The sequence below is a fragment of the Lepidochelys olivacea genome (genome assembly GCF_965140295.1).
Source record: "Lepidochelys olivacea isolate rLepOli2 genome assembly, chromosome: 9".
Lineage (NCBI taxonomy): Eukaryota > Metazoa > Chordata > Testudines > Cheloniidae > Lepidochelys > Lepidochelys olivacea.
In genome coordinates, this window is record NC_140419.1 from 89,708,235 (window position 1) to 89,830,130 (window position 121,896).

Here is a 121,896-nt window from a genome sequence, read left to right on the forward strand (position 1 = left end):
TACACTTAAAACATCGTCCAGCTGACGGGTCACTGGGGCGAGGAGGGTTGCTGGAGAACGGGGTGGTGGGACGATAAGGGGTCTGGAGGGTTCTTTGGGAGGTAGGTGGGGCTTTGGGCGGCCCCCGGTAATAGGGTGTGGTCTGGGGTGGTCCCTTCTGGTCTCCGCTCCAACTGCGACCAGTTTTCTTCTTCTCTGCCACCTCCACCCATCTGGCTCCAATCTCTCCTGCCTCAATTACAGTTTTGGGTTTCCCATCTAGGATGTATCTTTCTATTTCCTCAGGAACACCCTCTAAGAATTGTTCCATTTGCATTAGGAAGGGCAAATTTACTGGAGATTCAACACTTGCTCCTGATATCCAGGCATCCCAATGTTTTACAATGTGGTAGGCATGTCGGGTAAATGACATGTCTGGTTTCCACCTTAGGGCTCTGAACCTCCGACGAGACTGCTCGGGTGTTATCCCCATTCTGACTCTCGCCTTGGATTTAAACAGTTCATACTTGTTCATGTGTTCTTTAGGCATTTCAGCTGCCACCTCAGCTAAGGGTCCACTGAGCTGCGGCCTCAGCTCTACCATGTATTGGTCAGTAGAGATGTTGTACCCAAGGCAGGCCCTTTCGAAGTTTTCTAAGAAGGCCTCAGTATCATCACCTGCCTTGTAGGTGGGGAACCTTCTGGGATGGGAAGTGGTACCTGGAGAAGGATTGCTAGGGTTTGTTGGTATATTCTGCTGGGCCTTTATCCTCTCCATCTCCTCCACATGCTTCCTCTCTTTTTCCTTCTCCTCCTCCTTCAGCCGCATGAGTTCTATCTGTCTTTCATGTTCCCTTTGTTTTTCCTCAGCCTGAAATTTGGCTAATTCCAGCTGTAGTCGAGCTGAGGATTTGGCCATTCTAACCTCTCTGTTTTTAACTAACTTTACACCCGAGGTTTAGAAATAAACAAACAAAACTTGGCTGTAAAATTTTGCTGTGCTGGAATAGAATACCTATTCTCTGATAGTGATTGTCAGCCTACAGAAAAAGACAATTCCCTTGTCTCTGCTCTGGGCCCAAATTAAAGCAAAAAACCTCCAACTACTTGGAAACCTGCTTACCCAGCCCAAAGAAGAAAAAAAATTTCTTTTCAAACCTGTGCTCCTTGTAAAACAAAAAAAAAAAAACAAAATCCTAAAAAAAAAACCCTGCCACTTTTGTCTCCAGGCAAATGGGTAGAGCACACACCCCCTATTTACTTTTAGGAAGAAAAGAAAAAAAAAAAAAAACCTCTGGGTTGGAAGACTGTGAATTTCCCTGCAGGAGTTAAGTACCCTGCCTCCAGGCAAAGAAAATCTGCAATTCACAAGATAATCCCCTTTTGTCTCTGCTTGGCCACAAAGCAGAGAGAAACCAAGCTGCTTTCAGTTTCAAAGCTGCCTTCTGGACTTCCTAAAAATTCCTTTTTAAAATCTGTATTTCTAGTTCAAAAAATCTCAACTGGGTCTCAAAATGATTTCAGGTTAATCCCACCGCTGTGCCACCATGTCAAGGTTCCTCCCCCACTCTGAACTCTAGGGTACAGATGTGGGGACCTGCATGAAAAACCTCCTAAGCTTATCTTTACCAGCTTAGGTCAAAACTTCCCCAAGGTACAAAATATTACCCCTTGGACAGGCCGCTACCACCACCAAACTAATACTGGTTACTGGGGAAGAGCTGTTTGGACGCGTCCTTCCCCCCAAAATACTTCCCAAAACCTTGCACCCCACTTCCTGGACAAGGTTTGGTAAAAAGCCTCACCAATTTGCCTAGGTGACTACAGACCCAGACCCTTGGATCTTAAGAACAATGAACAATCCTCCCAACACTTGCACCCCCCCTTTCCTGGGAAATGTTGGATAAAAAGCCTCACCAATTTGCATAGGTGACCACAAACCCAAACCCTTGGATCTGAGAACAATGAAAAAAGCATTCAGTGTTTTACAAGAAGACTTTTAATAAAAAACAGAAGTAAATAGAAATAAAGAAATCCCCCCTGTAAAATCAGGATGGTATATATCTTACAGGGTAATTAGATTCAAAAACATAGAGAACCCCTCTAGGCAAAACCTTAAGCTACAAAAAAGATACACAGACAGAAATAGTTATTCTATTCAGCACAATTCTTTTCTCAGCCATTTAAAGAAATCATAATCTAACACATACCTAGCTAGATTACTTACTAAAAGTTCTAAGACTCCATTCCTGTTCTGTCCCCGGCCAAGACGACTACAGACAGACACAGACCCTTTGTTTCTCTCCCTCCTCCCAGCTTTTGAAAGTATCTTGTCTCCTCATTGGTCATTTTGGTCAGGTGCCAGCGAGGTTACCTTTAGCTTCTTAACCCTTTACAGGTGAGAGGAGCTTTCCCCTGGCCAGGAGGGATTTCAAAGGGGTTTACCCTTCCCTTTATATTTATGACAGCCTCTGATTGATACATGGCTAGATTAACCTCGCTGCGCCTTCTCTGTGACTGACTGCAGTGTGATCTAGACAGGGGAGGAGGAAAATGAGTACAAAACAAATCTGGTCTATTTCTTGTTCTGACCCACTCCATCTATCCTTTACATCTTTGGCTGGCAGCAGACAAAAAAGGCGCGAAATGATTGTCTGCCCTTGCTTTCACGGGGGGAGGGAGGGTGGGAACGGGGTCCTGACGATATGTACCCAGAACCACCCGCGACAATGTTTTAGCCCCATCAGGCATTGGGATATCAATCCAGAATTCCAATGGGCAGCGGAGACTGCAGGAACTGTGGGATAGCTACCCACAGTGCAACGCTCCGGAAGTCGACGCTTGCCTCGGTACTGTGGAAGCGCTCCGCCGAGTTAATGCACTTAATGCACTTAGAGCATTTTCTGTGGGGACACACACACTCGAATATATAAAACCGATTTCAAAAAAACCGACTTCTATAAATTCGACCTAATTTCGTAGTGTAGACATACCCTAAGGGAGGGACCCAGATGACATCACCACCTCCACTGGCTCTGGCTTAATCCTAAACACTATCTGGGATGTAAGACTTTCTTTCCCCTCATTGTGTCCTTTTCCTTCCTCACCTTAGTTCTTCTGTTTCCTAGCTCTCTCTTTTTTTCCTTCTGTTTAATAAAGAGCCTGGCTTAGTCAGCCAAGACTGTATATTTTGCAACACTGCTGTGAGCCTGTGACCAGAAAAGCACCTAAAAGCAATGCCCTAAACAGCCCAACGCTGATACAAGTTTGCCAGGTCTCAGAGTGGCTGATCAGAGCGTATGCTGGGCCTGTGTTTCTCCAGCAGGGAGGTTGCAAGTGAGAGTCAACACCAGAGACAGAAGCTGCATTTTCTATCTTTGGGGTTCTGTTCTTTCACCTCTTGTGTTTGTCCTGTTTTGTCTTTTAGGAACTGGGATCAGACTTTAAACAAACAACAGCTCCAGCCCATCTTACCTAGTTTCACCTCTTTTTCCCCAAAGAGGGCAGTTATTACCAGTAGCACAAGTAGAAATAATTTCTTGCCAGTACTGCAGTCATGGGAGGGACACAAGGGGGGGCACATTACCTCCACACATGACCCTCCATGTGACTCCTCCCTGCCCTGTCCCCAGCCCGGGGCCCCCATGCTCACTCCATCCCCTCTGACATCCCCTTTTGGATATACAAACATCAAAATGCTTAACTACTCACTTTTCCCCCAAATATGTAGTATTCAGTCTGCTTATATGGAATATAGGAGTTGGATGAGGAGCCATTTCAGCATATGTATGATTTATGAGAAGACAAATTTTAAGTAGAACTGTATCCTAAACTGCTTTATGGTATTGTACCCAAACATTGCATTTCAATGGGGGATTCAACTTCCTTTATAGGAACAGACTCCTGAAACTCTTACCAGCCCACAAAAGTGGTCTACAGTCATGCAAATAGTCCCATTGTCTTCAGTGGGATTGATCAAATTATTAAGGGTTTACAGGATTAGGTTCCAAGTTTGTAAATTGTTCTGGATGAAACTGACAATGCCTGAACTGTCAAATCAGAAGGAGCTTCATTCTAATAAAGGTGTGAAAATGTGTGATAAGTCTTAGCTCCGTTGCTAAGATGAGGAACATATTTTCAGCAAAGTTCTTGGCAGATTCCTGAGGCATCTGGCTGGTTTAAGGCTCTCACTGTCCGGCATTATAATCTTCACGTACAGTTCTCTCACCCACAAAGCTGTAAAATGAGGTACTTGTTTTCTTTGTTTTGCTGCTCCAGTTCCAGTTAACAAAATGCATGTTAGACTAGTTTGGCTGCAAAGAAGAATTCTAGGTACACTGGGGACAACACCTAATTCCCATCAAGCTGCAGAACTGGGCTGACATCAGGATCCAAACATCCTCTGGTCAGTGCAAGCGGGGCATTCCTCTAATGAGTTGGACTTGAACTGATGTAGTATGGATGTCATGAATAATTCAGACCAATGGGGAGAAACAGAATCAAAAACACTGTTTAAACACCTTCTGCCCCTGCATCCCTCCCCTCTGCAGGACTCCTGACCAATGTAACAGCACACACATATGCCAACAAACGTTTGTTAGCATACGTATTGTGCTGTTAAAGCCATATAAAGAATGAATGTCCTCCCTACCGCGTTCTGCTCCTTAAAGGAGCAGAGTTCAGTGCCCCTCCCCCCACCCACCCTAAAGTCTTTCCGGTACCCCGTACCCACTAAAAATCTCTTGCCGGTACTGCATCCTGGAGGGTACCGCCCTACTGACACCCCTGGTTATTACTAAGAAACTGTCAAATAAGGGGTCTTCTCTTCTTCTGAAAACTCCCTCCAGCTAAAGGAAAAGGGAATGTGGAACATGGCTAAAATAGAAGCCTTAATACTTCACATTTCAAATACTTTAACTGTTTTCTTCTTTTTCTGTATTTTAATAAAAGATTAAAAAGATGTTTAACAGTGTATTTGCCATGGTACTAAAGTAGGCTGATCTCTGTATTCCAAACCCCAAACCTTGTTTAAGACTGTTTAATGTTGGACAGTGACAGGGTAGTGTTCACACCTTTGACTGTTTGGGCCCATTTATTCCACCTAAATTAATACAAAAACTACTCTAACCCTGCAAAGTTACCATCAGCAGCTCCAGAAATTTTCTGCCACATGGAAAGGGGTCCATTCCCCCCGCTCACAAACTAGAAATTCATATGGGTAATCCTGTTATCATTAACACATACAGCAGACCAGCTCATGAACTGATGGGGGAATAGCCTGCTGGTAAGTCTTTTAACTAAAAAACCATGGTAACCTAAGAAACACTGAGCACCCACAACTCCCACTGAAGTTTATGGGAGTTGTGAGTGCACAGGGCTTCTCGTGATTGAGCTTTTTCTTCCTTTTGTTTGAGCCTAATCTGGCATGATGCTGCACACTTCCTATAAGTCACTAAGCATGCTCAATCCTCAAGGAGTTCATTTGACGCTGATGGTCTCATTCACTTTCCAGGAGGGGTTAAGCGTGTTGCAGGATGGAGTCCTTTTTCAGCATGAGCTGTAGAATTACTGATGTCAATCTCTTCACTGGTCCTGTTTTGTTAAATCAAAAAAGGTTCCCCTTTACAACACTACCTGTTACAGTGAGTCAGAAGATTTCTCTATTAAGGCTACTGTGATATATATGCCAGCTTCATAATATGAATTCAAAGTAATTCTAGGTCAAACCTTCAATCAAAGACACCCCTTTAAGCTTCTTTTCACCCTCATTAAAGAGATATATAAAACTGTGCAGGGAGTTGGGGAGTTAACAACATACCATTTAAAAGAGCTCTATTAAGTTTTGGGTATTTTTATCTTTTAAAAAATACATTTGCAGATTATAAATCTAAAGAGACAATTACAAAAGCATTCTGAGAGACTTTTCACTTCATCTATAAGGGGGGAAATGGTACAGGTGGCTTAGAGGAAAGAAAATACACTGCCTAAGCCTTTTTCTTGAATAGGATCCTAACTAGCCGTGTTGCAGCTGCAGTGAAGTGTCTTACATTCCTGTGATTTATTACAGTAAGGACCACGTCATCTGCCAAAGCGTGCTTGTAAGTTACAAAATGGTTTCCTAACGAAACATTAGAAAAGGCAGATTTCAGAGGCTGTTTGCATTTTTACCCTGATTAGTGTCTGTGAAGATCTTTTGAAAACTTTTGTATCAAGCACAAATACAAAATCATTGCCAAAGAGTTTTCATCAGGAAGGAAGTTCAGTTGACTCAGAGAATAGGGATGAGTCCTGAAAGAGAACACTTACAGAAGTGAGAATGCAGAATGGTATTGAAAGAAACAGAAACTCAAGCAATTCTTGGCAATCTTCAAGCACCCTGGAGACCTGACCAAATTGTTTTGTGTTTAACATGAAGAGCTGTTCACAGACGGATGGGTTATTTTAATAGCTTTTTAACTCAACCTTGGACACCAAGGTTCAAGTCAAATTTAAGTAACAAATTAAGGGCTTGTTATGGTGGACACTCACCGCTGGAGCTCCTCCTGGCAGTCCAGTGCAGAACCACAGTTGCATCCCTCCCTCAGTTTCCCCAATAGACATTCAGTGAGTTCAAATGAGGCTCTGATGTAGTGAACAGTGCCCCTTCAGGAGTCTATTTATTTAACCAAAGACCCAAAATGTGGTACACCCTTCAGCTGTGCATCCTAGCTGGGGGCCCAAGTTCATCTTAGTCTGTCTGCCCACCCACTGCCCCCTCCCGCTCCCCCACCCATCTGTGTCCTCCATCCAGGCTCTTTACTAGTAAGGCTCTTGACCTGGGGCCCCCTCTGTAGTCAGGCCTCCTGCCATCACCTAGGAAGTGCTCCCTCTGTGGATTTAGGGTCCCCGAAGAGGTCAAACCATTGCAGCTCTTCTCCTATGTGACATGTATTCCTCTGCAATCTGGACTTGCCTGACAAGGTCCTTTCACTGGGACCAGGTCTCCCTAAGGGCTTGACACTCAGATTTCTCCTGTTGGAATCTCTTCCCTCCAGGAGCACCTTCCCTGGAGATCTCCCTAATCAGGTTCCCCCAAGGAGTCCTCCTCTATGTTCTGGGGCCTCCTGCCTGAGCCTTCAGAACACCTATATTAGGCCCAGGTGTTCCTTAGCAAATTAACAGCTCCCCTGCCACCTAAAAAATTAACTACTCACAAGCAGATCTGAGTTGGCTCATTCTCCTTGAAGAGACTGTCACAAGTAGGCTGGGTGTCTGACCTCCTCAGGAGTCAGCTACCCTGTGATGGGGCTTGATCCTGCTCCCCTTAAATTCTGTTTGCAAAATTGACTTTAATGGGCACAGGGCTGGGATCAAAATTTGTCTGGTGATCACAATGGAGTTTGTGGTGAACTTTAGATCAGAAAAGCCTCTGGACAATAAAGCACAAGCAGTTCTGCATAATTCGACTGACAGGCAGTCTTGGATCAGGAGAGACTCTACACCAGAGTCATGAATATGCATGGAAGGTGAAATCCTGGCTCTACCAAAATCAATGGCAAAATTCCCATTTACTTCAACAGGGCCAGAAAGCTGCAGGTGCGATTGTCTACACTATGAGCAGCTCTGTCAACAGTTATTAGTTCCTCACTGCTGAAAGGACAAAAACCTCAATCCCACACCATGTTTTTAAATTATAAGATATTGCCTGAATCAGTGTAAGTCATTCTGCTTCCCAAGACACTCAAGCACCATTTTAAAAAGTTCCATTGCTACAAATAGACCTAAAGGACCCAGCATGGACAAGAGACCAGGTCAAAACCAACATGCAAATACCAAAGAAGGGTAAAACACATGAAGTATCTAGACTTAACTAGACAGAACTAGTTTTGAAGGTGGGTGTTCTGAAGTGGGTGTTCTGTTGGGGACACCAGGCCACCAGGAAATAGACTGAGACCACCAATTTGTTTCCCATTGGCTACCAAATAGCCAGCCAACCCTTTTAGTCAAAACCAACTTGAAGTTATGTCTCAGGAAGCAAGGACTATACCATTAGCAAAATTAGGACTGAAATCTTCTAGTGTAAATAGGTGGCCTGATTTTCAGAGGTGCTGAGAACTCACATTGCCCATTGGAATGGATTTGCCAACAGCACATTACCACTGCTCCAAGTAACTAGCCATCAGTTTTCTGTAATCGTTTTCTTTAATTTTCCAGGGTAGCACACAGTGTTTTGTCCTTGCCCTTGCTCCTCCCACATTTTTCTATATTCTTTTCTGAGCTATTTTGAGGAGCTACTGTGGGGGACTATTTTTGTGTTCTAAGTTGCAATGGCAGCATCACCAACTAACAGACTTTAGCTTGGGTGTAGAGGTTGGAGGCAGCTTTTGTAATAAGTTGCCATACCTTTCAGCACACAAGCCTCAAAAGCAAGTGGCCCTTGATATCTTGGCCCTTTTATTTCAATATCAGCCTACAAAATGATGGATCACCAATTGTTCAGTTCCCCAGCTGTTTTCTTCCTGCTGTTTCATTATCACAGCTGAACGTCTCATCTAAATCACTGGACAACTCTTTGGCGGAGATCCCACTGGGTGATGAGGTCCACTGGACTTGTTTCACTGTTTCAATTAACTGAACAATGACCATCAGAATGCTTCTGAGTATTGTAGTGCACTGTCCTCCCTCCATGTATTTCTACACTCACATTCCAGTCACCATTTTCCAAAGTCGTTAGCCCAGAAAGAGAAGCCAGACAATGAACAAGAAGCCGATTAAAATACTTCTGGCAATTCATTTGATAAAAGCTCTTTACGCAAACTGGTGTATTATTCATATTTATTTTAAAACTACTTAGAGGTGCAAACTAAAGTCAATTCCAAACTAAGCATCTTCTGACTTTGTTCGCATTGGGAGTCACTATGTCTAACCACAAGATGACAGGAGCTCTACTTCTGAGAACCACTGTTAAATGCTAATTTTGCTCTAAAACTGGAGAAGAGGGGATTAATTATTGAGTCCAAAGACTGTCGTGTATTTTGTTGGGTTTGGATTTGTTGCCTAGCAGAAAGTATGTCTTGAACAGAAACTCATTTACCTTTTTGGTACTCCCAGGATACTCTGATTCTTAGCTTTTTCATTAAGTAGCACATGCATAATGGCATTATACCTCTTGAGCAGCAAAAACAGCACATAATTTTATCACTTAAAATTCAGTCTTTTAGGCTGTGACTAGATACTGTACATCACTGACAATTCACATTGCAAAACAGATTTATCTAGCCAGCATGTACTACTGTGCTCTCCTTTTATATTAGCCTCACAAGAACTTTCACTTAAAACTGCTCACCTACTTTTCTGAAATAACTGATTGTAACATGCCTAATTTGAATATGTCCCATTAAGATTTCCTCCGGCTAATCAAATAATAAAACTGACACCAAAGCTAAAAGTGAGCTTGGACAACCAGCTATTACATTTAAATTCAGATAAGAGAAATGCACAGGTCTGACTTGGAAATAGGACACATCGTCCGTCTGAAATGGTAGAGAGCCATGTGCTCCTCTCCAATGCACATCATGCAGAGGATCAACCCATGGAAGTTCTACAGAAAATAGAGCTAGGAGGGGAAGTGACTACACAATACATACCTTCCCACCAGCATTCCTCCTGCATCCACTTCATGGAACCTGCTTCCCATGTAAATGGGGCAGCATGACTTGGCTGGAGGGAGGAGTCAGGAAACAGCCCTGGTCCCTGGCATGTTGACATCATAAAACAACATAACTGATGGTAAAAACAGAAAACAAAACCCACAGCACATCTGTGCTGCTGCCCTGAGTTGCAGTAACCATCACGTTGTACTCTCCAGCACAGGATGCTCCTGGAGGGGAAAGAACTAATGACATCTTGACAACTCTGCCAGCCATTCTGGGGGGTGACCTGGAGCAGTATAGAACAAAGGGGAGAACTCTGTAGGGTCCAAGATCCATGGGGACCTTTTTCATGGATCTCTAGCCTGTGCATAAAATTTGGTCATGCCTCTGTGGCCTGACCAGCTTGCCCAGCAGTTCCAAGGGGTTTCAAGGGATAGCAGAATGGCATCTCCTGAAATGCCACACAGCTTTTCAGGTAAGCATTCCACTTCCATATGTTTTTACATAGGAAAGGGGTCCATAAGGTCCAGTGGAAGAGAGGACTCAGGAGCATTTTGGTTCCGTAGTTCACAAAAATGGTCTTGTCAGAGCAAAGACTGCAGCACTAGATGAGTGGCTTAAATGACAGGGGTCTGTGCAAGCCAAGAGCATCCAGTACAGCCCATTATGTTCGTTAAATGAGCTAACAGAAATAGAGCAGTACAAAGAGACTGGCTAAATTCTGCTCTCAGTTGCCCCTATAGAGCTAGATTAGCCAGCATCTGTTTAGAAGAGACAGGGTTCTAAAATTTGAAACATAGCCCTGATCTCCACAAGAAGTGACAGTGAACCCCATGGATCTCAGGCCTTGCACACTTTCCTTCTTTGCCCACATGTTGCTTCTAGCATTGGCAGCATTATTCCATCCACTATCAGCATTGCTCAGGTGCCTGTTCCAATGAGGATCAGAGAGTGCAAAGCCGCTACTGTTCATTCTCTTCCTGATCACAGTCACACGGTCAGCACTTCCCTTCCCAGGGACAGACAGGACAATCCACCTGGTCCATGAGCCCTTGGCTAGTAGGGGATGCTGAAAAGCGATGCTGTTCTCTTCCTTCCTGCCCATACAGTAAGCATGTCATGTTCACAATGCATATGGTCTCTGCTAGCTCAAAGAGTAGGAGTATCAAGGTAGGTCCCGCATTTGGGCTGCCTGTGTAACGCCCACAGACCCCGGTCGTCGGCGGGTGGGATCAAACCTGGGACCTCTGGAGCTTAATGCATGAGCCTCTACCACATGAGCTAAAAGCCAACGGGGTGTTAGCTAAGGCAGTAGAGCAAACTCATTAAAATCTCTCTCTAAGTGGTCTCGCTGCCACTAGATGGGACAGAACACCACACCCAGGAGGTGGGTGTGTTACACCAGCACAGCAATGCATTTGCTGCTGATACTGTACACTAAACATTCTTAACAATCCAGTTTTGCACCAAAAACACAGCTAACAGACATTTTTGTTTTGTCTCGGTGCGAACAGCATGGGATGTCTCTGTGCTGACACTCCTATTCCAGCCTCAGTCTAGAAAAATGAACATCATCTTTGAGAATCTGACATTTACAAACCTTAGCCTTCTTCTAAGAAAACAGATATGGTCAGTATGGGGACTGTCAGGGTTCCCTCCCCACTCTCAACTCTGGGGTACAGATGTGGGGACCCGCATGAAAGACCCCCTAAGCTTATTTCTACCAGCTTAGGTTAAAAACTTCCCCAAGGCACAAATCCTTCCCTGTTCTTGGATGAGTACTGCTGCCACCACCAAGTGAGTTAGACAAAGATTCAGGAAAAGGACCACTTGGAGTTCCTGTTTCCCCAAAATATTCCCCCAAACCCCTTCACCCCTGTCACGGAGTCCTTGGGCGATGCTCTGGAACTGCTCCCCATGAAGCCAGTCAGGACTCTGGGGAAGTCTGCTTTCTGTGAGCAGACTGTCTTCAGGACACACAGCTCACCCGGCTTCCACCTTCCTGGGTCTGACCTCGGAGCGTTCAGCATCCTCTGCCCCTCCGTGCGCTTCCCACAGCACGTCCACTCAGGTGGGGCTCCTGGGGAAGCCAGAGGGTCCTGCACCCCAACTTCGCAGTCAGATGTGACTCTCAGCCAGCCAGTAAAACAGAGATTTATTAGACGACAGGAACATGGACTAAAACAGAGCTTGTAGGTGCAGAGAACCGGACCCCTCAGCTGGGTCCATTTTCGGGGGCAGTGAGCCAGACAACCACGTCTGCCCTTCACTCCATGTCTCCAGCCAGCCCCAAACTGAAACTCACTGCAGTTGCTGGTAGGGTGTGGAGTCACATGATGATGGCTCCTCCTCTGTGTTTCCAGCTAAAAAAAACTGAACAGGTGGGAGGAGGTAGTGAAACCAAGAGCAAAGGCAGAGAGTGTAACTAGCTTTCTTCAGGAGAGACAAAACACTTATCACACTATTGACAGCTAATATCTCACACACACACGCACACACACATACACGGTATCGGAACAAAAATTGTGGAACTAAACACAACTACTGAACTTCACTGCTCAGACCTGGTATTTTTCATTACATTCCATCCCTTACCTTTCAGTTGTGCTTTGTGGGCCAGATCCTGATCTTACGTTGGTGTAAAATCCAGAATAACTACACTGACTCAAACAGTTAAGGCTTATCTAGATAAGCAGTTAGTGACCAGCAAGCTGGGGTGTAAATCTACAACACAGTAGTGTGTCACACTAAAGGTCCTTGTGGACACCACTACCACACACAGTGCAATTTTAGTGCATGGTAGCAGAGGCTACGCAGACAGTCAGTATGCGACAGGCTAATGAGCGCTACATTTACATCCCAGCTTGCTGCACACTAGTTGTTCGTCTAGATAAACCTTCAAGTGTTCTTTATTTGGTTTCCTATTGCTCTTTCGCTTCTTTGCACTGTCCCCATGGACTCCTTTTCCAGCTTCCTTTTTGGACGAGACATGTGGGTGTTTTGAACAAGATCAATTGATGCAGATGTAGGTTTAGTCATTTAGGTCATTCATCTTGATCAAGTGAATTAACCCCCACTCACAGCAGAGCAAGAAGTGTCTCTGAAGTGGACTCAAACCCCATAAAGCACACACCAAGCAATAGTCGAACGGGCACAAAGAAATCTGTTTTATTAGCAATAAAATAGCTATTTAAATTCTGGCAGGTTAGAGGAGACCTTATAAACTAAACTATAGAAGAACGGAGACGTTATCTAAAGCCTTCAATTTACAAATGTTTTGCTTATTCCACACTTATCTCCTGCTTTTCTTCCCTTGATTTTAAAAGAAATTCTAGGGGGTATCTACATTATCATAGGAATTATGCGAGTAATAACTATATTTAAATACAGTTGTCAGTAGGAGAGTTCTAACACAATCTTCCTGTCCAGGGTGAATAGGGATTTTTTTCCCAAAGGACTTTGCTTTCCAAACTATGAGTTAGGCCATAGCTAGACTGGCCATTTTTTGTATAGCGTTCCAATTATTATAGCACAGTTTGTGCAAGGCCACAAGAAAAATGGGAGTGAATCAGTCCTGCATACTGATGCACATTCAACTCAAACCAAGGCCAATTTAGAATACTTAGGAGGCCTGTGTGAAGTGGCTCTGGAAAATCTATTTATTATCCATTTACCAATCTGCTAAGGATTCTTCTTTCATAGCACAAGAAAGAATAATAAGTATCACTAAAGGAAAAAGAAAAGGAGTACTTGTGGCACCTTAGAGACTAACAAATTGGTTAGTCTCTAAGGTGCCACAAGTACTTTTCTTTTTGCGAATACAGACTAACACGGCTGTTACTCTGAAACCTGTCATTACTAAAGGAAAGTTCCTCTGTATGCAAAGTATTTTCATTAATAATGAGGTTTTATTTGCTGTTTAAAGATTGACTTGCTTTTTTTCCTGTTGTGTCACATTGCGATGCAGAAAGCCAGCCGATGAATTATACTACGGGAGATCAAATCTCCTCTTAACACAGTACATGGTACTGATTCCTGCCCCTCTGCCATGTATATTGGCCAAATCTGACAGTCTCTATGCAAAAGAATAAATGGACACAAATCTGACATCAGGAATCATAATATTCTAAAACCGGTAGGAGAACACTTCAACCTCTGTGGTCACTCAGTAAAAGATTTAAGGGTGGCAATTTTGCAACAGAAAAGCTTCAAAAATAGACTCCAGTGAGAAACTGCTGAACTTCAATTAATATGCAAACTAGATACCATTAACTTGGGTTTGAATAGAGATTAGGAGTGGCTGGGTCACACATATTGAATCTATTTCCTTAAGTTAAGTATCCTCACACCTTCCTGTCAACTGTTTAAATGGGCCATCTTGATTATCACTACAAAAGTTTTTTTCTCCTGCTGAGAATAGCTCATCTTAACTAATTAGCCTCTCACAGTTTATATGAAGAAAAGGAGTACTTGTGGCACCTTAGAGACTAACAAATTTATTTGAGCATAAGCTTTCGTGAGCTACAGCTCACTTCATCAGATGCATTCGGTGGAAAATACAGTGGGGAGATTTATATACATAGAGAACATGAAACAATGGGTGTTACCATACACACTGTAACGAGAGTGATCACTTAAGGTTCCTTCTCCACTCTGAACTCTAGGGTACAGATGTGGGGACCTGCATGTCTTTAAGGTGCCACAAGTACTCCTTTTCTTTTTGAAACCTGATAGTTTGTATGGTAACTTCCAACTTATCTGTATGTGTATATATATCTATATCTTACTATATGTTCCATTCTATGCATCTGATGAAGTGAGCTGTGGCTCACGAAAGCTTATGCTCTAATAAATTTGTTACTCTAAGTTCCCACAAGCACTCTTGTTCTTTTTGCAGATACAGACTAACACGGCTGCTATTCTGAAATTAAATGATATGATATTACTCAGGCTTGATAGTGTTTATTCATATAGGACTTTATCCTGGACATGGTCTAAAACTGGTTCTGTCTTCTTTACCTTTCGTTTGCTGTCCTGTATTCCTTTCATTAACTAGCTTGTTTTAAAACAAGGGAGCAATGCTGGGAAATTAAACTAGTCACATAAATACACTCAAAAAGAAAGATGAAGAAGGGCAATAACTAACAAAATGGACAGTAAGCATCCTGTACTACATAGTACAATTCTTTCACAGCAGTTGCATAGCCATTCCTACCACCACAGACCCTGACTCCTCTCTCATAAAATATAACACCTGGACCAATCTACATTTACTTCACCACTGATCTGTAAATTCAGCAGAGAAAAAAATAAGAGACACTATACCACAAGATGGCAGACTTTCTCTTCTTATTTTCCTCTACATTTCCCCACCATTTATCATAACTCCCTCAGGACCAAGTAAGTTCCTTTGTGGCTACAAACTTCAGAGAAAAGAAGAGGTAATTTTTGCTACAAGTGAATAAGCAATGTTTGGCCACATTTTACGAACAAGGTGTACGTTTTCCCTTTGCAAATATACAAAGACACGGAGGCAATCTAATCCTTTCTATAATTATATTTACTTGCCCCAAGTCTGGAAAACTTACTTCTATGAATCTTATGTGGCAGTACACTTGCCTACTCCTAGGAACAGTTGTGGTGAGGTTGAGTCTAGCCATATTACCTCATTATGTTCCTATTCCTAAAATAAATGTAAGAATGACTTTGTTCTCTTATCTGTCCATTATCAGTTAACTATTGAACAGACAGATTTTTTTCCTTTATAAATTATCATCATTGCTATCATCATTGTAGGCACAGGTCCCACATCTCATTTCTATTACTGGGGGGGGGGCGGGGGGGGTGAGATGCCCAAACCACTGACCTCTGTCACTGATACTATACAATAACCAAGGAGAGACAAATTCTAATATTTATATGTCCAAAAACAGGGGGAGGGGCGGAACAGAAAAATGTAAATCATTTTCTTATCATTCAGTCCCTTCTCTATTTTACATTCTCCTGCATGTTACATGGAGCTACAGAAAGACCCCCTACTCTAATGACCTCATTTTACCAAAAGGTCATTGACTTTGCCCAAACTCTGCCTTCTGGAACAGAAAAACTTAATAGCACCTCTTCAAGCTAACCTAGTGGTGGCATGTTTTGTCTTGTGTGTATGTTTATAGCTGCTCAACAGTGGACAGCACCAGAATTACTCAAATGGGGTATAATTTGCCCTATTGTGTTACCAGCAGGATGAGATTCTCTCTTACCTTATGCTTGTGCTCTGAGGCCCCCACTTCAGCAAGGCACTTAAGCACATACTTAACTTTAACCTGAGGCATCTTTGTGTGTGTATGTGATATGTGTGGTGGTTTTGTGTGTTATGGAGGAGCAGTTCTCATATATGTGAGGCAAACGATATATGTGGGTGGTATATAATTGATGTTGCATTGCGGCAGGGTGGGGGGATGGGAAGAAGGGCTGTGGGGAATGGGAGGATAGGGGGGAACGGCTGTCCGGGGGTGGGGGGAAGGACTATGCGGGGGGGAGGGACGGTCGGTGGGCAGGAGGGGCCGTGTTGCTGGGGGGGAAGGGCTGTGCGAGGGGGAAGGATGGGGGGAAAGGCTGGGTGGGGGATGGGGAGAAGGGCTGTGGGTGGGAGAAGGATCGAGGAGATGGGAGGATGGGGGGAAGGGCTGTGTAGGGGAGTGACGGTCGGTGAGCAGGAGGGGCCGTGTTGCTGGGGGGAAGGGCTGTGCGAGGGGGAAGGATGGAGGAAAGGCTGGGTGGGGGGCATGGGGAGAAGGGCTGTGCGAGGGGGAAGGGTGGGGGAAAGGCTGGGTGGGGGGATGGGGAGAAGGGGTGTGGGTGGGGGAAGGATAGGGGAGAAGGGCTGTGGGTGGGGGAAGGGTGGGGGAAAGGCTGGGGGGGAAGGGCTGTGCGGGGGGGAAGCGTGGGGGGATGGGGAGAAGGGCTGTAGGTGGGGGAAGGATGGGAAGAAAGGCTGGATGGGGGGATGGGGAGAAGGGCTATGGTCGGGGGAAGGATAGGGGGAAAGGCTGGGTGGGGGGACGGGGAGAAGGGTTGTGGGTGCGGGAAGGGCTGTGGGGAGGGAAGAATGGGGGGTGGGGAGAAGGGCTGTGGGTGGGGGGAAAGGCGGGGGGAAGGGTGGGAGGGATGGGGAGAAGGGCTGTGGGTGGGGGAAGGATGGGAAGAAAGGCTGGGTGGGGGGATGGGGAGAAGGGCTGTGGGCCGGGGAAGGATAGGGGGAAAGGCTGGGTGGGGGGACGGGGAGAAGGGTTGTGGGTGCGGGAAGGGCTGTGGGGAGGGAAGAATGGGGGGGTGGGGAGAAAGGCTGGGGGGGGAGGGATGGGAAGAAAGGCTGGGGGGGGGGAAGGATAGGGGGAAAGGCTGGGTGGGGGGACAGGGAGAAGGGTTGTGGGTGCGGGAAGGGCTGTGGGGGGAAAGGGTGGGAGGGATGGGGAGAAGGGCTGTGGGCGGGGGAAGGATAGGGGGAAAGGCTGGGTGGGGGGACAGGGAGAAGGGTTGTGGGTGCGGGAAGGGCTGTGGGGGGAAAGGGTGGGAGGGATGGGGAGAAGGGCTGTGGGCGGGGGAAGGATAGGGGGAAAGGCTGGGTGGGGGGACGGGGAGAAGGGTTGTGGGTGCGGGAAGGGCTGTGGGGGGAAAGGGTGGGAGGGATGGGGAGAAGGGCTGTGGGCGGGGGAAGGATAGGGGGAAAGGCTGGGTGGGGGGACGGGGAGAAGGGTTGTGGGTGCGGGAAGGGCTGTGGGGGGAAAGGGTGGGAGGGATGGGGAGAAGGGCTGTGGGCGGGGGAAGGATAGGGGGAAAGGCTGGGTGGGGGGACAGGGAGAAGGGTTGTGGGTGCGGGAAGGGCTGTGGGGGGAAAGGGTGGGAGGGATGGGGAGAAGGGCTGTGGGCGGGGGAAGGATAGGGGGAAAGGCTGGGTGGGGGGACGGGGAGAAGGGTTGTGGGTGCGGGAAGGGCTGTGGGGGGAAAGGGTGGGAGGGATGGGGAGAAGGGCTGTGGGCGGGGGAAGGATAGGGGGAAAGGCTGGGTGGGGGGACGGGGAGAAGGGTTGTGGGTGCGGGAAGGGCTGTGGGGGGAAAGGGTGGGAGGGATGGGGAGAAGGGCTGTGGGCGGGGGAAGGATAGGGGGAAAGGCTGGGTGGGGGGACGGGGAGAAGGGTTGTGGGTGCGGGAAGGGCTGTGGGGAGGGAAGAATGGGGGGGTGGGGAGAAGGGTTGTGGGGGGGGGGAAGGGCGGTCGGTGGGCGGGAAGAGAGGGATATGTGTCCCCGCCCCCTCGCCTAGCCGCTCTGGCTCCAACGTCAGCTCCGGCCTCTCCACCCGAGAACGCCCGGGGCCCTGCGAACCAGTGAGGGGCCGCGGCCGGAAGGGCTGCGTGCGGCTCTCGCGCCCTGCCTGCCGGAAGAGGAAGTAGCAATTCCGCCTTCGTCTCCGGGTGGGGGTGGAGCTCGAGCTCGTCCTCGCTGGGCCAGTGGTCCCGTCCGCTCGGCGGCACCGGTGAGTGCGGGGCGGGAATTTCCCAGCACGGGCACAGGGGAGACTCCCGCCAGGCGCCAAGAAAGTACCCCCCGTTCCGACGGGCTCCTCTGGCGCCCCCCCCCGGGAGAGGGGCATAACCTCCCACACCCCCCCCGTTCCGACGGGCTCCTCTGGCGCCCCCCCCCCGGGAGAGGGGCATAACCGCCCATCCCCGTTCCGACGGGCTCCTCTGGCGCCCCCCCCCGGGAGAGGGGCATAACCTCCCACACCCCCCCCCCGTTCCGACGGGCTCCTCTGGCGCCCCCCCCCGGGAGAGGGGCATAACCTCCCACACACCCCCCGTTCCGACGGGCTCCTCTGGCGCCCCCCCCCCGGGAGAGGGGCATAACCTCCCACACCCCCCCCCGTTCCGACGGGCTCCTCTGGCGCCCCCCCCCGGGAGAGGGGCATAACCTCCCACACACCCCCGTTCCGACGGGCTCCTCTGGCGCCCCCCACCTTGGGAGAGGGGCACAACCGCCCATCCCCGTTCCGACGGGCTCCTCTGGCGCCCCCCCCCGGGAGAGGGGCATAACCTCCCACACCCCCCCCGTTCCGACGGGCTCCTCTGGCGCCCCCCCCCCCGGGAGAGGGGCATAACCTCCCACACACCCCCGTTCCGACGGGCTCCTTTGGCGCCCCCCACCTTGGGAGAGGGGCATAATCGCCCACCCCTCCCCCATTTCGACGGTCTCCTCTGGCGCCCCCCCTCTCCCGAGAGAGGGGCATAACCGCCCCGCTCCCCCTGTTCCGACGGGTGGTCCTCACCGCCCACCCTAGGGTGAGGGGAATAACCTCCCCTTCCAGTTGGCTGCTTTGGTGGGCCTCACCCTCCTTTTTCAGAACATAGATGATTCTCCTTTCCTTTCCCATTACCCCTGCCTCAGGAGAACAGATTAGGGTAACCAGATGTCCAGATTTTATAGGGACAGTCCCGATATTCTGGGCTTTGTCTTATATACCTGTTCTTCCCCTACGTCCCCACCCCGATTTTTCTTACTAGCTGTCTGGTCATCCTATATCAGGTGCTAACAAGAGTAAACATCCCTTATGCTCCTAGGGACCTGCCCCTAAACCACTTGCCTTCTGCTTAAGTCTCTCTTCCTTCCACATACCATGTTTGTGCAGCAGTCACACCTGTCTCAGCAGTTACTGTCATTAGAAGAGAGTGTCATGCTCCAGCTCAGACAGGCCAAGTAAAGCCCAAGAGATCCGCTTTGTTCCTGTGCCCTTTCGTAGGACAAGGTTGTTAATAAATTGAAGACTCAAAATAGTGCACAACACTAAATAATAGTGACTGTTCCTGCCACCCACACCTTGGAAGGGGAATGATTTGTGCTTCTATGCTAGGTAGCACTTTCCTGCCTACTATGGGGAGACCCACACTAGCACTCCCCTGACTTTGCTGCCGTTACCTAAAAGGAAGGAAACCTTATACAGTACTTACCTTTCTGTAGGTTATATACTTTCTCCTACTCTTAACACCTCCACCTGTAACTCCCAGTTTTAAAGGCCCAAACTCTGTAACAGATTAATTGAAATGTATCTGTGCACCCACTGCCCTGTTACAAGGACCGCTATGCTGGTCTTCTGTATAAAGGCACTAAACTCTCAAACCCTTTCCCACAGCTCAATTAATAAATCTGATTAGGAAATAATCCAGATTATTGTTTCCCAGGACGGACAGCTGAGACCATTCTGCAGTTTAGTTGTTAAGGAGAGAGCCCACAGAAAGAGCATGCACCTTACTATACATGTGGCAAGACTCAAGTTTAGCCTGATCTCCAGTGATAAATTCCCCAGCCAAGGAAACGCAGTCAGTCTGTGTGGAATGAGAGGAGAAGCAGGATTGTGAATCATACTTGGTTATGGCAAGGCTTTGTCCTTCAAAATAGCTTTACTTGATTAAAGTTTTGGATTGAATTACAGTGAAAACCAGGTTTCAGAGAGGTAGCCGTGTTAGTCTGTATCAGCAAAAAGAACGAGGTGTACTTGTGGCACCTTAGAGACTAACAAATTTATTTGGGCATAAGCTTTTGTGGGCTAAAACCCACTTCATCAGATGCATGCAGTGGAAAATACAGTGGGAAGATGTATACAGAGAACATGAAAAAATGGGTGGTGGTATACCAACTGTAACTAGACTAATCAATTAAAGTGCGCTATTATCAGCAGGAGGAAAAAAAACTTTTGTAGTGATAATCAGGATGGCCCATTTCAAAGAGTTGACAAGAAGTTCTTTTGCTGATGTTTCGGCTGACAGCTGCCTGTCGCAGCAATGATTACTTACCTGCAACTCTGCTTCTCTGAAGATACCTGGATTTCTATGCTAGGGTTCTCAGCTCCCTGGCATGAGACAGGCTGGAGCTTCCTTAGGTCTCCAAAATTTTGAGCCCATGGGGCATAGGCAGCTAGTACTCATTCTGATAACAACTGCCAGTTTCCACTTCCTTTGTTAAAGGTAAGCTGTTCCATCCAGTGCACAGACAAGAAATTGAACACAGATTTCTGAGGATAAAGACCTTGTGGGAATACTTTTACAGAATTAATATGGAAACATCTTTATCCTGTAACTTTACCATAATAATTAGGATTGGTAAAAGCATTATAATTCTTGCTGCTCCTCTCATGACAATGTACAGTGGCTTAACAATTTAAACTACAGAAGAAAGTTAAAGGAACTATAATTGCAATTTAAAATTTAGGAACTTCTTTTAAACTATGAACAGAAAAAAATTATGTTGAGATAAAATTGAATCTTTACAAATAATTATTTCCATAACCTCTCAAAAGGTGTTTTTTCTTTCTAGGAAAAAATGGTTTCTGAAAGCAGTTCTTTTGTGAAAGGTATGATGTTAGGAGGACTCTTCTGTGTGTTTGTTACACTCGTAGGACATATTAAAATGGGCCATGGGACTAAAACACATCACCATGAGCATCATCATATTCAAGCACCTAACAAGGAAGATGTCTCAAATTTGTCAGAAGGTGAGCGCATGGAGCTCAGCCATAGTATCCGTGTTTATTGTATCATCCTTGTAAAACCTAAAGATCTTGGAAATTGGGCTGCTGTGAAAGAAACATGGAGCAAACACTGTGACAAGGCAGAATTCTACAGTTCTGAAAGCGTTAAGGTGTTTGATTCTATTGTTCTCAACACAAATGACATGTGGGTGATGATGAGAAAAGCTTATAAATTAGCATATGAACGCTATAAAGATGAGTACAACTGGTTCTTTCTAGCACATCCAACTACATTTGCTGTTATAGAAAATCTCAAATATTTCTTGCTTAAAAAAGACGCATCGCAGCCTTTTTATATAGGTCATACTGTAAAATCAGGAGAGCTTGAGTATGTGGATGGTGATGGAGGAATTGTCTTAAGTATAGAGTCCCTAAAAAGACTCTGTCAAGTTTTTGAAGACTCTGATAAGTGTCCAGAACAGGGAGGCTTGATCTGGAAACTCTCTGAGGATAAACAACTAGCAGTCTGCCTGAAATATACTGGAGTATTAGCTGAAAATGCAGAAGATTCTGAAGGAAAAGATGTCTTTAACACCAAATCAGTTGGTTCTCTTATTAAAGAAGCAATGGCTAATCACCCTCAAAAAGTAGTAGAGGGATGCTGTTCTGACATGGCCATCACTTTCAGTGGACTGGCTTCTAACCACATGCATGTAATGATGTATGGTGTTTATAGGCTCAGAGCATATGGGCACAATTTCCAAGATGCTCTGGTTTTCTTACCTCCCGCAGGTTCAGAGAATGACTGATTTCTGTTCAAAGAAGGCATATGTATTGTGTAGAACATGCAGTCAGCTGTTAATGCATAATGTGACTTGCATGTATACAAGCTGGTGCAATTTTTGTATTTGATGGTTTCTGTGTATTTTTTGCACATCAGGGTTTGGTCATTTTAGTTTTAAAAGGGGGAATCTTTTTTTCTAAAACTTTTATACAAAAACGTTTCTGGCGCTTGACTGTGTTGGAATGAAAAATGTTAACGGTAATGCTAAAATCTGTGATAAAGGAAATGAATTTATAGGGATGTTTGTATGGCTAAATATTTATAAGTGAAAACAAATGAATCTTAATCTATTGTAATTTAAATATATTTTTGCAAGATTTTTTGATTTTGAACTCTTCCATGCACTTCTTGAAAATCTTTATCTTTCTAAGATGTACAAATAAAAGTGAAAATACAGATTTAGTATTAAAGTACAACTTTAAGCAGTTTTCTTTACCCTAGTGCATAGAGCAATTTTTTTCAGTTTGTTGTAATCTAGAATAGAAATGTCAGTGGCCTGAATTTTCACACTTTCAGGAAAAGGTAGCAGCATTAATATGAAGAAACCTAATCAACTTCATAACCTGCTGAAGGCTGCTGTACCTACTGATTGACTAAGCAGCACTAACGTCTATGAGAAAAACATGCATTTCCTCTGTTTTACTTTGTACACTTGCTAGCACTCTGCACAGTTCAGGGACAAAAGCATATCCACTGTCTTCACTACCTTCTGCAAAAACACCCGTGAAGCTGAAAGTAAGAGGCAGCATACAGATGGGTGCAGGAGACAGGCATCGAGACAGAGGATATGATGAAGCATGTTTGATATTGCTGTTGGGGCCCATCTAAAAGGTCCTTCTAACCATCAGTGGGGGCTGGGAATCTTCATGTAAAACAAGTTTGTATGGTAACTCAGGACATAGTCTATTAAACAGAATTTTCTAGCAGTTAGCAATTTCAAAAAATCAAGATGGCAGTGTACCTTTAATGGATTCTGGCTCAAACCACTGAAGGTGACAATATTGAAATGCTGCATCTAAAACAAATATTGTTTGCTCTAAATCCTAGTCACAAACTTTTCCTGCTTTCCATGCCATAGTAGACATTACATACACTACTACATAGACATTATGTACACTGGTTTTATATATTTACATCCCATCCTCAAGATGACTAGTTAACGGTCTACATATATCACTACTTGCATGGAAATAGCACAAGGGTGGGTGTTTGTTTGTTTTTAGAGAAAATACCAACCCTATGATTGTGGAAGCTGCTGTACTAAAATTTCACCTTTACAACTGAAACTAGTATTAGTTAGCCAATTGCAAGTGTCACAGAAAGGTAGATACTGACCCTCAGCTTCACTAAATGTGTAGTACAGACAAATAGGGAGCAGCTTTGTAATTGGGAATGACCAGTTAAAAATTAAGATGAAAGGGTTTTTTCATTCTTTACTATTTCTATAGTTAGAGTATCCCTTTAACTCATTCATTTTTTCAAAAGTTGTTACTGTGACATTAAAATCTGTTAAGCTGTGGCAAAGTACAGGAAACTTCAACCAAAGGTAGTTTTATCAAATGTGGATTTATGTTATCAGACGTCTTATAGAAGAACCAACCAAAACTTGTAGAAGTTAAACATTTGAAATACATATATTTAAAACAAACTGATGCAGCTGTTGGCAGATTTCATTCACTTCATCTAGTGAGCTGTCCTTTTTTTTAAAATACCTGGCTTGCTCTTATACTGTACTTTGCACCCAGAGATCTGCTTTGTACGTTAAGGATTGGCTGGTTCATGTAATTGTATGCACAACAGAGATTCTCAAAATAGTTGGATGTGTTAATATGCTTAAGTACAAATAGTTAAAAATAAATTTTAATAATCCATTCAATTAAGTCAAAGAAAGTGCTTATATATTTTCTAAATTCCATATTCATAAAATAATCTTCAAGATGCTTTTGAACTGCACTTATGGTCAGCAAAGAGACTAAAAATAGGCATCTCCTGACTCAATCTCCTGCTGTGTAATTCCCAGTTCACATGGTGACAAGTTTTCACTCCTGTTAGGAATCTAGTGTCATGTGTTAGGGGAAAGGGAGCTAAAACGTATTTAAATCCATACACAAAATTAACTAAATTCTAATTAGAGAAGTTATGGCTGATGTGAGAACCAGGGAGAGCACAGCTTGAATTTACAATCCTGGATATTAGAAAATGCTAGTTTAGAAATGGAGCAGGGCTGAGCTGGAAGTCAGTGAAGCAATAAATGTGGAATACTACACTCTCTTTAGAGAATAACTACATTTTAAATCATTACAGTCTCTATAAGTCACCAGCCTCAGTCCCCCAAAATCACAGTATCCCAGTAACAGCAGTATGAATGCTTCAGCCCCACCCTTGAGTTTCAAGAGACATGGAAGGAGGAGCTATAGTTGTCATGTAATGTTGGTACTAGACTGTTTTCAGTTATAGATCCTCTTGTCTACCTCCACATTTCCAACATTTTCTTTGTGGAAAGGGCTATGATTTTTACTGCACTCTTTCCCCAGCAGAAGGGAATGGGCAATTTTAGCAGGTTACTGAGTTTCCAACAGTCTTTTTGGCAGGGGGAGGGTCAATAGGCATTTTCTTCACACTTTCTTTGTTGATGCAGATAGGCTAAAACTGCAGCCTTGGCTGAGGCCTGGCCTACACTCAAAGCTGCAGCAGTTCAACTAAAAAATGTAATTTTCATTAACTTGCTCTGCGACTGGACATTCTTAAATCAATGTAAACTTACCCATCTATAGTTACAGCAGGTTAAAATGATAAGTGTGTCCATATCAGGATCTGCCCTGATGTTACTATTCCTTTCCAAGAAATGACAAGGTAGACAGTGTTAGAGCTATTTTTTTATATGAAAGCAACTTTAAAACTATGCAGATCTTAGCTAGAAGTTGTTAGAGATAAGTTACTCCCTTCCCCTATTCTGTGAACTGGAACCCGTTCACTTCCATTTCTTGTTATCAGCTTTCCTTGTTACCCAAGGGAAGTTTAGTTGACAGTATTTCATCATTTAACATCAACAAGAAAGTTAAAGGGAAAGTAGAATCAATTTCCTGTGCAACCCCTCCCAGGACAGGCCTAGCTTACTGTATTGTGTCAGATGCTTCGTAAAATAAAGGAAAAAATTCTGAATTTACTTGAGTAGTACAAATAAAAGCATGTAATGTAATCCCACATCTGGTTAACGGTGAGTTCAGAGAAGTTTTATTACCAGGTTTAAAAACTGACATGTAACTTTTTTAGAATAAAGTGTGAGCACTGTATAGCTTTCTTTGTTCAACAATGATAGCGTAGTAGCTACCAAACTGGTTAAGTTAGTTTTCATTCCTTGGTTACTAGAATAAGTAGGTGGAGCATTAGAATTCTGTCACTTTCAAAACTGACACCTTTTAACTTAGTGTTAGGTGAAGAGGAGAAATCTTCAAGCTAGCACTACCTATTGTTAGATAAAATACATTTCATATCCCATAGTTGTAATAAAACTTTAGGATAAGGGAAGAGTATTTCTCTGAGTCAATGGTTCTTGAATTAGAGTATCCAAAAATGTTGAAACAAAACACACAGAATGAGACAGAAGCCATTTGATACAAAATTAAAAACTGCAAATACAAATAAAAAGATTTACAATATTAATAAATCTTTCCAACAATGAGTCAGGTAGAGTTATTACTCTGGTCATTCCAGATCTTTCCGCACGACAACATTCTTTCTGCAGGCACAATCACTTTAATGCTGAGGAGTCTATGCATGCAGTCCCCATTTATAAGTAGTAACAGCACATGTGCAGGTGATAGGGTGCACAAATGGAGGCCTAGTTGATATTTCTTTTAAAATGTGGCCCAGAAATACTAACTTCTGGTTACAGAACCTGTTAGCAATTACCACGGTGGCCATTTAAAGTTTCCCCACTGTTACTATAGATTTTCAATGCAGGGAAAAACTGATCTCAAATATGGTGTGGTAACTGATCATTTGAATAGCGTATCCTGGTCATGTCATCTGTCTCACAATCCAATGTTTATATTATAGTCCATAAAACTAATTGCATCTTAAAAAGTGGCCACTCAGCTGAGTAAAACATTCAGACCACTACTGTTGGACAATAAGTTAAATTAGAATTTGACACAAAGCATATGGAACATAGAAACATCCAGTTTGTGTGTTGAAAAGTCAGAAACTAACATCCTTCTTGACTTCCTGTTATCAAAAGCAAATGCATTAACACATTTTAGGAATTTTATATACAACAGCATTAAATATATCCTAAATCCAATTTAAATTACTGTGCTAGGAGAGAGCACAACATTTTAAACTGTTAGCTTTCTCTCTTCTTCGCAGGAAGTGTTCTACTCACTGTTCACATATGACCTTTTCATCAGATATATCTTCAAGCATTCTGACAACATGGATTTAGGATAAAAGCCTAAGAACTGTAATAGAGTCTAGAAAACTATTGCCGCTAACAGGACTTTAGCATTCACTTGATTTATTTAGCGTAGCCACTGAACAAAATAAATTTGTACATTCAGTCACATTAAAAACAAAAGGAATTACAAAGCAGTCCATTTACTCTAAGTGCATTCCTTTGGGGGGTCACACCATTTCTTTTGCTTCACTTATATGTCTTCATATGCCAGAGGCCATCATTTAAATAATGGATATTTTCAATGCCAATCCCTTTGTTGACTTTCTCACTGTGAAAGGAAAAATTAAATGTAAAAAGGTATAATGGTTCATTACCATATATTTCCAATTCAACCCAACTAACGTTTTGGGCTCATCTACATTAACGTAAGTTAACTAACATGACTACAAACTAAAATACATGGAAAGCTGTAGAAAAGCCTCTTTATGTAAGTTGACTGTGACTTTATACCTTAGTTTTTAATTTGAACTTTGTTATTTTGTAAAGATGCTGTTTAAAGTACATAATAAAAAAATAATCCCTGAAGTAGGAATCAAACTTTACTGCTCAGCTGCACCTCACATCACAACCAGAAATATCTGACAAAGCAGTATGAAACTAGAAAACAAACACCATCTACCAGAAAAAGACTGTCCAGTGCTAAGAAACACCAATAAAAACAGTCACACTGAAATGAAATTATAACATTTGTCATCGGGTGGACTTCCACTCACTCAACCAAATACATCATCTATCTGCCTGCTGATTCTCCTTTCTCACGCATGGAGCCCTGCAAATCCACAGGTATCCACTTTATATCTGAGGATAGCACTGTGGCTGCGGATACAAATTTTGTATCCAAGCAGGGCTCTGACGGTAAGAGCCAGGCAGGCAGCTGTGAGGAACCATGGCATGGATCCTTCACCTGCCCTGGGTGGAAGGTTGCTTGGGTCCCATGCACAGGGCAGGTGGAGGGTCTGCCACAGCTGGCCACCTGGCTCTTACCATGGCCAGGCTGCAGCTCCGAGCAGCCCCCTTCCGCCCCCCCCACCCACCCCCTCAGCCAAAGCTGGGAGAGCCGCACTGGCAGCTGTGAGGAGCCTGGGTCTCTACATCTGCCCTGGGTGGGGGGGCTGGGAGGCAGGGATACTGGGTAGGGGTGCAGGGCTCAGGTCCCCTGCCCAGGGCAGGTGGAGGGTCTGCCGCAGCTCCACACAGCTGCCCATCCAGCTCTTATTGTGGCCAAGCTGCGGTGCTAAGCCGACCCCCCAGCTGGAGCTGGGTCCAAGAGAGCTTTGCTGGCAGCTGTAGGGAGCTTGGGTCCCTCCACCTGCCCTGCGCTGAGGGGCAGGGACACTGAGCTGGGGGACTGCTCTGGTCCCCTGCCCAGTGCAGGTTGAGGGTTCGTCACGGCTCCCCCCGACCCAACTCCGGCCGGGGAAGGGAGCACTTGGATCCACAGCACAGCCACTGTAAAAGCCAGATGGGCAGCTGTGGGGAGCCGCGGTGGACCCTCCACCTGCCCGTAGTGCGGGGGGGAGGAGGAGAGCAGCCCCTGGCTGTGTCCCCGACCCCAGGCTCCACACCCAGATGAGGGTAGGTGGAGGGTCCGGGACTCCACCCGGGCTCCCCACGGCTCTCCCTGACCAGGCTCCCACAGGGAGGATGCCTCAGAGCCTCAGCCTGGCCCTCAGTGTAGAGCCCTGCAAACCTGCCGATATCCACAGATAATTTTTGCGGATAGTAGATTGGATGCGGATACACATTTGTGTATCCGCGCAGGGCTGTACTCATGCAAACTTCAATGGCATCATAATTTTTTCTCCTGCTGGTAGGCTGTGCAGTCTCCTCCAAAGCTAATGTTCTTATAGTCTCATCAATGAAGCAGCAAGAGGTACTAATGACCTATGATCAGCCCTCTCCCTCTGGATAGTAGTTCTCTACCGATGTAACACTCCATTTTTAATGGCCGATATTTACTTATTTATTTCTTAATTTAGGGCCCCTGCTCAACATGATCATGTACTGATCCAGGCCCTTTCATCTCAGAGTGCTAGGGACATCACACAGAACTGAACCTCAGCCATCTTCATGACAGTGCAATGTACTACCACCACCAGGCCACTGCTAGATGTGTTTTAGGCATATTTTAACTCCAAGCCACATTTGTGCTTCCCTTCCACTCATTTATGGTAATTAACAACACAGGCTGTTTCTATACATTGGAATCCTTCAATTCAAATCATTTCCTAATGCCTGCTAAGATGACAAAAGTCATTCAAGCAGCAGGAATCTCCCAGTTGTCATCCTACCAATTTGTAATTGCACCCTTTTGACAGAACCCTCAGTTATTCAACCAACCCTTCTATTACTCGAGAAAACTTCACTGTCTTCAAAGTTCCATTACAAAAATCATCACCAATCCCCTGGCATACATCCTGGTAAGGTGTCAGAGACTGAACACATTGCTGGAATCCAGAATTTGAGAGTTCTAATTCCAACTCTGCCACCAGCTCCGGTTGCAGGCAAGTCACTTAGTGGCTCAGTTTCCCCATCTATAAAATGAGAATACCTACTTCCTTCAGGAGAGTTGAGAATTGCAAAAAGTAACTGAAGTGCTCTGAAAACTGCAAAGTGCTTTAGAAGTGATATTCTTCTCATAGCCTTTTGTTTCTAAATTATGCTTTTTGTGTGTATCCCCTTAATACAAACACCATGTGGAATTTAATTGCAGGAAAAGAACTGCAATCATTCTAGGTTTAAGAACTGGAATAAATGTTATATACGTCTGGATATATTTATTTATTTAAAAACAACAACTGCCCCATTAATCTAATGACTAGCCCAATTGTAAGCAGCAATTTGACTTGTTACTTTATCAACCTTCTGTCATTATTTTCTGCAGCTTCAATCAAAGTGTTAGGTGAGCTCACGAAGTACATTAAAAAGCAGAAGATTATGAAACTATATATTGTAGTAACCTAGGCACTATATGGGTTCTCTCTATTCTCATTTTCCTTTGTCATTTGTTTTCTCCTCTCTATTCCCTTTTCTTTCTCCCCTTCTGTTTGCCTCTCTTTCAGAGTCAAGATATTCAGTGGTTAGACGGCAAGACTGGACATTTGGATACCTATGTTCTAGCCCACATCTACAATGACCTTGGGCAAGTTATTGCAGACCTGAGACAAGAGTACATGTATCCACACTTCCCTCTATGTCCTCATCTGTAAAATGTGGAGAGTGCTACAATAATAATATTTATCTACTTCTCAGGGAGAGTTTCTGCTTATTTGATGTTTCACATGTTTACACTGCCATATAAAGAGCCTCAAAGTGCAGAAATTTCAAAAGCCTCTCACTGATTTTAGGAACCTACATAACATTTTCAGAAGTCACTTAGGCATGGTCTACACCTCAAACTTAGGTTGACCTAGCTACGTCTCTCAGGGGTGTGAAAAATTTCAAACCCTGAGAGACACAGTTAAGCCCACTTAATGCACAGTATAGATATCACTACATCGATGGAAGAATTCTTAGCTGCAGCGCTACAACTGTGCCACTGTAGCACTTAAGTGTGGACAGTGCCTTAGATACTTAGACCAACCCTCAGGCTTCTACACTGAAAAAAACTTACGTCATCATAGCTACATCTCTATGGAGTGTGAAAAATCCACACCCCAAAAGACATAGCTATGCCAACCTAACCCTCCAGTGTAGCCAGCACTTGGTCAACTAAAGAGTTCTTCCATTGACCTAGCTACCGCCTCTGACTGAGTTGGATTACCTACAGCAATGGGAGAACCCCTCCATGCTGTAGTGAGAGTGTCTACACTGAAGTGCTACAGCAGTGCAGCTGTAGCATTTTAAGTGTAGACACTGCCTAAGCCAGTTAGGTGCTTTTGGGGGAAAAAAAACAAAACAAAAACTTACATTAATAATAGTTAGGAGATAAGGGTTTCCACCTCCTTCCTTTTGCAGCTAAAGAAACATCCCTTTCTGTTAATAGAATATCAGGGCTGGAAAGGACCTCAGGAGGTCATCTAGTCCAACCCCCTGCTCAAAGCAGGGCCAATCCCCATTTTTTGCCCAAGATCCCTAAATGGCCCCCTCAAGGATTGAACTCACAACCCTGGGTTTAGCAAGCCAAAGCTCAAACCACTGAGCTATCCCTCCCCCAAAACCATTCTCTTCTCTACTGCCTCCTCTAGTAGTTTTTCATTTCGCTTCTCTCCCATGAATGGGCCTCTAAGTTCCAGAAGAAACTTAGCCAAGCTATCTAACCTCAGCAAGCACGAATTCTATGCATGGGAGATGGACTAGGGTTAGGACAAGAGAACAACATGAAGAAAAAGGGCAAGTGGCAGAAATAAAGACTGCCAGTAAGACTTCTAATCTCTACTGTCCTGGCAAACATGAAAAGTTCACTGCATCACTGTGATGGACTCAAGCCTCCTAAACCTCAAACTACAACTCTCTCCGGACACTGAGTCCCATCAGTTAGCAAGTATTTTATATAGAGATAATTTTTGTTTGCTGTTTTATGTTCATAAAGGCCTCAAACAAAAGTAACAAGCTGACACTGTCCATATTTCAGAACATGATCCCTCTTCCCTTTCTCTCATGCAAAAAAATAAAATAATGGTTTGTAGTTCTGCAGGGGGGAAAGGAGAAAAGACCTAAATAGATTTTTCTGTGCTTCTTAGAATGATTCAGCAGGAAACACGCCTGAATGAGTTCTGCACTTGGAAGGAACAGCAGTACAGCCACTCTGAGAAACTCTGACTTAGGTCACTGTCTTCTAAATGTAATTAAGAATTATCACAAGGGGTAGGTTATACTGTATAATCAGTTTTAAAAATGAGACTCACATGTCCTCAGCTGACATCTTCATGACTCCGACACACAGTGCATGTTGTTTTCCTTCTGCCATTATTGCCTACAACGTAGAGCTAAGGAATACGAGTTTGTTTGTTTTTTAAAAAAGCATATTGCAGAAAAAAATAAAAGCAGCAGAACATTAGGAAACACCTTTTCAGAAGTATCATAGTCACTAGGATAAGTGTTACCCTTTTACTACTCTCAAGAGCTTAGTTTTTAGAGATAATTGTAAGCACTAAAGCACTGTATTCTTGTACAATGGCTCACTGAACAAACACTGTGCAGAATATTAACAAACTAGTGCTCTAGATTTGTTAAGCAGAAAAAATATAGTGCGTTAAACTGCTGAGTCAATGTGGGAAGAAACACAGCCACAGTTTGTATGGCCTTTAAACAGCTGTGAAATAGAAAAAGCCATGCAAAGTCAGTACTGTATTGCTGTTAGTTTAACTGCTTCCTTTGTGCCTAATAGGGAAAGGTGATGGCCCTGCTCTACTTAAAAGAATGATACACTGATTAAAGTTGTACATCTGGGATGCTGTTTTCAACTACTCGGAAGCCAAAATCCTGAGGAACGTAACCAATGACACAACTGAAACAATAAAGTTGTGACACAAACTCTGAGCCAAAGCGTATTCTGAACTTCACAAATAAGTTCCCACCTCAGACCTGACAAACTCATTACACTGAACACATTTTGCAGGGTATTATCCATAAATAGTAACATGTAAGGTATCTACAGAAAGCTCGTAACTTGTGAATATTAATAATCATTGTGAGATGTACGTACAGGTAATATTTAAGGCATAATGTATCTATATTGAAAGTATGCTTTATGGACTTGAAGTAAAAAAGGTCTTGAAGTCACTAGGATGTCTTGGTAATGTCCCACTTGGGCAACGGTGGGGTTGTCATCCTGCCCTGTTTGGCCAGTGATGCAATTTTCAAGGCTCAATTGTTTAGCCTTGCGCATTACTGAGACTTTGAATAGGAAACCATCAGAGATAAAGAGACACAGTCAAAACCACTTAAAGGTGAAAAAAGAACATTACAACAGAAAGAGCTTCACCCTGGCTGTGACTAGAAACCAAAACCTGTTTTCAGTATAACTGTGTTGAGAAGGACACACTGCTTCCAATCCATTCACTGACTGGGGTGCTTTCACAAAAAATTTGGATTCTGATTATTGAGGAGCCATCACCCTGCTCTGCAACAGACTGAACTCGGAGGTGCGGGAATCTATTTTATTGAATAGGAAAGGTAACTATTGTAAGTATAAATAGAGATTTTCAATTTATATCGTAAGCACTTGTTTCCACACACTCTTTCTAGTTAAATCATTATTCTTTCTTAGGAAAATAAACCTACTTTTGTTTCTAAGCGCTCACAGGTGCTGTGTACTTTACAGAGTAAAACTAGTAAACTAGGGAATGCTGCACAGGATCTGAAAATTCTGTGAATAGCCAGTGTCAGGGGCTGGGTATCACAAGGGGATGTTTCAAAGGGATTCATGAGCTGGGGTGCACCTATTGTTAGCCTGCAGGCAAAGGAAGGGCTGACATAAGCCCAGAGAGGGCATGAGCAGGTGAAGGGCTCACAGTGTCAGGGAGTTGCCACCCAGCTACCAGACTCCCCCCTCGCTGGAGGCAGGGGGTAACAAAGTGACTCACAGTCCTGGGTACATCAAAAACCACCAGAGAAGTCAGATGTATGCTCTTTCATTACTAAGGGCACGTCTTCACTAGCAACGTTAAAGCACTGCCGCAGCAGCATTTTAACGTGACTTGTGTAGTCGCAGCATAGCACTGGGAGAAAAAAACCCACCTCCACGAGGGGAACGGCTCCCAGCACTGACTACACGGACACTTTATAGGCCTGAAACTTGCAGCGTTCAGGAGTGTGTTTTTTCGCACCCGAGTGAGAAAGTTGCAGCGCTGTAAAGTGCCAGTGTAGACAAGCCCTAAGGCTAACAATGACACATGCTAACTAACAGTAGCAGCACAGTAGAAGCATTTTAGATCACCCAGCTTGGATCTGCCGATTGTTCCAGTCTCAGTCAGTGGAGAGGCGAGACCAGAGATTGGAATGCTTGCCCCCTTCACACTCAATGGAGTCCATCACAGGCATAGAGTAAAATCTTGCCTCAGATCAATTGCAAGGGTCCCTTTGACATCAGTAGGACCAATATTTCATCAATATACAGTTGAGCAAAGCTCTCAACAGATTTATTTTTATTTACTTTTGTGTGGTGAATTACATCTCTCCTCTCCAGTCTCCTTTTATACTAGTTTGAATGATTTAATGATAGTTATGCAATAAAATAATTATGTTTAGATTAACGAAACACCATCCTGACCCTCAATGAGCCCTTAAATAAGAACTACAGACAAAACTGTAATCATTAGTGACTATGCACCAATACCAACATAAGTAAGAACTATGGAACAATCTTCACTCTGCAGAAGGATCTGAATGCCTCTGTCCCTTATCAGGCTATTAGAGTTAGGGCCCTGGAAAAGCTAGGATAATTCAGGACAGACTATGACTAACTTGTAAAATACAGTGATAGACAATTCACTCATCTTGTGGCACACATGAATATAACTGACCAAGAAGGATACAACAACTGTATCAACAGCAGCAGGGTAAAGTTTTGCTCCAGGAGAGGTCAGGCCAGGACACATTATATTCGCTCCACTGAGTACAAATTTAATGGCTCCTTTATCAACCTGCTGATGTGGTAAAATAAATGGATCTGGGGTGGCGGGGGGGGGGAGAAATGAAGAATTATGATTTACCCCACTGTAGGAGGGATGACGACAGACATCAGTAATCCATGCCATTGGGTGGACTCAGTAATACACCCGCATGTTCTAAATCAGGTTAAAAAGGACAAAACAAGTTACAGGTATCACAAATTTAGTTTATTATGGTAGTAGATTTTTTGGGAGATTTATCATCACTCTGTCAGTTATCTGGAGGTCATGCTGTTTGGCAACACCCTCTCCAAAGGATATGAGCACTGTCTCCACAGTGTTCATCCACTACTGATCCAAAGAAGACGACTAAGATAGTTGAACCTAAAGCTCCCACGCATCTAGTAACAATTTCAGTAAGCGTTCTCACAATGACAATGTTATTGTTTTAAAGTATCCAAATCTCCAAATCTGTATGCCCCAAAACAAGTAAAGATGCAGCCCTTCGCCAGAAAGCTTTCAGTCTAGATGTGATGGGGCAGAAGTAGTGAGGATTACAGACACACAGAAAAGAGAAAGGGATCAGAACATACAAGTGTCAGGGAGAGAGAGAGAGAGAGAGAGAGAGAGAGAGAGAGAAGCTCTGCAAAACTACATTTACAATACTGATATTAGTTCTGGACGTCAGGTAATATTTTCAAAAACACCTATGGCACTCAGAAGCCCAAGTCCCATTAATTTTCAGTGGGATTTAGGAGCTTTTACAAACGTTATCCTTTGGTACCAGAATAATGTAAACAAACAGGAAGAATTCAGAGAAGAGAAACAAAACAAAATCCAGAGGGATAGATTTTATCAAATATATGTTTTAGAGCAGGAGGGGGTGGGGTTGAGGAGCAAAATACATATTACAAGGACATTTACATGATAACCACATACAATTATTTTAAAAAAAAATAGAACCAAAAGAAATATTGGGTGGAACTGGGGGATATAACATGAGGAAATAGGATAAAACAACAATTTAGACTGAATGTCAGGGAAAAGTCTCCCAGAGGAACTGGGGGAAGCTTCGCACATTTAAGAACAAGATTTCACAAAGTATCACAAAAAATGCTGTAGGGCACAATCCCACATTGGCAGCAAAAAGAACTAAGTGACTTAGCTTTCTTCCACCTGCAGCTTACTGATTGGATCTATTTTGTTTTATCTATGACAGAGATATGCAAGTGGTAAGTTTTGTTTGATACAGTAATTACAGAAACCTATTTGAATTCCACTCATCCCTTATTATGCCCAGCTCCCAAGAGACTTACATTTGTGAAGTAACCTTAGCGTTGGGTAAAATGTCCCTTCTCTTTGCCTGAAGAACAGTAACTCTCCATTTACTGTGAGGATTTCTATATGTTCATGACTGCAAGATAAGAGAGTTATTCTAAGAGCCAATTATTTTTTTGGGTTACTGCATCATACTACTCAGTTTCTCCTGCATCTCACCATTTGTTTGATGCAGAAACGGGGCATTCAAGCAGTAACATTTTAGTCACAAGTTTCCTTACTAAGCTCATATACCTAGTTCCTCAACATTTCCCCCTTAGCAGCAATACAAAAAAGAGGCACAGCCCTTCAGTCACTATGGGTCTGCTTTTTTTTTTTTAATTTAACATTTGACAGTGAAGTTCAGTACAAGTGCACTGTCTATAAAAAAAACTGAATTAGTCAAGTCAGACTTGGAAGGCCAGATATGGTGAAAAAATGCTCTTCAGGTTTCCACCTCCTCATAATACACTCTTCTCAACCCCACTTACTTAACCATAAGCAAATAAGATTTGAAGAAGATTTATATTTTATTTATTTTATTTTATTTTCTCTGTGTGTGTTGAAAAAGATATATTCTGAGGGATAAAAATTCCCAGTAACACCAGCCATGCACCAGGTGATGGTTCAGTTATTCGAATGAGTTCTTACATAGCTTTCCAAAAGCATAGTGAACATGGATTCTTTTGAACTAGTCATAATTTATAAGCTCCTACATGCACTCTCATCTATGATACCCAAGAGAAAAAATATTTCTCAAAAAAGACTTAATTTTGCTCAGACACAGAAAAGTATGTAATAAGTAAACATCAAGGCAATTTGGGAGCAGAGGTTACAAGAAGAGAAACTTACCATCTTACTATTTTGACAGGATCTTTCTTTGGCATAATTTGGTTTAGCCATGGTTCAATACCAGGAAACTGATCTATCAGTTGGTTCTTAATGCCTTTAATAACCGATGTCTTCAGCTGGATGCAGTTGGATACGTTCTCCTTTTCATCAAACCTGCCAAGTCACAAAACAGACTTCACTGTCTGCAATATGCCAGTATGATCACTATTTTAAGTTTTAAAAAGTACATGTAATTTAGCTATCAAATGTCTGGCAGTACTGAAGTTGTACATCTTTCACAAAAGGTTACAATTTAATGCCCACATGTACTGCTCACAAAAACATTTTGTAACTTTAATCTAGGCAATATGCAACTCATTTGTTAAAGGAAATACATAATCAGATAATTGTAATACTGAAAAGTTGTAAATTGTGTTGTGACAATTAAATGGCATTTAGATGCCGAATACTTGCTTTCACAGCAAGTAAAGCTCAATATTCTCCCAGTTTGGGTCAGTCCCACTGAAGTCAACAATACTCTCCCCAGACAGAGGGGTCTTCCCTAAAGGCTGGATCCCGCTCCATCAAAATTAATGGGAGTGTTTTCATTAACTTCTAGTTTTAGGGCTTGATTCTGCTTCCACTGAACAACTTGCATAATCGGAGCCTAAATTTGTCCCATTTGGTTCCATTAATACAAGTTGTTATGTGTTTCTGGGTTTATCTTAGCTTTGAGCGTGTACACGACAAAAGCATGTTCTCTCATTCCTTTGGTAGATGTATGTTACCAAGCTGATTGTTATTTCAGTACATAAAAAAATAAATTTTAATAATTCTAAAACCTATTTATACAGCCTATTTAATATATTTATTTAGAACCAGGATACATGTGAAGGGAACAATTAAAAAAATGAATTATGTAGGTTATCCCAGATATTACATGCTTTAACAATGCCACAGATCTACTTTATCACCAAACTATTTAGATATGAAGTTACAAACTGAATCTACCACTTGAATGTATTCTCTGAAATCCACTAGATAGCAGTACAAAAACCTAGGAAAGAGCACTTACACTTAGGGACAGGCCTAACATCCGAAAGAAAGGTTAAGGGAGAAGAGTGTTAAGAACTGCATTATATCAGTGTTTGAGACACCTCTTATTTGTATCAGTTATTGAACATTTATTTACACTTTCAGAGACCTCAAGAGGCATCTAGTGAAGTCCAGTCCCCTGCATTAATGACTGGCTTAAGGATTACCTCGACTTAAGTATTATCTTTAGGTATAATGTGAACCTATTAAAAATCTTGACAGGCTAATTGTTTAATAACATTCACTTTGTGATTAGAGACCACTAGAGAAGATCAGAAAGACAGCATTATAAAGAGAGCATCAAGCCTACAGCATTGAATGAAATGGTGAAATATCAGTGGGCATTTTTCCCCTGCGTTACTTAAAACGCACCCAACGAATAAAGACCAGCCAGGCCCAGGAGCTGAGCGATGGTAACACCGAGGTACCCACCCGGCATGCCTATATACGGCTCCACCTCACAGCACGGGATCTCTACGACTGATGCCCTTCGTGTCACCGTTGGCTACCCCCAGGCTCTCTCAGCCCCACCGGGGCGCGCGGTGGCTGCGAGGGCGATGGGGCGGCCCTGGGGCGGGTGGGGGGAGAGGAAAGTGCCCACCCCGCCCCCAGGGGGGTGAACCCAAGCCTGGCCGCAGGGAACGTTCACGTTCAGAGCCCCCGCCCCTCTGTGCTGCCGGGAGACGGTGCCAACGACCAGCAGCAGGGGGCGCCGCTACGCCCACGGAGGGGATCAGCGGGGCCCCGCCCGCCAGCACGGGACCCCAGCTCCGCCGAGGAGGGCGGGACCCGGCTCCACGAGGGGCGCCCATTACATCCCGCTGCGGCGGCAGCGGGCCCCCCACTTACTTTTTGAACATCTTGGGGACGCTGGGTGCCGGCCAGATGAGGCGGGCGGGTCCCTGGGGGGCCGGGCGGACGGAGGAGCTGGCGGTGGAACTGGCATCCACAGGCTCCGAGTCCTAGATGCTTCACACGAGGCCCCGGCTCTCCCGTCAGCCCCAGCCGGAAGCGGGCCCGCTTTACGGCATGTCGCACCTCACCATAACAACGGAAGCTCGACTGCCAGCCGCGGGCACTACAACTCCCGGCGGCCAACGCGCGGCACCGCCTCCTTGCGCATGCGTGCAAGGACTGGCGGCGGACGGTTTGCGCGGCTCTGCCCGCCCATTCCACCTTGCGGCTTTGACGGGGTGAAGTGTCCCGCCCCTCCCCCCCACAAGCCCTCCTTGCCTTCGCTCAAGCACAGAGCCCAGCTAGGGGGCCCAGACAGCAAATCTGAGAAACCAGAACAAGGGGTGGGTGGTAACATGAGCTTATATAAGAAAAAGACCTAAAAATTGGGACTGTCCCTATAAAATCAGGACATCTCATCACCCTAAGCCCGACCCACCCTACCCGAGCCACAGTGTCTGAACACAGCACCCTGCCCTCAGTTACACATGCCTCCCCCACATCCCCATCCTGGTCTTGTTTCTTGACCCTCCTCGTTAACCCATACGCAGGCCTGCAGCCCCATGCACTGCTGAACCCTTGCACGCCTGCTGCCCCCCCATGCAGCCTTTGTGAAATCATAGCCTATGGTTCTGCTCACCTTCACCCTGCCTGGCTGTGCAACATCCTTAAAAGTCTTGCTAAGGATTTACTAACTGAACTGCTTGAACTAAGGTTGAGGTGGTTAGGTCAGCAGTGCAGACCGATTGTGAGAGATGGAAGAGTGCCAAGAAAGCCCACAACCTATGGAGGTTGAAAAGTGTGTGGTTAATAACTCAAAGGCCCCAGTGCTGTCCTCTAGCAAGCTCACCTCGCAGAAGAAAGGATAGGTTGTGGGGGTAGCTGAAGAGGAAAGGAGGCTATGACACCTCTCTGTGCTCCACACTGTTGTGCAGGGGATATGCAGGGGCCAGGGCCACTAGTGAGCATTATTCCATGCCCCACTCAAAACTTTGAGAATACAGTAAATCATACTAATATGGAGAGGAAATTGGTAGTATCACTATACCATAACACAAAGAGCCCTAGCCCTCCATGCTTGTACTGAGATCCACAGTAGATTCAAAGACACCTGTGGCTTTGGAATGTCCCTGTGAAAGCTAATCACACCTCCCCATTCCCATGGGTTGATGCAGATGAAGCTGAATGAATTGTAACTCAGGCCTTGTCTACACTACAAAGTTTTGTCAGCAAAAGCGATGCCGCTTTAATTAAAAGCGCTGTTGTATGTCCACACTAGCTCCTTGTGTTGGCAGAGTGCATCCACAACTAGCAGCTCTTGCATCAAGGCTGAGAGTAGCTACCCTACCATGCAACTGGATGCAAAGGGTGCTTTGGGAAGGGTTTGAAATACCTTATGGGGCAGGTACAGCATCACATGATGCAGGTTTCTCAATCCCATTGTTCCAGAGATATCCTAGTAGATTGTCAGCTGCTTTTTCAACTTGGGGGGGGGGGGGAGAGAAAGGAGACAGAGAAATGACCGACCTATCCTGAGGAATGGGGACACCCCCACACATCAGCCTCGCCCTCCCCAGTTCTGCTTAGCACAGCAGTCTCTCCCAAAGCAGCCCACTCTGCCTATGGTTCTGTGATTCCCTCGAGTTCTCCCAGCCTAAGCAGCATCCCAAGCAGCTCTGTGAGCTCTCTGTGCTGAGGAATGTCAAAGCAGCACAGCTGTTGTCCCCCTCCCAGCCCTGCACTCCCCACAGCAAGCAGCTATGTTCCTCGGGGATGGCAGAACAGGAGCATTCCAGATTAATACTTTACTCTTTGTTCCAGAAGCAGAGCAGCACACTAATCTGTCATACTTCCCAGTTCCCAGAGCTTTGAAACGGGAGGGGCGCATGCTTGCAGGGCAACAGAGACCAAAACAGTGAGCAGAGCAGTTACAGCAGGCATCATGGGATAGTGGTAGATGCCAGTTACGTCAACAAAACAAACAGCAATGTCTACACTGATGCTTTGTCGCTTTAAGTTTGCCGCAAAAAGCTTTAAAATTATGCCTCTCATTGAGGTGGTGTTGTTTTGCCACCAAAAGTAGCTTTGTAGTGTGTACACTTCCTGTTTTGTCAGCAAAAGGCAGCTTTTGCAGACAAAACTTTGCAGTATAGACAAGGTCTCAGTTTTCTGACTCCACTGCCTGGGAACACCCTTCAAAATTAACTCAATAGGAACTAGTTTTCACTGAAAACAGATGAAATGACCTAACAGTTTCTCAGATAAACTGTTCTTGAGCAATGACATTCCCAAATACAATAACAAGTTTGAATTATTTTCAAAAAGTGAAAAACCTCTTCTCACTTCCATTCCTCTAAAACAGTCCGATTCACTTCAAATTGGGAAAATTTAAAACACAAATACTAATAAGACCACAGGTGAGAAATGTCATGCAGATTGGTTTTGAGAAAAATTTTATTGGAGAAGACCAACTCTGGTCTTATAAAAAGTAAATTACAACCATTAAGTTGGAGCTGCAACAAGGGCTGCAACATAATCACAGCTATAAGAGGAGACTTGGGAGGGTGGACTTGTAGTTGGTACCACCCAGGCATGAAGGAAATCTCAGTTCATTTCCTGGCTCTCCTGATTTAATAGGTGATCATAGCCAAATCACTTAGTCCCAGATCCTCAAAAGTTATTTAGGTTCTTAACTTCCATTAATCTGGGCCTTAATCTCTTTGGATGAAATCCTGGCTCCATTGGAGTCAATGTGAGTTTTGTCACCAACTTCAGGTCCACTGAGGATTTCTCAATTCATCCCTTCAAGCAGGGATAATACTTCCATACCTCATGGCTGCTGCAAAGGTAAATTCATTATTTTTTGTGAGGTGCTCAGATAGTATAGTGATGGGGGACATAGAAGTATTGTGTTGTCATCACAGAAAAAAAACAAAAAAGAGAATGAGATTCCAGAAAAGTGTCAGCAATTGTAAGATACGGATTGTTAAATAGAGCCGGCATGGAGTTACGCTGTTTTAAATTACCAGGGTAGAAGATGGAATCCTATGGAAATACAGTACACTCCCTGCATACTGCTGTAAAGGAAACACATATGTCATCTATTCTGGTGGGAAATATCTGAACAGGCTTCGCACAAACAATTAAAAGCTGGAAGTGGATATGAAGGGCAGAAGAATGAATACCACATGGGGAAAAGAGCTATGGGAGGGGTGAATTCATTAACACCAGCATAAATAAGAAAACTTGCAGCAATAATGGACATATGGTAACTAAGTGACTAAGTCCACATATGGACATATGTGGACTTAAGTAACTAAGTAATTAAGTAATGGACATATGGTAACTTAAGTAACTAAGTCCACAAGATTTTGAGAACTTTTGTACATATAATGGAACCAAACAAGACACCAAGAGATGAGTTATAATTACCATAGCCACTTGCATGAAATATGGGAATAGGAAACATCCTATTTAAAATTTGGATATTCCATGAGAAAATGAAAAAAAGACAGAACTAGTTTAAAATGTTTCATTAACCAAATCTGCAAATGAAGAGATTGTGTTTGCATGTGTGTAATGGGAATTCATTCAAGATTTGACAAAGGAGTGATCAGGAAGTGAAAATGTGCAAACAAAAATCAACAGCAATAGCAAGATTGAGAGAGAATGTTAAGAAAGTGACTCATTTTGATTCTGTAGGTTTATATACTTTAAATGCATTATGACAACAGATGTGGGACCAGTTATAACTGAAGGTTACTACTACAAGTCTCACCATGTAAACCAAAGGCCATATCCTTATGTCAAATACCAAACTACACTATTCTCCTTCTACAAACACTTATCAATGTGTATTTTGACAATGAATGCTATTTTGTGTGTGAATCTAGAGCATGTGTACCAGTGAGGTTTCCCTTTCTGTAAATTTACCACAATGGGTTAATTCATCTCCCAAACTGTAAAATCCTTCCTTATATTGTGAATCACTGATCCGGTTTATAAAAACAACAAAATACATACAGAATTTTAGCAGAGCAAATTCAAGGTCATGAAAGCCATAGCTGACAAAGTATTAGACCAGGGTGAGAAAAATTTTATTAAAGCTAATGTTACATTTATACAGATTGAGAAAAGTGTGTCTGTACATCCGGTTATAGTGCTTAGATTATCCACAAATACAAAGTTTGTTTAAAAACCTCATAAGAAACATATAATACATAATCTGCAATAACCCAAATTTAGATTAAATTTAATGACAGTTTAAATCAGGGATCGGCAACCTTTGGCATATGGCCCATCAGGGAAATCCGCTGACGGGCCAGGACAGTTTGTTTACCTGCAGCGTCCGCAGGTTTAGCCGTTTGCAGCTCCCACTGGCCATGGTTCGCCATTCCAGGCCAATGGGGGCTGCGGGAAGCGGCACAGGCCGAGGGACATGCTGGCTACCGCTTCCCGCAGCCCCCATTGGCCTGGAGCGGTGAACCGCAGTCAGTGGGAGCTGCAAACGGCCGAACCTGTGGACGCTGCAGGTAAACAAATCGTCCCAGCCCGTCAGCGGATTTCCCTGACGGGCCGTGTGCCAAAGATTGCCGATCCTTGGTTTAGATATTAGAATCCAAATACTCGGGTACATCACTCATGAAAAGTTATAGAGAGTTGGTTGTAGAAAGCAAATATAGGAATGAGTGTAGATTGTCTCTCAGTATTTGAGCATTTAGGATGGGTTTGTCCCTTTTGTAGATATAATCCATCAGAGAAGTACCTCTGTTACTAAAGCAAGATAGTATGGAGCCTCCTGGTGCAAACAATCTGCATTTATCCATCACATCTCCTTACCCGAAAAGCCTGTCAGTACGGTTTTTATTTGCATGACAAAGCCAAGAGAGGCCAAAGTGAAAAGTTTTGTTGTACTTTCTACTTGCCAATAAGTGCAATAATTAAAGGATTTAAATTTGCCACTAAACTGCATAGTCCATGCAATCACATTAAAATGGGAAAGACCTATTTGATCTAGTCCTTGTCCCTGCCAATATGGGATTATTCCCAAGGTACATTTATATTGTTTTCTTCAGTTTAAATAACTTAAGTGCTAGGGTTTCCACTTCTTCCATTAACAGTCTGTTCTGAAGCCTCTTATCACCTGGACATTTTTCCTAATATTCAGCCTAAATTTTCCCTTTCTTAATTTCATCCCAATCACTCCTAGTTGTCAGAGGACATCACCCTCAGTAATTCCTCTCCCTCCTTAGTGTTCATAATCTTCAAATATTGTAGAAAATGAATGGTTACATCCCACCTTCTCAGTTGTCACTTACCCTCCTTAGGCCATGTCTACACTACCACTTATAACGCTCAGGGGTGTGAAAACAGAGACATAGAGACATAATTTGACCAGCATAAGCGGTAGTGCACACAACGCAATGTCAGCGGGAGAAGCTCTAAGGTCTCTAGTGTAGACATAGCCTAAGTTGTATTTCACGGTGTTAGGGCCTGATTCTGGGAGGCTTAAACCTTTAATTTTCCCTCATAAATCAGTCCTTCTAGCTCCTGGTTACTTTTATTGATTCCCCTCTGAACTCCTTCCATTTTGTCTATATTTTTGAAGTGCTAAAGTATTGTTCTCAATGTGGCTGCACAAGTCTAACTGATTGGAATTTAGTAAACGATTATATAGATGATGCACAAGAAGGAATAGAATCCAACCCATTCCCTACAAGCTGTATGGCTAACAGGAATAAAAGCAACAATGTTATTTTTGTCCCTGAAGTCAACAGGATATAACCTGCAACTCACACAGTGAGCATCTGACTCAATAGAGGTTCTATTTTTACCTAGTCATTTTTCAGAGTAATACTGTGCCTTAAAATAGCATATAGTGATTATTTTTCAAATAAGACGCTCTCTGCAGCTCCAGTATTTGTTATACAACCCCCCCCCACACACACACACACACACACCACTTGAAAAGATTAAGGCTGTTTACTTTAGAGAGGAGACAAATTAGAGGGGACGGGCAAAGGCATACTAAATAATAATCTAGAGATGATAGGGTGAATCAAAGAGCTTAATTTTTCTCATAATAAAAGAACAGAGACATTCCGTGAACTCCAGAGTCAGCACTTAACACTGATAAAAAAAATTAGACATACAATTATCCTGTGCAACTCATTGCCACAATATATCATTGAAGCCAAAAGGATAGATATTTATATAGATATAATGAGAACACCCAGAGGTAAAATAGTACAGATTCTAAAAAACCCTAAAGTTTGGAAAAGATATAAATCATCATGCTTCAGGGCATAAGCCAACCGCTACATGAGAGGTATTAGGAAGAAACTTTCTCTGTGAGAAGGTTATTCCATAATTCTTCTAAAATATTTCATACACCTTCCTCTGAAGCATTTGGTAATAGCCACTATCAAAAACTGGATACTGGATTAAAAGGACCATGGGTCTGATCAAGTATAGCAATTCTTATGTTCCTCTGATGCTAGGGGTGAGATTTTGCTGTAAACTACACTAGACAAACTGAGACCTGAAGCTCTCATACAGGAAGTCTTCTATTTTACATTTTTAAATAATTTCTTAAAATTAGCAGGTAGTTTAAATATATTTTAAATTGATCACAAACCTATTGCACTGTAATAGGTCCACATTGATTATTTTTCCTTGTAACCTTTTAACATCTGACTACAGATTAATCACTTTGATACATGGATTGAAATGTTTTCTTTAGTACCACTATCAAAATGTTATTAACTATTGCTAGGGCCCTACCAAATTCCCAGCCATGAAAAATGCGTCACAGACCTTGAAATCTGGTCTCCTCCTGTCAAATCTGGTTTGTTTGTTTTTTTTGGTGGGCTTTTATGCTATACTATGCAGATTTCACAGGGGAGACCAGTGTTTCTCAAATTGGGGGTCCTGACCCAAAAGGGATTTATTGGAGAGGTCACAAGGTTATTTTAGGGGGGGTCATGGTATTACCACTCTTACTTCTGCACTGCCTTCAGATCTGGATGGCCAGAGAGCAGCGGCTGTGGTCCAGGTGCCCTGCTCTGAAGCCGGCGCCCCACCAGCAGCAGCAGAGAAGTGAGGGTGGCAATACCATACCATGACATCCTTACTTCTGCATTGCTGCTGGGGGTGGTGGCTCTGCCTTCAGAGCTGGGCTCCCAGCCAGCAGCCGCCGCTCTCCAGCTCTGAAGGCAGCTGCCACCAGCAGCAGAACAGAAGTAAGGATAGCAGTACACAACCCCCCCCCCCCCAAATTCCTTTTTGGGTCAGGGCCCCTACAATTACAACACTGTGAAATTTCAGATTTAAATAGCCCAAATCATTAAATTTACAGTTTTAAAAATCCTATGACCACAAAATTGACCAAAATGAACCATGAATTTGGTAGGGCCCTAGCTATTGCACAACAGAGCTTTTATTATGCTTTCAGAAGCATTGCTTGTTTGTTACTTGTAGCCTTAACACTGCTTTCCTGGGTGTTATTCCACTCTTTCAAAAAAATAGTCCTTCAAAAAGAAACCGGAAGTAATTATTAACATTATTCAACACAGAATATTTTTAAACAAACAAAATCTTAAAATTAACCGGAACAAAATCTATCCTTCCCCACCCTCTAAATCCCAAACAAGGCCCCATCTTTTGCAGGGTGGAAAAAGGTCCGACTCTTGAAGACTGAACCTTGGTGCTGGTCAGGGAGACTGTCACCGGAGGAGATCCTGGTGCCACAGGTGAGGACAGGGAAAGAGACATCCCCGAAGATGGAGGGGGAACGGAACAACAGTGGCTTCGCATGAAGATCCCAGCTGCCGGAAAGGGGAATGGGTTCTGGTGAAGACAGTTATGTTTTATATCGCTGATTAGGACCAAATTATATTTTGTCTGCTGATGGTTGTGATAATGGATGTACAATCACCACCATGGTGATTAGCACAGTAAAAGCCATAGATTAGATAGTTAAAATAGATTAGAGAAAGTATCCATCAATCTTTTTCTAGTCTGACTAGACATAAGTGCTTTGGTTCTTTATATAGCTAACAGAAAAGGAAAAAGGACATACAGGCTCCAATCCTGCTCTTGTTGAAGCCAATGGCAGTTTTGCCATATACTTCAGTGAGAACAGGATTGAACCCAGAGTGTATGGAAACCGTGAGGTTCTTTTCCCAGGCAAAGTGAACTGGCCAACCTTGATACTGTACATTTAACTAGGGCCTAATGCTTAATGAAATTATAGCTGTGGTACACAGGGTAAAATGGTACCTGCATAAATAGCAACATTTATTCAAGCAGTAAAATAAATATACACAAGGAAAATGATTAATATACAAAATACAAAGAGATGAAAGAACTCCAACATTATATAAATACTCAAGTGTATAAGTAATTTTAAAAGCAATTATCTTTCATTTCATTTAAAAAAATAATCAGGTGCCTCATTTTATCTTTAGCACAAATAGTCTTGTTATTCCTTCACTGGACTATGAACAAGAGGGAAAATTTGTCACAATGACAAACTATTCCAAGAGGATTTTCTTGAGCTCTTTGGAAGACATATTAATTTTCTGTAATACAGCTACACCTTAGTAATCATAGGCTGGCTAGACACGGTAACCCTTTTTAGAGGACTACAGTTAAGAAACTACTATATTCACACAATATACAGATAGTATTAAGAATATAAGGCCAAACGCTGCCTTCAGTAACACTGGAGTAAACCTGGAGTAATTTCAACGTAGCCAAATAAGTCAGTGGTTTTACACCAGTATAACTGAGGGCATAATTTGGCCCCAGGGTTCATATAGAGGTTTTTTTCAATGGGAAGCTAGCATCTCCCTTCTTGAACTCTTTCGGTCTCACTGGGTCCCATGGCAGGACATCACTATCTATTTTCCAATTCCCCCAGGTTCTCTTCCACACACAACTGTCTTTGGAGGCATATCTGCAAACAAAGACTTCAAGGCTACTTGAATTTTTGCATGATCTGATTTTGTTTGCATAGAGCCTCTTTGAATAAACCTCAAAGCATTTAAACCGAAGTTTTGTAATACAACTGTCCATCATTCTTAATCTCACCAAGACTTACACAGAAGCCTGTTTCTTAGGTTGCATAATACCTTTATTAGTAGCAACATTTCTATGCAGAGGATCTCATGCAAGCTGCTTTGCATGCTCAATTTCCAGTGAAATCACCTTTCAGCATCAGGTTCTAAATATACAGCATTTAAAATCCTTGAATAATTTAAGGAGAAGTGAGCAAGTGGACAGTGAAAAACAAACTGATAAAGACTAGCTAAACTAACTAGGCTAAAAAATTAAGTGATAATAAAAGCAACACTGTTATATTTTATCTTTCTTATTACACTACAGACGCTCCTCAACCTAAGCAATCATTCCGTTTCGGAAAGCCTTGCATAACCCCAATTTTACATAAGACGGAAACATATATTGTGCCAGCATAAAAAAACCAAACAATTACAACAAAAAATATTGCATGTACCTTAATCCTATTGTTATCCTGGCACACTGAAGGCTGCATTTTGGTGGTGGATGACAATGGGCTTAATTTGTAAATGAGGAAAAAGGCATTATATCATCAGAGTCGTCAGAGGGGGTTTTGGAGGTGGAAGGCTGTGGAGATGTGGACGTTGCAGATCTCTCAACCTTCCTTACAAATTTATAGAGAGATGACTGGATAGTGGCCTTTTTCTTCTCTTCATACATCTGTCTATAACAGGCCAGCGTTTCATCAATGCCTCTGTTAACTTTCAAGAATCGTGAGGAATTGGGGTCCATCTTCTCAAATCTTGCCATTGCAGAGTCAATCTCACGAAATGCAAGTGCCATCTCCTTGGTATTGAAGTGTCGTGGTTCTTCTACTTCTTCAACTTCATCCTCAGCTTCAGTCTGCTCTTTTACTTTTGCTGCTTCTAATTCCATGAGATCCTCATTTGATAATTCAGCTCCATGGGATTCGATAAGCTCATCCACATCACCAACATCAACCTCCAGCTCAAGCTGCTCGGCAAGCTTCACAATTTCATCTGCCACCTCCTCATATGTTTCGTCTTTTTCAAAACCTTTAAAGCTGCGTACGAACTGTGGGCACGCTTTCTTCCATACGGCATTCAAACAAACTTGGGTAACCTCTGCCCAGGCCTTAGCAATGTTTATGATGGCTTGGTAAATGTTATACGATTTCCAAAAATCGCGTAAAGTCTTGCCAGTCTCTCTGCCAGTTGCTTCTACTGCCTGTGCAAATGTTCTTCGTAGATAATAGGCTTTAAAATTAGCAATGACCCCCTTATCCATGGGCTGTAGGAGTGACGTCGTGTTAGGAGGCAGAAACACGACTTTTACATTAGGGTGAAAGTCGTCTAAATTTGCGGGATGTCCAGGAGCATTATCAACGATAAGCATAATCTTGAATGGGATGTTGTTTTCTCTGCAGAATTTTTGCACTTCAGGGATAAACAAATTTATAAACCAATCTTTGAAAAGTGCCATTGTGATCCAAGCCTTTTGATTTGAACGGAAATGAACTGGAAGGGTAGCCTTGCTAATGCCTTTAAATGCACAGGGATTTTCTGAATGATAAACAAGCAACGGTTTCAATTTGCAATCTCCAGCTGCATTACCCCCAAGCAAAAGTGTTAGCCTATCCTTCGAAGCCTTAAACCCTGGCATCATCTTTTCCTCTTTTGAAATGTTTGCTCTGTCTGGCATTTTTTTCCAAAACAATCCAGTTTCGTCGACGTTAAAGATTTGCTGGGCTGTATAACCATATTCTTCTATAAGTTTTCGTAACACTTCGGGATACTTTTCAGCTGCTTTTGTATCCGCACTAGCAATCTCACTACTCACTTTTACATTGTGAAAATTTGCACGTTGTTTAAATCTATTAAACCACCCATGACTAGCCACAAACTTTGCGTTAGGATCACTGTATTTTCCCTTTACGTCTTCAAAAATACTTTTAGCCTTTGCTTGAATAATCATTAGACTAAGCGGCACACGTTTTTGAATCTGATCTTCCATCCACATTGTTAATAACTTTTCCATTTCATAGATAGCACCAGAACGTTGCTTCGTTATGACTGTTGATTTTAAAAGAGCAGACCCTTTCATATGCTCTTTTATGCGTGCACTATCATTCAAAATACTTTTCACTGTTGAGGTAGCCAAATCGAGTTCACGAGCAATTGATGACAGGCTTTGTCCGCCTTCATACTTTTTCACTATTTTCATTTTCTGCTCTAAATCAATCTTCTTTCGCTTACGAACTGGTCTTGCACTCTTGCTATCACTTGGTTGCTTTCCAGGCATGATTTGAATGAAATAATAGGGTGAATCAACAGAAATACAGTATCACTGAAATAACACAAGACTGAGAGGCTGTGAGAGCACAAAGCCTTCCCTTGTGGGAGATGCTACTGCTGTATTCCTCTGCACACCGCACTACAGACGCTCCCCAACTTACACAATTGTTCCGTTCTGGAACGCCTTGCGTAACTTGAATTTTGCATGAGTCAGAAACGTATACCCATTACGCAAAAAAAAAAAAAAAAAAAAAAACACCTATTTCTAGCTTAAGGAACTTTTTCCATAAGTGCAGATTTGCGTAAATTGGGTCTTGCGTAACCCAGGGAGCGTCTGTACAGTACTTTGCATTTCCATACACTATGCAATATTTTCGCAACTCAAAAATTTTATTTATGCCTTATGGAACTTTTTGCATAAGGTCGAATTTGCGCAAGTCGGGTCTTGCATAACCCGGGGAGCATCTGTATTAGTAACCATGAAATTACACACTTATTCTATTATGCATCCACTCAAAAGCAAGTTCAAAACATCTTGAATCTAGAGAAAACACTCCTGAGTTATTTTTCCATCCATCATTGCAATTAGGTTTTAGGACTCAGGAGTTCTTTTTCTACTATTCAGACCAAACAAAGTTTTTCCAGCAAAACTCAGTAAAATTACTTCTGTCTCTGTGAACCATACTTTCTGTCAAGACAAGTTAGCATAAACTTTTTCTATCATAACATAGCTGCCAACAGTCTCTCTTTGAGGACCTCTTCTGCCCAAAAAAAGCAGGCGTGAGCTCCTGTGAGTTGTCTTTTGACACTGTCTGCAGCAACAGGGTCTGACAGCTTGTTTTGTTACTTTCACAAATATACCTCAGTCCTCAGTGACTCACAACAGTACACTCGGTGGATTATTTTTTCTTCTGATGAAAACACACCAGTACCACAAAAGGCTGTTAAGAAAGCGATCTAATTATCTCCATCCTGATGCCAATGGTTCTGACTCTTAAACTATAAAAAAGCCAAAAACTTATTTTGATTAAAGTTTGCTAAATTTTGATCTAATGCAAATTTTCACAAGAGTTATAATTTTCTCAAAAATAACCCACCTGATGTTTGCAGAATTAGCTGTGGGGGGAAAATCCTCCTTTTCCACTCTAAGCCAACCATTGACTAAAGTCTGAAATTGGAGAACAAGATCAAAGATACCATCATTTAAATAAGTCTAGCCCAACTTTCTAATTCAGTTCTTGTTTGCATATTACTCTTTGCCATTGTGTGAGTGAGTGGTACTTAGTGGTTAAAGAACCAGGATTTCTGAAATCTGGAATCTTTCTAGCACTACCACAGCTTTGGGCAAGTCGCTGCACTTCAGCTGTTTCAGTCCCCCCGTTTGTCAAACACGTACCTGCTTCTCCAAGGGCTGGTGACGCCTAGTTAATATTGGGAGAGCATCCTCACATGGAAGGCACTAGAAAAGTGCAAGAGTTCCAGAATACTTCCCTAGCTGTAAAGTAGGGAGCTTACAGTATGCCGGCATAGGCATAAGGCCAGGGTGACAATGCAGCTACGTTATCCTGACTGTGAGTTTTTGCAGTACACGCACTGCATGGGGGAGCAGCCAAGCATACCTGGGTGTCTGCCCCACAACCGTTCAGGGCCCGGGCCAGTCATTTCTGCGAAACCACAAGAGGGGCAGGCAGGAAGACAACACAATCTGCAGCCCGAGGGACACAAAGCAGCTGAAGGTGTGTGCAGGGGCCAGGTTCTGGGCCTGCACTGGGCAGGACAGAGGCCAGACTAGATGGTCCCTTCTAGCCTTAACGTCGGCGGTCTCAGCGCGCAGGAGGACACGCCCTACGCAGCCAGACACGTCCGCTGGAACGGCCTAGAGCCAGGGCACAGACGTCCGGCGGCCGAGAGGGGATTCCACCCAGCTGCCCCCGGATCACCGAGGGAGGCAGGGCCGTGAGACTACAGGCACCCCCCCCCGCGCGCACACAGCCCAGAGGAGGCAGGCCCGGCCGCAGGGCGGGGAGCGGCCCCCTCCCCCCAGGCCGGCTCTGTCCGCGCCCGCAGGGCGGGCAGCGGCTAAGGGGGAGGGAGCAGTCCCAGGGAGCAGCACCAGGGGGCCTGAGCGAGCGAGGGAGGGAGGAAGGGAGAAGCCGGGCCCCAGCCGCGAGCTGGACAAGCGGGAGTGGCCCAGGCACCACGCGGGCCTGTACGTACTTCTCTCGACAGGGCAGAGGTACGGGAGCCGACAAGGATCAAACCCACCCTATCCCAGGGCTGAGGTGGGCGGGCGTTACCCAGGCACGGGACCCTACAGGGAACCAGCCCAACCCCTCCCCCTGCTCCCGCCACGCGGAGTCGTGCTGTAGCCACGCCTCCTGGCGTTACGACGTATCCCACGCTCCGGAGCGCGAGGGGATAACGAACCGTCCCGTCACCCGGCGCGAGCAGCCGGCACCATGATCACTTCCGGTAGGTCAGAGGGTAGCGGAAGGGGTAGTAGAAGGTGGCAGGTTAAGACAGACGGCGAGTGGGGAGAAGTCCCTGCAGGGAGGCTGTTCCCCCGCCCCATACTTCGGTCTGGCGGTGGCGAGAGACCCTCTCCTCCGACCTCCACCGCTCTGGGGCCTTCGGCAGAGTTTCCGGGCGGGTGCCTCCCAGAATGCCTGGCGGCCGGATGTGCCGCCATCTTTAGGCTCCCTCTCTCCCTTGTATTGACAATAACAAGCCCCGATCCGTCCCGTCCCCCCCTCCCGGGAGAGAGAGAAGGAGGCAGAGAGGGGGGAGGAGGGAGAGCGGGGGGAGCTAAAGCGAGAGGAGAGGAAAAGGAGAGGGGGCTGAGGAGAAGAAGAGGAAGGAAGGAAACGGGAAAGGGAGGAGGTGGAGAAAGGAGTCTATAGACAAGAGGGAGCGAGAGAGACTCACCCATCCACCCTTTTATTTCCTCTTGAAGGAAGCGGGTAGGAGCAAAACAAGGAGAGAGACCCCAGTGGGAGCAGAAAAGGTAGAATACAGGTGTAGCGAGGAGGACTGGGAGAGGCCAGTGGGTGGAGAGAAGAAGGAAGAGAGACGCTGCTGAGAGGCGTAGAAGCAAGAGAGGCATGAGAAACCACTGAGAAGAAACAAAGGAGCAGTGAAAAGACGAAATAAGTGATTCTACCGAGAGAAGAAAGTGAAGGGGGGGGGACTGAAGGACTCTGCTAGCAAAAAGGAGGAGTTGAGAGACTCCTCTGAGAGAAGACAAACCAGAGACTGACTCTAACTCTCTCTTTGTCTGTCACACCAAAAGAATTTGATGCCCCTCAGTCTGTTCACCTCTGTGTGTTCATGTTTCCCACAGGTTTCTCTTCCCCCAACCCCCCAGCAGCAGCTCAGGAGGTCAGACCTGCCACTGATGGTAATAGCAGCAGCAGCTCCTCCTCCTGCAAGAAGAGAAAGTTAAACAACAGCAGCAACAACTCTGAAAGAGAAGAGTTTGATTCCATTTCCTCCTGCTCCTCTTCTCCTTCCAAAAACAACTCATCATCATCTTCCTCCATCATCACCACCTCCTCAGGGGGCCCCTCATCCAACCATCATCTGCAGAAGAAGCTGCGCTTTGAGGACTCCTTGGATTTTATTGGACTCGATGTGAAGATGGCTGAAGAGTCTTCCTCATCCTCTTCTCCTGCTCCCTCTTTTCAGCAGCAGCACCAGCAACAGCTCAAAAATAAAAGCCTTTTAATTTCATCAGTGGCTGTGGGGCACCATGCAAATGGCTTGACCAAAGCTGCCTCCTCCACGGTCTCCAGTTTCGCCAACAGTAAACCTGGCTCTGCCAAGAAGTTAGTGATCAAGAACTTTAAAGGTAATAACAAGCCATAATTTGTCCTCACCTTTGATGAGTTGACACTCAACTCATGTGCTATTTCAACATGACAAGCTATCCAGTTAGCTTGTAAATAGGTTTTATTGGAAATACTCTTCTGTGATGAACGCCTGAATCTGTATGTAAAAGGGAAACATAATATGGTGTAGACTTGCCAAATCTAATACGCACTTGGAGGCAAACTCCATCATTTGGGATTACTTTTAAGGTACTTTTCATTGCCTCTTTTGAGAGGAAGGATTTGAGACCTCATACTCCTGATTTTTGCTTTTAAATCACCCTTATTCAGAATGATACCATTTGATATCCCTAATGTAGTAATTCCAACTCCAGAAACAACAAATAGTTTAGTCCAGTGTGTTTGACAGGTCTCTGCAGAAAATATCTTATTAAAAATAGCTAATTGTCCATCTCATTTTGTCCATCACAGTATGGTCTCTGCCTATTTTATTTCATTTTTAAATAACTTACATTTTTAGGTGATTACTAAGCTTTTATGATTTGAGATGCTCTTCCCTTCCCCAGGTCTCTTAATGCATTGGCATACTTTTTTTTTTTTTTTTTTTGGCCTTTTCCTCTCCTTGTTGCCCCACTTCTCTATCCACCCTCTCACCAGAAGGATGTGTGCTGCTCTTGTTGCTTGAGTTTTGGAGTGCCACGTGAGGCCAGGCAGCGTTGTGGCAGAGCTGAGTGCTGCAGAAGCAAAGAAGCAAAGCTTGGGCTGATGTGATGCTGCCTGAGAGCTATTTCAGCTGTATTATGGGCCACTATAGGAGCAGGCAGGGAATGTGCATAGCTTTCAAGGAGCTGCTTGTTGCTTTACCTGAAAACCATGGGCAAAATCCAAGCTTCATACAGCTTTCCTTGTTTCTTTCCTCTACACCACCTCATGTTAGTCTGACAACTTATTTCGCTACTCCTGTTCTCCTCCATCACATTGAACAAACGGTGGTTTATACAACATTTGCATCCCAAAAGATACTAAGGTGCTTCATATGCTTTAAAGATATACAAGAGGAGAGGGGCTTTTTATCTTATTCAGGACAGTAAGTTTTTAGTGAATCTATATCTAGTGTTAATTTATGGTGCTCAAATTAGATTATAACTTTGCTCTGTGGTATTCATGATAGCATTTATGAAAAGTTCTTCCATCCTACTGCGGAATGCACTAACCTCATTTAGTTTGACTCAGTTCTGGAATTTTAGGATGGTGATGCATGATAGCGAGAACTGAAGTCTAGTCTTCGTTTATGGCTTCTCTTACAGGTTATAGGTGAACAGAATATGGGCAGTAGCGTTTCACAACTTTTTTATTGTTTGTTTAATGTTGTAGCTTACACATTCTTGTGAGACTTGTTGCATATTATAAACTGTTGTTTTGTCTGACACTTCAAAAATGTACCAGCTCTGTGACTGCTATTTATTGAGTCAGTATTAAATGACAGATTGAAAATATTTTTTAATTCTGCCCTTATCTGTGTTATTAAGAACACCTTATTAAAATTAGAATACGTTTTTAAAACAGGAATTTTTCACTGTTTTATTTATGTATAAATTCACTCAGCTTTGACAGTGAAAGTGGGCTAATCGCATTTCTACTTAGTGCATAAGAACCTGAATGGGAAACTAACATAATGCTGGAATATTGCCGACACTGTGTGGAAATAGGTATTTTGTTTTAAATATACGTCTCTATTATGACTTCCTTTCCCCCCCCCCCCCAAAAAAAATCACAAATTTCTGTTGTCTTAATTTTGTTTAAAAACTGGGTTTGCAAAACCTAAACTGTGGGCCAAACATGACCTGAAAGCATACATGTCTTTCTCCTTAAACTCCCTACCCTCCCTTCGCCATATCCCAATATTCCTCCTGGAACAATGATCACTTGACTTAAGTATTTTGTTTTTAGAATTCTAAGTTTGCTCTGTCCTGAAACCCCTTATACTTTCTGATGCCTTGAGATGTGGCTATGATCCTGGCTAAAAGAGAGTGAGAACCAATCATTTAGGCATCTCATCCATTTTTGTTAATTGTTCAGAAGGGTTCCTGTTGAACACTGTAAGAGACTCCATCTCGTAGGTGTTAAGGTCTCTACTTCTGCACTTCCAGCCCTTGCCAGAAGCTAGTGTTACTCACAGGATCCTGTTACTGAGCTAATTAATATTAAAAAAAAAAGTCATTAAAAAATCCCCAAATATTTCCATAAACTTGCTTTAGGCAATCATTTTGTGATTAGATTTATGATTTAAAAATTAAACTTACCACAGCACTGAGGATTTGACTTAGGAAATTTTTGTTAACCTCTTTTACATACTTTTTTATTGAAGGTAATGTACAGTGGGGAGGAGCTATGGAAAGAAGGCTGTACTAAATGATAGTGGAGTTGAATCTTTCCAAGTCTGACATACTTGAACATAAAGAACAGGGCTTGAAAAACATAACAAACACCTACTGCCCAGAACCTGCAGACCTAAGAAAACACGACTGCATTGGTTCAGATTGGAAGATTTTCTTTGCAAACAAAGGTCTATAATCTATAATGTTTATAATGTTTCCTGTGTAAATATAGCTTAAAACCTGCATAAATTGATGGGATGGGTCTCCTTCACCAGTTTTCCACTTGGTACAGTTATCTGTCTTGGAACATCTGTCACACATCTCTAAAAAGGGCTGGCTTCATTTTACCAACACATGATGATCAATCTGTATGTCACTTTCTAATTATTTTGTCCTGTGCTGCCAGCTTAATAAAAAATCAGTATTAATGAAAGTATAGACTGACGATATTTTTTTCACTTGAACTGTTAAGACATTAGGTATTGCAGAGTTTATAGACCGGTGTATCGTATCTGCTACAAGTGCTGTGATGTGCAGGCACAACAGGGTGACTTGAACACTGTGAGTCAAGTTGAAACTTAGAATTTCATTGCTATCTAACAGTGAAAGCAGAATCTGATGTATGCCTAAATAGACTTTCTTTATGTTTTAGTGGAAGCTAGAGTGTTTTTTCAAATTTGTCATCTTCACATTTATAAAACAACTAGAATTTTCTGCTCTCCTTAAACAGGATCTCAACCTTTGTTTATATCCTAGATAAACCTAAATTGCCTGAAAACTACACAGATGAAACCTGGCAAAAATTGAAAGAAGCTGTGGAAGCTATCCAAAACAGTACTTCAATTAAGTACAATTTAGAAGAGCTCTATCAGGTAAGTGGTCCCAATCTATATTTAAAGCCATTCAGTCTAAATAAAATCTGGATATGCTCTGTTCATTTTTCATTTCTCAAAATTATTTTTGTGATTTTAAAAAGAAAGGAAATATGACACTTTGTAGCTACTTTCCTACTGAACAAACTATTTACTTAGAACAGTTTCTCAAAGTGACTTTAAAAATCCAGAATAAAGGATTTGCAAGAGCTAAAGTTGAACTGAGAACCTTTTTACCTGCCAAGAGCATAATCTAAGGTGTGGTTTCCCTTGCAACAGTTGACACGAATTAAATAAGGCAAGGAGCTGTATTCCCTTTACTACTGCTTTTGAGTTTGTGCTGTGTAGCTGCTCAAGGAGAAACATGAAATCCTAAAACGTTTGGTGTTTAGGTAAGAAAAGGACAACTTGGATTAAAATGTAATCTATTTGTGTCTGTCTAAACACAATCTCTGTTCATAATTTGGGATCATAAACAACCATTTTTTAAAAAAAATCATTTAACTTCTAAAGTAGGTGTAAAATGTGTCACCATATTTCCTCATGAAAATCATATTCGTTTAGTTGTCATTGCTTGCCATTAGAAATTATGTATATTTGACAGTGAAAACATTTAAACACCCCCCCCATCATTAGTAATGATTATTTTGCCCTGATTATTATTATTTTTAAAGAATGCTGTCAGGTCTAAATTGAGTATTAGACCTTTTTTATAAGCTCTTCAGTCTTTATATAATTACATTTCTGTTTCTGCATTCTTTATGTACAGTTACTTAACTAAATTTGTTTAGTCAAAATAACTGGGACTTCCTAAACTTGGGGGGGGGGGTTGTACCACCTAGTGCAGCACGCAGTTATAAAGAAGTACTTCTATTTTGTTCTATTTTTAAGCTTTTATCGTTTGATAGGTTTTCATGGTTTTTTTTCTCGAAAAGGTGAATTTTGAATGTGGTTTTGGCTCCAGCAAATATACGATGGCATTCTGTTTTTAAGTCTTATTGAAGTTTGGGATGGGTTGAATTGCCTGAATATGGGCTGAATATTTTTTTTCTTTTTTGCCGTCCTCGTGTCCCCCCCACTCAGCGCATGTTACATGCGCTTTAGATTCTTGTTTTGAACTTTTAAATCAAAACCAGCAAGGTTGAGAAACTTCATGTTTGGCGTGTGCATGGTTCCACAATAAAGAGCGCCTTCTTTGCAGCATTTGGAGGAATTAATGGCAAATTAGATACCCTGAAATCAACAACTGCATGTGTATTTAAGCTCCAGACAAATAGGCTTATACTGTATTGAATAATGCAGAACTGCAAATAAATGTGTTTTTAAAAAATACAGTGAATCATGGGCTTATCTACCACTCAAAGGACAAACAAATCAATTAACTAGTAGAGATGGCCTTTATCTACAAAGTCATACTGAAAACCTTGCCACTACTTCAAAGTAGTAGTTTAAAATGAATTTGCCCTCTTAGAGGTTGATATCAAACCAGGTTTCACTGTGCTACTTATGCTCAAGGAGAGTGAGTTACAACTACTTTGAGAATCATGACTTTGAATATCCTGACATATGTGTTGAAAATTTCAGCCACAACGTTACAATTATTTAAATATATTTAAGTGAATAGGAACATTTCATACTTGACTGCCCTCTAAGTTGAATCTAAAAATAAATGTCTTAATTTAAAAATAGTAATAGCAATTGCTAGTATTTTAAATGCTAAATAAACTAGTGCTGCTTGTGAACAGCTGCTTGGTAAATGGATCTGATTCCAAATATGCTTTGGCAGACATCATTATCTAAGCAGAGAGAGGAATGGCCCAAAAAAAGCCTGTTGAAGTTCCTTCCCACACTCTTCAAAAGGATTTATTCATATTTTGTGTTTGAACAGAGTTAAGCTTCTTGGTTTTAGTTTGACACATCTGTGTGCCAGTAAAATCCCACTGAGTGAACATTTTTTTTTGAGCCTTTAATTTTTTAGACCACGAACCATTAGCGCTGTGTTACTACTTCTACTTCTTAGGTTGAGGTTGGGGAAGAGCGCACATAGATAAGCAGCTAAATAATCATGGAGAACTGAAAGCTTTATACAAATGGTTTATTTGCCAGAATAATTTTCTTCAGTACATCAACACTAAAAAGTAGAGGCCTAGACTTCCGTGTTTAAATGGATGATTATAAAAAAGAAAGGTCAGCTTTTTAAACATTTCTCAAAGTACCCATTACTATGGCCTCAGAAAATCTTCCAATCTGAACCAATGCAGTGGTGTTTTCATGTGTGATTCCACCCCAACCCCTGCCTTCTCCTCTTCCTTATCCTCCCCCAAAACAAATGTAAATTTCACAATACCCAGATGTGTCTGGGGAGCCTTGGTCCCATGTCCTGAGTATGGCTAATACATCTGAGAGTGCAGAATCCCAAGGCAGGGCATCTTATTCTGAACAGCCCACTTCTGTGAACCGCAAGTAGGTAGTGTGATTATTTGCAGTGTTAGCAACAGCAAAACATCTTGTACGGTATCATTTTAAATATTGATCTAGTACAACAATGTTGCAGTAGCAATTGTACAGTATCAGTGGAGATACTTCCATTTAAAAGGACAGTGTTTTCAGCAGAAATTCCCAGTATCTGCCTGTTTTTTTAAAAAAAAACAAAGAAAAACAACTTGTCTGTTTTTTTCTGAAATTTCATAGTTGGTGTGGAATTTTTTCTCCATTAAAGTGCATGTATTTTGTATTTGATTTCTTGTGTCAACAAAAGGTTTGAAAATCCTATTTGACACAAGCGTGTTGTGAATTTTCCACTACTTATTACTGTGTAGAACTCCAGATATCATGTGCTCATGCATGTATATGTGTGAAGTTTCATACATTAAAATAAATTAATCTGAGTTTTATTTAACTTATTACACATTGAAATAAATGCACATGGATGAAATCCATCCATTCATAATGGGCCTATAGAAGGTCCTCCAAAGTGCATAAGTCCTTGCAGCCATGCAAAGAGTTGGAAATGGAGTGGGTACTTATGCAACCCCTGTTTTCTAAGGTGGGGGGGGGACTCTGTAACACCTCAAAATAGACTGGCAAAGAGGGGTGCAGATCAGGAGCAGATGATTGGCCAGAAATGATTGCCTAGGGAGTATGGAGAGCCAGCCATTGTTAACCCTGCTTATTAACTAGAAGAACGGCCGCAGAGGGGTTGGGCATCTGGCTCAAAGGTTACATTCCATCTTTTCAGCCCCCAGTAGTCATCTTCCCCCCACCCCAAAGCCCATTTGGGTGGAAGAGGGGTTACATTTTGTGTCCTATGTTTACTTGAAAGTTTGATATGACTTCTCACATTTTAATGGTATGTAAGTTAGAAGCTGACCACATAGGCTATAGAGCAGGAGAGAAAGGGAGAAAACTCCAACCCATGTGCCATCAAACTGAACAAAGAAGTGTACTGTAGTTAATAACGCAGAACTGCAAATAAATGTGTTTTTAAAAAATATAGTGAATCATGGGCTTATCTACCACTCAAAGGACAAACAAATCAGTTAACTAGTAGAGATGGCCTTTATCTACAAAGTCATACTGAAAACCTTGCCACTACTTCAAAGTAGTAGTTTTTCTGTTAGATCAGTGGTTTTCGACTTGTGGTCCATGGAACCCTGGGGGTCCACAGTCTATGCCTAAGATTTCCAAAGGGGTCTGCACCTCTATTCAAAAATTTTTAGGGTCAGCAAATAAAAAATGGTTGAAAACCATTGTGTTAGATTAATACCATTTTTTTAAAAAACCAAACTCAAGACTGAGAATTTAAACTCTCAAATATCAGGAAATTCAGTTCTGGCTTTCCCGGCAGCCGGAACTCAACCATCTTGTGCTTATGTAGCATTTTGTGTTATATGTGGTGTTTATACATCTTGCTTTCATGACTAAAACTACCTTGAAAAAATGATGAATTCTAACTCGGTGAATTTGCGTCCCATATATATTCAAAGTTAACTGCTTGTTTTTGACAAAAGAAGTTTGTACTAATTTTTACTCCCTGTTCATCCTTTGGAGCTAATATAATTATGGGTGAGTGAGCAGCATTTATTTCACGGAATTGCTATCTTCGGACTGTAGAGTCTTTACTGCTGGTGTTTGTTGCAGAAGCTAGAAAGAACCCAACTTAACTGTCAGATCCCATGCTGAGTTAGCTGTTGGAATGCATTTTTACTTGTGAACTGAGCAAATACAGTCTGAAAATCATGGAGACATTACATGTGGAACTAAAGACTGGTTCTTCTACAGATACCCACATATTCTTACACAAACACCTTAGTTAACCTAACCTTTAAAGCTGTTCATGTGCATTCCATGTAAACACAATCAATACAAATTAGGAAAACACCAGGTAAGGGTCCATCCACATAAAAAGCAGTGTGACTTCACATTGCCATTATGCCTACAGACTTTATCTTCACAGCCTTTTACTCCCCCCCTCCCCACCCCTCGCCCCAAACATCCATCATGCATGCATCCTTTTTTTCTAAACCACAACCAAATGCTCTTAGTTAACTATGCCCTCGGGTAGTTTAAGATATTTTATTGAGAAAGTATGGAATACAGAGCACTACCAAAAAAATCTGAGGTTATAATTAGGCTTGTGTGACCTGGAGAGATGTTGCAGGATTTAGAGGGAACTTGAGGTGGGGAGTGTGAAAGGGCGACACTGGAAATCATGCTCTCTTGCAATAAGGCTTCCCTGTCTCTTCCAGTGGAACTGCAAATGGCTTGGTAAGTTTAGTAGCTCATAAAATAAAACCTTAAGTGTCTGTGTTTCAGAGTAATAAAACCCATAAATTGCTGGAAAATTGAACTACCTCTGTTTCTGCATTTCTCACTTGGGCACTTAATGTATGTCTACACAGCAAGTAAGCACCTGCAGCCGGTGTTGGTCAGCTGACTTGCAGGCTCCGGCTGCAGGGCTGTAAAATTGCTGTGCAGACATTCAGGCTGAAACCCAAACCACAGGGCCTCTCAAGTGGGGAGGTTCCCAGGCTCTAGCATGAGCCTGAACATCTACACAGCCGTTTTTAGCCCGGCAGCCCAAGCCTGGTGAGCCTGAGTCAGCTGACTCAGACCAGCTGTAGCTGTGCTACTACAGGTCTCTTATGCCAGTGTAGACATATGCTAAGACTCCCACTGAAGTCTGTAAACCTGTGGGTTGTGAACTGTTTAAGGGCGGGCCCTCGTAGTGTCATTTTACTGCTGTAAAGTGCTTCGTACATCTACTGTGCTGTGAAAGCAGCAGTATGTAATGTAAAGTTCCAGAGAGGGTAGATCTGCTCAAGGATCAAAACCAAACATGTCATTTTTTTTGTTTTGTTATTTTTCTTTAAATGGAAGCCACATGGAGAAATTCATTTTTATCTTGCTATATCTGTGTCATTATTTACTTTAGGCTGTCGAAAATCTCTGCTCCTACAAGATTTCTGCAAACTTGTATAAACAATTGAGACAGATTTGTGAAGACCACATCAAAGCACAAATTCACCAATTCAGAGAATATCCTTTAACTGAAAGTCTTTTCACCTGCCAATCTCAGGAGTCATGTTTCTTGTGCGTCAGTTGATGGCTTTGGGGAGGTACCATTATCTTATAGTTTGGCATTGTGGCTGGCAGAAGTAGAAAGAACAAAGTATAAGATAAATGTAAAGCTATTTAAGATCTTCACAGAACAAAATGAATGAACTGTTTTAGTTGTAACACCTTGTAAGTATTAGCAATGGCATCAACTGTTGTAAAGCACAGGAAGATACCTGAAACTGCTTTATGTGCAGGTAAAGAGAATTAATTTCAACAACTTTAGTTTTGAATTGTATTAAGAGTCTAGAAATATCAAGTACTCATTTACTGGTTTGGAATCTTTAAAGCTTTCTTGCTGAAATGGAAAATGGATTATTGCTAGTACTTTACTAAGAGGCAGACATTCAATAATCCAATGATTTTACACCTACATATTTTGTGCCCACAGTAAAATGTGGATGCAAATATTACGTTTAGACTTATCTATAAGATTTGGGGTCACATGTCTGGTATTAGACACCTTAATTCTGGCATTTGTGCTTGGAAATGATCTCCTGTGCAAACTTTTGTAAGTTTGAGTCCCTCTGAAAACGTGGCCTGAAACATTCTGTATGTTTACACTTCAGTCAATCATTGTGTCTGAGTAAAACAACATATAATTGTAGTTTTTCCATATGCTAGCAAAGTATTATTGTTAACGTAGATTAGTCTTCAGAGTCCAAACGTGTTTTTGTTTTTGATAATGGGACTTAGGCTCCTGAGTGATTTTTAGGTGCTTTTGATAATTTTACCCTGGTCTTGAACTACTGTTAATAACCATGACACTAATATAAACTAAAAATAGCATCTGAAAAAAAATTCTGATCCTTTCCAAAAGGTAGCTAGTGAATTTATGATGCACTCTGAAAGTATTGTGGAAAAGCAAACAAGTACTGTTGAGCTTTTTAGGTGGCTAATGTAAACTATGGGATTTTTGTCATAATTTTCTTAACTGCCTTTTCATGGATTCGCTGGACAGTGTTCTTTTTCTAAAGAAAATAGACAAATGTTGGCAAGATCATTGCAGACAAATGGTAAGGTTTTTTTTTTTCCTTTTAAAAACAAACCTGTCTATTCCTGACTGTTTACTTATCTCTCTCTCATTTTTTTACAAATGTTATCTGATTTCTAAAGTAAAGGCTTCCGTTATAGGAGGAAATGACATCTAACTTGTTAGAAATGAAGCTTTGAAAGCACTTCCCTGAGATGTACTTCTGAACATATGGCTTTGGTCCTGAATAAACATTTGAAATGCACGTTGCGTGTGTATATGCTAGCCCTTCCCCTCGTGTTTGTAACTCAGAGACTAATTCTGATTTTACCCTTTGTTCATGTCTAAATGCTATTTTGCATTCTTTCCCACCCTAAATCAAATGCTAAATGTCATGTTGATCATACTTAAAACATCCCACTGCATGCTAGTAAATGCAGAATACTCCAGAAATTGTTGGTAATTTTGGCACATACACATATACAGGTATATGACATTTCAATTTCAACTGATATAAAAATGCTGGTGACTTTTTTCCCCTCCTCCCCAACAGATCATGATTAGGAGTATCTTTTTGTTCCTGGATCGAACTTACGTTCTTCAAAATTCAATGCTGCCATCTATTTGGTAAGGATGCAAAGAATAAAACTGATTTTGTTTTAAAAAAAATTTCTTACTATTTGAAATATAGGGATTGCAGCTAGCTACAATTTTTTTTGCTGTTCTAGAAGAGAGAAATGTTTTGAATTTAATTTCCATGAAATGTGAGCATTTTGCAGTGACTAATACCAAATTTTAACTGAACTGATACCATCTAACTCCAGTTTGCATAATACAAGAAAGCCTTTTCAGTAATTGAAAAGCCAGGATTTAGGGTCAAAGGGTCATTGGCCACACATCTGGTTATCAAAGGTAGTGAGGATATTTAGTACATGTGTAACATTCTAAAGATACAATGCTTTAAATATATTGGATAACGAATATGTACAACTCCTAATTTTATAAAGGGGTAAACTAAGGTTATGTCTACAGTACCAGCTTGGGCTGTGATTCCCAGGTCATCTACACGTACTCCCATTAGTTTGGTGAGAACTAGTGCAAGTATAAACATGCACTGCAATAGTGTGGCTTACCCATGCCGAGTCCATACCTACAGGGAGGTTGTATTCAATCATGCCACTGCCTTTGCTACCATGGCCACACTGCTATTTATAGTCTCAATAGCTGTCATCGAGCTAGCACAAGTAATTGTATGTGAGCTGGGAAATCACACCCCTTGCTCATAGGGAAGACATGATCAATGAGAGGTTACGGTCAGTTTTGGGGTGTCCAACTTGATACACCCCTTAAAGGTCTAACTTTTTCGGAAAGTACTGAGCATCCACTCTCAAATCAGACCCACTTAACGCATCAGGTTGGACACCCAAACCTGAGATCCCGCCTCCAAATCACCTTTCATCATTTAAAATCTTTGCCTAAGGACACCAGTGATAGAGCTGAGATTAGAACCCTGGCTTCCATTCCATGCTTAATTCTTTTGAGAAAACTGCTTTATCTTTGAAGATATGCTAGTCTTCCTATTAAATTGAGGAAACGCTTTTAAGCCTCATCAATTTTTAATCTTTCTAAATCCAGCTAATCCAAGCTAAGAATGGTTAATGTCCTAAAACAAAGTAATGATCAAAAATAAATCTCATTTGTATCTGCAGATGTGAGAATGTGTACAAGAGTATTACTTTAGATAGTTGCCTATTGTTGTATATGTGTGCGTTTACACACCTCTGAAATGGCTTAGGAAACTCTGAGAGAGTAAGTGTTTGAGCATCAGAATCAAGAACGTGTGCTGCTGTTTTTATTGTGATGGTTAAAAATAAAAAATTCAGAGATGGTTCTGCTTCAAATTATTTAAGAGGCTTTTTTATCTTTTTAGGGATATGGGTTTAGAGTTGTTTAGGACTCATATAATTAGCGATCAGAAAGTTCAGAACAAGACCATTGACGGCATTCTTCTCCTGATTGAGAGGGAAAGAAATGGTGAGGCTATTGATAGGAGTTTGCTCCGAAGCCTTCTAAGTATGCTTTCTGATTTGCAGGTGAGTACATTTTCTTCAGTTAGCAGAAAACTGAAAAAAGTACCACACTTGTATTCCAGGACACACTATATGCTTTACACTGAATTATTCTTCTTTATTCCTAGATTTATCAAGATTCTTTTGAACATAGATTCTTGGAAGAGACTAATCGTCTGTATGCAGCAGAGGGACAGAGACTTATGCAAGAACGAGAGGTATTTTATGTTTTAATCTTTTTCCTCTTGTTTGCAGCCACTGATGAAACATCTTAGCTAAGAGAGAGCAGAATAATGTGTTCCTGTAGTGCATTCTCCTCATGCATAGGGTAGCAGGAAATATTCCCAGCAATAGTGTGACTTGCTCGTTTACCTTTTTAAAAACTGTACTCGTGGCAAATGTACTCAAGCACCATCACTCTAGGGCCTGGTGTTCTTGGTCCCAAAATTAGTCTGTAGCTGTTGCTGTCAGACTTTGGTCCCAGCATCTCTTCAACATTTCTTCATTATGTAAACAGTAAAATAACTTTCTTTAATCTTTTCAGGTTCCAGAGTATCTTCATCATGTCAACAAGCGATTAGAAGAAGAAGCAGACAGAATTATCACATACTTGGATCAGAGTACACAGTAAGTGTGTGATCTGCCTTGCCTTGGTATCTTTAGCCATTCAGTTCTAATCCTGTTGAAGGCTTTTGCCACACAAAATAACTACAGTTATTGACTAATGTATTATTTGTATTCAGATGTAATGTAAGTTGCCAAATGCTTCTCCTCTTCCCCAAAACTGCTTCAAGCCAATCAGTCATTGTCTTATTTTGCACAGCTAACTGGAGTGGTTCAGATTAGAGGCTGATTTGACTTTTGGGCAATTAATTTGATTTGTAGGCCATTTTAGGGGGAGAGCCTGTGTTCCTACTAGCTGTGGCAACTACCTGTATGAGCAAATACTCTGTTACCTTCTTAACGAAAGTAGAGAGAGGCCAGCAATAGTTACGGGGTATTCTCAGTGGGAAAACTCTAAACTAGTTAAGGCTATAAATACCATTCAAGGAAGAAAACTTCTTGAATGTCAGTTTCTTAGATAACGCAGTCATCACCCTGGAAACTTAAAATGAAGATGACCTTTCGGGGTGGACTCAGATGCAGAAGGTGGCTGGTGGGGATGCTGGAATTCCCCTAGAGAGAGATACTCTGAGGCCACTGCTGTGGTTACTGGGAGGAAGAGGAGACCTGCAACAGGATGCTCTTTGAGGACATGGGCAGCAGGTCTTACCTTGGAGTTGGGAGGGAGCAGGCCACTGAATGATAGAGGCCTCTTACTATAGTGCAGGGGTTCTCCCAACAAATATTTTGGTGGCCTCAGTGTGTGGCCACCAGCTCTTGCTGCTGGCCACTCTGACAAACCAGTCTCTCTGTCCCTGCCCACCATAGTCCTTCAGCAAGGGCCCACCCCTGGGAAGGTGTGTCAGGAACTCACTGGCCACCTGTGGAGTCCCGGACACCCCATGCCCCAGCCTGGCGGGAGTGGAGGAGTTTCCCAGTGACTGAACACAATAGTCGCCTCCAGCGCTGTGCACACCAGCCCCACGTGTCTCCAGAAGTGCTGCTTGGAGCCCCTGAGGAGGCCGCGTGGTACAGGATGCTGATCCCTGCTGGCGGTGCCAAAACAAACACCAAGGCAGCGCCTCTCGCTGCCCTTGGTAACAGTGATTCAGCAACAACAGCTGGGTGCTGCAGGGAGAGGCTGCTGCTCCCCCCTCCTCCTTCCCCCCGAATCTCCACCCATGCTTTGGAGGCTGTCGTGGCTGCAAAAAAATCTGCTGGTGGCTGCATTTGAGAAACGCTGCTCTAGTGGATGAGGAGGCAGCACCAGAGATGAACTCTGAGGGAGGGGATTTGGGACTGCTGTTATGCTGTTTCTCCAGTCCTGCTGTCCCCACTCTCCACCCCCTCAGCCATTAAAGTAAGAGTCTCCTAGGTCCTTCAGTGGATCCCTTCTTCCTTAGTCCATTATTAGCAAAGTCCCCATTCTAATTTAGGAGCTATTGGTTCAAATACCTGTTGTCTTTGCACCTTCCTGGTCACTGTCTCCTTGCTTTATGGTCTCTTGCAAGGCCTGAATGCCCTCTTGCATGAGGTTGAAGGAAGCATATTCCCTGAATTGCTGCTTCCCTAACTTTCTGCCCTGATGAGATCCACCTTGTGCATCACCTTGAGGCACTCAGTTATCATAGTGATGAGTTTACTATAAATCCCTCCTCAGCAAGTAGTTACCTACTGGGGGAAACAGGTTAAATATATTTATATAGTGTTTTGTTAAACACACAGCCCCAAGTTACTGGGCAGGATCCTGCCAAGTGTAGATTTAAGTCAGGTTAGTCTGTTCTTCAAATGGGATTTAAAACTGTTAGTGATAGAAAAAGGAAAAGTAATTCTAAACATTTCTTCTATAGGAAGCCACTAATTGCTACTGTAGAAAAGCAACTGCTAGGTGAACATTTAACAGCCATTCTTCAGAAAGGTAATCTTTCTTCTTTATAGAAATGTTTCTAGTTACTGCTTCGGGGCTTTCATTCCTGTGCTGAAAAGAAAGTGACACATTCAGGTGCTGGGGGAGGACACAAGCCACATCATTCTTTAACACTCCTTGCTATTCAGTTCATGAAATAGCACTGAACATTTTGCAGGAGGGCAAGTCCCATTCTCCTTTTCAGAGGTAAGGAGCCACAATGGTGTCTTCAAATACATTGCAGAGCAGAAGGAAAACTAGAATTAAAATACAGATGTTGGGTTGGGGATTCAAGTAACATTTTTAAGATCACGAGTGGGGGGGTAGCCTTTGCGTTAGAGCCAGATGTAGCAAGGGGGACCATTCAGGATTAGCAAGCAAACATGCTACTCTACTCTAAAGAAGGCAAAAACAGTTAAGATACACTGCTTTAGCCATGTAATAATCTCTCCTCATGGTCATGAGACCATGTGTGCTCCAAGGGAGGTGAATAATGAATACATGAGTGCAACCTGCACAAATTGTTCATCTAATATGCTTTAGTAATTTTCAAGTCAAAAGAAAAATATTAGACACCTGATAGCTGAATGGTGTGTGGGTATTGGTGAGGGAGGGTGTTCTGGTAAGAAGCCCTTCACCCACCTATTCCCTCTTCCCAGCTACTAGAAGTGAGGGTATTCTTACTTATGTGATGTCCCTGGACTCTGCTGTGGTTTTTCAGACATCTGCTATCAAGAGGTTAATATGAAAAATGAAGATGCTACTTGGCTGCATGTAGAGACTTGCATTTTTTATAGTGTTATAAAACTTAATTTTCTGCAAAAATTGAGATTTAGGACTTCTGAGCTTCCAAGCAAAGCTTCCCCAGGGGCTAATGGAACGTAAACTTTTTTATTACTGAATTTAAAGAAGCAATGAAGTATGAGTGAGCAAAGCTTATGGATGAGACAATTATGTATAGTACAATAGTCCAAGATACAAGGACTTTCAGATACAGGGTTAATTCAGTTTGGCTAGACAACAAAAAACAGAATGGCAGTTGACAGCAAAAAGAAAAAAAAAAGAAAATTGACAAGCAAAACCATTGGAGAAGAAACTGATATATTGAACAATAATATGGCTGGGTTAACATGAGATTTGAAGTTCTTTACATTCAAGTAGCATGCATGGATCGCTTTCAGTGATTATACCTTTTTTAGATGTTTAAACTTTCAAATCCACAGGTTTAAACCACCTTCTTGATGAAAACAGAATTCAAGACTTGTCTCTTCTATATCAGTTGTTCAGTCGGGTCAGAGGTGGAGTGCAAGTTCTCTTACAGCATTGGATTGAATACATAAAGGTACTGATATATATCAAGGATCTTGTACTGACCTTTTATAATCACTGAGGATTGTCCACAAAATATTTCTTTCATAAACAAGTATTACATCTTAGAAAGATGCAACATAGTTTTAACAGATGACTCGGAATCTTTTAAACAGCATGCTTATATTTAACCAAATGACCTGTGAAATTGCACTGGGAATGCAATTGTTTTAGAATAATTGAATATTGTCTTGAAGTATCTATCATTCCAAAATCTGGATTTTTGTTTTTGGTTTATACAGAAAAGCATGTGTTGGTTGAGGAAAGACCCATTCCTGGTATCTTCCTGTCACTTTAGGATAACGTTGGCTGTAATTTATACCCTTATTTCCAGGTCAAGTTTACCTTGTCTACACTTGCAGTGCTGTAGCGCTTAGTGATGACTCTACCTATGCCAACGGAAGACCTCCCGTCGGCATAGGTAGTCCACCTCCAAGAAGTGATAACTATGTCAATGGGAGAAGCCCTTCCACCGACATGGTGCTGTCTGCATCAGGGGGGTAGGCTGTTAGAACTCTGTCACTCAGGTGTGGATTTTCCACACCCCGAACAACATAGTTATATTGGCATAGGCTTGGTCTACGCCACCACCTTAAGTGATACTGCTAATTATCTCTTTTCTAGTTAACCCTTTGGGTTTACACTCATTTGTTCAGAAAAGTCCACGTAGAAATTTGGAATTTAAAATGTTAATTCATACGGATTATGTGTACCAAAGGAAAAACACTTCTCTGTTTCTAACAATGAACCCTACATGATTGTGTTTTGATTACTTTTGTCTGCACCAGCGTCATGGATATTGCCAGGCTAGGATCTTGTCTGAAAGAGCAGTTTGCTACCAACAGCACATGTGGGGTTTTGTTAGTTTGCTGTTGCCTTGTGTTGCAAATTGAAAAAAATCCAAAAGCACTAACTTTTAGCTACAAATGTAAAGTTTTTGCTTATTAAATGGAATACACTTTCATACATGTAGTATTTGTATTCCTGAGTGTGTGAGTGGAATATCGCCACAGTCTGTATTGCTCCATCCTACATTTAAATTCTCTGCTTTCATTGAGTGGCGGATTAGGCGGGGGGAAAGCTACTTAAAAAGCAAAGGACATACATACTAGATTACAACACTAAAGACCTTTATTATCCTTCATGTATTCATAGGAAAACTCCCATTGACTTCACTGTTCAGTGGGCAGATGATTCTGTAACTTTAATAATATTGTCACACAGGCATCCTAATTTTGGTAGGAGAGTGCTTTGTATTACTGTTGTGGTGAAATTGACTTCACTGGGAGTCTTGCCCATGTAAGTCTCTGCAGGAATGAGTCCTTACAGCATGTAATATTTTGGTTGTATATAGTTTTGACTATCATCTTTAAGTGTTTGTACCATAAAGTTGGCTTACCATTGTGTTTGCATCTCTTCTGAAATGCAAGTTCTGCTATATACTGACTTCAGCAATTTGATTTTTTTTTTTTTTAATTGTTGTCTATCTTGGTATAGTGATTCAAAATATAGAATGCTATCTGTGTGTAGCAAGTACATTCTACCTTTTAATTATTGTTGTGTTAGCGAAGCAAACATTTTTCATTGTAAAATCTGAACTTTTACATCATCCAACTTTTGGTTTGAAGATTTCATTCAGATTTGGTATATAGAATTTTGATTGAAGGGTGAATTTTTGTTTTTCAGGCATTTGGTAGCACTATAGTAATTAACCCGGAAAAAGACAAAACTATGGTCCAAGAGCTGCTAGATTTTAAGGATAAAGTTGACCATATTATTGATGTCTGCTTTCTGAAGAATGAGAAATTTGTCAATGCTATGAAAGAAGCATTTGAAACCTTCATTAACAAGAGACCAAATAAACCAGCTGAACTGATAGGTATCATTTTCAGTCTCTCTTTCTACATATGTTTATGTTTTGTTTTTTGTTTTGGGTTTTTTGATTATGCAATTTGAACAGATGATTAGGAGAATGATGGGCTTTTATTTATGAAAGGAGGCTTAACAGAAAGCATAACTAAACTAAATAGTGTATATTTCTGCAAATAGCTTAATAGGAGTCCAGAAGCATTAGATATTGTTATGATGAATGACCACCATTTCACTGGCTAGTTGTTTCGTGAGCTGTAGCTCACGAAAGCTCATGCTCAAATAAATTGGTTAGTCTCTAAGGTGCCACAAGTCCTCCTTTTCTTTTTGCGAATACAGACTAGCACGGCTGTTACTCTGAAACCTGTTGGGCTGTATACATTCTTGGGCTGGTGGGACTACCCTTTTAGTGGAAATTTGCTTCAGAGTGCCCTATTTTTCAGTGATCTCTGTTTCCATAATTTTAGCAGATATTATCGCACCATTTGAAACTGGCTATTGAAATCAGCTAGCATGCACAATTTTTCTTCCCCAAGTTAAATTTCTAGAACGATTTTAACAATATATTTTACTCTGGAACCTAATGCCTTCTATTGCTGCTACTTTAGCTACATCAAGCTTGGTTCTTCAGTCAGGGACCTTTATGTGGATTATGGTTTATTATGTTTAAAAACCTTGCTTTTAAAGTAACAGATACAGGCCTGTGGAGCAGTCACGAGTGTGTGATTTTTCGTCATCTTCTATTTAAGCTGGTACTCTCACTCATATGAGAAGAGGTCCTTGAACTATTGCAATGTAATGATGTTCTAAAGGCATAAATGAAAATGCAGTATCAAAATGGTAGTGCTAAATTTGTTCATGGTAATGTCTAATTGTTTTGGCTTTCCAAAAGGACCATTGTTTTTGGTTTATTTTTTTAAACGTCTCTAGAATGAGCTAAATGTCAAAATTTAAATGTAGGTTCATTCTGATGCTCGGCAGAGTCAGGTTTTCAATTCCTTTTACTTGTTTTGCTTTTTAGCTAAGTATGTGGATTCAAAGCTTCGTGCAGGCAACAAAGAAGCTACTGATGAAGAACTTGAAAAAATGCTGGATAAAATTATGATTATATTTAGGTTCATTTATGGTAAGGGTTACAATTTTGTTTGTGTACAGTTGTTTTATCTGTAACGTAATGTTTCCTTGCAAGTTGATTCTAATCTATCTTCCCTCCTTACCCCCCCCCCCAAAAAAAAAAAGTGTACAGTATCTCTGTGGATTTAGTTTGTCTTCCAATCATTTAACTGGAGAGACTGCCCTAAATGCTCACGTGGTGCCTGATTCAGAGCTAACTGAAGTTAACTGAAAAGCTCCCGTGGACTTTATATGGGGCCTATTGAGTAACCTTTCATTAAAATGTTGCAGTTTGCACAAACAAGTTTTATCTGATCACCAACAAATCATGTCCTTTACATGACAGGAAAAGATGTCTTTGAGGCCTTCTATAAGAAAGATCTAGCAAAGCGGCTATTAGTTGGGAAAAGTGCATCAGTAGATGCAGAAAAATCTATGCTTTCCAAACTGAAACATGGTGAGTATCTTGCCCTCCCTCCTGCTTTTCTCTGTTAGAAATAATAGTCTAAATTAATATCTGTGTTTTCCCCTATAAGAGATTTTTTTCGTCTTCCTTTTTTGAAGTAAGGGAAAGGGAAAATGTAGTGGGTGTGTAAATCTTTTTCTACAGTGTTATGTTCATCTTTAACAATGTTGTTCTGCTTTAAGAAAACAATTTCATATAAACAAATACATAAGTAGCAGGCAGAAGTCAGGAATTTAAAGTTCAAGCTGACCATCTAGTTTGTACCATCCCAGTCTTTGGGGGTAAATCTGAGGGATTCTGGCACAAAATACTTGTGCTATGATAGGATAATGTGCTTTTTCCTCTTGGGTCATGTTTTTTATTCAGTGTAAGGACTCACAGCCCCGTGTAACTGCCAATCAGCTCTTACCAATGGACCTTCACTATTTCATAATACAAAATCTTGTGCCTGGTCAGACAGGATTTCTAAAGTTTAATCCAGGTCCAGACTTCAAGGAGATAAAGATCACCATGCAGGAGGTCAAAGTTTAAATCAGTGTGCAGGTACTAGGTCAATGGGCTGGCCCTAGGACAGTTCTTAAATTAGGAATAATTTTCTGAATTTGTATTTGTGTGCTAGATTTGAATGGCTCTCTGACATATGGTATAACCATTTTAAATATGTTGCTTCTTAGTTTTTGACTGTGGGTTTTTTTTTTTTTTTTAATTATAAAAACTTCTCTTCTAGAATGTGGTGCTGCTTTCACCAGCAAGCTTGAAGGAATGTTTAAAGACATGGAACTTTCAAAAGATATCATGATACAGTTTAAACAGGTATAGCAGTAAAGCCTGCCATGGTTTGTTCTTTAGTATTTTATTACTTTCCTTGTGGGTATGTCTGATGCACCCCCCGGGTACTCAGGGTTGTGAGGCACCTCACTACTACCTCCGCTTAGCTTGAAGGAATCTTGGCTGTGCCTGCTATGGATCAACTCCTTGAAACCACCAACCTCTGGCAGCACAGCACAGCCTCGCTCACTCCGTAGAGTAGCAATACACGAATCCTGGAGTCTTCAGAACATTCCCTGCAATGTCCAACCTCTTATCCACTGAACGCTCTCAGAATTACCGGGCCTTGCTGTTTCCAGAGGATTAGTACACACCAACTTGTAAGATTCAACTCAGGATCACCAATTTACTGACAACCGCAGCATTTAGATAGATTTATAGTGAAAACAATACGTTTGTTATCAAAGAACAGAGATTGAAGTGCTAGTGAATAAGAATATTGGAAACAAATGGTTACATATAAAAGAAAATCATAACACGCTTTCTACTGACTAAACTTAACTAACAATTTACATCCTTGTCTTAAAAAAATCTTATTTCAGCCAAAGTTCTCTCCAGCATATTCAACAAAGCCTGGTTGAGACCTGTTTTTCATAAAGCAAGCTCAGACCATTTACTTCCTCAGTGAAGGATGTCAGGGTGTCGTCTTTGCCCCCCAAATACAATAGGGCAAACCCTTAGAGTGCACCTCAATATAAGGTTCTCCCCAGCTCTCCTGTCCTCATCCTATTCTGGTATTTTTTCTCTTCTTGTTAGTGTCTCTGAAGTTCCCACAATCTTTCCTTAATGTTCAGTTCTGACAGGTGATAGGAGATCCAATGTGAACTATACAGTATTTAATTTATATGTAAACAGCCAGCTAGATAAACATTTTTGCCAGAAAACCTGTTGTTCACATTTGCTGGTGACCAGTCCCTAGACACAGACCTTCAAGAACATAATTTTCAGTGGAGATACATAACTTCTTACACAATATCCATACATGCATTTTGCAATGATGTTGATAACTAGCATGACACTGGCTTTTATTTGAGATCTCTCATGACACTCTGGTGAACTAGAATATACATACCAAACCCAAGAAATTCCTGTAGCCCCTCTGCACCTCCTTGCCAGATGGCACTGAGGTTCTTGGGTCACAGTGTGTTATGGCCAAAATGTTTGTTGTAAATATTTCCTTATCATTTGAAGTAACTTTCTCTCCTTCAGAAGACCCAGAGAATAACTTGCTCTTACAGGATGCACTTTTTTAACTTGTTTCTTTTTTGCACAAAAATCCTTGGGAGGGGATGATTTTTCAAAGAAAAAAAGCAATTAGAAGCACAACTCCTACTGAAAAGTCAATGGGTATTGAATACTCAAATCCTATTTGTGCCTTTTGAGAATCTTCCACCTTAGTTCACTAATTGATTTAACTAATAACGGAGCAAAAATCAGCAGAACAAGTACCTGGTGGGATTTAACAGGAAATATATTGAAATAAATATGCAGACTTGTTGAATGTCTAGCTTAACAGCATTACAAGCTGATGAGACTAGATCACTGATCTAGTGGAGAGAGTAGAGCACATGGTGTCAACACAACTCAGTTGTGTTCCGGGATCTGCCACTGATTTAGGTTGACTTTCATCAAGTTATTTAACCTCTTGGCTTCAGTTTCTCTGTCTTTTAAATAGTCTTGTACTTCACAATGGCAGTGTATGGGTTTCTTTACAAACAAACATCAAAAAGTGTTTTGAGAGCCTCTGAAAGGTGCTATCATACTCATTCTACTACTCATGTAGTTAACTTGCATTCTGTGCAGAGAATATATCATGAGGTCACTTGCATTCTGTGCATGCATGGCACTGATAATGCCTGTTTAACTTGCTTGTAAGAATAAGGGAACAGCACCACTTTTTCAATATGCTTTTGTTTCTCCTTGCAGTATATGCAAAATCAGAATGTACCTGGTAACATTGAACTAACAGTGAACATCCTGACTATGGGTTATTGGCCAACCTATGTGCCTATGGAAGTCCACTTACCACCAGAGGTAAGGATAACTATGTTGGACTTTGCATACAGAAGTAGAACACTTCTTTCTTAGGCTTGCCATTAGTTAACGTTTAATGTTTAACTGCCTTTTGAATAACGGGTTAAGGATTATAACCATTTTTAAAAATAGACTAACCTTTAGAACATAAATACATGGTTAACATCTCTTTAAAAAACAAAACCTTAACATTGTTTTTCCTATCTAAACTCGCTCCTCCCGTAAACTGTTTTGTTTTCATTTAATTTATTTGTTTAAATAAATGCAATTGGAAGTGAAGTGGAGTTTTTCTTTCTTTCCTGTTCTCTAGATGGTAAAACTGCAGGAGATCTTCAAGACCTTCTACCTGGGAAAACACAGTGGTAGGAAACTTCAGTGGCAATCAACACTAGGTCACTGTGTACTAAAAGCGGAATTTAAAGAGGCAAGTATGAGTCTCTGGGTTATTTTCTGCTGGTGTATTCCTGCAGTCTGGATTTTGTCAGTTTTGAGGTACTTTGTGATATGACCATGAATACCTCTAGGAAAGATTCTTGCAATATGATTAATATTTAGCATTGGCAATAACCTTCTTGAATTTCTCTTAATATAATGACTGTGTGGTACCATCCAGATGGGGTAGCTCCTGCAAGGGCACCAAAGTATTTTGTGTTTAATGCATCAGAGACTCTGGTCTTGGATAAAGAAAAGGAGTACTTGTGGCATCTTACAGCATGAAGTGAGCTGAAGCTCATGAAAGCTTATGCTCAAATAAATTTGTTAGTCTCTAAGGTGCCACAAGTACTCCTTTTCCTTTTGCAAATACAGACTAACACGGCTGCTACTCTGAAAACTGGTCTTGGATAGTATAATTCTGTCGTGTGTCATAGATAAATGACACACATTTGGGTGTGGGAGGGAGCAGGGGATGGGGTGAGGTGGGCTCCCTGCAACGACATTCCCCGTCGCTCAGCTGCTAGGCGGAGGTCTTGGATGGTATCATTCTGTCTTGTCATAGATATGACACACATTTTACTTAATTTATTGGTCTGACAGTAGAGATAAGTACTGCACACCATGTTTGTGATGGTGGGGAGCAAATAGTAACTGAACATCTCATGTCTAAGATTGGTGTTGTATTTCACAGTTACCACATGGTGGCTAGTAATATGCCTTTTCAGATTCCTGAGCTGAATGAAATGGATAGCTTTCCTTCAAGCCAAGTTTTCATTTCAATTAATGTAAAATACATGAATGATTTTTGACTTTCTTTCCAAGAAGACTTAGTAACATCTGGTCTCTTCATTCTTGACAGGGCAAAAAAGAGCTTCAAGTCTCTTTGTTCCAGACGCTGGTGCTGCTTATGTTTAATGAAGGAGAGGAGTTCAGTTTAGAGGAGATAAAGCAAGCTACTGGGATAGGTCAGTATTAAATGCAGTTGATGGTGTCTGAATGCTGTTGTCTAAAATACTAAACAGCTTGTTTTTGCTTTAGAGGATGGAGAGTTAAGGAGAACACTCCAGTCATTAGCCTGTGGCAAAGCTAGAGTACTGACTAAAAGTCCCAAAGGCAAAGATGTGGAAGATGGTGATAAATTTACATGCAATGATGATTTCAGACACAAGCTCTTCAGGATAAAAATCAACCAAATCCAGATGAAAGAAACGGTATGGGTTGAGTTTTTTTCCCAGTTGCTGCCCTCTCTTCTGATTCTTAGTTCCATTATTTTTGCATGTCTTAAAAATACAGTAAGCTTTCTTTTGTCCAATGTTGAATTTGTATATTTGATTAACTACATGAAGTATGCAGGTGTACTTTGTGTGGCAAGTGAACCATAGGTCTTAAATCTGAATTAGCAAACTAATCCAGATTCCCTATTAATCAGATCTGATAATCTACCCAGATTTCTAGGAATCTGAAAGATTTTAAGTAGTACCTGTTGTTGTGTATGCCATTGACCTTTGTATTCTGAAGCTTTACTAAATAAAAACTTTGCAAACTGCCGTGGATTAATCTGGCTAGATTACATGGGAATAAGAGAATTCAGAATTCAGAGTCTTAATTGGCATTCTGTTCTCTATATTATGGCTAGGCATTAACTTATCATTGGGTTCCTGCTGATATCTGAAACAAACTATTTTAATCTCCTGTGTGAGTATGTTTCTCTTTGTAGACAATAGCCTTTCAAAAAGGACTTTGGAAGGAAATCAGGAGACAAATATCTGACACCAAAAATGCTGGGATTAATGTGTAGCTGTCTGCAGGTCAGACAACCAGAAAAGGATCACTTTGACTGTTTTCGTGTTGTTGTTTTTTTTAACTTTTGGGTTTTTTTTAAATTGCTCATCCAGGTAGAGGAACAGGCAAGCACTACAGAGAGAGTATTTCAGGACCGGCAGTACCAGATTGATGCCGCAATTGTGCGAATCATGAAGATGCGTAAGACTCTGAGCCACAATTTGCTTGTGTCAGAGGTGTACAACCAGCTTAAATTCCCAGTAAAGGTAGAGTTCTGATTCTTTCTTTTGTTTGAGAAGATCTTGTTCCTTGCTATACTTTCCCCTCATCGGTGGTGTAGAGATCGTTCAAATAAATAATACAGTCAGTAAAGCACTTTTATTTGATAGGCAAAGTATTCCCTTCTAGGAATTTTGTTTGATGTGCCAGTTATATTCATTTGTTCACTTGAATGAACAGACATAGTAAGACTTTTTTTAAGTAAAGCTAGAAGATAAAGCATATTATTCTAGAGCTGGGCAAACTACTGGTTGTGAATAATATTTAAAAACTTAGCTCCCTTTTTGTTTGTAAGTCATTCTCAGGCTGATTTTTTTGCAGGTATTTATAAGTAAGGCTGCAAGTTTGTCACAGCAAGTCACGGATTCCATGACTTTCCGTGACTTCTGCAGAAGCTGGTGTGCCTGGTTCAGGGCAGCTCAGGCAGCCCCTGCGCCAGGTACACTGGCTGCTGCTGGAGCAGTCTCAGGCCCCCACGCACACACATGCCCCCCCCAGCCATGAATTTTTGTTTACTGCCCATGCCCTGTCTGTGACTTTTACTAAAAAATATCAGTGACTACAGCACAGTATTGGTGCTGCTTCCAAGCTGCCTAGTTCAAACTTCTTTATAAAGAAGAGAATAACAAATACCTAATACAACTTTTCAGACTAATAGTTGTGGCTAAACTTTGTGTAAACTGAGATTTACAAACACTTGTATCTGATGGCTGTCTCAAACAGTGAATGAGATACCAGTATCTATAGGGAGAGATCCATTCAAGTTCATGTTGAACTTGGAGCTTAGTTTGCAAATAAACATGTGAATCACTTGTTTCATTTTTCAGCCAGCTGTAACTTCTGGTGTTCTCCAGTGCAAGAAATGCAAAATAGAAAGTATTGCCACTTTCTTCTGTAGCTTTCTTGAAAAACACCAATTTTTGAATTTTCTCTGCAGATAAGTAAGCATTTGTATTGCATAAAATTGGCAGCCAGGCATTCATACATATAGTAGCTGACATAAATGCTTTCTCCCTTGTTCATGGGGAGCACAACAGCAATCTAGGTCACTAACTTATATGCTTCCAACTGTACAAAGTACATCTGTTACTGGATGAAAGCCTCACACAAACAGGAGATAAGCATTTTTATATGTATAATTGTGTTACAAAATACCCTTTGTGACCTGATCCAGAAGATACACAAGTGTTACATTATGGGCAGTATGTCTGCCTGAATTCCAGTTTATGGGGCATTCATGTTTGACAGACCCCAAAATTGACAATCACACACTTTTTGCTTTCTATTTCTGTGAAAGACATTTTAGGTCTGTCATGCTCTTGTACTTAAACGATTTTCTCTGGCATTTCTGTAATTGATCCATAGGATATTTAGCTATTCAGATGGTAATTTGAAAAGTGTATTAATGTAATATTGTTAAAGTAGGAGGAACTGAGTGATCAGAAACTTCGTAGAGATGGCTGCAAAAAAAAAATAGTAGTACTGATGATCTGCATTATTTTACAGCCTGCTGACCTTAAGAAGAGAATAGAATCCTTAATTGACAGGGACTACATGGAAAGAGACAAAGAGAACCCAAACCAGTACAACTATATTGCATAAACATATGTTGGCCTTTGTTTTTCTGCCCATTTGGTGTCCTACTAAATTGCCGGTGGATAAACTAGCCTGTTGATCCCATTATTTGACTTTTTATACTACCGATGAATGAATGAAAGCAGTGTAATGGAAAAGTATAGTAGAGTGGACTTTTTTCAGTGGTTAACATGCCCATTTAAAGAGTACTATTTACATTTTAAGAAGAATGCTGTTGAACTCTTTGCATGTTATTAAGTATGATGTGCAGAAAACTGTAAGAAAGTACCTGGTCTTCGTGATTCCATTTGTCTCAGAGTCTGAAGAGGAGTCCCTTGGTATATGACAAATGTTCTTTTACACCTTTAAACTATGAAGCAGAAGCATAATTAACATACAGAAAATAGCCTTTAAAATGCTTAAACTGCATGCAAACTTTTATTTACTGTACAGAATATTGGACGTATTTATCAAGTAACAAAATGACCAATGATTTGATTCACTCATATTTGGATTTCACCCTTTGGGGGTCTGGGGGGGAATAATTACCAAGTCAAGTTATACTTATTGATGTAGAAAACATTCTCTGTTGCAATTAGGAGGAAATGTAAAAGAAATGGTACCAATATAAAATGATTTGTAAGGTTACAGAATATGTACCATTCCTTAAATAACTGTGCCACAGTAAAACTTTAATTAACAAGCTTAGACTTGTATTTATATGGCTTACCCCAAAATGTAAAGTATTTACCCTATTCTTAACATAAAACAGCAGAAACAATTTTTACTAGTCTTGGGCAGGAGAGTCCAACTCTTTCAATAATACTCAGCAAAAGAGAATGTATTATAAAATGAGGCAAAAAGCAACACAGTTCTTGCACGCACACACCACAAAGCTACATGAACAAAAATTACAAATGGATTTTAATACTATTTTTCTTTAAAACAATCAAATGGCTTGAACTTCACCGTAGTTTTAAACGGGGTGAGAATCTTACAGATATGTCCTGCGTTGGATTGCTTTTAGGAGTTAACTCAAGCCAACCTAAAGCTTTAAGAACTCAGTCCTAGACAGTAGCAAGCTTTGCCTCCTAGAAACCTAAGCCTACCTCTCGTACAGAAAGATACTTATTTGCTTCAAGGCATCTAGATCCTGTTTTCCTAGTTGATAAGAGCATTATTTGGATCTTCGTGAAACCTGGGAGGAAAAAATAGCTTGAATACAGAGGTTCCCCAAACAGTGAGGTTATTGCTTGAAGTTTTTGCAACCGGAAACTTTTTTTGCTCTAGCAGAATATGCCAGGAATATAAAGTGGCAGCAGAAGAGTTAATTTTTCCAGTTTTCCTAGACATGTGACAGCTCCCCTACCCCTCCTCACCTGGTCAATCATCTGACTCAGTTTCAGCCATGCAGCATAGCAAGATGAAGAATCTAATTCACTTTCAGGCATCTACAGCCCTGAGAAATGCCAGAGAACCCTCGGAGGCAAGAATATTTTACTTTAGTTAAAAATAATAATAATAGTCTTAACTTAACCCGCCTGATGACTAGCACTCATATATTCTTGATGATCGATTATTTCATCACCTTATGGCCCTGTGAAATACATAAACCCTGTATATTTGTGTGTGTGCATATGTTATATCTAGAACTTCCCCTTCCTGAATGTTGCTTTTCTTAAACAACTGTATGGTGTGAATTGCCTCCATTTTTTTCCCTCAAGCTCCTTACATAAAGTGCTCACTTGACAAAACACAGAAGCTGGGTTCCCCCCAAGTAAAGAGCACTCCTCATTTCATATCCTTCCTTCAATGCTGACTTCCTATAAAATTTGCACAGGTCTCCACATGAGCCGCAGTAAGAAACCTATCCGTTTTTTGCATAGTAGTTATCAGTCTAATCCAGTGGCAGACATTCAGGGTCACTACCTTTGAGAGGCGTAATATTTCCAGTAGGGGTGTTTCTTTGCGGACGCTGCTCCTGTAGAGAATCAGGCAAGCCTATAACTATTAGCTCAGAAACAAAGAGCCACCAGGGAGAAGACAACAATGAAATTGAGATCATGGCTTTTCTATCTTCATTATTTTTAAACTTCTTTCTGTATCAGTTACATTATGTGTCTCTTCTCCATGTATAAGGTGGTTCTGTTTTCTCAAATACAAGATTTATTTAAAAAAAGATACTGTTTATGGAGGAAAAGCTTCAAAATATTCACTTTTAGGGGAAGGATGGAAACTAAAACATTTGACTGCCCATGCTCCAATCTGTTGCAACAGTTTAAATACAACCAACGCCACATATTTAAAAATGAGACTCTATTAGAATCTCTAATTAGATGGGTGTTGAATTTCAACTATAACCAAGCAGAAGGTTTTGTTTTGTTTTTGTTTTTTATCCCATTTATTTCAACCAGTAAATGCAGAGACTATTGTGTAGAAAACTCATGTCCTGAATTGTCGTCCTACTTCAAGATTTGACACTGAAACGGAGTTAACCTTTTCACTGGCAGTCCAGCTATTAAAGTAACCCAATGAAGGGCCTGTGAGAACACTGGCTTGACCAGGAACTGAAGAAAAGCAGGGAAAAGCATGCCCTCATATCCCTTTATTTACCCCACTGGCCTATCCCCAACAAATTGTTCATTTCTTCTGCTAATGGTTTCTGCTTCTGGTTAGTGACAAAGCTGCAGCCAAGATTAGCATCCAGCCATACTTCTTGCTGGGATCACGTGCCTGCCTACTGAGCCATATATTAATTTTGTTTTAGTGGGCTTGGACCACAACTCATTTGGCTATAAAACAGCTTGTCTGTTCAGCCACATATTTTTAATCCTGACTCTTGCATGCAGTTTATAGCGGACTTGTTCATAAGAAATTGCAGTTTATTCTTAGAAGTATATATTTTAGGTTTTTTAATCTTTATACCCATAAATGGACTATTTTTTGGTCTTGGCTGGTTTAAAAAAAGTGACCATTTTGTTTAAATGCTGTAATTGCGAAAGTGTTGTAAACATTGTTTTGTTCTATAGTTCACACAAGGGTGCCAAAGTAAATAGAGTTAATAAGAGACCTAACAAATTTGTTAAGTTGCTTTAGCCGTGGTTTATATTTTGATCTAATGCTCATCTTTCAGTCACAGTATTTTTCGTTTCCCTAAACATATCATTTGCCCTAATGCTTACTTTTAAACAATGTTTTATTTGTGCATCTAAAAAAATGTTCAAATACCACTGTTTTTTAGTGATTTCATATAATAGGAAGAGTATTTTCTTTGAAAAGTTACAGTAAAGTTGTAAGAGTACAGCAGCATTCAAAAAATGTAATATACTTTTTCTATAACAATTCTTCAGAAGTATCTCTGGAGTGAAAAGAACTAACCCTGTTACTTTTAAGAAGCCTCTTCACTCGGCTACTAGAATATAAAATTGTGCTTGTTTAACTGCATCAAATGTTATAGTTATGCAGATTTGCAAATGGGGCATGTGTCACCATTGCGTCCTTTAATGCAAAAAGCAAAACCTTTTTAATGTTTCATAACAAGTCTAAAATGGGTACAGAGAGTCTTTGTTAAGTTGGTAAATAATGTAAATACGTGTCCTTTCAAAGAGTGAGTCTGTTATCTAGGTATTTTGTGTCATTTAATAAATATTAAACAGTTTTGTGTTGATAAACTCTTTGTGTGTGTGTGTAGTGTCTTTTTAATCAGACTTGTATATATTGTGCTAAAGTGTCTTTGGCACTCTCCTTAATATCTTTGGGATGTATTTTGATAACAAGATTTTTGCTTTCTTCCTGGTTTCATCTGATGAAGTTACCTTTGTTGAGGTATCACACTTACTTAGGTTTTCCAAGTGGTTTCCATTCTTCAATTCACCTTGTTTGTTTTTATTTTTATATTTTTAAGATCTGACACACTGTTTTCTAAGAGAGAATTTTTAAACCATCTTTACCAGCCAAAGGGCCTGATCCAAGCCCCATTAAATTCAGTGACTTCACCGAGCTTTGAACCAGGCCCAGAATGCACGGGAGTACTAAAACCTGCACTAAAGTACTAAATAGGGCTTGCTGCCTGTTTCCGTAGTACAGAACCCAAATACAGAGTTCCCAGGCCAGTTACTCCTTGAGAAAGCAGGACCGGGTGCAGTTAGCCCTGAATCAGTGTTTCTCATAGCTACTGGTGCTGCTGTCAAGTCCGAGCTTGCTCAGAATCGTATTATATACCAATCTGAAATACGAAGAACACTTCTGAAAAAACACATCTGTACAATGCTGGGCCACCTTTTTGGTGGGTTGTGCCATCTGACACTTGGTGCTTTTGGGAAAACTTGTTACAAGCATAGGACTTGTCCATGCAGTATTCACTGACAGAGAGGCTTTCCTCTCACAAAGCAAGACCCACGGATGTCAGTGGGACTGCTCTCATGAGTAAGCCTTTGCCAGATCAGTTGCTTTTACAATGCTTTTACAACACAATGGCAGGCTTGAAGAGTTTGGTGGCCCGAAGCAAAGCAAGTCATTCATTCTCCATGCAATGCCCTCTGCTGAAGACTAGGGTGTACTGCAGGGAACAATGAGCTTTAATGATACCTCTGAGACCCTGTCTAAGAAATTAATTCTTGTTACACTGTGCATTCTCTATATGGATATAATCTGTATCTTCTTCTTCCTGTGCATCTAACATTTTTTTTAGCTTAAATAATTCCCTAAAGAGAAGTGAATGGAGGAGGGCAGGGGGATGAAGGCTAATTGGTCTCTTAATCTCTTCTTTCTGGAAAAATAGAAGATATGTAACAAATGAGGTTGCTGATAATGCCTCCTAAAATATGGTTTTATTGTATAAGGCCATTTGCAATAAGATCAGGGGTGCGTGTGTGTGTGTAAAAACCATCTGCAGGGCAAGGTATGCCAGTATATCAGTTTTTATTTCTAGGCAGAAAACACCACTAAGCTAGTGAACGTTGTACCTAGGTAATTAATCAAAATACATTTGCTGGGCTAGGTACTTAGAACTCTACTATACAAAGATGTCTTCCAGTCTGGCAATACTTAGAGTTCTAGAGTAGCACTGGGGGAGAGGAATAAGAATCAATGCACAGGAAGTGTGAGGATAATGGGCAGAGAAGGGAGGCAGATGCTGATCATTCCGGGGCAGAGGGAGTGGTATTCCTCCTGGCCTTTTTTTAAAGTTGCCCACTTATGAACAGCAAGTCTGGAATTCCTGTTGGAGGTACCTTGCTACCACACCTGCAGGATAAGGATTTAAGGTATACAGCATAGAAGGGAGGAAGGGACAATCTTTAGCCAAGACCTCACTGCTCCTTCTGAGCCATTTGCCTGCTTTGGGTTTCCAGCCACGTGAAGGACATCCATATAGTTTCTTAATGGTCAGAACTTTGCAAAGAGGGTTGCAAAAATATAAACAGGGTCCTTCCATCTAAAATGCAGTAAAGGTCCAATATGTCTCCACTAGCATTTGCAAAGGAAAGTACTGGATTTCCAAGTCACTATACCTCCTGTTCACAAGGCCATGTGAGTCATCAGATTTAAAGGACACACCTGAGCCTGTCTTGAAAAGAACTCCAGATTTTGCTTGTTTTAATAGAACTGTGTGTGTGTGTGTGTTGTTGCTGCACGATACTACAATGGGGGGGTGCTATGCAATAGACTGTGAATAAGACTATGAAGCCTTTCTCTCCTTTTGGAAAGGTAAATCTAAAGCTAGAAGTTCCATGCAGTGCCCCCACACACATCCACCTTCTTCCTCCCCTATGACCTCCTGAGGTCCCTTCCAACCCTGATATTCTATACTGTAAGACACCTGGTACCCAATATACTATTTTATCCTGAAACTATCTTAATGCAATAGAAACCTTTGGAATAAAATGACAGTTCTTCAGGATTTATGCAGCACTAAGTTGGTCCTGAATTGTACTAAAGTTCTAGACTGCAAAGCCAAGGTTGGTGGCTCCTGTGCTGTGGTGCTGAACTGTGTTTGAAACAAAGTCTAGTCCTTCCAGATCCAATCAGGCCCCAGATACCAAGGCTACGAGGCCAGTCTCTGCTCCTGTGACTACCAGCAATCAGGCTTCCAAGAAGCCCGGATCAGACTCCGTTCCTACAGTTCTCTCAGTCGAGCCCCCAAGGCGACAGATGCCTGAACCGAGGGCCATGTGGTTGGATCTGACTGCCACAGTTCCAGAAGAACAGGCAAGAGACAACTCAGCCACACACACACACCCCGCCCCAGTACTGTACCTTGTGCCTTCTAGTTATCGGAACCACTGCAGGATCAGGGTCAGTTCCAACTTCCGCTTCCAGATTCAGAAAGATGAAATTGATCAGTGTGCCAGACTCTGGGCTGTCAGCCCCTCCAGTTCCATCTGTCACAGCACCAAAGAAGAGGCACAGAGACAAAACGGCTACTGTTACCAATGCCGGCTTCCGTGAACAACGGTCGGATCTGTCCGATTCTGACAGGACTGACATGGAGACAAAGTGGACATCTGTTCCACCCCCGGCTTTGATAACAAAGGAGATGAAGTTGTGGAAAACATTAGATCTGAGGTTGTCCATGTCTTTGAGTCCTCGGTTCTAGCTACATCTTCTGTTCTGGAGAGTTCTAGCCCAGTAACAGCTCAGGTTCACCTTCCAGCTCCACTTGATTCATCAGTTCCGAGTGGAGGAGACGGTTTCCGAAAGGAGGCTTGTTTCCCCATTTCCATAATCTTCTTCCTCGTCCCCTGTTAGGAAGAAGAGGTCAAAGGTTGCTACTGATCTTCCTCCAGAACACACTGTCCTTCCTCCTCTGGACCTCTACGGTAGGGTGACCAGATGTCCCAGTTTTATAGGGACACTCACAATATTTGGGGCTTTTTCTTATTTAGGCTCCTATTAACACCCACACACACACACACACACACGCACACACCCCTTCTGTCCCGATTTTTCACACTTGCTATCTTGTCACCCTACTCTACGGAGTCTCCAAGACCTGGATCTCATACTTCCATTCAGATCCACTGCTAACCCCGGTACATTCTATCTCAGATCCAGATCCAGACCCAGATCTTTTACCAGGAAGAAGATAGAACAAGAATATGGAGACCAGTGGCTTGTTTTGTAACACCATATGGTCTGCCTCCTGCAGGCATGTTCCCGCACCCTAGTTGCTGGGGAGATTGGCAATCCTGGGGTTCATGGCTGTACTGGGGGCCACCTCAAGGATTTTTCAATTACACTCCAACCAGATGGAGAGGTAACGCTTCGTTTATTAAAGATGTGACAGTCCACAAATCCATGGGTCCAGCTCCTCCAGATCCATCAGCTTTACTGATAGGCTATCTGAGGGAGACAGGGAAGGGGTAGCTCCTCCTTTTGAAAAGGAGCATTCCAAAATGGATTATGAGCCCAACTTAACGCCAGATGAACATGTAGGGGTGGCTTTGGTCTCCTCCCCTCCTGAGGATTCTGCGCAGTTCCACAATTTTGGTGGATCTTATGCTATCCAATTTAAATCTTCCTCCAGTGCCTGCAGAACAGACGTCTCACCCGGTGTTTGATATCCTCGATGCTACTTCAAGGAGTAGACTATCCCTACCACTTCTGGATGCTCTGCTTCATCTGGCTAAGTCCGTGTGGGCCATGCCTGCTTCTTGTCAACCTGTTTCTAAGAAATCTGACAAGCTGTTGTCTCAGACGCTCTCTGAGGTTTCTGAATTCCTGAGGAGTCGGCGATTTTATTCCTGATGCTTTCTGGTGTGGAAAAAGGATAATGGGGGGGGGGGGGAGGGGCTAGCTAATAGTAGACTTTAAAGAATGTGAACAAATATGCTTGAAAGATTCAATTTCAAATGGTGACTCTGGCCTTCATAACCCTTTCGCTGTTCACCATTGACTGGTTTGGTCTCCAACTAAAGAAGGCCTATTTTCATATTTCACTTCATCACACACTTTGATTTGTGGTTGCTGGGTGTCATTTCCATTACAAGGTGCTTCCATTTGGCCTCTCCACAGTGCCCAGAGTTTTTACAAAATGCCTCTCTATGGCAACGGTTCACCCGAGGAATCGGGGTGTTTTCATTTATCCTTATTTGGATGACTGGCTACTGAAGACCACTGTGCACGAGGATCTGTACACAACATGGCTTCACAAAACCAATCTCTTTAGATCTTGGGCTTCCTCTCAACTGCTCAAAGTCAAAAGATCCCCTTTTATAGACTCCATACCAGACTCTGTGGAAGGCAGAGCTTTTCTCCCAGAAGACATGTTTTTCAAAAGGAGCCAGTATGTATTAAAGATCCAACAATGTCCCACTTAGTGAAATTCTTTTTGGGTTTTATGGGTGTCATGCTGCCTGGTATGAGACACAGCTAAAAGCACCAATGTCAGGTCAGACTGCCAGGAAACAGGGCACGGATCTCAAACTGGTGGTATACTCTATCATAAGCTTTCACCAAGCCAATAACAAATGTTAGCTTCCAAAATACTATATTAGTTAGTATGGAGCCACAGACAGTCCCATTTAGGTCCTCTAGCCCCTAATATTCCGCCCAGACAAGCCAGACTTCTGTGATAAATGATTTTTAAAACCAAGAATCCCTGTTCAAAAAATGGTCATACATGGCTGATGAATTCACCAATGCAAACAGGCATCAAGTATCAAGTCATTGCATATGTTATCTTGATGTCCATGATAAGCCAGTAGATGCATTCTAGATGTTCAGGTTATAAAAGACGCATCAGCTGCATCTGTGACATCTTAGGAGACTTAAATGCTTGTAAATTGATCCCCAAACAGATGGCTGCTTGTGCATGATGGAGCTGCAAACTTCTCTGGAAGACATGACGGAGCACAAGCTTTGCTCAGAGAAAAGTGTAACCCTAATCTCTCCTGTAGACACTGCAGAGGCCATCTACTCCAGCTAGCACTAGTATGAACTGCAGAATCTTCAAAATATATTAAAAAGCTATAAATGTAATGGCTTTGTTATATTTTTTTTTTTCAGCACGCGTTCAAAAGGACTGAACGTCTTGGAAACAAATAGAAGATACACTGGGACTGAAGTTCAGATTAGTCCAACCTGGGAAAACTGGCTGGCTTTCTCATGAGCGATTCTTGGCTGTTGTCTTAAAATTACTGCAACCATTATTACGGGCTTTGGAAAGTATCCAACAAGATAGGACAGATCTAAGTAGTGAGGCTGGTGGACTACTTTTGTTACTAAGTTCAGAGAAGACGATTGCCATTCTCTCCAATGAAGTGAGCTGTAGCTCACGAAAGCTTAATAAATTGGTTAGTCTCTAAGGTGCCACAAGTACTCCTTTTCTTTTTGCGAATACAGACTAACACGGCTGTTACTCTGAAACCTGTCATTCTCTCTCTTGTAAGTCTACTGTTGAAAACACTTGGGTCATCCATTAAATTAAATAATGTCATCCAGGCATCTGCTACAACAGTAGTAGACCTCTGTCCAGCAATAGAAGCTACCCTTGGATCAATCAGAGAGATCCACTGAAAACGTCCTGGAAGAAACAAAGACTTCAGTCCAGAAGTTGACTAATGAAGGTACTTATATTGACTCCATAACTGAAGAGGACAAGAAGTTCTTGCTAAGCCAGCTGAAAAAGTACATAAACTCGATTCTTACAAATTTACAATAGCGATTTCTGGATTCTACTCAACCTCCACATAATTTTTACAGGTGCCTGTCTTATAAAACACTGACAGTTGAGTGGAGTGAGGCGCTGCCAGCAATGGGGCTGCCATGTGATCAGGACAGAATAGAAAATTTTGAACACAGAGTAGAATATCCTACAACGAACCAATGAAGATTTAACTTCAACTTCTTCATCATCACTAGTGGTTCGACCTAATCTTTGCGCTATGTTTCCTGGGATGAAAGAAGTAGGAACTCATCTCTTGCTACTCCCAGTCACAACAGCTATAGCTGAGTGTTTTTTTCCTCATTGAATGAATTTTGTGTTCTGAAAAAAGTTGCCTTCTGTCTGATCATGAGCATATCAAGAAGAACTGGAAGCAACGGGCACACAAGAAGATGCCAAAGAGTTGTGCAAAAATTACAACAAGAAACCAAGAAGGATATAGATGTCATGCTTCATAGTTGACTTGAGTAGCCAACTTTAACTTCTGTGATGATTTTAAAACAAGAGTTAAATCTAATAAAATGGTCGTAAAACATTTTTCAGTTTTTATTATGGTGCCATATACCTTACCTTCGCCCTCATGGTCTCAACCCTTGTCGCCCCCCCCCCCTTTTCAATTCCTGGGGAAAACATGGTTAGGGACTCAGCCTCTCTGTAAGGGGGTAGAGGGTGAGCTTCCTTCTGTGACTATTTACAAGTCTGGGGTGTGTGGGGAAAGATTGAATTTTGTATTTGAGGCAGCTTACTTTTAAAATCACAGCATTAAACCATATTCTATGCTGTTTAAAGGCACAGTAACAAAAATGTTTTCTAGGTTTATATTTATTTGACATTTATTTTAAAAAATTGTTAGAATGGGATTTTTCAGAGCACACTGTCTGAATTTCTGGTCACAACAGTAAATCTGCATTCTATTCACCCTTGCGCTCTTTTTCCTGTGTATTCTGAAGGAAATGTGGTAACTTTCCAGCCACAGAAGTCCAGGTGCTACTTCACAGTTATCACGGTGGTAGCCCCTATGCCCATTCACAACTTCATTGTAACAGCCTGGCCAGAAAGCAGATCACCCTGCTCAAACACACCCCTCTAATACCTAATCTACAAGAGAATCTCTTGTCTGTGGTAGCAGTGAAGGGCCTAAGCCATGCCGTGGATTCCATCCACAAGAGAGCAGTGGCATAATCAGTCAGTGTGTTTCAATATGAAAACAAGAACATTTTTCATTTTCACTAATACATCCTACTGTTTACAGACGAATCCTGTATTTGGGGCTTTTATAATATGCTTTGAATTCCCCAGAGACTATAAATGCTGGAACCTTTGTCACCCATCTGCACTGATCACTAATATGAAACATAGTTAAAATGTCAATGTTTAGTACGAAGAAAAGGAGTACTTGTGGCACCTTAGAGACTAACCAATTTATTTGAGTCATACAATCTGACTTTAGAAAGAAACTGGGTTAGGGAAAGGCTGGATTCCTAGGCCAGTGTAAGTTACTGTCCATCACTCCCACTACTCAAAAAAATAAAATAAAAAAAAAAAATAAAAAAAAATCCCCTTAACTAGCTTGACATTTACTACGCAATGCATAAAAGTTTGATTGTCATCACTGTTAGCCCTAGCTGCCTGACTACTTAATATGACTGTAAAACAGATCTATACTGAAACTGATGCTGAAGAAGACAATGAATCTCAATGAGGCAGGGGTGCCATTTTATTTAAAGCCTGATCATAAATTGCTGTCACCTCAGGAAGAATCAGACAACTAATGCAATTAAGTTGAAAAGGATTAGCTACTGCTTGCTCAATTATATAGCTCCTCATATTGAAATGTTGTCTGTATCACCCCTCCCTGTCCTTCTGGTCAGCTCACAAAACATGTCCCCAGCTGTTTCAGAAAATCATACTTCAGAGCCTCTTCCCTTTTGCTGGAAGTTTTGCTTAGTCTGTTTTGTTTTTTTTCCCTGCAGCTTGACCTATTTTCCCTATAAGTTATAATAGAAGTTTCCTGTTTCTGATTAAAATGCATCAGGTGACTGCCAGAGTCTTGACTCAGCGCTTTCATTAAGGTGCTGAATTTAATTGTTTGGTTTACTGTCACCGCCTCTTTCAGACAACCTGCATTTCAGAAACAACTAGTGCCTACTGTAAGCATTACTTTGTTACAGTTTGAGCATATCCGATGAAGTGAGCTGTAGCTCACGAAAGCTTATGCTCAAATAAATTTGTTAGTCTTTAAGGTGCCACAAGTCCTCCTTTTCTTTTTGCGAATACAGACTAACATGGCTGCTACTCTGAAACCTTTATTATAGTTGTTACTCACCGTGAGTAACAAGAAATTGCTTTAGAGACACGAGTACAGCAGTCCAAAGCTGTCAAGATCTACTCTTTTTTCTAATGTTAAAAGGCTAATGCTTTCATGTAATGTAGAATCCTCGTAATGGTAACGTCCTGGTGGATACAGTATGATCCTCATTAAGCAGCTGTCCAGGCTATAGCCAATCCTGGACATTCCTGGAGAGTTGGCAACCGTAAGAACAAGCCAAAGCAGAGACCTTGGCACATTGGGAGAACTTTTTTATAGTTTTGATTGGACTTTCTCTACTCGGTGCTGATAGGCTGGTTCCTCCAACCTTCTCCCTCCCTCTCCATCAGTCTTTTCACCTCAGCCTCAGTCTTCCTACCCTCTTCTCCCCTACCTATCTCCCTTTCCTCCTTCCCTTTCCTTCACCTTGTTGCCTCCTAACTAGCCCCCTCTGGCTCCAAAAAATCATGGCCCCAACATGCCATTTGCTGCCATCGTCGTCTTCAGTCTGCTGGTGTGTTCTACCCATCCCCCCACCCTGTGTCTGTCATGTCTATTTAGATTGTAAGCTCTTCAGGGCAGGGACCGTCTGCTACTCTCTGTTTGTACAGCTCCTAGCACAACATGGCACTATTCTTGATTGGCCCTTAGACACCAGGGTAATAAACATGATTAATACTCAGTATTCCTTAGCAGCTGGATCCTGCAAGGTCCTTGATTCCTATTCCCTTCAGCGGGACAGGAGAATGTTTTGCACCTTTTAGGATGGGGCACCCTATGTCTGACCCCAACCCATAAATGTTGCTGTCATGCTCTCTCAATACAAATAGCTGTGTGGGTTTACAAAATGAACCTGGTAGTTTTTGCTATAGGGAGAAGACTTTATTTTGTCCCTTCCTAACTAGGCTAGTTCCAGAAGTAAGGTGAGAGCAAAGGGTTTGGGACCTGCCAGAAAGGCTGTTGTGCAGGCTGCATGCCTGCCACTCTGGGGCTGGAGAGAATATCTTGAAAACCCAGCCTCTGTTAGTAGGATCAAGGTAATTCAAGTTAGGAGAGCGAGAGAGAAAAAGAGAGAACTAAGGGGCTGACATAAGGTTGGAAGCTGGTTCAAATATGCAAATGTCTCATGCCAAACTAAACCCAACACTAAAGGGGGCTAAAGGGTGAGTAAGGGCTCTGAAGATTGCAGACCAAATTCATCTCTGGATACACCTCCATTAACCTCAATGGAGCTTGCAATCATTTACACCAGAGTAGAATTTGTCCCTGTGTTTACACAGGCCAGGCCAACAGAGATCCTCAACGTCTCTGCATTTGGGGGCTGGGACCTAGAGAGGTTTCCCCAGGGGCTGCCTTATCATCATTATCACTGCAGCTAACAGAAATTTGCAACCACAGGCCCAGGGCAGCCACCCGCATCTCTTGTTTCATTGTGTGATAGTAAAATAATAATAAGTTAATCAAGACGGAGACTGTGGTTTTGTCATTTTTATTAAGAAAAATTAAATCCTGCTCCAGCTCCCACTTACATCAATGCGAATTTTGCCACTGACCTCAATGGGAGCGGGATTGGGCCCATCAGTTGTGTTAGTAAAATTAGCTTTCCCACAAGTCCCAGGGTTGAACTGTCTCATCTTCCTCTTGCTTAAAACAGTCAACCTGAGACACCACCAAGCAGCTTCAGCCAACCCCATAACCCACAATGCATGTGATAAGCTCCCAGTGAGATGGGTTGATCCTGTGAGTAGTTATACATTTTTTTAAAGGAAGGGATTGAACTAGTTAATATGCCCAATCCTGCAAGCACTTTGTGTGAGGAACTCCCATCAGTAAAACTCATTGATTTCAATGGAGTTCCATGCTTGAAGAGCTTGCAATATCAGGCTGATTGCTGGTGCAGCTCTTGGGAGAACTAAAGCATTACTAGTAATTACATAAATTATGCTTATTGATATTATAGATAATTAACTATATTACACCAGCCCCCTCAGGACCAAATGTAACATAGCTCCTGTGATCTTCTGTCTTGTCTACATCATTACACTGCCTCTTTGAATCCCTCCATTGGCTCACCACATCGGGTTCACCCCATCAAGTTACTCACCTTCTTGGCATCACCTCACCTTCAAGAACTTTCGTGCCTCTGCTCCTCCCTCATTGTCTGCTCAAGTTTCTTAGGCCCTGCTCATGGATAGGCTTACACACATTTGCAATTGCATTTGCAGGTTTTCCCAGGACAGCAACAACAAACTGGCATTTGCAGTAGAGTTAAGCAGGATCAGGGGTATAGACCATAGTGTGGTTACTCATGCTTTTACTGCAGCCCTAGGCATGTATAACACTGACAGACCCTGGTTGTCAGCAGGCAGGATTGAACCTGGGACCTCTGGCGCTTAGTGCACGAGCATCTACTGCATGAGCTAAAAGCTTAAAGATAAGCATCTACACATTTGAAAACTTAAGGCTTCAGATTGTAAGATGTTAGGAGCACGGCTCTTCAAGGCCGTTTATAAAGGAAAGTATCCAGCAAAATGGGGCCCCAATCTGGACGGGGCCTTCTGGATGCTACTGTAAAATAAAATAAACAGCTTATCCGTACAATCTTGAAGTTACAGTGACATTACTTTAATGCATTTGTAGTCATTATAAATATAATTCTAAATAATGAATTATATACATAATAAATTATCATTTTATATTGTAACCTCTGGGAAAGGGACTACCTTAATATTTGTGTCTTGTTCATTGTTGAGACAATGTTTTGGCAATTGCCATAATCACATTTATATTATATTTATATTTCTTATTATTTATTTGAAAAACAATATGTGATCATGTTATTAAAGACCATTATAATCCACACACCCAAGGTTGCATAGGTAACCTTAATACTGCTATTTGCTAACTTTTGCATGCTTGACTCTCCAGCCTTACTATGTCCTTTAAATGAATTTTTTTACATGTAATTTCTTAAGTTTTTAAAAAAGCAAACAAAAAACCCCTCTGAAATTCCATCATGTGGCATCATAGTGACTCCCACATGGGACATAAGCAGACCTTTAGATCTACTGCACAGATCTCTGCCACTTGAGCTAACAGAGTAATGGATAGCAATATAGTAATAGGTTTCAGAGTAACAGCCGTGTTAGTCTGTATTCGCAAAAAGAAAAGGAGGACTTGTGGCACCTTAGAGACTAACCAATTTATTAGAGCATGAGCTTTCGTGAGCTACAGCTCACTTCCTCAGATGCATATCGTGGAAACTGCAGCAGGCTTTATATATACACAGAGAATATGAAACAATACCTATTCCCACCCCACTGTCCTGCTGGTAATAGCTTATCTAAAGTGATTTCCAGCACAAATCCAGGTTTTCTCACCCTCCACCCCCCCACACAAATTCACTCTCCTGCTGGTGATAGCCCATCCAAAGTGACAACTCTTTACACAATGTGCATGACAATCAAGCTGAGCTATTTCCTGCATAAATCCAGGTTCTCACATCCCCCCCACCCCCATACACACACAAACTCACTCTCCTGCTGGTAATAGCTCATCCAAACTGACCACTCTTCAAGTTAAAATCCAAGTTAAACCAGAACATCTGGGGGGGGGTAGGAAAAAATTTTCCTACCCCCCCCCCAGATGTTCTGGTTTAACTTGGATTTTAACTTGAAGAGTGGTCAGTTTGGATGAGCTATTACCAGCAGGAGAGTGAGTTTGTGTGTGTATGGGGGTGGGGGGGATGTGAGAACCTGGATTTATGCAGGAAATAGCTCAGCTTGATTGTCATGCACATTGTGTAAAGAGTTGTCACTTTGGATGGGCTATCACCAGCAGGAGAGTGAATTTGTGTGGGGGGGTGGAGGGTGAGAAAACCTGGATTTGTGCTGGAAATCACTTTAGATAAGCTATTACCAGCAGGACAGTGGGGTGGGAATAGGTATTGTTTCATATTCTCTGTGTATATATAAAGCCTGCTGCAGTTTCCACGATATGCATCTGAGGAAGTGAGCTGTAGCTCACGAAAGCTCATGCTCTAATAAATTGGTTAGTCTCTAAGGTGCCACAAGTCCTCCTTTTCTTTTTAGTAATAGGTTGTCATCTTCTACACTGACCAGCACTAGGGTTGGATGGGACACACACTTTGACAGTGGGTTTCACAGCTATTTGTTGACAGCAGAGGTATATTGAGATTCAGGAATGCTGGGTTCCATTTCAGGCTCTGGAAGGGAGTGTTCTGCCTGTTTTCACCAAGCCTGACACTGTCTGCCCATGCTCCTCAATCTGTCCTTGTCCCACTCCTGTCTCTCTCCCATCCCTGACTCCTTGTCTACCCAGTCCCAGGCTCCATTTCTCAGGCTTCTTATCCCAGTCCCCTCACAAGGCTTCTCATTCAATCCAATCTCAGTCTAATCCCCATACTTGCCCCCTTCCCAATTCCCTGTCTCAGTCCCACCCCTTTCCCCAGCTGCTCGTCCCAGTCTCCTTGTCCAAACAGTGCCAGTCTCCCCTACACCTTATCCAATCTCAGTGTTTACCCTCCCAGTCAACGAGCTCCTAGTCACCACTTGTTTCCTTCACCTGCTCCTAGTACCAGTCTCCTTGCCCAGCCAGTCCCAGTCTCCCCACCCCACTAACTCTGTCACAGTTTCTCTCTCCCAAACCCTTCAGCCCCAGTGTCAGCAGGCTCCTTGTCCAAATCTACTAATTTCCCTCCTGCTAGGCCAGCTCTTCTCTCCTCTGCATTCCAGTCAGGCAGCATCCTCCTCCACACTGCCTGGGCACCAGCAAGGGTGTCATTGACAGCATAGGACAGACAGGGTCTCCTGCTCTCAATTCTGGTGCCTGGCCTCTTGTTCCAGGAGAAACAATTACAGGGGAAGACTGACTTTATCCTGGTATCCCTGCACCAGAGCATGCTCTGTCACTCTGTGGGGATAGCACTTGTGCAGCCTAGTCACATATAAGTGCTGTGAGAAGATGGCACATGCACAGTCTGGTCCTGACTCAGAACCGTGAAAAGTTCAAGGTGCTCAGTGAGGGCAGACTCTTGAGGAATTTAGTTCCTAAAAACAAAAAAGTCTCTACTAAATGAGTGAACTGCCATTTTTGAAAGGCTTATAGCCTGGCCAAATTTGAGTGTATTTTCACAAGACCAGCAAATGGCACCTCCCTGACACAAAGGCTTTACACCCTCCACCCCTCAAATTGTATTTCTTAGTTCCAAAGCATGGGAGCACTAAAAATTCTCAGTGTCATTCTGAGAAATGGCCGAACGGTTTTGGATGAAATTAAAAAAAAAAAAAAAAAAACGGCCTGAGACAAACATGCTGCATGGAAAATTTAATCCCGAACAGTTAAAATTTGGCAACATTATAAGCAACTCAAAACAGGGTCTTAGAATGGGAAGTGTTAGGCAACCTTAGTAGGTGGTGCTACCAGCCCCATTAATTAGAACACATTATATTACATTACTCCTCTAGTGGGGAATGATTTTTGAGGGATGACAGTTGTTTCAGCCTGATGCACCCTTGCCCTATAGAGATAATATGCAGCCCCTTTTTCTTACTCTGAGATGGGACGAAAGAGGGAGCTAAACCCCAGCCGTATGTTGCATCCCTGGTTTGCCAGACCTGCCCGCCCGCGTCATTTATGAGGTGCACTATACCTGTGACCCGTAAAATTGGCGGCAGGGTGAGGCCGCCTCTGTGATTGGCTGCCCGCCGAGGGCACCTCCCCCTCATATGACCAGCCTTGCGTTCTCAGTGCGCCCGTCCGTCCGTCCCGCAGAGCCCTTGCGCTGGTGAACATGGCGACGCGCCGCCCCTGGCCGCGGCCCCTCAGCCTGTCCGGCTGCTGCCTCCTGCTCCTCGTGCTCGGCAGCCCCCGTGAGTGCCCGGCTTGGCGGCCTCCGCGCGGCGGTGCCTCTCTGCGAAGGGCCGCGGCGGCGCGCCCGGGAGGCGCCGGGCCTGGGAGAGGCGGGGGTTGGCTCCTCAGCCCGGGGGGGGCGAGTGGGGCCATGCCCTGGGGGCGGGGAGTGCCCAGGGGGCTGCGGTATTCGCCGTGGGGGGAAGGGGGCGCGGTGGGGGGGGTGCCGTGGGGGGAAGGGGGCGCGGTGGGGATGTGGCTCAGGGTTTTGGGGGGGTGAATTTTGTGGGGGGGGCCTGGAGAGGGGGATTTGGTGGTTCGGGGCTCTCTGGGGAAGGGGCATACTCTGTGCGGGGTGTCAGGTGGATTTGGGGGGGTAGAGGGAGTGTGTTATTTGGGGGCAAGGGTGCGCACTGGGCAATGGCTGCGTGGGGAGGGGCGGTGTGTGTTCCTCCTTCCCCCCCCCCCCCCGCGGCTAGGAGTTGCATTGCTGAGGTTGCACACAAGTGCACGAGGCCCAGGTGTTTACTTAATCCGGTGCGGGCAGCCCCAGGAGTAAAGGCCCTGGTGCAAGGGACAGTGGGTGGAGAGGGCTGTGTCTATACGATGCCCCTTTTAGCAACAGCTGCGCCGCTAAAAGGTGCGCAGGGTAGCCCTTCTTTGTCGGCAGGAGAGAGAGCTCTCCTGGCAACAAAAAATCCCCCCCCCCCACCTCCCCAACGAAATGCAGTACCTCTGAGGGCAAGAGCGCTCCTGCCGACAAAGCGCACTTCACACCGGCGCTTTTTGTCAGTAAAACTTTTGTTGTTGTTTGGGGGGTGGGGGGCTGTTTTTCACACCCCTGAACCGCTAATATTTTACTGAGGGAAGTCCAGTGTAGACACAGCTCCATCGTGTCTGTGAAATGCTTCTTTAATACTCCCTAGTCTACCTAACCGCTTCTCTTTCTTTGTTTAATGTGGCATTTCAGTTTTGACTCCATAATATAAGGTCTGGTTTTTCCCATATCACAAACTTAGGCTAATTTTTTTGGTTTTTTTGCTACTGCTTTAGATTGAGGTGTGTACCTTGATGCAGGGAGCACAGTCATGGGCCTATCAGTTCCAGCTCTGTATCTTCCAGATGTGCTATCCTATGAAAAATGAAAATGACCATGAATTTGATCTCTTCTGGCTGGTTGCATTCAGAACTTGTTGTCAATGCTGTTTCTAGACACAGTGTATTGATATTTTTGCTGAATTGTGCTATCAGGTTAATCTTCATGACTATAATGAAGATATTGTGGTTGCTGGGTTTGTCCTTCCCACAGGGATAGGAGAATAGCATGGAAAGAGATGGGAGAAGTACCTGTCTCTTTGTCTTGTATTATATACCAAAATGTATTTGGATTGGCTTTCTGGACTAATTGCATTAATTTTGTTAACTACTTAAAGTAGTAGGTGTTCCAGAAGAGCACTCTAAAACTGTAACCATCCTTGGACAAGAGCCTCCTCCTGTAAAACATGTTCTTTCTTGTAGCCAAACCTGTGTCTACAGTTTTGCAGGTCCAAATAAGTTGCCAAGCAGAAATCAAAACTGTACAGGCTTTGCTGGAGTAGTACTCAGTTTGTTCAAGTTAAGTGGCATCTTTCCCAACACCTTACTAGATGTGGATTGCTCAGTGGTTGAGCATTGGCTTGCTAAACCCAGGGTTGTGAGCTCAATCATTGAGGGGACTACTTGGGGATTTGGGGATTGGTCCTGCTTTGAGCAGGGGGTTGGACTAGATGACCTCCTAAGGTCCTTTCCAACCCTGATATTCTATGATTTTATGATGAATGTGATTTTTCTTTTTTCTTGTAGTGCTTTTGGTGCACTATCCTTTCACATTGGGTGACTTAATCCAAAGTTTCAGAGTGGGAGCAGTGTTAGTCCGTATCAGTAAAAAGAACGAGGATTACTTGTGGCACCTTGGAGACTAACACCTTTATTTAGGCATAAGCTTCCATGGGCTAAAGCCCACTTCATCACATGCATGCAGTGTAAAATACAATAGGAAGATATAAATAAATTTGTTGTACTTGTGGCACCTTAGAGACTAACAAATTTATTTATATCTTCCTATTGTGTTTTACACTGCATGCATGTGATGAAGTGGGCTTTAGCCCATGGAAGGTTATGCCTAAATAAAGGTTAGTCTCCAAGGTGCCACAAGTACTCGTTCTTTTTAAACCAAAGTGAGAGTGATTCCTGGTCTCCACCAGAAGCTCAGCATGTGAAGCCTCTTTCTCAAAGTAGCTTTGCTCTTTTGGATCAGGGGCCTAATCTATACTACCAACTTTTGCTGGAACAGCTGTCAGTCACAGATCACACCTCATCACACCCCTTACTGACATAGCTATTCCAGCAAAAGCTTTGTAGTGTAAAGTTCCTCCACTTGCTACTGCTAGGGTTACCATATTTCAGGTTCCCAAAAAGAGGACACGGGGGCGGAAGCTGGGGGATACTAACTTGAGGTGGGGGACAGTGTTACTCCCTGTCATGGTGGCAGAGCAGCTGAAGCTCTTTGGGGACTGCTCCCCCAGGACTGGATGGGTGGAATCCAGCAGTTGTGGCTTGCAGGGGAATGAACCAATCAGCATTCTTTCTGGGATGCAGCTTGTTCTGCTCTGTAATCCCACCCTCCTCCTCCTCTCCTTTTCTGCCCCCCCCCATGTTGTTTGAAAACCCCAGACAGAGAAAGCAGGCTTAAAAAAGAGGCTATGTCCGGAAGCCCCGGACATATGGTAACCCTAGTTTCTGCTGCATCCACCGCCACATCAGAACACACAACTTCTGGCAAAGCAAGTACTTTCAGATTTATTTCTGTAGGTTGTGGTGGGTGGTAAAGAGAACATTGGCTTGAGTATTAGGTACCCAACTTATGCTTTTGAGTAGGGACCACCCTACATTAGGTATTCTTCAGAATCACTAAATAACCTCTAAAAAGACTGATCTTTCCAATAAGTAGAGGATGTTGCTCTAAATTCTGCTTCCATTCTGCTCTTCCTTATTGGAATAGTCCAGCTGCAAGGCAAAAGGATAATTTTGCACTTCAGTTGCACCTTTATCGAAACATCTTAGCCTTTTATGAAGGTTCATAAGTGGCTTTCTTTATCTGTAAAATGGGAATGAGGCATAGAGGCAAAGAAACTTACCGGAGCAAGTCAGCAGCACGAAATAGAACTGAGTCCTTGCTATGAGTCTCTGGCCCAATCCATGCTGTTTTTCAAGACAATATGAAGATAGTAATTACAGTGCTAGCATGTGTTGTGCTCTGTGGCTCATAAAAATGTTCATGATAAATATTTTCTTTTTAACAAATCATGCTGTGGACTTGAATAACAAAGCCATGATGTACCCTATGATGGTGACAACATGAAGATTATGGAGTTGTGTATAACTGCCATTCTTATCTTTGTACCTCTTGGCCTAATTTCCATGTGACCAGTTTTTTACTAACATCTTGCGATAAGATTGTGTTGTCAAAACTTCTTGCTTTCTTATATAGAGCAGGAAATAGTGGTGACACTTTCATCTAGCAACACTAAGCATCCCTCTTGCTGAATGTGTGATGGTAGAAAACCACATCAAAGTGGAACTTTCTGTGACCGGGTACAAATGAGTTTCAGCAAACTGTATTGGTAGAGACTGGAAACTTGAACAAGTTCTGGTAATGGTTAAATGCAGAGGCACTTGGAGACTCTGTAATGGCTGCAGTCAGCTAAACTCAAAGCTATCTGGTAGCATATGGGGGGGCGCAGGCAGGAGCATAGTGAAGGGAGGCAATGTTATGGGTAGGCAAAAAAGAAACTTGTCTAGTAGTGGGAGCAGTCTTTTCCCTAAAGAAAAGGGGGAGTAAGTATATCTGCAGGCTGACTAGTACATATGAGGTCTAGCAAGGAAGCTTGGACACTTTCTTAAAAGATAAGACAAGAAAAGGAGTACTTGTGGCACCTTAGAGACTAACAAACTTATTTGAGCATAAGCTTTCGTGAGCTACAGCTCACTTTATCGGATGCATTATGAAGTGAGCTGTAGCTCACGAAAACTTATGCTCAAACAAGTTTGTTAGTCTCTAAGGTGCCACAAGTACTCCTTTTCTTTTTGCAAATACAGACTAACAGGACTGCTACTCTGAAACCTTAAAAGACAAGATTTTGCAAGTCGTTACAGCTCATTCACTGCTTAAGTGCTTTCCTCTAATGAAGATTGTTTTGGAAACCTTGTCCATTACAAAGTTTTTAAAGGTAGTTGTGGGGGAGAGAGGAAAGGTGGATGTATGCCAAAACAATAAATCCTTAAGTACTAACACTTTTTTCTTGGGGGAGGAGAAGGGAGGGAAGAAGGAAGAAAGGAAGAGTGTTTTAACTGGCTTTTCTGAACACTGAAGTGGGACTAACAAATAACAATGCATAGGCAGGCTGGCTTATTCATTGCAGTGCTTTTGGATAAACCAAACTGGAATTTTAATCACTCACTGTACTATAACCTTGGATCCAAATGCAGATCAGTGTTATCGCCCTAATGTGGTGTAATCTCTCTACCACTACAAATTCTTTCTACATAACCAGTAGAATTTACCATGTTCCGAAGTTCCTTTGATAAAGCTTCTCAAACCTGGTCTTTGGTACTACTCATACCATAGAACGTATATAAATCCGTTCTGGCTTGTCAGTAATGATAGGATATGATTAAGACAGGTTTTTCCTGGCATTTTGTTGACTACAGTCCTCTGAATATAAAAATCTTTTGAAAACCGTGGCAATCTGTAGTCCAATATCATTAAAGCCGACTTACCTGTCAGCAACTAGGGAGCTTGCAAGCTGAACCAGTTCCCAGTGTTAGTGGGTTTTTACACTGCATCTCAAAATGCCTTTGAGAATAACTGAAAGAAAAAAAAATCCTCAGTGTTTTGTACAAAGGAAACTTAAGGTGACCTATGCTATTAAAACAAGCCTTGTTTTACTCTTTTTACTTGGAATGCGTCACTTTTTATATTGGGCAAGACCTACATTTCTAACCTCTCTTCTGAAGAATGTAGCCAGCTAGTAGAAGCATAATATTGCAGATATCAAGAAAGTGAAAATAAGGGAAGTGCCACCTCAGTCAGATTTGTTAGACTTTTAAATACCTGTAGCACTGACCATTTATGAAGCGTCAGAAGGGGAAATTTGCTATCCAAGCTCTTCAGTTGAAGTCCAGAAACTCAAAATACAATTTTTAAAAAGAGCACAAACTCTTCCTTTGCAGGTCATCTTAGGTCATAATTGTTGATAAAATAGACCATGATGACTCCTTACAGCCATTACCTCACTAACTAGTTCAGGGAATTCTCTCTTGAAGTACTAAACATATCTTCAGGGTTAAAACCTTAATTAAATGAATTATTGACGTAACCTCTTAAGCTTTGACAAGCTGCTTAGCTCATGCACAAAGTTCAGTGTGCTCAAATTTTCTTAACTTGTTCTTGCTTTCTAGCTGCTTTAAGCAAACTACAAATTCTGCTGAGCTAAATTTGTCTATATCAGACAACTGATGTGCAAAAGATTCCTTATTTATCAGGACTGGATAAAATTCCAGAACTCTTCTACAACTTTAACTTCAAAATCCAGCAGTTATATCCTGTTTCTAATTCTAGTATTAGAAAATAACGTAATTTTCTTCATGTCTCTAGCAAAAAGCCTGAAAGAACTTGCTTTGTTTAAAACATTTTGTGATGTAATGAATGAATTTGTGAAATATACAATAAAATGAAATATCAACCTCTTACAAGCAAACAATTACTGTATGTATTGTAGGTTTTTTCCAGTCACATGCAGTGGAAGTAGATGTGAAAGATCACTCCAATACTACATGCATATATGCAAAATGGATGATGAGCTTCTTGATAAAATATGAAACAAACAGTAGTGAATATGTAAGTACTGAATTTAGTGTTAACTTCTGCTATTGGATGTACTATCCATTTCACTTATCTGCTCAGTCTTGAGAAGCTTCAAAACAATTACCCTTGTAGCTAGTCCTGGTAAGTTTGAACAATAAGTCAAGCTTACCTCTTTTAAATATCTGATCTCAGCTTTTTTAAAGGGGCAGTCAGAGTTTGTTTGTTTAACTTATGTAATATGTTAGTGTTGGCATATTACATTTTAAGTAACACATTACTCCTCTTGGACAAGAGGTTAGTTTGACTTTCTTGCTCTTTCTTAGATGGTCCTCTGAGTTAACACTGGGTAATAAAACTTAAGATATTTTCGTTTGAAATAACTCATATCTAGTAATTTTAAACTCTCTGCTGAATCATGTTTAACTCTAAAACAAGGGCTTCAACCTACTTGTTTGGGGGTGATTAGGAAACTTTTGAATCTCACTGTATTCTAATCTTCCACTCTTTAAAAGCTTCTAGTTCTTATTGTTGCAAACATCGCTTTCCAAGCGTAAATTGAGTCTTCCTTGGTCTGTAGATTAAGTGACAGATACATTGGATCACACTTTTCCAGCAGAACAAAATTGATGTAATTTAAGTCTTCACTGCTACTATTCAGAGCATGTGGACAAGAGTGAAAATAAGATACAAGTTTCATTCTTCAGGAGCTTGGGAAAAGACCTGGAGCAGGCTGATCCAGAAGATAGGCAGGAGGAATGGTAGAGTAGCAAGACATTACAGCCATCACACTAGCCAGGAGGCTCTGGTGAGGGAACAAAGAATGAATGAACATTTTGCATTCCAGCTAAGTGGGTAGTGCTCATAATTCATTACAACATCTGGGTATACATGAAGCCAGAAGCTATCTTTCTGGTCAGGAACAGCATGCCTTTTCCAACAGATTTAGAAGGAGGATTGGCTTTTCACATGGAAGTGGCTCCTGGACACTTAGGAGGAGACAGGACTGGCTTCATCTTAGTTTAGTTACAGTGACTGTATCTGGAACACTTCTAAAACCCCATGTGAGGGGAATAGGTGACAGTGAGAGTGTCAACTTTAAAAAAAAAAATGAATTTGGGGAAGACAAACCATATTGTAAAGGAAATGGAAGAAGAGAAAAGCAATAGCCACTGAATGTTTCAGGGAAGGAGGCCATGATCAATTAGAGTGGAGTAAAATCCAAAAGGGTAAAGTATAAAACATAGCCACTTTCTGTCTCATAAGTTTTAAAGGTTTTTCTCCAGCTAGTAGACTAAGTATCAGGCTAACCATTTATTCCCAAGCCCTTACTAAAACTGAATGACACTACTCAGTCATGCTTAGTACCCTACCAAATTCATGGTCCATTTTGGTCAATTCCACAGTCCTAGGATTTTAAAAATTTTACGATTTTATGATTTCAGCTATTTAAATCTGAAATCTCAGTGTTGTAATTGTTGGGGCCCTGACCCAAGAGTGTGTGGTGTGTTTGTGTTGGTGGGCAGGGAAATGTCACAAGGCTATTGCACGTGGGGTCCAGTATTGCTGTCCTTACTTCTGTGCTGCTGCTTGCACTGCCTTCAGAGCTGGGCAGCCGGAGAGTGGCGGCGGCGGCTGGTTGGGCGTTGAGCTCTGAAGGCAGAGCAGCGCCAGAAGCAGCGCAGACATAAGGATGGCAGGGTGTTGCTACCCTTCCTTCTGTGCTGCTGCCTGCGGAGCTGGGCCCTCGGTCAGCAGCCGCCGCTGCTCTCCAGCCACCCCGCTCTGAAGGCAGTGCAGAAGTGGAAATACCACCACCCCCCTAAACTCTTGTGATGCCCCCTGTAACTCCCTTGTGGATCAGGGCCCCCAATTTGAGAAACATTTGTCCTCTCTTTAGTATCTGTATACTAAATTGGTAGAGTTTAGGGTAAAAGCACACGACCAGATTTCATGGTTCATGGCATGTTTTTCATGGCACTGAATTTGGTAGGGCCCTAGTCATGCTGCATGACTCTACTCAAGCCTGTAGCAGGTTCTCACTCAAAACCATAACTGTTAAGTGTGGTTCTGGCCATGCTACCCATACTGAATTACTTCAGCAAAACATCAGTTTTCCTCGGTGTGAGTGACCTTTCAAGTTACTGCTGTAATGTACTATCTAAATGCTAGCGGGGCATTGCAGGCAAGTTAAGACCTTTGGCTAGATCTTTCAACTCTGTTGTGTTTGATTCAGTCATGAGACAACACTTTTCTAATTCAGATGGTGGTAAACTCTAGAACAATGTGTAGAATGGAGTAACTTTCTTAACCCTTCTATGAGTTCAGTTCTCTGTTCCTATTTCTTTATTTACATTAGGAATTGTTTTACGGAAGCTTCCACTTGAAGATTATGAAACTTCCCAGAAAATACTCCAGCATGAGGAGAATGTCTGTCTGAATTAAACTACCTTTCTCTTCTAGAAAAATGCAACCTTAGACCTTACATCTCCCAACATAACACATGACCGAAGCACCTGTGGCAATAAAACACATGCCCCACTACTAGCGGTAGAATTTGGAGCAGGTCACTCTTGGAGTATAAACTTTACTAAGACTAATGAAACTTATCAGGGAAACAGCATCTCATTTACCTACAACACCAGTGATCCAGTCTTTAAAGATGCTAAAACAAAAGGTAATATGTGGGATTTTATCTTGTGTGGCTGAAAAATGACTAAGATAAACTACAATGATTATTGCAATATACCATCCCTCTAATTGTTTTTATAGTTCCTTTTTCTTACAAGTGTTGCAGACCAATAAGAGCATCCTATCTGTTTTTATGACTGTATTGTAGATTCTAGTAATCTACTAGACTCTCCCTCAACATGGATGGGGATGATTTAAGTGCTTGCTGATTTTTCACGTGCATTGCTCAGTCTCTAAGAACACTAGTACTATGATAAAATTGTTATATTTAGTCAAGGGTTGTGCATTGTGAGTGTGCATCTTGGACAGCTAGTAGCAAAGAACTAACTTTTGACCCATTTCCTGTACCTTAAGAATTTTAAAAGGAAGCATTCTGCTGGGAGGAGCAGTTTCTTTTCCGAGACTTGTTTAGTTAACTTTGTAAGCTAAAGGACCACTCTACAATACTTAAAATGAATATGTGAGGGGGGAAAAATGTGTACCAGAGGTGTTAAAGGTGGCTAAACTTACAGGAATCCCGTACCTTGTATTAATTATAAACTATTTTTCTTGTCTAAAATGCGTGAAGGTTAATCTGTATTCTTGCTTATAGGACTAATTACTGTTGTTGTAAAGGACACTCTGCCTCCAGTCCAACTGAATACTGTCTACAAATGCCATCACCTTGACTCTATTGAAGTGGCAAATGTGTCTCAGTTCTTCTGGGATGTCACTCTGCAGGCTTTCGTTCAGAATGGCACTGTTAGTAAAAATGGTAAGTCACTTAAAATTGTGTATGATGGTTCTGTATCCAAACTCTCATTTTAGGATTGCAGTGCAGAGTGACTTTAATGTTGTAAAGTAGTGAATGACAAACTCTTATAGTGAATTGATGCTTATCTTGCCTAAACTCTTGAGAACCAACATGAGTATAAGCTCCATTTGTCCTCGTTCATATCATGAATCAACTGCTGTTCTGAAACTAGATCAGTGAAGCATACTCACTTGGCATCTGTATAATAATTTTTAGGAACTGTGTTTTGACTAATTAGTATTTGCTGGCTGACTTGAGATTTTTAAATACTCTGATCCCTTAACTGATTGTACCACTACAACTGGATCATGAATCTCAAGGTACCTCTGTAAACAGAAGTCATACTGCCTCTTAGTTCAGGACTCAAACATTTTGAGCCTCAGATGTCCAGTACAACAGTGACTAGCAGGTAGTCTTACTAAAGACCACACAAAACAAGTATATTGCACTTCAGAGGCTTGTTAGGCTTCTTTTCTTTAGAGCCAGTAGCCTTGCCAGAACTTCCTCTGCCAACTGTCTTCATCTGCTAGATCAGCAGGGTGACCTCTTTACCTGCTATGCTGCTCCTAACTTTGCCAGTGCCGAATGAAACTAGCTTCTCTTCCATTACTGTTAATGGAAGGACAGTTCTGTTTTAAAACTGTTACTGCATGCTTTAATGCTAAAACATCAAAGATTTGACTACAAAAAACTCTGTAGGAGACTTAAAAGGCCAAAATACGCCCTCCACGTAAAACATGACAGCAGAGCCATCTGTAACAAACCACCTCTGACAACTGCTTAATGTTATGAAAAATGTATCTTCATGCTGATATAGTAGCTAGGAAGTCACACGCTGCTTTTTTCAGATTCTACATGTGAAGCTGATAGAACTACTGTTGCACCTACCACTGTTGCCAACTTAACTACTACACCTATCACTACTGCTTCATCACCTCTGCCAACTACAACTTCTAAACCAGTGGAGAAACCACTCACTGGAAACTATTCTCTTAAAGATGGCGATAAAACCTGTCTTCTGGCTACATTGGGGTTGCAACTGAATGTCTCCCAAGAGAAGGTGCTTTTTTTAATATCTTAAAAGCAAAGAGGAGGAGTGCTGCAATATTTTCTTGTTTCCATAAGTATGGATATGTGACTAGAGCCTCACAACTTAACCAATATTTGGCATTACCTTTAGTGTTATGAATGTCCCCTCTAATATACATATATCAAATCAATTGAGGGATACTATATTCAGAACGCTACCTTTTTAAAATGGGAACTTGCTGAGGAATATCTTGATATTGTAACCTGACCAGGGCATTTCAATAGCTTTTAAGGCTGGAACCTACAGATGCTCTGCTTGGTTGCAGAGGGAGCCCAAATTAAGGCATCTGATTGCTCAAGCTGTGCTATTATCTGATGCACAAAATAAAGGAAGGATCTGTCTTCAGCTTCATAAAAGAGCTGAATGGGGGAGAGTGTCAGAGGGCAAGATTTCTCTCCCCTGCCCCCCCCATCTTGTCAGGACTGCTAACCTTAAGTGTCACTTAAATAGCTGGGCTGAACATGATTCAGTCTACCCTGGCATGAAGACTCGCCTTGTTTATGATACACTCTTGTAGAGACTAGGATTAAACACTGAGGGGGAAATAGGAAGTTCCTTCCTTCTGACAGCAGCAGAATGCCTTTTTTGAACAGCTAGAAGCCTCTTGACTGACAAGTGTTTTGGTTTTTAATTTCAGCCTGTTTTGGTTAACATCAACCCAAAGACAACTTATGTCACTGGTAGCTGTGGCAACACATCTGCTACTCTGCGATTGAATGACAGCAACAGCAGGTTTATTGATTTCACCTTTGCTGTTGTAAGTAACGTATTACAGTTGAGCACTAACCTTCCAATTAAATCTTCATTTCTTATGTCAAAACACTTCGTACATAATGCCTGTATCTTAAAAGCTTGATTGTTTCCAACAGAGTTGTATAGGTGGCTGGTATCTTACTCTACAGGTGAAGCAACTGAGTCTCTTAATTGACTTCCCAAGGTTACCTTGTGGCAAAATGAGGATTGTTCTCTAGGAGTCTGTTTTCCAGTAACATGCTCAGTACAGTAAATAGGCTCTCTATTAAACTGACTGCACTAGTGTGTCATCTTTGTCAGTAAATGCTTTAACACTTGTAGTTTTAAAAGTGCATACTGCAGAGGTAATCTTCTAAATATATATGTACTTGTGTGGGATAAACCCTTCAATTTTAACACCAATGGGATTTTTTTCTCTTAAACAGAAAAACACAAGTGCAAACACACAAAGATTCTATCTGAAAGAAGTGAACATCACCCTGATCAGTTCTATAAATGGCTCTGGTAAGATACTATTTGGCTTAAAGAAAGCACTTCAGTGACTGCATGCTAACTATATTTAGTAAATACTAGTCAACTAATTTTTAAACCAATATTAATTCATACTCCATAGTCAAATCTACAGTGACTAGCTATAGTAACAAATTGCTTTAGAGAATGCCGTAACTTGCTACTTTCCTTATCCTATTTTGGCCTTGTTATGACTGTAGCACATATCCGTGCCTACCTCTGAAGTGCAGTAAAGTTCTTAAAAATCAGTTATTGGGGAAAGGAGATGACCATCTTTAGTATGAGAATCCTAAGTGAGCAGTTCTTTGCAAAGAGGTGCAACCTATAAGACTTAAGCATATTCTTCCAGATCAGCAGTTCTCAAGCTATGAAGTAGGAGGTACAGGAATTTGTCAAGAGAGCACAAACTGTGGGCCCTGCAGGGGGCCCCCCAAAACTCTGGCTGTCAGCCCGTGGCAGCTGGGGCTCATGCAGAAGGGCTGTGCACACCCAGGAGGCAGGATAGGGGATAAAGTAGACTGCAGGGGAGGGATGGACAGACAGATGGAGCCCCCTCACAGTGGTCCAGCAGTAGCAGCACAGAAGTAAGGGTGGCAATGGGGGACGAAGTCTGCTGTAAAAAGTGGATATTCAGAAATATCACTTTTCACTTTGCCACCCTTACTTCTGTGCTGGTGCAGAGCTGGATGCCCAGTATATGTATGTGGAGGTGGGGGGTCAGCCATAAAGGACTACAGACACACAGAAGGGGTGTGTGATGAAATAAGTTTGAGAGCCACTGTTCTAGACATTTGTCTTACACATCTAAGGTAACTATTCTCCTATATGGAAGGAAAACTTATCTTTCCAAGTTCTTCCAGATAACTGAGAATTCTCACTCTGTAGTATTTCAGAAACCAAAGTTTTTTAATTTTTAAAATTCTTAAATGTGTTCTTTAAAAGGGATCATGCTGGCCTACTACTATGTTGGCAATCTCTGTAATTAACAAGATGTCTAAGACAAAGTTTAGACATGTAAGCAGTTTTGTGTTTCAGTAATGAACTGCAAGGTCGTGTGTGAGTAGACTATAGACTTACATTTTCAGAAGATTTAACAGCTTTAATTATTCACCCCTCTTCTGTACTGACACAGACTTCCTGTAGTCAACAAACTTGTAACTCTCCTCTAAACTGCTACATAACCACATTTCAGAGGAAATAATGCCGAGAAATGGACTAGGTAGCCTTCTCTGAATAGGCTTATGATCTTGGTAGTACCTTTTGAACCTGGCACTCTTGATAAATAGACTTTTTAGGCCATAGAAAACTCATCAGCTAATGTCCATATTAGAGTATTTTTTCTTTTTTTAAGAACCTTTAAATGCTGGAAACAACAACCTCAGCATCTGGGACACCTTCCTAGGCAGTTCCTACATGTGCCAAAAAGAGCAGACTGTTTTGGTGACTGAAGAGCTTCAAATACATACTTTTGATCTAAGGATCCAGCCATTCAGAGTACAAGACAACAAGTATTCTAAAGGTAAGAACAAACCCAAATCAACCAGACTTGTAGGGTGCTCTAATAAGACTCATAACATAGGAGTGGATAAAAGCTTTATAGATACTAGCATAACTAATCCATTGGCCAGTACTTTATTTTTGCTTAAGCTAAAATGAGACTCTAAAATTTCTATTTGGGAAATGGCACCAGCCTTCTATCCTGGTTGATATGAACACCTTGCTTTTATCAGTGTTTTGCCTTGGAGAAACCTCCCTTCTTAAACTCACTCTGAACTGGCAACAGCCCCTTAGGCTTATACAAAAGGGGCTAAAGACATTGACTTTATGGCTGTGGGGGGAGGAGGAGATTGCCATAGAGAACCACTGTTGACTTACTGAAATCTGCAAATGCTGGGAGTGAAGGAGACTGCCCAGACTGCTGCAAGAAATAATGGGATGAAGCTTGGAAAAAGAGCATTTCTGCTGAATGTAACCCAAGCTTTTTCTCATCATACTGGAGGGGGGAAAGGATGATTCAGGTGATGGGGGTCCAAAAGAAGGAAAGTTCTTGCTGCAAAGGACAACCTTGCATTGGCCAGGGGTATGGAAAGACCTAATCTGTCTTGTCAGTAATTCTGAAGAGATGCAGTATAAACAGTTCTAGATCTCATTGTGGATGGCCAAATGCACTTCTGCATAATTCTGTAAATAGTACTTGAAAACTAGGTATATGTTACAGTAGTGCTTGCAGCCCACTTCTGGGTTTAGATCCATGTCTAGACTGATAAAATACCTAAGTTAGGATGGAAGGTGGAAGTGTGCCTTTAAAAGAAGAAAATTTAAAAAATCCAGTTTTAAAAGTATATACTGAAAAGACTTCTCATCATAGTAATATATATTGGTATTGGGAAAAGGTTCAGGAAAGGGCAACAAAAATGACTAGGGGTACGGAACAGCTTCCGTATGAGGAGGGATTAATAAGACTAAGGTGTGGGGAGGATATGACTGAGCTCTATAAAATCGTGAGTGTTATGGAGAAAGTAAATACCACAATACAAGAACTAGGGGGTCACCAAATGAAATAATAGGCATCAGGTTTAAAACAAAAGGAAGTATTTCTTCACACCGTGCAGTCAACCTGTGGAACTCTTTGCGAGAGGAAGTTGTGAAGGCCAAGACTATAATAGGGTTTAAAAAAAACTAGGTAAGTTCCTGGAGGTTAGGGCCATCAATGGCTATTGGGTAGGGATGGTGTCCCTCGCCTCAGTTTGCCAGAAGCTGGGAATGGGCAGCGGGATGGATCACATGATTACCTGTTCTGTTCATTTCCCTCTGGGGCAGCTGGCATTGACCACTATTGGAAGACAGGATATTGGGCTAGATGGACCTCTGGTCTGACCTAGGTTGGGTGTTCTTATGTTAACGTTGAATTCCTTAAATACTACTAAATGAGTTCTGATTATAATTGGCACTCCCTGTTACAGCCACTTCCTCATCCATATGTTAGCTTATGACTGCTTCAGCAGGCTTTTCAAAACTGAAACCACGCTGCTTTTGTACTCCTTTAAAACATCTGTGTACACTTTAGCCTGATTTACACTAATCTGGCTTTTTCTAGCTTTGTATTTAAATCTCCAATAGAATTGTGATACTGCAATTACTCATTCATCTAATACAAGTTTGGGTTAGCTGACATAAAAATTTATCCTCTACAATTCCCTCTCTAATGCCTCTTAAACGTTTATCATTTTAGTAAATAAGCTACTGTCTCCACCAAAAATGCCCCAATCTGCTAATTATAAACTAGCACATAGGGAAACTTCCTATGATCTGTACCGTTTTCTCACTAAACTCTACAGGTATAATAAATACTTGCTTGTAACTTTGAGCCTTCATGTTAAGGAAAATATTTTTGTTTCCCAAGAGAGGTACAATAGCATGCTGTCTCTTTATTTATTCCTTGTCACAACCTTTCTCTCATCTACAGCCCAGGAGTGTTCGCTGGATGATGACACCATTCTAATACCAATTATTGTTGGTGCTGCTCTTGCGGGCTTGATTGTCATTATAGTGATCGCTTACATAATTGGCAGAAGAAAAACCTATGCTGGATATCAAACCTTGTAAATCTGAATGTGATCACTGTTCCAGTTTCACTTTAATGAAGCAAGTGCAAGCTTCCAAATGCAAACAAACCACTTCAAGTAAACATTTGCATTATCTAATTAGGGCTGGAGACTGTGGGTGCTTTCTCTTTCGGTGTGTTGTCAGATAAAAGAATGGGACTGTAACTCTCCTTCCTGAACTAAGAAAAACATGGGTTTCATAATTGTACTCCAAGTAGCAAATAAGGCTTATTTGACTAATTATTAGGTAAAGATATTATCTGCAAACAATTACTTGGGATTCATGTCTGCATTTTACAAATACTAAGCTAAGCAGGGAACAGTCTGAAAAGGGAACAGTCTAAATTAGGGCACTAATATGATGCATTGGGCAACTTGTAAAATTGCATTAAACTTGTACTTGTCTCACCTGCATTCCTTAGTTACTGTCACAATTGCAGGGTAACCTGGCTGCCTTTAACTGTATATTAAACCTGGAATACTTGCCAGGGACTTCAGAGTGCCTAGTATCTCTTTTCTGGCTCATAGTACTAAATGCCATACTAATGGTTTTTTCAAGCAAGTTTATGCTAAAGTGACAGTAGTAACCCACTTAATTCCAGCAAGAGCTGCAATAGCTCCCTCTTACTTTGGTAGCTTCAGGAGCCATTCCTCTTGTTTGCATATCTAAATGAATGGGTTAACTTAAACTTCAATTGGTGTATGTGGGAGTTAAAACCCAATTTCTAAATGCTTTAGAAAACTGTTGTGTACAAGTGACCAGAAACCTAGTGCCTGTTACAACCTGGCATCCCCTAAGATACCAAAACAGACACAGTTCTACTAAAGTAGTACAGTATTCCTGCTGGCACCAGCCTTAAAAAGGGAATAAGAACCTTAAGTATTTCTAGAATTTAAAGGGCACTTAACTTTGTATCATACCTTGCACAGAAAGTCTGTCTTGCTCACTTCCTTTGAGTGTCTGTTAAAGAAGCTCTCAGTTTAATGATCCAAAATCAATTGTCACAACATCAGCTGTTTTTAAATCTCCATATTAAAATCATTCTTTGCTAATCAAAACTTGCATTGTAACTGTCCCATGATGGCATCTCATCTGCTGATTCATGTACTTTGTGCTTCGTGTGCTGTGCAGAGATGTAATATTGTGCATTTGTGTGTAGGAATTACTAATGCTGTGAAGAATGCAAAAGTAAAGCATAAGTCTCTGAGGCTGACCCACTGCACCTTTCTCCTTGCTGTTTGGAGTAGGTCCTGTACTTAAACAGAACTGTAATGCAATTGGACTGTTCCTTAAACTGAAGCTATGGAGAGACTAACCCTCACTGTATATTTTTAAGTTTCTCTGGTCTCCTAATCAGTGTGGTGTAATTCATGGTGCACTGCATAAAAAAGGTGACCTTTCCTAAAAGGAATGAGTTTTGTGTTATAATAAACGTGGATTGGTCATATTAATGAACATAGGACAACTGAGTTTAACAGGGAAAGCTGGTTCATTATTTTTCTTAAAATTTGGCTTGGAATTGTCATAGTAATGTTTGTTTATGGGTATACAGAGCTGCTTGTGGCATGTTTGGTTATGTTCTCTAAAAACAATCAGTAATACTAATTTGGTTCCCAGTAACATGGTTGGAGTTCATAGTAACTAATGTATATTTAGGACGCTGAATAAAAGAGCAAGAATGGTTGGATAACTCTTACTAATGCTTGTTGCAAGCAAAATTCAGGCCTTAGTCTAATATCAAAACATCTTTTTAAAAAAAAACCCAAAAACTAGAAATGTAAATGGGAGGAACTAGCTTCAAACTTAAATTCTTAATCTGAGAATATCTCCAAAAACATAAATTGCAATTAAAGATATTTTAATACAACAGTTCTCATAGAAAGTCTTTTTTGTAGAACTCCAGTGATTGTTGGTGTTTACATGTGCCAGTTATGTACTTTTTAATTGGCATTTATCGCAGCTATTTTCTTTGTCCATCTAATGTCTTTGATCTCCCAGGTTTCTATATGCAAACTCTATTCCTGAATTTCAGACTAAACTCTCTCCTTCTCTTTAAAGGTGTAGGAATATTACTTAAGGAAAACCACTGGATTTGTCCAAGAAATTGGCTCTGATAAAAATACTAGATCTGGTGTGCTGGTAACTGGCTCATGTAAACATCTAAGTTTCATGCACCTACTTAAACTGTTTAAACCACTAGTTCTTTGTATTGTATTTCTCCATAGGGACTTGCTTGTCAGTTTACTCTACATATTGCTTTAAACAATAAAGATTCTTCTATTTCTTAAAGAACCTTGGTAACTTTTTTAATTAAAACAATGATTTCTTGAACTGTAGTAATAACTTAAGAAAAATAGACTACTTGACTAAAATTATTCTTATTTTAGATCAGATTCTCCATCCTAATTGTTAAAATTGTAGGACCACTTTCCTTAATCTTCTCTCCTCTTGCTTAGTTCTCTCTGCATCTTTCTGTAACATGCTAGGAGGGACTATCTGCTTATAGGCTGTAGTCTTTTTTTAATAAAACCACTAGTCTAGAGATTAAATCACTTCTGTTAGAAGCTTGGCTATCCCACTTTAAACTTGTAGTGAACAGTAAAACATCTCCCAAACCAAATAGACTTAAAATCTAATTTCACAAGTCAAACTTAAACTGACTAAAGTATTAGTCTTGGTTATAACTAATGCAGCAAATAGTTCAGTGTCTCTTACAAATTCTTCTCTTTGGGAGTGGCTTCTCTTTATCAAGCCTAAATTTACCTGGGGATAACTTCATCCAGCAGATGTGGAGAAGCTGTCGGGACTTTTCTCTGAAAATTTTGCTTGCTTGGTAAGGCTCTTCCTGTATGCTAGGATCTATCTAAATCCTGCTCCTAGGAGGGGGGATAAGCTTTCCTGGAAAGCTTCAGGAAAAATGCTATCTGTTGCTGATTCTGCTAGTTCAGACTCCAGCCTCCAGTAAGATCAATGTACCATATATATTCGTTCATAAGCCAAATATTTTTGGTAAAGAGATCCATCAAGGAGTGGGGGTTGGCTTATAAATGGGTCTACACAAAAATTTGATTTTAAACTCTATGAAATCATTGAATTGAATATTTAATACATTGTCGTTTTTACCTGGAGCATCTGCAGGCATGGAACCCCTCAGCTCCCTGTGGCTGCAGTTTGCTGTTCCCATTGGCTGGGAACATGAGCCACAGCCACAGGGAGCTGAGGGGTTCCATGCCTGCAGATGCTCCAGGTAAACAAAACATCCCAGCCCACCAGCTGCTTACCCTGATGGGCTGGGAGCCAAAGTTTGCCAACCCCTGAAATATAGGGTCGGCTTATGAAAGGGTCATAACGTTTTTACTATTTTTACCTATCCATCTTGGGGGGTCAGCTTATAAATGAACAGGCTAATGAATGAGTATATACAGTAATTTACAAAGTGCAATAAAAGTACCTAGCAGTTGCCTCACTGTTGGATACTCCAGGTGGTCTAGAAGTAGTGGCATGCAATGCTCATATTGCATAAATCTGTCCTTCAGAAATCCATAGAGCAGGCATAAAATTCATTCTGAATAGGGGAGACTTTTCTCTTAGTGTTTCTGTAGTTAATCAAAATACAATACTGGATGTAAATGTGCTTTCTCTATTGCTTGTGTTTCAGAATTGATTACCTGTGCTGCTTGTCCTAAGTATCCATAAAAGCTTTTTGACAAAACAAACAGCTATATGTCTAACTCATGGGGAAAATGCTGGGTATGCAGATGTACTCGGCACCATAGAACCAGTCTTGTCTCCTTACAGATTCAGTGCATTAGCTAAATATCACACCACACATGAATAATAATGCTGTAGCATATGTCTCCTGTTTCAAAAGTAAATACTAGAACACCTCTTCATTTGCCTACCCCAATACTGATATACTAGTCTGATTTTTGCAGAGGAACCACACATCTGGTGTACACAATTGTATTGGTGATAGTTTGACTAAGGAGGAGGATGAGTAAAATCACAGATGCTCTTTGACCCCAAGCCAACAGCCAGGAGTCAAATCAGTGAGTAAAATCTCACTGCCTTTCCTTTCAGGCTTCATTAGAATCAAAGCCCCTGCTAAAAACAAGGAGTACTTGTGGCACCTTAAAAACTAACAAATGTATTTGGGCATAAGCTTCTGTGAGCTTCATCAAGTGCATGCAGTGGAAAATACAGTAGGAAGATAGGTAGGGGGGGTGTGTATATTAGACAGAACATGAAAAAATGGGTGTTGCCATACCAACTCTAAGGAGACAAATCAATTAAGGTGGTTAATTGATTAGTCTTGTTAGTTGGTATGGCAATACTCATTTTTGTGAGATGATCTTCCTACTGTATCTTCCACTGCATGCATCTGATGAAGTGGGTCTTAGCCCACAAAAGCTTACGCTCAGATAAATTTGTTAGTCTCTAAGGTGCCATAAGTACTCCTCATTCTCTTTGCTGATACAGACTAACACAGCTATTCCTTCAAAAGCCCATACTGTGATGGAAGTCTAAACTGTTTTTGACTATCTACAATGTTACTGTATTGTAGAGTTACTTAAAAACTCAAACAGAGCTCAGTGAAGCTTTACACAACTTCAAAACTACCTAGAAAGTTAGGCTGAGTGTCTCTTGGACAAACCAAAGTCTAATCTTAAATGGAGCTTAAGCACCTAATTCCCTTAAGATCCTCTGAAAAATATCTTCCAGGTTGAGACCATGGTGGTCAAAACTGCAGATTACTAAACTTGCACCTTGTAATGATAAAACTTAGGTGACTGTAGTTGTAGTCCTTAACTTTTGTTGTTCCAAAGCATTTTACTCTTCATAAAATCTCTAATGAAGAGAAGTAGGTTGTTCACATTTTCGCCTGAACTCCACTCCAATGTAAAGTAACAGTTTTCAACATCCCTGCTTACTTTCTACTTAACTGGGAAAGGTCTGCCCTAATAAGACTTACAGGGGAAATTCTGACCAGCAGTAAAAAGTCCAAGATTGGAGGGGGGTTGGAATAATATATTATCTAATTTCATCATATACAAAATCAATTCCAGAAATTTCATGTTAGTCTTAAAATAGGGGTGGGGCAGCATTGCAGTCATTATTTATAAACAGGGTGTGATTGAAGGAGAGCTCTAATACTGGCTGGAAAGCAATGTACACTGTCATGGAGGGGTTGCAGTGTTTAATATTTCAATTTAACTGGCTTTCTTTTGAAACTTGCCCTCTTTCCATCTAGCTGAAGACTGCAGCCCAGATGTGGACAACTTCATTGTGCCCATAACAGTGGGAGCAGCTTTGGGAGGATTAGTTGCTCTAGTGCTTATGGCTTATTTTGTAAGCCACAAGAAACAGCGTAATGCTGGATATCAGCAATTTTAAATAGGGGAAAGTTCGTTTTTTTTTAAGCGGGTGGGGGGGAAATTGTCTCCTCTTAAATCTGAATGGCTTTCGCAAATGGTTTCTTGAAAATGACATTGGTTTAAGAAACAGTTTAATTTTTAATTAGGACTACAGCTGAACTTGACAACTCACCTTGAGTGATTTAGGCTAGTCCTTGATCAGACTAAAACTTGTTTCCATCTTCTGGACGTGGATGTGATGCTGCCAAAAACACTAATTCAGTAATTCTTTGATCTATATGTACACAGTGCCTGTATGTGAATAAAGTTTTGTTCCTAAGCGCTGTGAATGGCACTTAACCAGTACTAAGTTTGCTGTGAATGTCAAGTATTAATGTATATAATCATACATTGCAATTTATTTTTACTACTAGTGATAGTGCCTTATATACAGTTTGTCAAATATTAAAGCTGTTGTCTGAATGACCCTACTAGAAAGGTTAAAACTGACTTTTGCAACTTAAAGATGCTCTGTATGTGCAGTTCTCTGGATATAACTTTTTGAGTGTGCCAATATAACTTGCATGTTCTGTACTTTCTCTGGATCATCTATTTTGTACAGCTGGTCTACAGAACAAAAATACTTCTAAGGATACTATAGTAGTTTGAACTACTAATTAATGGTGCTCATGGCTGTTTCCAATGTCGAAAGCTGATATTCAAGAGAAAAGGGAAGATGGGTTGGACTGGAACCTAACTCTGTACAGCCTTAATGTGAACTCACATGGTCAGTCTGCATAGCTTCCAAATTCCTCCATGAGAATATTTCCCCTTTCTCTCTCTGCAACAACAGACTTGCCGTGATAAGTAGTAGAATCAGTTAGTGTACAACTGTCTATATTTCAACTTGCAAACTTGGTAGCCACCAAGTGTGGAAAGGCTAGGTTCCCCAACCATTCTTCTTTGATCTGAAAGGGACCTCCCTCTGACAGAATTAAGGAGATGCTAAAAGTAGCTCAAACTACTGTGCTCTCCCTGCCCTGCTAATGTAAACTTAAAAATTCTACTGGTGGCTACTTGGCACCTTTCATCAGTATTGAATTAGCTTATTTTAGTATTAATGACTTTAGTATTCCTATGCACTGTTTAATGTTCAAGTCAATCAAAACTGATTCAAAGTAGCAAGTGGCCAGTTGTCCTTCCTCCCTTGCATTGCAGAATTGCACAGTAGCAGCTTCTGAATGGGAGTGAACACTGCTACAGGGGCTAGACTTTGTATTTGTATTTTGATTGGATTAAAGGGGGGGTAAAAAAAATAGTTATAAACCCAGACTTTGTCCTAATGGATAAGTGGCAACTGGTTACTAGGTTAATATATCTGAGCTAAATTTGGCACAGTAACTCTTCTAAAGCAGTAGTTCTCAATCTGTTTAGCATTGTGGGTCATGTATACACCTCTCTGTATTGTGGGCCACACATGCACAGTACTACCTGTATGGCCCTGAGGATGACACATGGGCCACAGTTGTGTGCTGATTGGGGTGCGAGGGGCCTGCAGGCCATGGGTTGAGAACCACTGCTCCAAACAAAAGCTAATTCAATTGGACTCGTATTACTGGGCAGCGTCTTAAAATAGTAAGTAGCTGCTACCTTTTTACAGAGTGCTACATCTGTACAAGACGTCTTCTATTCAAGCATAAAAGCAAGCAAAATCCATTCTTCAGGAATCTCACCAAGCTTTAACAAAGCCCTCCACTTCAAAATCACACCACCTGGATTGGGGTGAACTAGGTTAACATGTTTATAAAAGTTCTTTAACTCGTACTGCCTCTTGGGGGGTGGTCATTAGCTTGGGGCATTGGACATGTAATTACTTAGTGCTGCTCTAGAGATTTATGTTTTCAAAGCAAAGTCAAACCACTTTTTCCTTCCAATAGTCCGGTGGGGTAAGTATTTCTCCCTACTTTACACACAGGGAAAGTGAGGCAGAGTTGTTACATAACTTGCCTGACGCTTATAATTGGCGTCGGAGTCCCATGCTCTGAAAAAGGCCCTACTGACTCTGAATTTAGCATTTGTACCAGAGAGAAATTAAATAACATATACTTCAAAACTGTGTGCAAACCCGCTTTGTGGCATTATAGTGAATGTTTTTTTACAATGCTGTGTTGATTGTAATAAGAACTACGTAATTCTTCTCTGAAAGCAATACCTCCATGACCTCTTTGTACTGAATGGATCAAAAAATAAAGCTATATGCACCAATGGTGTGTGTTTCAGTGTTTTCAGCTGCCCTGATATATTTTTGGTTGTCTTTTACAGCCTTTTCTACAGTGCTGCTTTCCATATTATCTATTTATGCTTTCCTTCTTTCCCATCCATTTCTGAAAATGCACAGTGGTGTCTGAGTGGATGAGAAATCAGTTTTTGGTTTTTTTTGGGGGGGGGGGAGCGCGGCGGTGTGTAATACATTTTGTCATTCTGGTGCTTTAATCCAGGTAAATTCTCCTAAATCCATATGGTGGTGATCAGATAGTGTGTCCTCTCAAAGTTAATACTTGTCCTGGGTTATGGGTGACATCAGTGGAGAGCCACCGATGGGGAGAGAGCAGAACATTGAAAGTGAATGCTAATGTGAAGATCTGAAAAGAGGTCTTTACCCTATGAGAGCCATATATGTGGCCAAATGTGATAGATTTTTTTCATAAACACTTCAAATGCACCCTCTGGCTAGAGGCAACCCAGTGACTATTAGCTAAATTGTCTAGAAGAGAAACAAAGAGCAATTAAATTATGCTAAGCTGTCTGAGGTGGTGAATAAGTGTTGAGACTGTAACTAACGTCCTGATCCAGAGAGATGTTAAACACGTGCGGCTCCTATTGAAGAAATAAGTTCTGGGTATTCTGTACCTATCAGGATCAGATCTAGAGAGACAGGACAGGTTTTTAAAAAAAAAAAAAAAAAAAAAAGTGGATGGGGTTTAAAATGAAATTGCAAGTGTCTATTTGCTCCCTGCTTGATTGGTTTCTAATGCATGGTTTCCCTACTAATTTCTTCTCCCTCACTCTTTTTTCTTTTCTACAGCTGAAGAATGCTTTGCAGATTCTGACCTGAACTTTCTTATCCCCATCGTAGTGGGTGTGGCGCTTGGCTTCCTTATCATTCTTGTCTTTATCTCTTATGTCATTGGAAGAAGGAAAAGTCGTACTGGCTATCAATCTGTGTAATCTTTTCATGCTGCCTCTGCTGCTTTTTTCCCTTTATGGAAGTTACTAGTTTATGGTTTTCTTTTGACTAGATATATTAAAAAACAAAGGATAATGTATTTGTGCATATGATTGTGAGAACAAATTTAGACTCACCTGAAGCTACTGTAAGGCTTTGGATTAAAGTAAAACTGCTCCAGGAAACACTTAAGATGAGGACCAATAACTGTCCCCTGCGCAATGTGACTGTTTGGCTGAAAAGGCCTAAGATAGGAATGCATCTTACTTGCAGCATTTTTAATCTCAATTCTTTTGCATAATATCACAGCTGGCGAGCGAGTTTCTATTTTATATGCAGCTACTCAATTTATTTCAGATAATGCTGAAGTTAAAAAAACACTGGTAGAGAATTGAATGCTGTGCAGCGAAGGATTGTGTGTTCTATTGGACAGAAATGCAAAATCCTTCCTAGCATTCAATTAGAAGCAAACTTACCACTGCTGCATTGTTTCTGTTTTTCATGTAGCTGCTTGTTCTCTGGGGTTAGCTTAAAGCTGCTTTTCCTGTTGCATTCAAAGGTGTTTCTTGATCCTACAGTACATCACCCAGAAGTTCCTTCTCTTAGTAACTAGTGTACTTAAT

General features: G+C 41.7%; 5 protein-coding genes across 18 annotated transcripts; 3 read left to right on the forward strand and 2 right to left on the reverse strand.

Moving 5' to 3' along the window:
- Positions 1 to 18,013: 18,013 nt before the first annotated feature.
- C1GALT1C1 (C1GALT1 specific chaperone 1) lies at positions 18,014 to 22,241 on the forward strand. The gene is made up of 2 exons (XM_084639704.1): positions 18,014 to 18,141; positions 20,973 to 22,241. The coding sequence occupies exon 2, from the start codon at positions 20,979 to 20,981 to the stop codon at positions 21,933 to 21,935; it is 957 nt and encodes a 318-aa protein (XP_084495830.1). The 5' UTR covers positions 18,014 to 18,141; positions 20,973 to 20,978; the 3' UTR covers positions 21,936 to 22,241.
- A 2,935-nt stretch (positions 22,242 to 25,176) lies between these two features.
- MCTS1 (MCTS1 re-initiation and release factor) lies at positions 25,177 to 38,239 on the reverse strand. Its single transcript, XM_084638415.1, has 6 exons — positions 38,072 to 38,239; positions 36,149 to 36,301; positions 35,296 to 35,393; positions 33,905 to 34,038; positions 31,274 to 31,341; positions 25,177 to 26,694 (listed from the first exon to the last, which is right to left on the reverse strand). The coding sequence occupies exons 1-6, from the start codon at positions 38,080 to 38,082 to the stop codon at positions 26,613 to 26,615; spliced, it is 546 nt and encodes a 181-aa protein (XP_084494541.1). The 5' UTR covers positions 38,083 to 38,239; the 3' UTR covers positions 25,177 to 26,612.
- Positions 38,240 to 40,645: 2,406 nt separating this feature from the next.
- LOC311525919 (tigger transposable element-derived protein 1-like) lies at positions 40,646 to 52,837 on the reverse strand. 12 transcript variants are annotated; one of them, XR_014712889.1, is made up of 3 exons: positions 51,132 to 51,567; positions 50,610 to 50,680; positions 40,646 to 41,015 (listed from the first exon to the last, which is right to left on the reverse strand). XR_014712889.1 is itself a non-coding variant. In XM_084638412.1 (3 exons), exon 3 carries the CDS (start codon positions 49,439 to 49,441, stop codon positions 47,756 to 47,758), a length of 1,686 nt encoding a protein of 561 aa, XP_084494538.1. In that variant the 5' UTR covers positions 49,442 to 49,507; positions 50,610 to 50,680; positions 52,087 to 52,837; the 3' UTR covers positions 46,600 to 47,755. The 12 variants fall into 12 exon arrangements, 5 of the variants coding, with proteins under 5 accessions (XP_084494534.1, XP_084494538.1, XP_084494537.1 ...); XR_014712890.1 differs by lacking the exons at positions 40,646 to 41,015; positions 51,132 to 51,567 and adding exons at positions 45,865 to 46,024; positions 52,087 to 52,837; XR_014712891.1 differs by lacking the exons at positions 40,646 to 41,015; positions 51,132 to 51,567 and adding exons at positions 45,865 to 46,024; positions 51,730 to 51,768.
- CUL4B (cullin 4B) lies at positions 51,847 to 83,155 on the forward strand. Its single transcript, XM_084638407.1, has 21 exons — positions 51,847 to 51,984; positions 52,853 to 53,359; positions 56,474 to 56,589; positions 62,024 to 62,127; positions 63,152 to 63,221; positions 63,732 to 63,805; positions 65,109 to 65,271; positions 65,376 to 65,465; positions 65,792 to 65,874; positions 67,701 to 67,768; positions 68,980 to 69,098; positions 70,811 to 71,003; positions 72,015 to 72,119; positions 72,453 to 72,563; positions 73,300 to 73,385; positions 75,327 to 75,434; positions 75,745 to 75,858; positions 76,729 to 76,834; positions 76,908 to 77,080; positions 77,765 to 77,917; positions 79,437 to 83,155. The coding sequence occupies exons 1-21, from the start codon at positions 51,972 to 51,974 to the stop codon at positions 79,530 to 79,532; spliced, it is 2,652 nt and encodes an 883-aa protein (XP_084494533.1). The 5' UTR covers positions 51,847 to 51,971; the 3' UTR covers positions 79,533 to 83,155.
- A 14,066-nt stretch (positions 83,156 to 97,221) lies between these two features.
- LAMP2 (lysosomal associated membrane protein 2) lies at positions 97,222 to 121,373 on the forward strand. Of its 3 annotated transcripts, none has more exons than XM_084639395.1 (9): positions 97,222 to 97,368; positions 103,168 to 103,286; positions 105,714 to 105,927; positions 106,534 to 106,695; positions 107,583 to 107,794; positions 108,462 to 108,581; positions 109,003 to 109,081; positions 110,439 to 110,606; positions 121,133 to 121,373. In XM_084639395.1, exons 1-9 carry the CDS (start codon positions 97,290 to 97,292, stop codon positions 121,273 to 121,275), a joined length of 1,296 nt encoding a protein of 431 aa, XP_084495521.1. In that variant the 5' UTR covers positions 97,222 to 97,289; the 3' UTR covers positions 121,276 to 121,373. The 3 variants fall into 3 exon arrangements, with proteins under 3 accessions (XP_084495521.1, XP_084495520.1, XP_084495522.1); XM_084639394.1 differs by lacking the exon at positions 121,133 to 121,373 and adding an exon at positions 117,945 to 120,312; XM_084639396.1 differs by lacking the exon at positions 121,133 to 121,373 and adding an exon at positions 112,554 to 115,214.
- Positions 121,374 to 121,896: the final 523 nt, after the last annotated feature.

Coding starts and splice junctions, on each gene's coding strand:
- MCTS1 (XM_084638415.1), bottom strand. Junction 35,394..36,148: donor CCTGTCAAAATAGTAAGATG/GTAAGTTTCTCT, acceptor CTTATCTTGCAG/TCATGAACATATAGAAATCC. Junction 31,342..33,904: donor CTGCTGTTGATACAGTTGTT/GTATCCTTCTTG, acceptor TCTACGTTGTAG/GCAATAATGGCAGAAGGAAA.
- LOC311525919 (XM_084638408.1), bottom strand. CDS start 49,519: ATGCCTGGAAAGCAACCAAGTGATAGCAAGAGTGCAAGACCAGTTCGT.
- C1GALT1C1 (XM_084639704.1), top strand. CDS start 20,979: ATGGTTTCTGAAAGCAGTTCTTTTGTGAAAGGTATGATGTTAGGAGGA.
- LAMP2 (XM_084639395.1), top strand. CDS start 97,290: ATGGCGACGCGCCGCCCCTGGCCGCGGCCCCTCAGCCTGTCCGGCTGC. Junction 105,928..106,533: donor TAAAGATGCTAAAACAAAAG/GTAATATGTGGG, acceptor TCTTGCTTATAG/GACTAATTACTGTTGTTGTA. Junction 106,696..107,582: donor TGGCACTGTTAGTAAAAATG/GTAAGTCACTTA, acceptor TGCTTTTTTCAG/ATTCTACATGTGAAGCTGAT.
- CUL4B (XM_084638407.1), top strand. Junction 72,120..72,452: donor TATATTTAGGTTCATTTATG/GTAAGGGTTACA, acceptor TTTACATGACAG/GAAAAGATGTCTTTGAGGCC. Junction 75,859..76,728: donor TAAAAGCGGAATTTAAAGAG/GCAAGTATGAGT, acceptor CATTCTTGACAG/GGCAAAAAAGAGCTTCAAGT.